Genomic DNA, 144,179 nt, shown 5'->3' with positions numbered 1-144,179 from the left:
AGTGCGCGCTCCCTGTCTTCGAGCGGTGCCGCGCTCCGGCCTCCAATGCTCCTCTTGTTCCCCAGGTTGCAGAGACCCTCAGGCCCTAGGCCTTCGGCTGATGCTATGCAACGCCAGGTCCATGGTAAATAAAGCCCCCCTTATTTGTGATCTTGTTCAGGAGGGGGAGCGGACCTGGCGGATATTACGGAGACCTGATTGGGCCAGGAGGGGGGGTCCCTCTCGTTGAAATGTGCCCACCTGGTTTTCGCGTATTTCATCAGCCAAGGTCACAGGGGAGGGGCGGGGGTGGTAGCAGTTGTTATTAAAGAAGGTCTTGGTCCAAGGGAGGCCACTGTTCCTCAGATGGCTGGATGTGTGTCCCTCCTTGTGAAGTGGGGTCATGGGGTGCAGATGGGCTTGCTGGTTACATATCTGGCTCCCTGCCACATGGCGGCGGCCCTGCCCGAGCTGCTCAACGTTATAGCCACAGTGGCGGCTTATGGTCATGGGGGATTTTAACCTGCCATCCGTTGGTGAGGCGTCTGAGGTGGCTTGGGAGTTCATGGCTTCCATGATGGCTATGGACCTGACCCAGTTAGTTCATGGCCCTACTCACACCGGGGGAAACACACTGGACTTGGTTTTTGTCTCTGGTCAGTGGTTGAGTGATCTTGAGATAGGGGATATAGCGATCGAGCCCTTGTCATGGTCGGATCACTCTCTCCTTCACTTTGACCTTCGAACCACCACACCCCACCGCAGGGAGGCGGAACCGGTGAGGTGGTTCCGCCTCAGGCACCTGATGGATCCGGATAGATTCCAGATGGAGCTTGGGCCATTTCCTGAGGCTCTGGCTCACAGCTCGACTGAAGACCTAGGGGCCGCCTGGGAGAGGGCGGTCGCTGGAGCTTTGGACTGGGTCGTGCCTTTGCGGCCTCTGACCCGGCACCAGTCTCACCTGGCTCCTTGGTTCACCGAGGAGCTGAGGGAGATGAAGCGCCGGAAAAGACGCCTGGAGAGCAGTTGGAGGGCCAGCCGTTCTGAATCCAACCAACACTGGTAAGATCTCATATTAAGACTTACCTGGTGGAGGACTTCCTGTTTGCTGCTGGCCGCCGCCAGACGTTCCTTTGGGATCGTCAGCTTCCACTGCCTGTCAGAGCCGCCTTCACAACGGAACGGCGGCTCGAAAAAACTCCGTTCCCATGAGGAAACGGAGATAGAGCCGGCAGGGGTGGGTAGAACTCTCTGCAGAGTCCCAAAAGTTTTTCTTTTACTTTTGGGATGGAGCGGATGAGATGCCCCATATCCCCAGCCGTTGCTCCGGGCTTTGGGAGACCTCTGCTAATGCAGAGCCAGGCGTCAAAAGCAAGCTTGCGAATTTGACAGATTACTCAAAGAAAATGTGAGCTGGACCTGTAATACTGAAGCGCAAGTATTTTACTTATCTTTTAAAAATTACTTAAGAGAATAGAGGAAGAGAAAGAGGAAAAAAGTTTCTTTTTAAAATGGCGTCTGCCGTGGCTGGAGAAGAGTTTGAGAGGGAAAGTTCTTCCGTTTTTTATTATTACAATGTAGCGGAATAAATACCACTGGCTACATTTGTAGACAAAACTCCGCTCCTGTTTTTGTTTTTCTCTTTTTTCCCTGGAGGCTTGAGTGTTGCTGGCTGGAAGTCTTTTGTCTTGTTTTTTTTTTTCTTCTTCTAACAAAGCCTGCTTAGGCGGAAACATGGCACTGAGGCTTGTGAAGTCAGACAAACAAATAGGTGGGGGGGATTCCCCCACTAAGAATTTAAAGCAACATGTTTTAACTCTTCAGTCCCAGAAACCTGATTTTAATATAATAGAATTTCTCTTAGAGGAGATTGAAAGAAGGGATGAGATTGTGAATCAGCAACTTGAAAAATTTAAGCAGGAAATTAAGGAATTGGTGAAATCCAAGTTTGACTTTTTGCAGCAAAAAATTTTAAAATTGCCAGAATTCATGATTCGGTTGGATACAAATACTAATTTACTAGAGTCAAAAATGGATGAAATTCAAGATAAATTGGACAATAGAATTCAAAAAATTGAAAATGATTTGTTAAATATTCAGGATTATAGTTCAGAAGAAAAATTTAAAATGGATGCTGACCAAAAGTCTGGTAATGTAGAATATCTGGAACAGAGGATTCAAAAAGAGGTTCTAAAGATACAATATAATTTCACAGAATATGCAATAAGACTTAGAGGTTTGCAGGAAAATAACAGAGATGACTTAAGGAAAATATCTTCTGAATTTCTAGCTGGGATTTTAAAGATTCAACCTGAGGAAGTGTTTTGTAGGATTGACAGAGCTTATCGAATAAACTCTTGGACTGCCAAGCAAAGGCAATTGCCTAGAGATGTGGTAATCTATTTTTCAGATAAAGAAATTAGGAATAAAATTGTGCAAAATTCCTTCAATTCTAATTTGCAATTGTATGGAAGAAAGATTTGGATTTACAAGGAACTCCCACCTAAGATACTAATGGAAAGGAAGAAATTTGGCTTTCTGGTGTCTGAGTTAAAAAGGAGAAATATTCAATTCCGGTGGGACGTCCCAGTTGGTATTATATTGAGATATCAAGGAGAAAGATACCAGTTAAATACTGTTGAAAGGGCGGAAGAATTTTATCAAAATAGGTTGAAAATGAATTTAACGTCTTCAGATATAATACAGGATAAGCAGAAGGAGCTGGAACTAAAGACAGAGACTGTACCAGATAAATTGCCTTTGGATTTATCGGATACCCCAGCTGGATTATCTACAAATTTGAGAGAAGTGCCATCTGATTTTAATGTGATGACTTATCAAGGCAAGGACAAGCATGGAAACCAATTAGAGGATATACAAGGGATAAAAAAGAAATGCGAGACACAAAAAATTAGGATGGAGGTCAAACCCACAAAAAGAAAACAAAAAAAGAAATAGGTTGTACAAAAATAGAAATTTCTAACCCAAGCAACAGTGAAGCCAGTGATTTTAAAATATGAATGATTATGTGAAAACATAGAGGAGGCGACATATTGGTCAATATCATCCTGAGGATAGTGGCAGATCTCTGCATTGCCGTAATTTTGGGACATGGAAAGAGCCTCAAATTGATGGTTTTGAATTATCTACTTTGAAACTTCTTTTTGTGTTGATAAATATATTATAATTATCTTGAATTATAAGGCAAGAGAATCACATTGGGACATGCAGAAGATCGGGTTGTTACCCAATACGATGATGGAAATTAATAATCCTGATGAAACCCACAATTATTATTATACGGAATACAATTATAATGTCACTCGGGTGGTTGTTTTTACTTTTATATATATAAGAAGATGTTTACTACTGATGGGGGCAGATATGATTGGAGATCTTGAATAAACTGTTGCATCCGCAAGCTATGTCACCCTATTATGGATGTTGGTTTTAACAATCCAGTGGAAAGACTTCAAGAAGATATTATATGGACTATAAATTTAAAGTTATTGTCTTTTCTTTTTTTATTTAGATATAATGGAATATATATATATATATATTTTTAAGTAGTGTGGGCAGTGAATTAAAGATATCAAGAATTGTTGTGTATGGTAAATTTGTAAGACAGTGGGTGAATAAGCTAGCTACAGACTGATTAGTTTAAGAAAAGGGATTTTTAAGTGATACATTTAGGGGAGTGGAGGAAATGGATAGAGTGGAATAAATGTTAAATTAGATTTTATGGGGAGCCCGCTTTGAAATGTTATTAAAGTAGGACTTATTGTATAGTTTTAAAGTGGAAGGTGGTTTTGAATTGTTGCAACAATGCATAGATATAAAACACTATTATGCTAAATTAGAGTTATTTTATAATAGTTATAGTATAATGTGTTTGTTTTTTTTTGTTTTTTTTTTTTTTTTTTCTCTTCTTCTTTTCTGAAATGTATGGATAAAGGGGGATTTATAATACTTTTAGTAAGTAAAGGTCAGTATTTTGAGGAGGGAGTAAGTAATCTGTTATGAATTAGGGTTTTTTTTTGTTACGAAGAAGTCACAGGGGGGGAAGGGTGGGGAGGGGGGGGAGGGGGGGGAAAAAGGGGGAAAAATTTGTATTTGAAAACCTTTTCAATAAAAAAAAAAAAAAAAAGACTTACCTGGTGGCGATAAAAGCGGCAAAATGTAATTATTTTTCCACTCTTATTGCATCATCAGATAATTGCCCAGCCGCCCTGTTTAGGGTGACCCGCTCCCTGCTCCACCAGGAAGCGCGGGAGGACTCCTTGGAGGGTAGAGCCGAGGACTTTGTACAGTATCTGTATGACAAAATCGCTCAGATTCGGGAACACTTGGACTCTGACTGGGTAAATTCAGGGGGGATGATGGAGGCAGGTCTTAAGAATATTATCTGGGAAGAGTTTGATTCTGTGACTCCCGAAGACGTGGACAGGATACTGGGCAGACTGAGCGCGGCCACATGTTTATTGGACCTGGGTCCCTCCTGGTTGGTGCTGGCCTCTCGGGAGGTTACACGAGGCTGGCTCCAGGAGATTATTAATGCTTCCTTGAGTGAGGATGTCTTCCCCGCTGCCTTGAAGGAGGCGGTGGTGAGGCCTCTCCTCAAGAAGCCTTCCCTGGACCCAGCAGTGTTGGCTAATTATCATCCAGTCTCCAACCTTCGCTTTGTTGCGAAGGTTGTTGAGAGTGTGGTAGCGCGACAACTTCCTCAGTACCTGGATGAATCGGCTTATCTAGATCCATTCCAGTTGGGCTTCAGGCCTGGGTACAGCACGGAAACGGCATTGGTCGCATTGGTTGATGATCTCTGGAGGATTCGGGACAGGGGTTGCTCCTCTGTCCTGGTCCTATTAGACCTCTCAACGGCTTTTGATACCATCGACCATGGTATCATGCTGCACCAGTTGAAAGAGTTAGGGGTGGGGGGCACCATTTTGCGGTGGTTCTCCTCCTTTCGCTCCGATTGGTCGCAGTCTATGTTGACAGGGGGGCAGAGGTTGACCCCGAGGCCCCTTGTATGTGGGGTGCCACAGGGATCGGTCCTCTTGCCCCTTCTGTTCAACATTTATGTGAAGCCGCTGGGTGAGATCATCCGTGGTTTCGGGGTGAAGTACCATCAGTACGCTGATGACACTCAGCTGTACAGCTTCACCCCGGATCACCCCAATGATACCCTTGAAGTGATGTCCCAGTGCCTGGAGGCCGTGTGGATCTGGATGGGGAGAAACAGACTCAGGCTCAACCCATTCAAGACCGAGTGGCTGTGGTTTCTGATATCCCGATATAGTCAGTTGGTGCCATCACTGACTATTGGGGGCGAGTCGTTGGCCCGCACGGAGGGGGCTCACAACTTGGGTGTCTTCTTAGATTCACGGCTGTCTTTAGAAGAGCATTTGATGGCTGTGGCCAGGAGGACTTTTTATCAGGTTCGTCTGATACGCCAGTTGCGTCCCTTTCTGGATCGGGACTCATTACGCATGGTCACTCATGCCCTCGTCACTTTCCACCTGGACTCTGTAATGCTCTCTACATAGGGCTCCCCTTGAGGAGCACCCGGAGGCTCCAGCTGGTCCAGAATGCGGCCACGCGTTACAGGAGTGACGTGGCGCTCCCATGTGACTCCCCTCCTGCATGAGCTGCACTGGCTCCCGGTGGTCTTCCGGATGCGCTTCAAGGCTCTGGTTACCACCTTTAGAGCGCTCCATGGCTTAGGACTGGGGTACCTACAAGACTGCCTTCTGCCACCAGTAGCCTCTCACCAACCAGTACGCTCCCATAAAGAGGCTCTCTTCAGAGTGCCTTCGGTCAAACAATGTTGACCGGCGGCCCCCAGGGGGAGAGCCTTCTCTGTGGGGGCACCTGCCATCTGGAACAAGCTCTCCCGGAGATATGGAGGATCCCGGATTTGCGCACTTTCCACCACGCCCTCAAAACATTGTTATTCCAGCAGGCTGGTCTGGCCTAACCTCCCTTTTAATTGCTTTTAAATTTGTTTTATAAATTGGGGTGTTTTAAATCGGGCCAAAGTATTTAATGTATTTTAAATAGTTTTTAACATTTATATTATGTGTATTTTACTTTTTTGGCTGTTCACCGCCCTGAGTCCTTCGGGAGTAGGGCAGTATATAAATTTAATAATAAATAAATAAATAAATAAATAAATAAATAAATAAATAAATAAATAAATAATCTGAGTTTTCCTCCATGTTCTTACATCAATCTGATGTTTGGGGCTTCAGAGAGAAACCACCAGCAGAACCAACCCAATCTCAGCCTCTAAGTAGTATCTTTGGGTGGGTAAAAGGACTCCAGCTACTGCCCTCAGAGCTGATTTGGGAATTTACACAATTTCTGCTTTGTCTAAATTCAGAAAATATGGGCATTGGCATAAAATTTAACATATGGAAACTGACAGACTCTGAAAATTGTGGCTGTTGGAACAGAGAAAACTTCAATTAAAGACCAAATTTGGATTATGCAACTGACAAATCTTATTAGGCTTTGAGTTCTGCCTGTTTCTTGTATAACTGGAGAAAAAAGTTAAAAAATTTCCTCCAGAAAGAATCTGGGATATAGAAGCAAAAAAAAAAAAAACAATCCTCAAAAATTATAATAGGTCTTTTATTGGAATAGAATACTCCAGTTGGCATTTGCACGTTAATCTAATTGTGATAAATTGTAGGGTGGGATAATGTAATATGATTTACATTTTTATTGTTTTTTAATTTGCTTATTATTTTCCATTATTATGATACAATCTTGCTAATATTCTGTCTTTAATATTTTAAACAATGTCTGATTAACAAACTATTCTAATACATTCAGGAGAACCAGGTTGGATTTATTAAAATCTAATATTTTGGACTTGATCTGATCCCAAATGTAACACAGCATTCTTCATTGCTTTTTCAGATCAGTCATGACATTGTTTCAGAGGCTCTGAGTGATAAAAGGAAATTCCCCTTTTTCCACCATATTCTCCCCAAAGAAGGATTCCAGTATTCAGCAATTGTCCACCTGCTCCTCCATTTCAGATGGACCCTGATTGGCCTCTTTGCTTCAGACACAGAAAATGGAGAAAATTTCATGAGGATTTTTCCTCCTATGCTTGTCAGGAATGGAATTTGTGTTGTTATATCACAACTGTTCTCAACAACTGGACACACAACAGCCCTCAGGGATTCCCTCTCTAAGTGGAGACAAGTCAACGTCTTTGTTCACTTCATAGAAAATGTTTCCATTTGGGAGAGAATTCTTCCTTTCCATTTAACATTTATGCGTCTCTCAGGACCCATTGAAGGGAAAGTCTGGATCCTCACAAGTTTTGTAGGGTATAAAATAAATAGGCGCAGACTTCTCAAATACATCCATAGTATTTTGAACTTTGGTTATCTGGGAAAAGAAAGGCCAATGGATGATGACTTTGAACCCCATTACTTTTTGGAAGGAAAGTTTCAAGATTCTTATTTCCGCTGCTTTCTTTCAAAGAACGTCTTTTCTGTCAAAGGCCGCAGAAGATCCACCCAGGAAGCCCCACTGAAGTCCCAGTGGAAATGGGACGGGATCCGGATCCCAAATGACTACCATGAGTACAGTATCATTCAGACTCTGGCCCAGGCCTTGAATGCCGCTTTTTCCTCCAGAATGAGGAGGGGAAGGAAGGAGGGAGAAAAGAGTTTGGGGTCTCCAAGGCTGCAGGCGTGGCAGGTATGGGGGTCCCCATATGGATCCATCTAATCTCTGAGCCTTTGGAGAAGGAATCCAGAGGAGAAGGAGGGGAACCATCTCAATAGATCTGGCCAATTCAATTACTCAGGGAATAATGGTTCCAAAGAGTAGATACCATGGCATTTTGATATTAAACTCTGCTCATTTGAAAATGCTGTATTCTTTCTTAAATAAATTCCTGTATTTGTGGGTTGGTGATTAGGATGGTGGAATTTCCCCTTTGTTCTGCCCCCACTGCAGGTGGGTCTGTGTGCAGCTCAACAGGCAGCTAAACCCCCCTCTTCTCCTCCAGTGAAAGGGAGCCTGGGGTGGATCTGGGTGTTTCATTGGGAGAAAAAGGCACGGAGAAACTGAGAAAATGCAAAAAGTGAGAATCAAATATAAATAGTAGAAAGGCAGCATTAACTAACAGCCAACAAAGAAGCAACTGGAACCTCTCCAGCGATGCTCCGTGTGAGGGACGGAGGCCTCCGGATGACCATGTGTCTCGGTCAAACCGGCTGCTTCCGTCTCCTCCAAAGGCTGAGAGAAAAGGGAGTCTGGCTTCAGACCATACAGTTAGGCTTATCTGCCCCCGGCCACTAGGTGGGGCTACAGCAACAACAGCACAATAGATACATGTTGTGGCATGACAACATTTATAAATTTGGAGGAGACCCTGAGACCATCTATCCCAACCCCTCCTCTCTGCAGGAATCCCAGTTAAAGCTTCTCTGACTGATGGCTGCTCCGTCTTTGCAATCAGATAATCCATGAAGAGGAGACTGAACTTCTCTGCTTTACTGGCTCAGCTCTAAAACAGCTCAAACTTTTATCATATTTTTTCCTTTCATTCAACTAAAATCTCCTCTCTTGTAACTGAAATCATTTTTCCATGTCTGACACTCTGGAATAATAGTGAGCGGATCTTACTCTCGTGTGTAACCTGTGTCAGTGATTGGAAGAGGGCTGCATCCTCCCTTCTCCAACCGAGAGATTGTGTCAGTTGGAAAAGGGGCTCCCAGACTCCTCCTGATCTTCAGCTCTTCTCCTTGTTCTCTTTCCTCAAAGCTAAGAGCAGCTCCTTTGATCTCTTCCTTGGCTTCATTGTCCTTCCCTGAAGTTCACATAAACTTTGTGCAAATTCTCCTCCAAGCGTGGTGTCTGCAAGGGGACCTGGTCCTTGAGTTGGGGTCTGTTGGGACAGATTCAGTCCGGATTCTTATAGCCTGTGTCAGCACAGGTGAACTGAGAACCCAGGGCGTGCAAACTAGCATGAGCAAACTGCAGCTGGCATAGCAAGCTAACAGGATGTAGCATGGGTAAGCTAGGCGAAGTATTCACATGTGGTCGCGTCTATAGAAATGTGTGGTTAGAGCTTAGCAGGAAATGTACTTTATGTTTCTATGCACATATGTAACCTACCTTCCGATATGTAACCCATCTTCTGCTTACGCAAACAAGTACAATAAAAGAGAACGCTAGGAGCAACTCCTGGCTGACTCGCCCCGAGAGCAATCTGGTGTCAGTCTCCTAATTACTCAAGATTTGGACTCCGTGAGTAGCCCACCAGTTTGGGGCGAAAAGCCACAACTGGTGACCCCGACGTGATTCGGTTCATTCAGGACACGTCGCCTGACGGCCTACTACTCACTCGTCTGGAATAGACCCCTCGTGCACAATTAGGTGAGTATGGGACAGAAATTATCTAAAACCCAGGCAGCGCATCTGGAAGAATTAGATATTTTAGTCAGGAAAGCAAATGTGATACAAAAGGCAAATGGAACTACTGCATATCCACTAAAGAAAAAGGATATCCGACTTTTTCTCCATTTCCTTGGTGAGAAATGCCCCGCGTATGCAGAGGAAGGACGATTAGAATTTAATACGTGGCGCCGAATGGGCAATTGGCTACATGAGTCCCCTAGAGCGCCCGCCCACATACTAGGAACCTGGAAAGCCCTTATGGCTATGGTCACCTTATTTTATGGCCCCAAAACAGCCCACATGATAGACCCTCCCGCATACGAAAAATGTATGAAAGAATCAGATGACCAACCTAGGGAAAAGGAGAATAATCCTCTACCCCCAGCGTTGGTCTCTCCCACTGCCTTGCCACACCAAACAGTGGCGGCAGTGGAGGTACCTGTTCAATCCGCCCTTTCAGCGGGTCTTCAACAAGCAAGACAGACAGGACAATTGGAAATAGAAGACCTTGAGGGCCTTTCTGGTCTTCAGGCATATCCTATTGTCATGATCGATGACCCGCAAAATGCAGGCCAAAAAATAAGAGGACATCAAATGATAGATTATAAAACTGTCAAAAATATGAAAGAGGCAATTACCCTGTACGGAATATCGAGTCATTACGTACAGGCACTCTTAAAATCATTTGCACAAAGTTTTCAAATTATCCCAGAAGATTGGAAAAATCTGGGTAACATGTTGTTAACAAATGCTCAGTATTTGGCATTTGAATCTCACTGGCGCAGAGGGGTGAGAGCTGCCGTGGCCAGGGGCCCCTTACCCGCCGGCGTCACCGCCGACCATCTTTTGGGAGAGGGACCAGTAGCGACGGTGGCTCTCCAAATTCCCTCCCCGGTCGCCATGTACCCGTTTTTAAATGACATTATTCTAACAGCATTCTCTAAACTAGAAGATACAAAAAATGTGATCAGCTCTTTTGCAAGTGTTAAACAAGGGCCTCAGGAGCCTTATTCAGATTTCATCAATAGACTTACTCAAGCTATTGTTAGACAAATAGATAATGAAGCAGCTAGAACAGAATTAACAAAGAAGTTGGCAGTAGAAAATGCCAACGCTGATTGCAGATCTATCCTGAAAAATGTTGTAATAAACCCTGAGGCAAATCTGCCAGAATTTTTAGAAGCCTGCAGAAAAGCAGGCACCACCACATATCAAATGGAGGCATTAGCAGCAGCCCTCCAACAACAAGGAACAAGACCCAAAACAGGAAGTTGTTTTAACTGTGGCAGACCTGGCCATTTCAAGGCAGAGTGCCGTGCCCCGGGGGGGGGAGGCCACCAAGCAAAGGGACAAACAAACCGACCAAAAACGGTTTGTCCAAAGTGCAAAAAGGGATTTCATTGGGCAAAAGATTGTCGCTCCTCCAAATCGGGAAACGAGTAGTGGGGCATTCAGCTAGCCCTGCAAAAAAGGCTGAAGTAATGGAGGACGAAAACACCAAAAAAATATATTCACATTCTTTCGAAATGGTGGCTTTAGAATCAACTACTTATGTTCTCCCCTCCCATGTATATATAATGCCCATAGGCCCGCGCCTCCAGCTGCACCTGCCTCCAAACCTTCCTGTCCTACTTTTCCCTAATGCAGACCTCGCAGAGCGAGGAATTATGGCTTCTCCTTTTCTTCGCTCCTCTGAAACTCTGCACGATCTCTCTTTAACTATCACTGTAAATAGTCCTACTTCCATTAAAGAGGGAGAGGTAGTTGCTACCTTGATCTTACTAACGGACGCCTTTCCGCAGGACATTTGTGCTTTGGATCTGCCTTTGGCTCGCGCTCGTCCTACTGCTTCATTTTTCCTTAATAACCGACAGTTTTCTGGCCTTTTAGACACAGGGGCTGATGTATCCGTTATAAAACAAGAGGAATGGCCAAAAGAGTGGCCTACTCAATCTGCCCCTTCTGTACGAGGAGTGGGAGGGGCGCAAGTCGCTAGAGCCAGCTCTGAATGGATTGAAATCACATCTCCTTCATCAACAATTATCGCTTATATAAAGCCAATTATATTACCTTTGCATATAAACCTGTGGGGAAGGGACCTTATGTCCCAGTTACAGGCTAAATTAATATTGGAATAAGCAAATGGCTAAGGAATTCATACTAAAACTGTCCCTGACCTCAAACACCCCCGTTTGGGTGGATCAGTGGCCTTTGACAAAAGAAAAACTAACTCTTTTAAAGTCTCTCATTGACGACCAATTAAAAGCTGGTCATATTGAGCCATCGACCAGCCCATATAACACCCCAGTCTTTATCATTAAAAAACGGAGCGGTAAGCCCCGCCTTCTTCATGACCTACGGGTCATCAACACTATTTTAAAACCTATGGGGGCACTACAATGTGGCACCCCAAACCCAAACTTGATCCCCTCTGATTTTGATCTGATGATCATTGATCTAAAAGACTGCTTCTTTTCTATACCCCTACATCCAGACGATAGGGAGCTTTTTGCCTTTACAGTACCTGAGCTTAATAACTCCCAACCCTCTTGTCGTTATCAATGGAAAGTGCTGCCCCAAGGTATGCTAAATAGCCCTACTATGTGTCAACACTATGTTTCACAGGTGTTGCTCCCCTACCGTAAAAAATATCCTACTTTCTTTATTTATCACTATATGGATGACATATTGGTGGCCGCCCCCGCCCCTAAAGGGACGGTATTGGCATCTCTCCCATGCCTTCAACGCATCCTGGCCACTGGAGGGTTGTATATAGCCCCAGAAAAGGTACAGAGCACCCCGCCATTCATGTACTTGGGACACAAGATGCTGGCTTCGCATGCTGCCCCTGCGTCGCCAAAGATCTTTCTCCCAAACCCCGTCACACTCATTCAGCTCCAGCAATATTTAGGGTCCATCAACTGGATTCGACCATACTCAGGATTAACAACCTCTCAATTAGGCCCTCTTTTTTCGGCTTTAACCCAAGGAAAGCACCCTTCGGATCCCATCTCTTTAACGCAATCTCAATTAGACACCCTTGATCTTATCAATGAAGCCCTAGGTCGACGATGGGTGGATCGAATTCAATCAAATTGTCCTTTTGTTTTAGTCATAATTAATACAGAAGGGTTGCCTACAGGACTCTTGGGGCAGGTGACAGACCCTTCATTGAAAATTGTAGAATGGCTTCACCTCCCCCATACGCCTAGAAATTCTATTACTCCCCGATTGACTTCCTATTCCCAGTTGATTGTTAAAGGACGCTCTCGAAGCAAGGCCTTAATAGGCCTCGACATTTCAAAAATTTTTCTTCCAATGCCTTTGACTACCTGGGAGGCTGCCTTTCAGACATCGGACCTGTTGCAGGCGGCCTTGGTGGAATGGCCAGGCACTCTTTCCTGCCACCCCCCCTCCGATCCCCGTATTCAGTTTCTGAAAACTATTCCTTTTAAATGGAACTCCCCCTGCCAACTCCTTCCCATTCCTCAGGCAATTACAGTCTTTGCCGATGGGAGCAGGACATATGGGGCCTGTGCTTGGCAGAAGGACGGCCAATGGAAAACTAAAATCACCCCCCCTCAAAAATCCGCCCAGCGTGCTGAGTTATACGCTACCCTCTTAGCTTTTGACCAATTCCCCACTGAGTCCTTCAATTTGATTGTCGACAGCCTCTATGTCTGCCAAATTGTGTCTCACATATTCGATGCATATTTATCCCCCTCAATTGAATCCTCTCTGCTGTCTCTGTTTTTGTCTTTACAAACCTTGATTATGGCTCGCCAGCACCCTTTTTACGTTTCCCACATCCGCAGTCACCAGCCGTTTCCTGGCTTCATACAGGAAGGTAACACTGTGGCTGATGAAGCTGCCGCCACAGCGAAAGCTGATGTATTTTCAGTCCTTGATAACAAACCGTCCCCTTGGGACAGCCACGCATATTTCCATCAAAATAAAAAAGCATTAATTAAGCAATTTGGAATCACGGCCGTGGAAGCAACTGCAATAATTAACCAGTGTCCTGCTTGTAGCAAACAAGCCAAGTCCATCCCTATGGGAGTAAATCCCCGTGGTCTAGAGGTTTGCCAAATTTGGCAAATGGATGTCACCCAGTACTCCCCTTTTTCACCCTGGAAATATTTGCATGTATCAGTGGACACATACTCAGGCTTCCTTATGGCCACTCCCCAGAGAGGGGAGACAACCAAACATGTCATCAATCATTGTATTCGGACTTTTGCATCGCTGGGACGCCCAAAAGAATTGAAAACTGACAATGGCCCTGCATACACCAGCTCTGCCTTTGCAGATTTTTGTACACGATGGGGAATTACTCACAAATTTGGAATTCCCTATAATAGTCAGGGCCAGGGGATAGTGGAAAGGGCTAATCAGACCTTGAAAAACGCCCTGGAACGATTTGACCTAGGGAAAGGACCCCCTAGCCTCCCAGCAGTGCAAGACAAGTTAAACTTGGCTTTGTATACCCTAAACTTTTTGAATGAGACGGGACAACCACCTACGACGGCAGCTCAACGTCATTTCTCTTCACCCCCCTCTCCTAAAGCTGCAAAACCACAAGTCTACTATCGATGCCTCCCAGAACCCGACTGGAAAGGACCGGCTGATTTAATAACCTGGGGTAGAGGATATGCTGCAGTCCAGTTGAAGGATAAAGTCCTGTGGGTCCCGGGAAGGTGTGTGCGACCATACCACACGACCTCCACGCCACCACCTTCATCCCCCACTTGAGACAACCGCCGTGTCAGATGTGCTGGTTTTGCCCTTGCCCTTGCGATTCCTGCTGCTGTTCCCATTGTATTGATTGTGTTCTGTGTATTGATTGTGACCTTATTTGTGACATAGTTGTTATTGAACAATTACTTGAGGAATACATCTATACCAATTCCTCTGGCCAACAGGTCACTACCCTAACGGCAACTCCTACTGTAATTACAGCCCTTAGTCAACCACCTCTTACGTATTCCTATCATTGGTCTTAACATGGCACCTGTTCCAGGGTTCGTTTTATCAGTCCTTTTGATTTATGCCCATGGTTTGTGGATGCATGCCCTCCCAAAACCAAACCCCTGTTCTTCCTGTATCTCCATTACCCGCACTGACGCTAGGGAGGGTCGTACCCTCCTTTATAAGAATAGATATCACTGCAAGGGCGAGGTTACAACAAATTGTCTATTTCAAAATATTACATACTCTGCTTGTACAGAAAATAGTAAGGTTACTTGTTATGACCCTCAACAGCCAGCGGTTTATCATCTATTGGAAGCACGAAAGGGCAATACGAATGGAGAATTTATTACAAACACTCGCTTGGTGTCTAAAAATTCCCCTGCCTCCCTCGTATTTGATGCATGCCGATTCGCTCAATGGCCTACACAGTGTGGGACCCTAAATTGGCAGAGATACTATATACACCAAGATAAATACATTTGTCCCCAAAAATGGCCTCGCCAATATAAGGGAAAGAACGAGTGCAACGCTCCGAATGAACGGTATTGCCCTTATTGGAGTTGTATTGCTTGGGCAACCTGGCAGACTGTCAGCAAACAATCATCAGCTGTTTTGAAAATCGTCCCGGTTAAATCTGACTGTTCAAAGGGGTCTTGTAATCTCCTCAATTTCACGATCTTCAATCCGGAACATTTCATCTCCCAATGGGGCCCGCAATTTGGTATTCGAATCTGCGGTTCTGGTAAGGACCCAGGAACTCTCATCTACCTTCGTCTACTCACCATGTCAGAAACTGGCCATGATCTTCAGCAGTACTTCTTCCGGGACTTCTGGGAAGAAACAAAAACCCCTGTGGACATCCCGCCTGTTGCTGTCAACACCTTTCAAACCCTCGTGGAAACTATAGCAGAGGTTTTAAATGTTACCAATTGTTACATATGTGGCGGCACCAATATGGGAGAACAATGGCCATGGTTGCCGTCTGAATGGAATATGTCTATCCCTTTTAATCTTACTGCCTTTAATGTTACTTCCCCTCTCAAACCCCCATACAGCAGATGGCCTTTGAAAAGTGCCCTAGTTGCTGAATGGTGTTTGCAAAGAGAAAATAATTCCTCTCCCTCCCTGGGCCACACGGTGTGTCAGTCGACTCTACGACTGAATGCCTCAGGCTCTCAGGTCTGGCCCGCTAACGCTATGCCTCCTAACGCCTCCCATTGGATTCCCCTGTGGAACCAATGGCTAAACTATGGTTTTCCAGATCCCCGAATAGCCCCTGCAGGCCTATACTGGATCTGTGGAAAAACAGCTTATTCCGTTCTGGACTCTTATTGGAGCGGGTCTTGTACATTGGGTACTATAAGACCCTCCTTCTTTATGCTCCCTCTTGATAGTGGCCAGTTCCTTGCCCATACCGTGTACAATAGAAAGAAACGATCCTTATACGAGATCGGGTATGATGTCTCACAAATCAAAATTGGAAACTGGAAAGATGATGAATGGCCCCCTGAGCGTATCATCCACTATTATGACCCCGCCTCATGGGCTGCGGATGGAACATATGGCTACCGTACCCCCATTTATATGCTAAATAGAATTATCAGGCTACAAGCGGTGTTAGAACTTATCACTAACGAAACTGCTAGGGCCTTCCGCCAGATTGGAAAAACACAAAGGCAACTAAGAAATGCCGTCTTCCAGAATCGTCTAGCATTAGACTATCTCCTTTTAGCTGAAGGAGGGGTGTGTGGGAAATTCAATCTCTCAAATTGTTGTCTAGAGATCGATGACAGTCACAAAGTGTTGACTGAGGTAGCAGACAAAATTACCAAATTAGCCCATGTCCCTGTTCAAACTTGGACTGGCATCCTGGATACTGGGGGGTTTCTGGGTGGCCTTTTTCGCAATTGGAAACAAGCCGCACTAATGCTAGGAGTCATCTTGCTGGGATTACTTATGCTACCCTGCCTAATACCCTTGCTCAGGTCCCTGATACAGAGTATAGTGGATAGCACTATCTCAAAAAACAATGCGTTGCTACTGGAACACAAGGAGCAAAGAACATCCCTACTGGGGTGTGACAGTGCCGAACCCCCGGACGAGGGCGACGCTGTCTCTCTTGCTGCCTCTGTAAGCACGGAAAAACATATCTGTATGGCCTTTCCTTCGGACGAAGAAGAGGAAGAGTCATCCGTGCCTTAAAAATAAAAACAGAGGAGATGTTGGGACAGATTCAGTCCGGATTCTTATAGCCTGTGTCAGCACAGGTGAACTGAGAACCCAGGGCGTGCAAACTAGCATGAGCAAACTGCAGCTGGCATAGCAAGCTAACAGGATGTAGCATGGGTAAGCTAGGCGAAGTATTCACATGTGGTCGCGTCTATAGAAATGTGTGGTTAGAGCTTAGCAGGAAATGTACTTTATGTTTCTATGCACATATGTAACCTACCTTCCGATATGTAACCCATCTTCTGCTTACGCAAACAAGTACAATAAAAGAGAACGCTAGGAGCAACTCCTGGCTGACTCGCCCCGAGAGCAATCTGGTGTCAGTCTCCTAATTACTCAAGATTTGGACTCCGTGAGTAGCCCACCAGTTTGGGGCGAAAAGCCACAGGGGTCTCCCCAAACCACAATGTTCACTTCCTGAGATTCTTATGGCTGCATTTGCCTTCTTTCCATGAACATCTCCCTGCTGACTCATAGTCTGTTTCCAATTAACTACGATTATGAGATCAATTTCACAAACATAAATATCAAGTTTGGTATCCCTCATCTTTCTTCCAGTCCACCATTCGTATTCTTTTATGAGACTCTATTTTTAGTCAAGTCCTCGTTGCTAAAACTCAGATTTTTTCTATTGCTTTTTACTCATGCACCCTTCTCTGTGTCCTAATCATAAATATTGTTTCTGGAAACTTGATATTATTTTATTCAAAAAGGTAAAATATAAGCTTAAAAAAATAAAACTATTACAAAAACAAAACAAAACTAAACAAAATATTTTTTTTAATTGTGCATTAAAAACAGACAAAAACATGCATATTGTCCCCCCAGTTGAATACAAAACAGCAATAATAGTTTCTCCCCCTTGCAAAATAGGCCCACAGTTATAAACTTCACATCTATTTGCAACTACTTGACTTGTCATCTATCTGCTGTATATAAAAAACGGAGTTAACAGGCAATCCAACAATAAAGTTAAATTTTAAAACTTCAAAATTGTCTGTTATCTGCTATTGTATTTAACTCACAGAAAACTTACAGGAGCTTCTTATCTATCACTACAATCATTATCTCTGATCCATCCAGAATCTGTCCAGGGTTAAACATCTTTCTTTGATTCTTAATAATAATTCATTTCCTTAAAATTGTAATTAGAATCTTTCCCAACAACTGCTTTCCATTCCCCAAAGTCACAGGACCTCCTGTAAATTGAAACACAAAGACTCTTAAGATTTGTTTTCCAGTTAAATATGGCAAGTCCATTCCCCAATCTCCCTCAATCTTCTTGAAAGAATCCATTTCTTCAGTCATCCATTCTGCCCACTTTGAGTCTTCAGGGTCCATGGCCTCTCCAGCCATCTCCAAGCAGCCTGCCTTCAAACCAGACTCTTCCTTCAGGGATGCCAGCAGCAAATTCACTTCCAGTCCGTCCATCCAATCCATCCAATTCAACAATGGTGGCTTGCTTCTGATTATCGCTTTTGAGTTGATTTAAAACCATTGTTATTTTATCAAACTTTTTAAATGAAGTTTCAAATAAGGTTTCTAAGTAGAAAAACCTTATATTCTTTAAATTAAATCACATCAAATTAGCTTACATTAAGATCTACATCCTAGATCAAATCTTGCGTGAAGGGGATTTATCAACTTGACCGTATTAATGATAACCTAGAAAAATTGATGTCCAATAGCAAAAAGTTATCCCTAACCTTCAGTCCCTGGCCCATTAATTAAAGTATATAAAGGTTACCCCATGCTCTTGTATGGAGCAGAAGTTTGGGATTTCTACTCAACCACAGTTCTAGAACAAACACAGTCCCAGCACCTGAGCTGTATTGTGGGTGTAGATCTAAGGACATCTGCTGCAGCAGTTAGAGCCGAATTGGGAATGTATACAATTCATCCACTATCCAAGATCAAAGCATTTAACCACTGGCACAAGGTCAATGAAATGGAGACTGATAGACTCCCCAAGTTATGCTTACTAGAGCAGATAAACTCACAATGACAAACCTCTTGGATCACTAAACTGATTAATTGTGGAAGTAGCTGTGGCCTTCCTGTCTCTTGCGTAACAGGAGAACAATTCAAAAAAACAGCTGCCCAAAGAATTAAGGATGTAGAAGCACAAAATGACATGGCTATTCTCAGTAAGGTGGGTAGGTTGAAATGGCCCACAAGTGCCCACATTATTTTCTATAAGTGTCACATAAAGTAGCTGGCAAATTCCTCCGAATAACTTTCAGAGTTCTCTTTAGCAAGATTTATTGAAAGGGGAGGGAACAACAAGAATTCCAGTCATTCAAAAATTTCCATTGTGGAACATATAGATATGATTTTCTATATAAGGACTTAATATCTCCTTTCAAATAAAATAAACCTTTAACAATTCTTCCAGTATCATAATGGTGTTATATCTCATGTTTTTACATTTGTTCTGCCTGTGAGCTGCTCCTTTGTGTTGAGGTCTGGCCTCAGAAGAATAATGTAGCACTTGGGGATGAAGATGCAGCCCAGCAGACCAGCACTGGAGGCCAGGATGGAGAAGACCTGCACAGCCACCATGGATTTCCCTTTGGTGCTCAGGTAGGTGGGCACAAAAGTCACCCAGACACTGCAGAAGACCAGCATGCTGAAGGTGATCAGCTTGGCTTCGTTGAAGGCCCCAGGCAGGTTCCTGGCCAGGAAAGCCACCGTGAAGCAGATGGCAGCCAGGAAGCCCATGTAGCTGAGGGTGACATAGAACATGACAACGGCCCCTTCGTTGCATTGCAGGATTATCTCTCCAGGCTGGGAGTGGAGGTCAGAGTCAGGAAAGGGGGCAGAAACTCCCAGCCAGGTGGAGCAGATGATAATTTGGACAGAAGAACAAGAAAAGATGATGGAGTTGGCCAAGCTCTTCCCCAACCATCTCTTCACTCGGTTTCCTGGTTTTGTGGCCAGGAAGGCCAGCACCACCGTGATGGTTTTGGCCAAGAGAGAAGAAACGGCAACTGAGAAGATGAGGCTGAAAACCGTTTGTCGGAGAAGGCAGGTGGCTTTTCTTGGTTGACCAATGAAGAGAGAAGGAGACAAGAAGCAAAGCAGGAGGGAGACCAGGAGGATGTAGGAGAGGTCCCGGTTGTTGGCTTTGACAAGAGGAGTTTCTCGGTATTTCATGAAGATGATTAAAACAAGGCCTGTGATTAGGAAGAAAAGTAGAGCAAAAGATGCCAGGATGATGCCCAGAAGTTCTTCATAAGACAGGAAGGTTATAACTTTGGGGATACATTGTACTCTGGCCTCATTTGGATATTTATCATCTGGACACTTGGTGCATTTTTCTATATCTGAGAAAGCAAAAAAAGCAAAATTTCTTTAATATTCTGTTTTTTTACATTTCAAAAAACACCTTTTTTGGACAAAGCCTGATTCCAGGAACATTTTCCAAGATATGTTGCGTAACCATTCCACAGGAAAAAAAATGATAATATAGTTTTCTAATACCTATATAGCTAAGGTATATGATTTTGAATAAACAAAAAAAGAGTTGAGCATCAATGCATGTTTTAATTTGCACTTTCATCAAAATGCTGCAGATAAATCCATTTCCACCAGACCTTCCTTTCCTCTGGTGTGACCCACCTTCCTGAGTGGAGAAGGTCCCCTCCGGACAAGGAATGCAGTCATAGCAGCAAACTGGCTCTCCTTCTCGAGCTCTCTTGACAAATCCAGGATGGCAACTTTCCACACATTTGGACTGAGGCAGGGACTGAGCAGAAGAAAAGGAATGCCAAAGAAAATATGTTAGGATCTCCATCCATGGAAAATGGGAGGAGAAATGGACATTAGATAAGTAGCCTCTATGCTTCACTGAGGTAACTGTGAAATCTCTGACTTCTTCCAGACAGGTTTAGGAGATATGACCCTGGCAGCTTCTTTCTTTAATTCCTCCCTTTTGCTTCTGGCATTTAACATTGCAATAAAGAATTGTTCTACTTAATAAAGTCTGGAGAGATGGAATTGAGAAAAGATTCAAGCATTAAGTGACAAACAATCAGTTCCTCCTCATGGCTGAATTAAAACGCTCTTCATCTATAATAATAACATCCTTTATGTCATTGTACATCATGTATACTATGAAATTGGTTTAGCCTCTATTGGTGCAATCCATAACAAAAATACAAGACAACATAAATAAATAAGGCGAAGAGCCAGCGCTGTCTGAAGACATCTCTTTGGTCATGTGGCTGGCATGACTTAATGTCAACATAGAACACTGTTCCCTTTCCACCAAAGGTGATCCCTATTTTTCTACTGGCACTTTTTACGTGCTTTCAAACTGCTAGGTTGGCAGAAGCTGAGACAATAACGGGAGCTCACTCCATTACGCGGCACTACGGATTCGAACCGCTGAACTGCCAACCTTCTGATCGACAAGCTCAGCATCTTAGCCACTGAGCTACCGCATCCCTATACAATATAAATAGTATAGAGAATAATCCTTATACAAGTGATTGGGAATAAACTAGTCATACGTTTCCATATATACGTGGAGAGATTGTGATTGTGTTTAGGAGTCTGACAGCCAAGGGGTAGAAGCTGTTTTTAAACCTGTTTGTCTGGCTGGCTCTGCTTCGGTGTCTTCTGCCCAATTGTAAAAATGAAAAGAGACCCTGGCCAGGGTGTAAGTATCTTCCTAAGTATCTATCCATGGTGATGATGATCATATTAAATTTTTGAATACAGTCATTCTCAAAGATTTATTAAATTATTTTATTTAATAAAGAGTTATTTAAGTAGAGTAAAATGTTATTAAAAAGGAGACTTCTGACCAGTAGGGTCTGGAAAGGTTTCTCCTGGACTACAGAAAGCCTTGCAAAGCTGCTCCCCTTTGACACTAGTTCAAAACAGTCTCCCCGTTAAGAGACAAAGCAAAAATTCCTCATAAATTATAGCTGATGATGTTACCTAGTTGGGTAATGAAACGCCTGGAAGAAAACAAGCAAGCTCAGAGAGCACCAAGGAGCCCTCATGTCAGTCCTGAGCTACCAATATTCTCCTTTCTTAAGACCAGTGGTGAAATCTAAAATTTGTTACTACTGGTTCTGTGGGCGTGGCTTGGTGGGGGGGGGTTAATGTGACTGGGTGGGCGTGGCCAATTTTTTTTTACTTTTAAAAACATTTTTTCTACATTTTTTCCTCTTTTCGGCAAAGAGGTTGTTAAAAAATGCTTTCAAAAGGCTCTGACGATCCAAACTGAGTTGCCTGATTGACAGAGGCTTTTTAAAAAGGGTTTTTTTTTCTTTTAAAAGCCTTTGACGATCCCAGCTGAGCTGCGTGATCATCAGAGGCTTTTTTTTTTTTTTTACTTTTAAAAGCATTTTTTGGCCAAAGAAGTTGTAGAAAAAATGCTTTTAAGAGTAAAAAAAAAGCCTCTGATGATTGTGGGGCTCAGCTGGGCATGGGGGGGGAGGCAGGGATTTTTGCTACCGGTTCTCCGAACCACAGCCTCCATCGCTACCGGATTGGGCAATCCGGTCCGAACCGGGAGCATTTCACCCCTGATTAAGACTAAAGGTTTCTGCATAGTTTCTAGAACTGTAGTGAGATTGAGGGGAGATCACAAAAAGGTGTTCCTGAAAAAGATTAAGTTGCAAATCTTTGGCTGCAACAGAGGGGACATGAGTGTGAGTCCTGGGTCAGAAGGAGATATTTCTGAGGCCCATCCAGTTATCCAAGAAAAAGTCCTTTGTGTTGAACTGCAATTAGGAGACTCCAACTGGCATGGAAAGACAGACCCGCATTTAATGTTATTTAAATTGGGAGACTCCTTTTGCCCAGAGGGACTGAAGGTAGCTAACACTCAAGATAAACAAGGCCATTCAAGGATTTTCATATGAAGAACCCTCTTAATGTCCAAAGGCCAAATTAAGTAACATTTACTGTCAAAATCCCTCTCATTACTTCTGATATCAGGGAGACCTTGGAGTCAAAGTTGTGTTTCAGGTTTCTGGGTCAAGGGATTAAATCACTGGTCACTCTCATTTTATGTGACCTGAAAGTCTTGGACCTCCTTCCTAGGGGCAGAAGGTCAATTGCTCCCCCCAGTTGGAAGAAAGACAGATATGGCTAACTTTGACCAGGTCTGGACTACTTAAACACATCACAGACCATGGAGCTGCCCTTTGAGGGAACCATTTCCCTAAGCAGGACACGAGGAAGCTTCTCTCCAATTCGATCCCCAGAAGCTCCATCCAGCCATGCTCCAATTTCATCTCATTCAGTCCAAACCTCAATTCAGGGTCTCTTCAACAGAATCCCTTTCAGCTTTCCTCTTTCAGGACAAGGAACAAGCAAACCTCAGGCTCTTAACAACACAACCTCCAGCACTTGAGGGTTTCTCATCCCAGGTTGGACATGGCTGAAAAGTCTTCAATATTACAGCAGCTGAAGAACAGCTTGGTCAATAGTACTGAACCCTCCTAAGGGGCCTATAGAAAGAAAACTATAAAGTTTCTACTCCCCATGTTCAGTTCCCAGTGAAGGTCATGGACCCTGGAAACTAGGCTTAGTCTGCATGAAATGGGTCATAAATCTTTGGAAAAAAGAGGAAAGACACCAAAATTTCTCCCACCTTGTTGAGCAACTTTAGCTGTGAAAGAGCACCTTGGTAGATAGTAAGTCTCTGTCTTTCCAAAGCCCCCATTGGCTGTTGAATGGGATCCTTCTTGGGGAGAATCAAGGAGCTCCCGATTCCCAGATCTGCTGCTAGATCTCCATTTTGATCCAAGTACAGTTTCTTATCAGAAATATTGCAATACCTTTCCTTCTTCTGCAGGAAAGGATGGAACTAGAAGGGGAACATCCAGGAAGTTTAAAATCTGAAATCTTCTTTTTATCATCCCATTTAGTTTTTATACATTTGATTTTTTCTTCTACAGTTGTCTGACATCACAATATGCTTATTTAGAAAAATAGATGTTACTGCTATCTTCATGAATAAAAATCAAAGACATTTCACCAAAATTTCTCCACCATATATTGGTAAAATATATATTAACAAAATATAATTGATGCAATTGGTAAGTTATAGGGGACATTCTAGAGCAGGTGACAAAGAAAATAAATCATAGGAAAAAAGAGATTATTCATAAATGCCTAGAAAACATCAGGATGATTATGAGAAACTGTTCATTTAGTGACCGTTCAGAGTTACAACGCACTGAAAAAAGTGACTTATGATAGTTTTTCCCACGATCATGGCAGCATCCCCAGGGTCTGCAGGTGATCAGAATCTGAATTCTTGGCATCCTCTTATGATGGTTGCAGAGTTTGAGGGTCACATGATCTCCTTTTAGAACTTTTTTTTTATTGAAAAAGTTTTTCAAATACAAATTTTTCCCCCTTCCCCCCTCCTCCCTAACCCCCCCTCCCCCTCCCCTCCCCCTGTGGCTTCTCCAAAATAAAACCCAAATTCATAACAGATTATATAGTACTTTACCATCCCTTTGCTCCACCCCCCATACGCTGACCCTTTCTTTCTAATAATATTGTTATATCCCCCTTATGCTATACAGTTCTAAAAGTTCCTTTTAGAACTTTTGACAAGCAAAATCAATAGGGAAGCCGGATTCACTTAACAACCTTGTTACTGACTTAAGAACGGCAGTGATTCACTTAACAAGAAAGGGCAAGAAAGGTCATAAAATAGGGCAAAACTCACTTAACAACCATCTTGCTTAGCAACAGAAATGTTGAGTTCAGTTGTGGTCGTAAATCCAATCCTGCCTCCTGCAGCCCTCCTCCAATAACTGGAAGAAGTTGCCCAGAAGCTCCAGATCTCCTCCATGTTGCTCCAGAGGGAGGAGGGGAAATGGGGCAATGAGCTCAGTCAGAAGGGAGGAGATTCTGGCTGAAGGAGAGGAAAAAGACCCTGAAAAGAGGAGCCATTTCAGAGCTGAGCCCTCAAAGCAGAGAAGTTCAGCCTCCCCTTCACTGAGGAGGCAAAGACTGAGCAGCCGTCAGTCAGAGAAGCTTTGACTGGGACTCCTGCAGAGAGGAGGGGTTGGGCTAGACGGTCTCAGGGTGTCCTTCAAAGTTATAAAGGTAAAATTCAACTATGCGAATCAGAAAACCATAAAACAATAATATATTTAAAAATGCATACATCCAGTGGTGGGATTCAGCCAGTTCGCACCAATTCGGGAGAACCGGTTGTTAACTTTCTGAGCAGTTTGGCAAACTGGCTGTTGGAAGAAATCATTAGGGCAGAGAACCAGTTGTTAAATTATCTGAATCCCACCACTGCATACATCCTTTTAAAATTAGCAGTGTTTAGAACCAAAATTTATCTCTCATGGTGTCTGGTGCTTAGAAAGTTATGTGTCAAGCAATTAGATTGGCCAAATGTGTTAACCTTCTGAAGAACAATGTGGTTGAGAAGGTTCCCCTCCTTCTCCTCTGGGTTCCTTCTCCAAAGGATCTAAGATTAATGGATCCATATAGGGATCCCATACCTTCCAGGGCTGCAGCCTTGGAGCCCCCAAACTCTCTTTGCCCTCCTTCCTTCCCCACCTCGATCTGGAGGAATAGGCAGCATTCAAGGCATGGATCAGAGTCTGAATGATACTGTACCAATGGGGGTAATTTGGGATCCAGATCATGTCCTTTTTCTCCTGGGTCTCCAGTGGGGCTTTCTGGGTGCATCTTCTGCGGCCTTTGACAGAAAAGACATTCTTTGAAAGAGAACAGCGGAAATAATGATCTTGAAACTTTCTTTCCACAAAGAAATGGGGTTCAAAAGAAGAATCTCTTGGCCTTTCATTTGGCAGAAAAACGAAGCTCCAAATACTATGGACATATTTGAAAAGTCTGTGCTTTCTCAATTCATATGCTCCCAAAGCTGTATTGATCCAGACTTTCCCTTCAATGGGTCCTGGCAAACGCATAAGTGTTAAATGGAAAGGAAGAATTCTGTCTGTAATGGGAACATGTTCTATGAAGTTAACAAAGACGTTGACTTGTCTCCACTGAGAGAGGGAATCCCTGAGGGAAGCTGTATATCCAGTTGTTGAGAACAGTTGCGATATAACCACACAAATTCCATTCCTGACAAGCACAGGAGTCAAAATCCTCATGAAATTCTCTCCATTTTCTGTGTCTGAAGCAAAGAGGCCAATCAGGGTCCATCTGAAGTAGAGGAGCAGTTGGACAACTGCTGGGTAGTGGAATCCATTTTTGGGGAACAGCTGCTGGAAAAAGGGGAACTGACTTTTATCACTCAGAGCCTCTGAAACAGTTCCAGGATTTACCTAAAAAAGCAATGAAGAATGTTGTGTTATATTGGGGGTCAGATAAAGTCCACAACTTTATTTTTTAATAAATTCAACTTGGTTTTGATGAACAAATTAAATAGATTGTTGTTGAGTAGCTGTTATGCCATGTCAAGAAACAGAATATTAAATACAAAGCATTAACAACACTGTACATGAAAATTGAATAAAAGAAACAAATAAAATAAACAAGAATAAGAATAAAAACATAAAACATATTTCTGTATCACCCCTACAATTTATTACAATCAGATCGACATATGCAAGATGTCAAATGAATGTTTCGTTCCAATAAAGGGCTGTAAATGTTTAATTCTGACTGCACAGAAAATGTGTTGCTTTAACACAAGTTTCCCAATAGGTTGTTTGTCTAATGTGCAGTCCAAGACTCTCATCTCTCTCTTTCTTATGCAGTTGTCATTCAATATTTCAGATTCTTGGTGAAGCAATCTTCTGATTTTTTAAAATTATTATTTTTATTTATTATTTATTTCTGTCTCATCTAGTTGTCCTCCTTTATTTTACAGAAAGAGAGCCGAAATGGAGGAGCCAGGTGTGAAAGGCTAAGGACACCCTGACTGCTTCCATAGGTGTGAAGAGGCTGAGAGGAAGCCTGGTGCTGCTGATCAAGGGACCTGGATTAATCGATCATCACAAGTGTGACGGCCTCTATAAAAGCCAAAGTTTCAGGAGTTTTCTGGTCTCCAGCATTGAGGTGTGTGTTAACACAATGCCAAAGGGCAAAGACTCCAGCAGTGATCTGAGAGGAGCCATTGTTGCTGCCTATCAATCTGGGAAGGGTTACAAGGCCATTTCCAAACAATTTAACGTCCATCTTTCTATAGCAAAGAAAATTATTCAGAAGGGGAAAACATTCGAGGCAGCTGCCAATCTTCCCAGGAGGGACCATCCCAGCAAATTCACCCAAGGTCAGACCGTACAATGCTCAGAGACATGGCAGAAAAAGACCAAGAGTTCCACCTGAGACTCTACAGGCCTCAGTGAGCCTGTTAAATGTTCCAGTTCCTGACAGCAGAATCAGAAAAAGACTGAAGAAGTTTGGTTTGTTTGGAAGGGTTGCCAGGAGGAAACTTCTCTCTAAAACAAACATGGCAGCATGGCTGAGGTCTCCCAAGTTGCACCTGAACAGACCACAAGACTTCTGGAACATTCTCCTTTGGACAGACGAGACCAGAGTGGAGAAGTTTGGCCATAATGCACAGAAAAAACCACAGGTGGGTGAAAACCACGCACAGCATATCAGCACCATAACACACCAACTGCCAAGCATGAGGGTGGAGGGGGTGAGGATTTGGGCTTCTTTTGCAGCCACGGGACCTGGGCACCCTGCGATCATTGAGTCAACCATAAACTCCTCTGTGTGCCAAAGTATTCCAGAGTCCAATGTGAGGCCACCTGATTGACAGCTGAAGCTTGGTGGACTTTGGGTCATGCAAGAGGATGATGACTCCAAGCACACCAGCAAATGGCTGAAAAAGGAAAGGATCCAGGCGTTGCAATGGCCCAGTCAATGCCAGACCCCAACCCAATTGAAATGAGGTGGTGGGACCTCAAATGTGGTGGTGGGACCTTGTTTGTGCAGAAACAAAGCCCCCCAAACCTCAATGAATTGAAGCCAAGTTGTAAAGAAGAGGGGGCCAAAATTTCTCTCACAACCATGTCAGAGGCTGATAAAGTCAAACAGAAAAGGATTACTTTGAGTTACTGCTACTAAAGGGGATTCTACGAGTTATTGTATCATAAGGTGTGTTTAGTTTTTGAAATGTGGCTTCTCCATTTTGGCTTTCTTTTTGTAAAATAAATGAGGAGATGGTATAATATGTCATGTACTGTTGTTCATCTGAGATTGTAGTTACTCCTTTTAAGAACTGCTAAAGAGTAGGTGGTTTTTATCAGCTGCCCTGATACATAAAATCATGGAACTCAAGGAGGGTGAACTTTCTTTTCCACGTGACTATATTTCCCCTGATTTTAGACAAAGCAGAAATTGTATAAATTCCCAATTCAGCTCTGAGTCAGCACCTGAAGTCCTTTTATCCACCCCCAAAATACTCCTCAGGTGCTGTGATTGGGTTTGTTCCAGTAGAGGTAGATATTAAGCCCCAAACTTCAGTTCGATTGAAGGCCCGGGGGGTAACTTTGGCATTATATAAATTAGGAAGAAAGCTGGATAGCTATGATTTTTTTTTAAGTTTAAGCAGTAAATTCAATCCTGCTGTTGCTCTAAGTGGGCTCCTTTGATGATGGCAGATCCAGGATTCAGTCTCAGAGAAAAGTAATTCTAGATAAGGTGTTGTTTACTATATTATATTATATTCGTGGCAATCGCGCGCGAAGCGCCTGCATGAAGAGAACCGGAGTAAAGCCGGTTAGAACCCACCACTGATTCTATTCCTCTCTGAAGAGGGTCTGGGAGGCTGCGGTTGCTGCTGCACAAAAAGTGGATCATCAACCGATGAAGAAACTGACAGACTCCATGAAGGGAAGGCTTACGACTGTTACTGAAAAGGTGGGTGGGTATATTGGTCACTTATTTTTTTGTGAACTTTCAGTTTATTTGTACATTTTGAGTTGTTTGTTTATTATTCTCATTTTAACAGATGCAAATAAACGGGTGAGATGGGCAAATTTTCATTTTTCATTTAGTTGCATAATAAGTCTGCACACTAACAGTATAATAGAATACATAGATATTCTCCTAAGAAAGCCAAAACCTCACTTTGACTTTCTTAAATGTTCAGGTTTGAGGTTTATTAACATTTTGGATTGACTGAGAGCACTGTAGTTGTTCAATAACAAAATTAATCCTCTAAAATACAACTTGCCTAATAATTGTGCACAGAGTATAGGTCCCACATTTGGTGGGAAATGTGCCGTGTTTCGTGCAGATGGCTGGGCCCCTGCCAGTGCTGGACTTGCTCGGATGTGACACCCAATGTCACATGAGGCACCATCGGTGGTGAGAGAAGGCCCAGATGATGCCACAGGACACCTCTCGGCTTTCTGGTGTGGAGCTGGTTCACCCCCTGTGGTGAACCCTAGAGAAGCTCATGGGCACAAACTGAATGGACTCGCACTCTTTGGCAGTGAAACGAATAAATGTACTAACATTGTAGACTCCGGAATAATTATACCTTTGCCATATGCTAAATAAATAAATAATTTAGCATTTTAGACATGTACATGAGAATCCTTCCTTAGTCCTGGTAAGTCATTAATATCCAGACTGAAGAACAAGGGTTCAAATATGCATCTTTCCCTTCCCCCTTGGTAAGCATAGATCCTTCTTCTCATGGCTCCATTTTCTCCATCATATTTCTCTGTTCTTTGGGTCAAATGTTGCACTAACATCTATAAAGTCGGGAAACTGTAGTTTACCCGACTGATATATTGTGTAATTCGACATTCTTAGATTAGAAAACAAATCTGTTGCCAATATTAGAGTATTAATTTATTGATTAATTATTATACAACTTGATGAAACTTTTTACTCTACTTAAAACCTTCTTGTTCTTCTGCAGGGACTGCACTAACACCCACCACTCACTTTACCAGAGGGAGAAAAACACACACAAACCTGTGGGACTTTGTAGATGTCTGCTAATGTTGATGCCTGGATGGAGATGCCCCTGTTAGCTGCATCAAGAAGAGCCAGGAGGTTCTCCTTCCTTCCACAGCCGTAGTTGGGGACATTGGCTTCTCCAGTGGAGAGCATGTCCAGCAAGGCATCTGAAGTGCGGAAAGTGTTCAAATAGTTGTCATGGAGGTTGTAGCCCAGTGTGAGGTTGTGCAGGAGCTGGGAGTTCTTGTTGACCAGTTGAATGGTGAAAATTAATCGTAGGGTTTTTGAAAAACCATAAAAAAACTTACTGTAAAAAATATGCATGTTATTATTAATAACAAGTAACTTTTTAAAAGAATTTATTCCTTTTTGCCTCCACAAGCCTACTGAGCCTTGAGTGGATATTGATCCAAAACCAATAATCAGTTGTAGAAATCTGGGAATGGGCTGGGCAGAGGCAACTACAACTGTTTCAATCCCTCCTTTAAACAAAATGAATTCAAGTGATGAACTCAGGAGTGAATGGGGAGAGGAAAATAATCTAGATTTCCTTCAGTTTTTTTCAACCCCATCTATGGATTTCAGTCTCTTCCACAAAATAAGACAAAAGAAGGAAGCCATGGAAATCAAAATCATTCAGGCAGGTCATGTGATATAAAAGTGAAATAAGAAGAAAAGAAGGAGAGCGTTAGAATTAGAAAAAGGAGGAAATGCAACTCCATCACCCTGAATGACTTACGAATGAGACTGAAGAGAAGGAGCCCTGTGGAAAGGCAACATTATATCTGGTACTACTTTTTCCGTTATGACTATACCAACGAGATGGTCTCCTGGCCTGTAATAGCTCCATGGTTGTTTTCCATCCTGGTGCTCCAAACTCAGCGGGCACTTCCTTCTAAGCTTCCCAGAGACTGGATGGGACACCAGCAGCATCAGGAGCAGAATCAGGAGGTCCATAATTCATGGAGCTTTATTAATCCTTTTCCTGTTTCTAACACCAACAGCAAGAACGGTTGGGAAGCTGCAAAGACTCTGAGAAGTGCCCGTAGCTTTCCTGACATAAACAGAGAACGACTCAGTTTCATCTGGACAGGAGAGAAAGGAACAACCAAGAGCAGAGCCTCTACCTGTCCCAAAATGTGTTCCCAGAGAAGTTGACCCAAGGAATTTATCCTTTTCTCATACAAGAGCCTTTGCTTGTGGCTTCAATCTGATGTTTACATCAAAGTCAAAAACAGGAGAAATAGCATCACAGGTCTCAAAGGCCCAGATGGTTATAATTACAGAGAGAAGCAACTTCTCCTCTTGGGATCCTAAACTTTTTAGGGCTCCATGTGCAGAGGAGAGGCTGGAGAAAAGCAGGTTAGTGAAAAATTACAGATACAGCCCTGGGGACCCTGTTCTGTTGGGGTCCAGAAAGTGATGCTGGGGAAGATAGTTCAATAGAGGAGACAATTGACTTCTGCTGTCCTTCAACGTGGCCTCTTGTCTCCAGAGATTGCTGGGAAGGTCACCCAGAGTTATGGAGTTTGGGGCCACTTGAAGTCAATGCCGTTGAACTCTCCTGTTGCCTGTCTTCTAATGCCAAGGAGGCCATCAGTGCCCTTCAACTCTGCCCAAGGTTAAGAGTGGGGCCTGTTCGGGATTCTGTTTTATATCAGAATCCCATATATTGATCCACATTGCAGCTGCCTTTAAAATTGCTCGTTTCCCATCTTTTTCTAGCAATATTAAATTTTGGATAACAGCTCATTAAGAAGCATTAAGAAGCATTAAGCTCATTAAGAATTTGTGGAGTATATTGTTGAATAAATAGGCAGAAAATTATAAAGTGAATGGAAGTTTTTATTTTTTTTCTTGTCATTTCCTAGGTTCATATAATGCACTAAGATTCTTTATATTTTGACCTTTCTTAGTTTATTAAATAAAGAATGGACTGTAAGGTCTGCAGCTGAGATCTATCACCTCTCTGTCTCTCTCTCTCTGTCTATCTATCTATCTATCTATCTATCTATCTATCTATCTATCTATCTATCTATCTATCTATCTAATTATTCAATTTATTGGCCACCCATCTTATCATCTACAAAGATGGTGGTGAGGCCCACAGTGTGGTGGTTGGTGCAACCTGATTTCCAGAGACATGATTGTTGGAGATCTGGTGGGGCTTCCTCTGTTGTGGGGATGTACTTGGGGGGGGGGGAGGGACCCCTTTGACCTTCCCATCTCTGAGGCTGAGACTTTCTATACCCAAAATCCTCCGAGGGGTTTGAAGGGGCTGTTGGAACTCCTTCCTTCCTGCTTTCTTTGGATCGATTGTTCAGGGATCGGGTGTCTTCACTGGGGGTGAGAGGACATTAATATGGACTTCCTGGCCTAGAAGGGGGAACTGGGGGGCTGAGTGAGAGGTGGGGACTGAAGGGGCAGGCAGGTCCATCCTGACAGGGAAGAACAGAGGAGGGTCCATATCCCACGTCCACCACTTGGAAGTTCTCCCACTCAAAGTCCCTCAGATTCCGCTCTCAGGGCCTGCAGGCCAGATCCTGGGTGGCTCCGGGTTCAAGCTGTGGTTTTTCAAAGCCACGTTGATGTGCCATTAGACTCTGTTCTCCTCCAGGATGTTCCCAGCCATGTCTTACCGAAGCCGGGTTCTGCCCAGAGGGGAGGAAGCCCCTTCTCGGTCAGGAATGAGCCCACCCCAATGCCTGACTTTGTCCCAGGGGAGGCCCCAGAGGAAGGGAGGGGGGGGCTGTTGTCATCCAGAGTTTCTTATGGGCTTTGAGGAGGCTCCACGTGGACCTCTGGTTTGTCTCAGGGGGGCTGCGAGGACCCCGGCCTGGTCAAGTATGTGGTGTGAATGTGGTCCTTGCGAGAAGAAAAGTGTTCCCGATACAGGTAGTCCTCTATTTACGACCACAATTGAGCCCAAAATTTCTACTGTTAAGTGAGACAATTGTGAGTTTTGCCCCATTTTATGACCTTTCTTGCCACAGTCGTTAAGTGAATCACTGCAGTTCTTAAATTAGTAGCCCGGTTGTTAAGCGAATCTGGTTTCCCCATTGACTTTGCTCGTGAGATGGTCGCAAAAGGGGATCACGTGACCCTGGGACACAGACATAACGGTCATAAACATGAATCAGTGGCCAAACATCTGGATTCTGATCACGTGACCCTGACGATGCTGCAAAGGTCGTAACTGTGGGAAACGGTCATAACTCACATTTTTCAGTGCTGTTGTAACTTTGGTCGCTAAATGAACTGTCATAAGTCGAGGACTCCCTGTGTATCCTCTTGTTCAGCTTCTCTCCAATGAATTAAGATCCTTCGGAGTTCCCATAATCCACCAACTCCTCGGCCAACAGGTTCAGCCTCAGGAAACAAACCATGGTTAAAAGTTGCAAATGTGAACGTGGCCATTGGGGAAGGGACCGGGTTAAGTGGGCTGCCTGGATCTCACCAGAGTCAGTTGGGTGTGGTGGTTGTTAAATCCCAGAGGACCCTGAGTTCTAGTCCTGCCTCAGGCACCGAGCCAGCTAGGAGACTCTGGGCCAGCCACTCTCTCAGAGCCCTGGGAAAGAGGCAATGGCAACCACTTCTGAGCAACCTTGCTGAGATCTGGGGGGCTCTCTGACCACCTCCACACCCGGCTGGCTGAGGCTGAGGGGCCTCCCTGCGCCCGGCTTCCTCCTTGCCAGTCGAGCGGCCTCCAACGGGGTGAATGTGGACAGAGTTTTGCAGGTGGCTGTGATGTGAGGAGGGGGCACACAGGGCCAAGGGGTCTTTAGGAGGTTCTCCCCCCTCCTTAGTGAGGGAGGGGTGCTGGGGGAGAGGGAGGCAGGGAGAGCCCCCCACCCCATCTGGTCTGGGCAGCTCAGGTGCTGTCAGAAAGCTCTCCTCTGAGGGAGGGGCCCTCCTTGGGATTGGCTGGGAGGGAGAGGGACTCTGACGTCACAGGTGAGGACAGGTGGCCCTCCCAGGTGAGCCCTGGGCACCTGCAGGCCAGGTGGGGCTGGTGGGGTCTAGTGGGGAAATGCAGTCAGCTGCCAATTTCCCCCTGGGGCAGCCAGGTGCTTCTTCCTCCTTATCTGGGAAGTGGGGCACCCCATGGAGAGGGGTCCCTCTGGCCTTGCAGGGAAGGGCTGAGGTGGGGGAAATGGGGTGGGGTGGGGGTCGAAGTCTGGTTTGCTAGCTTTGGATCTGGCAGGTGGGGGTTGTTCCCCCAGGGGCCAGAGGTTGTGTGAAGAGGAACCAGCTTGGTCCTGGCCAGAATAGCCGGCTGAGGCAGGAGCAGAGTTTCTTGGGAGATTAAACTGGGCTTTCGAGGCCTCTTGGGGGATCAGGATTGGATCTGGACTTCCTCAGCCAAGCCCAGCACTGCCCTGACCCCTTCCGTCCCCTTTGCAGGACCCCACAGCGGAGCCCTTTCAGGAGTGACCTCTGAATGTCTCACCAGGTGGTTGATTAACTGAGCTGAGTGACCAAAGGCCTTTAACCATCATGGGAGGGTGTGGCCTCCTTAACCTGGATTGGGAAGGAACCCTCTTTCCTGGGCTGACTTGAGTGGGCCACAGCTCATGTGAAGGGCATCCAGATGTTTCCAGGCCTTCCAGGACAGCTGGGTGCACCTGAGCTGGGCATTGCCCACAGTCAGTCCTGAATCTTGTCTGGGGGCGCAAAGGAGTTGGGTTCTAGAGGGAACCAATCTCAAAGCGGCCTCCTTCTCCCTTCCATCCCCAAAGGAGCCTCTGAGGACCAGGGGTCTCGTCCTTGGTCGCCCATGAAGCCCCTGAAAATATGGACTGAGATTTTGAAATAGGTTGACTCCGTTTCACACATTTGGGTGCCTGGGAACCTTCCCCCATCCTGTGTCCATGTGTGAAGCAGGTCATCACGCTAACCTGGCATCTGATTGATGCATTCTGCCATGGCCCATTATGCCAACGTAGCAGTTCTCCTTCATGAACCTGGATTAAGGGTGTTGTATGAACTCCCCTAGATTCACCCCCAACCAGCTATCGGATGATGGCCAACGCAGACAGGACAGACTGCAGACAGGATGGAAAACGTTTTATAAGTTCTGCTTTTGGCTTTGGGGTCTTCCGCAACCCACTGTAAAACATTGTTTAGCACATTGTGTGAACCAATTCCAGGTTTGGCATTCAGGCAATAGAGTTGGGCTAATGGGAGAGAGGCAAAAATTTATTTTATTTTATTTATTTATTTATTATATTTCTATACCGCCTTTCTCCCGTAGGACTCAAGGTGGTGTACAGTCAAGAAAAATATAGACACACAAACATCATAAAATTGCTAATTAAAATTATTACTTAGTTTGGTCAATTAAATAAAACCCAGAATTTTCATTTCCCTCCAGAGAATTTCCCAAGAATCTCTGACTGCAAGAACTAGTTGAATTATCCAGGGATCCCTCCTGAGAGGGAGAATTATGGTAAAGGTTTCAGCTCTGCTGTTTGGCCGAATCCTCCAGGGGAGACTTTGCGCAGAGAAATATGGAGTTTAGGGACAGGCAGAGTCTGTGCTCTTGAATGTACGTCTCTCTCCTTTCCAGGTGAAGCTGAGTGTTTCTCTGTGTTTGAAGAAGGAAAGCATCTGGATATTCCACCTTGTGAGAGTCCTTTAAATTCTTCTAATTCTTCTTTAGAAATAGGAAAGGGATTGATTGATTCACCCCATGAATTATGGACCTCCTGCTTCTGCTTCTGATGCTGCTTTTGTCCCATTCAGTCTCTGGGAAGCTGAGAATGAAATGCCCGCTGAGTTTGGAGCACCAGGATGGAAAACAACCACAGAGCTTTTACAGCCCAGGAGACCATCTCATTGGTATAGTCATTACTGGATATGAAATATTGCATACAAAGTTGCTTTTCAACGTGGCTCCTTCTCTTCAGTTTGATTTCCATGATCCGTAAGTCATTCAGGGTGATGGAGTTGCACTCCCTCCATTCTAACACTCTCCTTTTCTGTTTTTTATGTTTCATTTATTCCTATATTGGGGAATATGTCTAATTTCCTGAATGATTTTGATTTCCATGGCTTCTCTCTTTGGTCTGATTTTGTGAAAAAGACTCACATCTAAAAATGGGTCTTGTGCGGTTACAGATAGTGAGTTGTGGTGAGTTAGTTACCTTAAGGATTAAGAGCTGTCCCCTTAAGAGATTGCATTGGGGGGATGTAGTGAGAGATTGCATTATGGGAAATGTAGTCCAGGACAAGTGACCAAATCTGTGTGGCTGATTGGCCACTGAGGCTTTCTGCCTGGGTTTCAGAACAAAGACAAAGAAGAAAGACATTTGGAATTACCCCAGAAGAAAGAAAGATGCTTTCTGAATAGGGGGTCAGAACTACCATCCCTTTACACTAGGAAATGGGAGAGATTATGCAATAAGGATGCATCTCAACATGACTCACCATGATTCACCTTGATCCTAATAAACGATCTGTATGTAACCTGTTTGCTAGAGTTTATCTGCCTGTTCCCAGTGGAGCCAGATGCCTGGGGAACAGAAAAGGTCTGGAAAAAAGCTGAAAGGACTCCAGATTATTTTCCTCTCTCACTTCAATCCTTAATTTATCACTTAAATAATGAATTTAAAGTAGTGGTTGGAATCAGTTGTAGTTGCTGTACCTCAGCCCGTTTCCATATTTGTGTAATTGATCATTGCTTTTGGATCAATGTTGGCTTAAGGCTCAGTAAACTTCTGCAGGATTATATATTAATTTAATTTAATTTAATTTAATTTCCAATTTATATACCGCCCTTCTCCCTGAGGACTCAGGGCGGTGTACAGCCAAGATAAAAAACATAGAATACAAATATTAAAAGAAGTATTTGTTGTTGCTGTTGATTATAACAACATGTTTTAACAATAGGAAACTTTATGGTTTTTTATATGGCTTACAATTCATTTTCGCCATTCAAACGGTCAACAAGAATTCTCAGCTCCTTCACAATCTCACACTGGGCTACAACATCCATGATAACTATCTGAATACTTTACGCACTGCAGATGCCTTGCTGGACATGCTCTCCACTGGAGAAGCCAATGTCCCCAACTACGGCTGTGGAAGGAAGGAGAACCTCCTGGCTCTTCTTGATGGAGCTAGCAGAGAGATCTCCATCCAGGCGTCAACATTAGGAGGCACCTACAAAATCCCACAGGTTTGTGTGTGTTTTTCTCCATCTGGTAAAGTGAGCGGTGGGTGGTGGTGGGTGAGCAATAGATGCAATCATGTCTTCTCCATGAAATTCAAGAGCTGCTTTTCTCCATATTCTCCATATTTTACCCCATTATGTTCATGTTGAGATTAATCATAAAAGGCCTGAAATGCAAGCAATACATTCCCTGGAGAAGACATTCTACCAACTATTAAACGGATCAAAAAATATCCCTGGTTGTTGGGGCCTCTATTGGCATCTTCATTTTCACAGATAAATAATGCCTGCCCTATCCAGTCAGATTGAAGTTGGCAATAGTAGCATTTTATCCATCTAAAAAGTGGAATAAAAATTACTCTAGAAATTATAGACCAAATAGACTAGCAGAAATTGTGGCTAACATTTATGCCATGATCCTCTTAGTTAAACTTGAGAAAAATGCATTCTTTGCAGAAGAACCAGAAGGTTTTAGGTAGAGTGAAAAACTATATAGATTTTATAAGAAATAATTGATAAATTAATAATCTAATATTGGCAACAAATTTGTCTTCAAATATCTAATCTATATCAGTGAGGTAAAACAAGGTTTGCTGCTTTCTAGATGTTAATGCAGCATTTGACTCAATAAACAAAGAAGTATGATGGAGAAAATGGATGACCCTCAAAATGGAGCTCAGCCTGTTGGCCCTGATCCAAGCCCTTGTTTGAGAGGGAGGTTTGGGCTCAATGGAGCCATGAGAAGAAGGATCTATGCTTACCAAGCGGGAAGGGAAAGATGCATATTTGAACCCCTGTTCTTCAGTCTAGATATGAATGACTTACTAGGATTAATGCAGGATCAAAAAACAGATCATAAATAAATGTTATTTCATTCTTTCACAAAAATGACTAAATTAGTGGACCAATGAAATGCAGTGCATGTAGTATACAGTACTTGGATTTCAGAAAGGCTTTGACAAAGTAAACCACAACCTATTTGTCGGGAACCTGAAAATATGTGGGATAGACGGCATCACCCCCCAGATGGGCTCAGCCTGTGGTCCTCAATGGAACTACGTCTGCATGGAGGGAAACAAGCAGTGGGGGACCCCAAGGTTCCATTTTAGGCCCAGTTCTCTTCAACATCTTCATGAATGATTTGGATGAGGGGAGAAATGGGGAAATCAACAAATTTGCACATGACACTAAAGTGGCAGGAATAGCCAACATCAAAATAGGCTCAAGATCCAGATAGATCGAGATAGACTTGAATCCTGGGCTTATTTAACTAAATGAAATTCATTGTAGAGAAAAGTAATGTTTTACACTTAGGCTAGAAAAACCAAATGTACACTTACAGATGAGGTGAAACCTGGCTCCATAGCAGTAACTGTGAGAGGGATCTTGGAGTCCTAGTGGACAATCCCTTAAATATGAGCCAGCAATATGTGGCTGTAAAAAATGACCACCACATATGATAGTATGATCCCGGCAAATGCAAACATTTCCAACATTTGGCTGATTTATCCTTAAACATCTTTGCTAATCTTTCTGCTGGCATATGCCACCTATAAAACAGATTTTCTTTATATGTAATTGCCATTGTCAATTTATAATTCCTTTCCCATAGTTGTTGCCATTTCTCTAATTCTATTGCATATCCAAAATTTTTCGCCCATGTAATCATTGTCTCTTTTATCTCATCACCTTCCAATCTAATTTGCAACAAATAATTATACAGTCTTTTAATCGTTTTTCATCCTTTCCAACCATTATCTGATCCAACTCTGATTCCCCCAAATTAAAACCGTATTGTTTCAAGTCTTTATCATATCTTGATTGTATCTGCAGCCGTGTATACCAGTCAGTCTCAATCCCTTTTTTTCCTAAATCTTGTTTCTGTTTTAATTCTCCCTTCTCTGTTAAAATGTCTTTATATCTTACAATCTTGTCCATGTTAATCGTATTTGGATGTGTCAACATTTCTATTGTTGAAAGCCACATTGGTACTTCCATATAATGTTTTTCTTTCACTCTTTCCCAAACTACCACAAGCCATTCCTTACACAATGTCTCTGGAAATATCCATGAATCCATTTTTTTCCATACCATAAGAAAGCATGCCATCCTAGTTGTAGGTAGAGTCCTTCCAACGTCAATAGTTTTATATTTCTCAATAAGATCCATTCTTTAATCCATGTTAACATCGCCGCTTGATGATACAATTTCCAGTTTGGTAGTCCAAATCCTTCTGTAAACCTGGAGTCTTGAAGCAATTTAAGTTTAATTCTCGCTTTTTTCCCTTGCCATATGTATTTACATAATTTTATTCAAACTTTCAAAGTATTTTTTTCTCCAACTTTATCGGAATTGTTTGGAAAAGAAACAACAATCTTGGTAATACATTCATTTTGATTAATGCTTATTCTCCCCATTAAAGATAATTGTAAATTTTTTCATTTTTCCAAATCTGTTTCAATTTGATTTCTTAATTTATAATATAACCAATGTGAATTTCTAACCAAAAGTTGAGGGTCTGCCACAGAGAAGAGGAGGTCAACCAATTTTCCAAAGTACTAGAAGGCAAGACAAGAAACAATGGAGGGAAACTAATCAAGGAGAGAAACAACCTAGAACTAAGGAGAAATTTCCTAATGGTGAGGAATGGAACGTCTCCCCTTCAGAAATTGTGGGTGGTCCATCACTGGAGGCTTTTAAGAAGAGACTGGACAGCCACTTGTCTGGAATAGTATAGATAGATGCAGATTAACAGAGTTGGAAGGGACCTTGTAGGTCATCTAGTCCAAGCAGACCCTACACCATTTCTGACAGATGACGGTCGAGTCTCTTCTTGAAAGCTTCCAGTGATGAAGCTCCCACAACTTCTGAAGGCAACTTTATCTCTTTATTTCCAGGTTGAATCTCTCCTTGTTCAGTTTCCATCCATTATTCCTTGGAAACAGCTTGACCCCCTCCTCTCTGTGGCAGCCCCTCAAATATTGGAAGACTGCTATCATGTCTCCCCTGGTCCTTCTCTTCACTAGACCAGCCATGTCCAGTTCCTGCAATGGTTCATTGTGTGTTTTACCCTCCAGTCCCCTAATCCTCTTGGTTGCTCTTCTCTGCACTTTTTCTAGAGTCTCAACATCTTTTTTATAGTGTGGTGACCAAAACTGGATGCAGGATTCTAGGTGTGGGCTTACTAAGGCTTTATAGGGTGGTATTTGTACCTCTCTTGATCTTGATTGTATCCCTCTGTTAATGTGATTTAGGATTGCATTGGCTTTTTTGGTTGCCGCTGCACACTCTTCACTCATATTTAATTGGTTGTCCACTAAGACTCCAGGATCCCTCTCACAGTTATTGCTATTATGCCTGGTTTACTGCTTGAACAGGGGGTTGGACTAGAAGACCTCCAAGGTCTCTTCCAACCCTTTTATTTTGTTATAAGTTCTGTTATAGGTACACATGTTTAGCCTGCTAAATTCCTATTGGAATACACTGATTTATACAGATAATGTGATATTCTCATACTTACACATTGGATTGTATAGACTTGGATTGTTTTGTCTGAATAATTATCTGATAATTTATACAGCAAGTTCAAAAGTTATGGTCTTTGTGAAATGACATCATAGCCATAGATGGTCAGCCATTAGAGTAATGTGGGAAAGTAACAAATAAAGTAATAAATAAAGTAAAAGCAGGTCCAACTAGATGATCACTGAAGGGCCCTCTTTGTTCTTAATATTGTAAAAGAGAAAATGCTTTAATTGTATCCAGCACGTAGGCAGGCACATTCCTTCCAAGTCGGATTTCTACTTCAAGGCCTCTCAGTTGTCACAGATAAGGACAGTCTAGGTGATTTACATTTTAAGGTCGGAGAGAGGAGATGACCATATTATGCTTCAGTAACTTCTTAGAAAAATTATAACTGTTTTGCAAAGATAGTAACAAACTCAGTAATTAGGAAATGTCAATTAAAAATGACAAATGTATATGACCATATGAATTGCTGACTTCACAGAATCCTTTGTTTGAAACTGTATAAATGCTTTGAGCTGAAAATCATACTTCGTCAGACCTCCATTTTTATGGTAGCAATGCCAAGGTTTGATCCTTTATTGCAATAAATAAATAAACTGATTCTGTCTGCCCTGAAGGGATGGTTCTTTAATTCCCTATTTCCACAACAAGAGCAAGTAAAACCTTTCCTTACCTGGGGTTGTTTTCTCTGAGCCTGAATCTTGGCTCCCTCATCATCCAAGGAGCTCAGTTAGAGAAAGGGCAGGAGTGAAAGTGGTGCTTGAATGAAAACCTCATAGCTCTCCAGCTTCCTCAGCCCCAATGATTAAAGTATCTGAGGCCCAGTTTTCCCCCATGTTCTTACATCCATCTGATGTTTGGGGCTTCAGAGAGAAACCACCAGCAGAACCAACCCAATCTCAGCCTCTGAGGAGGATCTTGGGGTGGACAAAAGGACTCCAGCTGCTGCCCTCAGAGCTGATTTGGGAATTTCCACAATTTCTGCTTTGTCTAAATTCAGAAAATATGAGTATTATTGGCATAAAATTTTATCTATGGAAACTGACAAGACTCTGAAAATTGTGGCTATTGGAACAGACAAAACTTCAATTAAAGACCAAACTTGGATTATGCAACTGACAAATCTTATTAGGCTTTGAGGTTGGCCTGTTTCTTGTATAACTGGAGAAAGAAGTTAAAAAATTTCCTCCAGAAAGAATCTGGGATATAGAAACAGAAAAAGATGCAGCAATCCTCAAAAATTATAATAGGCCCTTTATTGGAATAGAATACTCCAGTTGGCATTTTCACGTGTTAATCTAATTGTGATCAATTATAGGGGTGGGTTACAGTAATATGATTTACATTTTTATTGTTTTTTAATTTGCTTATTATTTTCCATTATTATGATACAATCTTGCTAATATTCTGTCTTTCATATTTTAAACAATGTCTGATTAACAAACTATTCTAATACATTCATGAGAATCAGGTTGGATTTATTAAAATCTAATATTTTGGACTTGATCTGATCCCAAATGTAACACAGCATTCTTCATTGCTTTTTCAGATCAGCCGTACAATTGTTTCAGAAGCTCTGAGTGATAAAAGGAATTTCCCCTTTTTCCACCAGATGAATCACAAAGAAGGATTCCAGTACTCAGCAATTGTCCAGCTGCTCCTCCATTTCAGATGGACCCTGATTGGCCTCTTTGCTTCAGACACAGAAAATGGAGAGAATTTCATGAGGATTTTTCCTCCTGTGCTTGTCAGGAGTGGAATTTGTGTGGTTATATCACAACTGTTCTCAACAACTGGATACACAACAGCCCTCAGGGATTCCCTCTCTAAGTGGAGACAAGTCAACGTCTTTGTTCACTTCATAGAACTTGATTCCATTTGGGACAGAATTCTTCCTTTCCATTTAACATTTATGCGTCTGCCAGGACCCATTGAAGGGAAAGTCTGGATCTTCACAAATTTTGCAGCGTATCCAATGAACAAGCGCAGACTTCTAAAATACATCGACAGTATTTTGAACTTTGGTTATCTGCTAAAAAAAAGGCCAATGGATTCTGCCTATGAACCCAATTTCTTTGTGGAAGAAAAGTTTCAAGATCTTTATTTCCGCTGTTCTCTTTCAAAGAACGTCTTTTCTGTCAAAGGCCGCAGAAGATGCACCCAGAAAGCCCCAATGGAGACCCAATGGAAATGGAACAGAGGAAGGCTCCCAAATGACTATCAATATTACAGTTTCATTCAGACTCTGGCCCAGGCCTTGAATGCCGCTTATTCCTCCAGATCGAGGAGGAGAAAGAAGGAGGGAGAAAAAACTTTGGGGTCTCCAAGGCTGCAGCCGTGGCAGGTATGGGGGTCCCTATATGGATCCATTAATCTTAGATCCTTTGGAGGAGAAATCTAGAGGAGAAGGAGGGGAACCAACTCAACAGATCTGGCCAATTTAATTATTCAGGGAATAATGGTTCCAAAGAGTAGATACCATGGCATTTTAATATTAAACTCTGCTCATTTGAAAACGCTTTCTTAAATAAATTCCTGTATTTGTGGGTTTGTGATGAGCATGGTGGAATTTCCCCTTTGTTCTGCCCCCACTGCAGGTGGGTCTGTGTGCAGCTCAACAGGCAGCTCAACCCCCTCTTCTCCTCCAGTGAAAGGGAGCCTGGGGTGGATCTGGGTGTTTCATTGGGAGAAAAGGGCACGGAGAAACTGAGGAAATGCAAAGAATGAGAATCAAATATAAATAGGAGATAGGCAGCATTAACTAAGAGCCAACAAAGAAGCAGCTGGAACCTCTCCAGCGATGCTCCGTGTGACGGACGGAGGCCTCCAGATGACCATGTGTCTCGGTCAAACCGGCTGCTTCCGTCTCCTCCAAAGGCTGAGAGAAAAGGGAGTCTGGCTTCAGACCATACAGTGAGGCTTATCTGCCCCCGGCCACTAGGTGGGGCTAGAGCAACAACTGCACAATAGATACATGTTGTGGCATGACAAACTTCATAAATTTGGAGGAGACCCTGAGACCATCTAGCCCAACCCCTCCTCTCTGCAGGAATCCCAGTTAAAGCTTCTCTGACTGATGGCTGCTCAGTCTTTGCATTCAGACAATCCATGAAGAGGAGACTGAACTTCTCTGCTTCACTGGCTCAGCTCTAAAACAGCTCATCCTTTTATCATATTTTTTCTCTCCTTCAGCTAAATTCTCCTCTCTTGTAACTGAATTCGTTTTTTCATGTCTGACACTCTGGAATAATAGTGAGCGGATCTTACACTTGTGTGTAACCTGTGTCAGTGATTGGAAGAGGGCTGCATCCTCCCTTCTCCAACCGAGAGATTGTGTCAGTTGGAAAAAGGCAGTGGTGGGATTCAATTTTTTAAACAACCGGTTCTGTCGGCGTGGCTTATTTGGATGGGTGTGGCTTGGAGGTCATGTAACCGGGTGGGCGTGACTAGTTGATCATGTGACCGGGTGGCCATGGCTATGTGTATAGGGACTACTCAGAGGGCTGAAAAAAGTCATTTCTGACCGGCCCTCACACTTTTGACTGGTCCTCACACTTGCGACTATCCTCACATTTATGCCCATTTCAGCATTCTTAGCAACCATGTCACTCATTTCACAACTGCTTCTCTTCACCATGGTGACAAGATAGGGCAAAACACGTAAAATTTGAGGATAGTCATAAGTGCGAGGACTGGTCAAAAGTGCGAAAACCGGTCAAAAATAACTTTTTCAGCCCTCTGAGTAGTCCATATGCAGATAGGGACTACCCAGAGGGCTGAAAAAAGTGATTTCTGACAGTTCCTGGCACTTTTGACCGTTCCTCGCACTTATGACTGGTCATCATTTATGCCCATTGCAGCATTCTTAACAACCGTGTCACTCATTTCACAACTGTGGTGCTTCATGTGACCAGGTGGGTGTGGCCAAGTGGTCATGTGGCATCGCTTCTTTGCCCTAATGACAGTTTGCTGCAATGGTCGTAAGTGTGAAAAACGGCCATAAGTCACTTTTTCCAGTGCCATTGTAACTGTTGTAAGTCAAGGATTACCTGTACAAGAAGCTTCTTTGCTTGCAAAAAGCTGCCCTAAATACCAATCATTAGATTAGAAATACCTGCAAACTGGAGTTACAAATCAGGCAGGGTGCCAGAGCACCTTGAGGAATTAAAATAGTTAAAATGCAGTGATAACTATCAGCAGCCAACTCTTGCTCATAAAGTGAAACCCTTTAGCAGAGAGGTCATTTAAGCTCTCCGGAATGAAGCAAAGGAGCAAACAGACTATCTGTTGCTTGTTAAACCAATGACCAGAACAAATAGACACAGAACTAGTCAGATTTCCAAAGCTGCTTCTTTTCAGGAACAGAGATTAACATTTTTCCTTCCAAACAAAGCTGACTAGGGAAAATTATCTCATCACTAAACACAGAATTAAACTTCACCAAAACCAGTTTTAGACCAAAAGTCAGAAACTCACATTTGAATGTGAATCTTTCTAGCTAGCCAATAAGCCTTGCTGAATGTCACTCATCTTGGTTCCTTGTCATTAAAAGCTTCTGCTTCGTTATTCAATTATTTCTTTAAAGTGCTGATCATTGCACCCTGGCTGGAAGAACTCCAACAGGGGAGTATTTCCTCCCAACAGCCGTATAAAAAGCTTAAAACAACCCTTCCCCTTTAAGAAAGTAAAGCAAAAAAAAATCCTCCGAGAACCTCCGGAACCGGAAGCAACAGTAAGTCTAGGCATACTGCCGGAGAGGCAGTTTCTGTAAGCAGGGCAATAAACATTAGGCTAGGTGACAACAACGAATGTTGTAATTCTTTACAGGATTAACCCTGTAAAGTAGAAAAAAAACAAGGAGATTTCTTTTAACAACCAGTTCTCCAAACTGCTTAACTATTTAAAACTACTTAACTACTTAACAACCGATTCTACTGAACCGGTGCAAACCGGTAGAATCTCACCACTGGAAAAGGGGCTCCCAGACTCCTCCTGATCTTCAGCTCTTCTTCTTGTTCTCCAGTCCATTCCCCAATCTCCCTCAATCTTCTTAAAAAAATCCATTTCTTCAGTCATCCCTTCTGTCCACTTTGAGTCTTCAGGGTCCATGGCCTCTCCAGCCATCTCCAAGCAGCCTGACTTCAAACCAGACTCCTCCTTCAGGGATGCCAGCAGCAAATTCAGTTCGAGTCCATCCATCCAATTCATCCGATTCAACAATTGTTGCTTGCTTCTGATTATCATCTTTAAATTGATTTAAAAGCATTGTTATTTTATCAAACTTTGAAATAAGTTTGAAATAAGGTTTCCCAAGTTATGCTTACTAGAGCAGATAAACTCACAATCACAAACCTCTTGGATCACTAAACTGATTAATTGTGGAAGTAGCTGTGGCCTTCCTGTCTCTTGTGTAACAGGAGAACAATTTTAAAAAAAACAGCTGCCCAAAGAATTAAGGATGTAGAAGCACAAAATGACATGGCTATTCTTAGTAAGGTGGGTAAGTTGAAATGGCTGAGCAAATACAAACCTACTTTTCAACTAGACAACTATTGAAAGTTACAACTGCCAAAACATCTTAGGGAGAGATTTACGTGAGTGAGATTCAAACAGCTGGACACAATGGTCAGATATGGGAGATTCCACTCTAGACCTTATAATGGAGGTCTCTGCATTGGCAGAGTGGCAGAGGCAGAAGACCTGGCTCACATCCTGTTTGATTGCTGCCTGCATCAGAGGGTGAGAGGCAGGTACCTTGGTCCATAGACCAAAGGAAGGACCCACTGGGAATCCCATATCAAAACGACTCACCTTATCTGCAGCCAGAATTTGAAAACAACATTTAATGCAGCTCAGTACTTGAGCAAAATGGCTCGGTTGAGATCGGCATATGTGGGGCTGATTGGGGTAGACTGAAGGGGTGATATTGAAATATCATTTTATCATACTTTATTTATCCATATATTATTGTATTCTATTCCAATCTCATTTTAAATTGTTTTTATCAGATTTTAGTAATAATTTGTGTTTGGAACTCTGCACTTTGATTTGGCCCATGGACTAATCAATCAAGTAAACAAAGATAATCTTCCGGTGTCGTAGGAAAAATTTAAAAAGGTTAAAAATTATTTGAGTATCACTTTGAAGACAGTTTTTATCCACTTAGTTATCATACCAGCTGCATGTTTCTTGAACCCTTGGCCTGAATGGCCACCCCCAGGGATTTGAAGGGGCTTCCCTGCTCTATTTTGTGGCCATTTAGATACCATGAATCAAGTTTTGGCCTTTTTGATCTTTGTTTTCTCATCATTTATGCCCAGTTGATTGTAATTGCAGTGCTGGAGAAGGGCTCGCAAGGCTCTTTTAAGGCCTTCTGGTGTCCTGGAAAGGATCACAGGGGCATCTGCATAGAGCAGGAAGGCGATGCTTCGGTCACCTATTTTTTGGGGGGGGGGGTGATTTAGTTTGTTTAGCCATTTTACCATGCCGGTTATGTAAAAGTTGAAAAGCAGGGGGGGCAAAATGCCCCCGTTTAACCCCCTTTTGAGTTTTAACTGACTTCGAGAGGGACCCCTGCATATCACACCTCACTTTGAGGGATGTCTTAGTATGTGGGGCACGTAACAGATGAAGAAGCCTGTGGTCAATTGAGGCAGCTTCCAGCTTCTCCCATAGCTTAGTCCTGGGAACCGTATCAAAGGCTGCCTTGAGATCTATGAAGCAGGCGTAGAATGATGCAGGTCTATTTGATATGTATTTTTCCATCAGTTGATGAAGAACTAAGCACTGATCGGTAGTGCCTCTCCCCTCTCTAAGCCCGGCTCCCTCTTCAGCGATCAAATTCTCCAGAGCCAGCCACTCTCCATCTGGAGGTGTTTTCCATCAGGATGACCAGGGAGAAGATTAGCCTGACAACTTTCTTCTTGATCAACCCATGCTTTCTGGGAATCAACCTCCTGTTTTCAAAGAGTTTATGAATCATCTTTTTTCCCCTCTGTTCATTTTATCTGTCATCTGCTCTAGAATGTTCCCTATAATTGATCAATTGTGTCAATGATATTTTCTCTATGCTTTGTCAGTATATGAGGGACAAATTTTTCTCAAACTTTTTCATTCACTTATGAAGATAATGGCAGTATTTGTATCCTATTTAACCATATCTTGAGATTCGACAATTGTGGAAGAAAGATTCAACGTGGGATAAGAAACAAAGTTTTCTACTTTTCAAATTCCTGGATGTTCCCATTCTAGTTTCATCCCTTTCTGGAGAGGAATGAATTTTGGAATATTTCTAAGAGGAAATTGTACTTGGACCAAAATGGAGAGATAACAGCAGATCTGGGCATCAAAATCATCTTGATTCTCCCCAAGGAGGATGTCAGGAGAGAGATTCTGGCGTATTTTGAAAGACAGAGACTTACTATCAACCAAGATGCTCTTTCACGGCTAAAGTTGCTCAATAAGGTAGGAGAAATTTTGGTGTCTTTTCTCTGTTTTCCAAAGCCTGAGGTCCCATTTCAAGTGGGCAAAGCGTAGAGTCTCCAGGGTGGTTGGCCTCCCATGGCAGGTGGTGGAAGCTCTTCAAGAGACGGGACCTAAGTGGAGTGGCTTTGCCATGGTTTATGGAAACCTTTCAAGACGTTACTAGTCAGAGGTTTCTTTCTTCATCACAGTTTTTACTCTACATTAAAAAATCTAATGGAATAAAAGCTTCCTCAATCTTTTACAGTAAACTTTGTTCTCAGTTTTAATAAGAATATATCATCATACTTTAAAAAAATCAATTCTATTTCTCTAGACTTTATTGAATAGAAAAGTACTTTATTGTAATGTTAAATTCTAAAAGCAAAAGGGAGGAACTAAAGGAAGAATCTGCCAATTGTTTTACTTCCTGCATCTGTTTAGGAGTAGTCAGAGGTTTCATATTTACCCCAATGAAGACCAGAGGCTACTTGTCTCCATCCAATTCTCTCTCCATTTTCCATGGACAGAGAGTCCTAACGTATTTTCTTTGCCATTCCTTTTCTTCTGATCAGTCCCTGCCTCAGTCCAAATGTGTGGAAAGTTGTCATCCTGGATTTGTCAAGAGGGCTCGAGAAGGAGAGCCAGTTTGCTGCTATGACTGCGTTCCTTGTCCGGAGGGGACCTTCTCCACTCAGGAAGGTGGGTCACACTGGGGAAAATGGGAGGCTTTGTGGAACTGGATCCATCCAGAACCTTTTCATGAAAGTGCAAGTTAAAAGACAGATCGAAGCTCACCTGAGTTTTTATTTTTAACCTGCACAATTTCTCATCTAAACGGAAGTAAATCAAAAAGACTTGGAAGGAGGGGCTGGGAAGAGATGGGAGGAGGAGGAGGCAGACTGGGCAAGCTTTACTAACAGCAGAGGAAATATCTCTTCTGCTTTTTAGTTTGGATATGTGCTGCTAAATTTACCTTTCTAGGAACATTGGAGTCAGGGGTGAAATGCAAAATTTTTGCATACCGGTTCGGTGGGCATCGCTGGTGGGTGTGGCAGGGGAAGGATATTGAAAAATCTCCATTCCCAACCCACTCTGGGACCAGCCAAAGGTGGTATTTGCCGGTCCTTTGAACTAGAACCTGCTTGATTTCACACCAGATCTTAGTTCTTTGAAACTAGATGAGTTGTTTTAGGTCCACCTTCTGAAAGACCTTGCAATCCACTGTATATTGGATCCTCCCCTTGAGGATCACTGAGAAGGTGTCACTGGGCCATAATCTGGTGCTCTGGATAGTTATGGGGGAACACATTACACAAATATTTTGCAAGTCATGTAGATCAATCAATCAATCAGAATAGAATAGAGCTGGAAGGGACCTTGGAGGTCTTCTAGTCCTACCCCCGGTTCAAGCAGGAGAACCTATACCATTTAAGACAAGTGACTGTCCAGTCTCTTCTTAAAAACCTTCCACTGGTTAATTGCTTTCACTGTTAGGAAGTTTCTCCTTAATTCCAGGTTGCTTCTCGGTGTTACAAGATGCTGTAGGTATCCTCCAAGTCCAGGATATTAACTGTCAGGTGGACTCAGAATGTTTGCCTAAAATGATTATATGATTCATTATTAACCTCTAATAGTGTAGGTTCCTATGAAGATTCTACACATTACATTGGAAATAATTAACACCCTAAAATTTCGCTCAATTTAATATATCTGGCTACGTTTCTTAAACAAATCCTTCTTATACTCTTTTTAATGAAATCTTTAATAAATACTTCTTGGAAAATGCCGCTGGTATCGGCTGTTTTTTTTTTTTATTTGATTTATATGCCGCCCTTCTCCGAAGACTCAGGGCGGCTTACAATGTGCTCAGCAATAGCCTTCATCCTTTTGTATATTTATACAAAGTCAGCTTATTGCCCCCACAAACTGGGTCCTCATTTCACCTACCTTAGAAAGGATGGAAGGCTGAGTCAACCTTGAGCCTTGGCAAGATTCGAACCCTGCAGTAATTGCAGGCAGCTGGTCTTAATAACCAGCTTAATAACAGGGTAGCCTGTACTACCAAGGCTCTTTATCCAAAGAAGGCATTTCTTGTAAGATAAAAGGACAGAATATTAATGAAAGTTGCTTTTTTGTTTTCTCAGATACAAAAAAATGCACCAAGTGTCCAGATGATAAATATCCAAATGTGGACAGAATCCAATGTATCCCCAAAGTCATAACCTTCCTGTCTTATGAAGAACGTCTGGGCATCATCCTGGTCTCTTTTGCCCTCCTCTTCTTCCTAACCACAGGCCTTGTTTTAATCATCTTCATTAAATACCGAGAAACTCCCATTGTCAAAGCCAACAACCGGGACCTCTCCTACATCCTCCTGGTCTCCCTCCTGCTTTGCTTCTTGTCTCCTTCTCTCTTCATTGGTCAACCAAGGAAAGCCACCTGCCTTCTCCGACAAACGGTCTTCAGTATCATCTTCTCAGTTGCCGTTTCTTCTCTCTTGGCCAAAACCATCATGGTGGTGCTGGCCTTCCTGGCCACAAAACCAGGAAATCAAGTGAAGAGATGGTTGGGGAAGAGCTTGGCCAACTCCATCATCCTTTCTTCTTCTGCTGTCCAAATTATCATCTGCTCCACCTGGCTGGGAGTTTCTCCCCCCTTCCCTGACTCTGACCTCCACTCCCAGCCTGGAGAGATCATCCTGCAATGCAACGAAGGGGCCATTGTCATGTTCTACGTCACCCTCAGCTACCTGGGCTTCCTGGCTGCCATCTGCTTCACGGTGGCTTTCCTGGCCAGGAACCTGCCTGGGGCCTTCAACGAAGCCAAGCTGATCACCTTCAGCATGCTGGTCTTCTGCAGTGTCTGGGTGACTTTTGTGCCCACCTACCTGAGCACCAAAGGGAAATCCATGGTGGCTGTGCAGGTCTTCTCCATCCTGGCCTCCAGTGCTGGTCTGCTGGTCTGCATCTTCATCCCCAAGTGCTACGTTATCCTTCTGAGGCCAGACCTGAACACAAAGGAGCAGCTCACGGCCAGAACAAATGTAAAAACATGAGATATAACACCATTGTGATATTGGAAGAATTGTTAAAAGTTTCTTTTATTTGAAAGGAGATATTCTTTCCATTTAGATAGTATGCAGGAGTCAAAGAAAATAATTTCTATATGTTTCAAAATGGGAAATTCTTGGATGACTGTAATTCTTCTAGCTCTCTTCCCTTTCAGCTCAATAAAGAGAATTCTGTAAGAGTCATTCAGAGAAATTTGCTGTTCAGCAACAGTTTCTGAATGTGACATCTTATAAAAAATAATTTGGGCACTTGTTCCTACAGCTAAAAGTGTGTGAGAGAGTGAGCAGGAAGAGAGGCCAGGCGGAAGCTGTGGGAACCAAGCACCAGCCTAGTTGCCTGATCCTCTCTGTGAGAATGCCAGAATGATGTGAAATGCCATGTTTGACCGGCTCTCAGCTGGTGAGGGAAATCTTCATCCCTCTTCTATAATGCTTTGTTGATTTCCTGATAAAACCTCCTTTGCAGAAAGTGTTCAGCAGAAGAGCTGTCTGAGATTTCAGTTTGGGATTGGTTTGTTTGTTTGTTTGTTTTTGTATGTGCTTCACACCAAAATAATAAATAAATATTAAAGTGTATTAAGAAATTGCCACTGTATTTTTTTTTCATCAACTGTAGAATTAAAATTGTAGTTTTCAGGCCCTTTAATTTTTCACTCTACAATTACTACCTAAAGCATTTTCTCTGCTTGTCTTGTCTGTGAAGGGCTGGAGAAGATGTCCAGAGAAAGGGGACCTGGAGACTCTCCCCAGAAGGAGGTTGAGGGGATCCTGTCTAAAGGCAGCCGCATCCCTGACCAGATCAGAAACCTTCAATGCTGCATAATATTCATCCAGGTCCAAGAAGGGGGTGAATGGCGGGGGGGGGGGGACTTCCTGGTTTCTAGGGAGAGGCACCCATGGAAGCTGTTCTGCTCTCCAACCACACAGATTGCTGATCAATTGGGAATCAATGTTTAGGTCTCAGAATGGCTCCTAATTGCAAATAATTTGCAAATTCCATTTTAAGGAGATAAGAAAAGCTCTGATGGCTCAGACCAAGATCAGTGTAAGATTCACAGTGACCACACAGATCCCTCTGGTTCTCCCACAAGCAGAAGGCGGAGAGACTTATGGCTTTGCCCAACATGGAACTGGTCTTTTCCCACAATTTCACTTTCTTCCTCCAAACCACACAATATTGGACACTCGGCCATCTCACACTCTAGGAATCCCCAATCCTGGTATCCCAAATATATCTGAGAAAATATTTCCAACTTTCACACCCCCATTCAATAAGAACTAAGGCGGGACTGGATAGGTGCCTCTTCCCTCCCGGGCCACGTCGGGGCTCCGGCTCCAGAGGCTGCGGCGGCCCCACCGAGGAGAGCGGCCGGAGGACCCGGGGGAGGCGAGCGTGGCCCCAGGATCTGGGAGCGGGAGAAGCCGGGGGGGGAGGGCAGGCGGGCGGCCTGTGGGGCTCCGAGGGACCCCCGGGGGCTGCAGGGGGGCCTCTCTCCCTCTCCCCACAGACGCGGCGAGGTGGGCGGGCGAGGCGGGCGCTGCGGAGGGGGCGGCGGCGGGGAAGCCGCGCTTGGGGGGAGCGGATCGGCCCCCACGGGGCTCCCTGGAAGGTTTTGCCCCCTCCGAGGTGGCGGCCGTCGGGCGGGGAGGGGGGGAGGGGGGGCGGCCGGCTCCCCGCAGAGGCCGGAGGGGCGAAGTCGGAGGCTCCTGGAAGGAGGAATCGCCCCTTTGAACTGCACCCAGATAAGGGGCTCCCCTCGTCCCTCCCGCCCCCCCCCTCGGTCCCCTCTCCGCTCTTCCTCCGACCCGGCGCTCCTCCCGCCTGGCAGCTGCTGCCCAGAAGCCCCGGAGGGCCCTTCCCCCCCCCAGGACTGAGAAGCCCCTTCCTGCCTCCGCCAAGGGCTGCGCTGAGCCCCCCAGACCCCCCCAAGGCCCGCAGCCTCTGTGCTGGGGAAGCTCAGCCGTCTCCGCCCCCCAACCTCCAGGCGGCAACACCTGGGCCAGGCGAGGGGAGAGGAGAGGGGGGCCCTCCAGGTGCGGAACCTCCCCCGTTGCTCAGAGACGGAGGCGCTGAGCGGAGGAGGTGGGGGGGGGAGGAGGCCGTTCAAGGGAAGCCTGGGGGGGGAGAGAAAATTGGGGGGGGAGTCGGTTGATTGGCAGCTCAGCGTGATGCGTCCTCCGCGGGTGGGAGGCTGGAGGGGCGACCGCAGGCGAAGCTCCTCTCCAAAGAGCGGGGAGGGGGTCGGGGAGCGCGGCGCAAAGGCTTCGAAGGCAGCGGAGGGGCTGGGGGGCTGCTGGGCCTCAACCTACTCACCCTAGTAGACACACGGATGGACGGATGGATGGATGGATGGATGGACAGTAAAGCGCCTCCTCACCCCCCCTCTTGCCTTGCCCAAAGACAGAGCCGTGGCGGCCGCCCCTTGCGTGTCCCCCTCCCTTTGCACCCGGGGACAGTTGGGACAAGGACACCAGCCCCCCACACGAAAGTCCTCTCCTTGTAGGGTGTGTGTGGTTCCTTCTCTGCCAATGTCTTTAAACCTTTCTGCCCCAAGCAGGCTGGGCAGGTCCTTCTCCAGGATTGTTCGTGGCCCCTGAACGGCTTGAATTTCACAGGGGAAAATCCTCTTCCCAGGACTGGGATGCTCTTTCCTTGATCATGGGGCTGCCTTCTTTATAGCTGCCCTTTATAGTTGTCTTTATAGATCTAGGATCCACCATCTATCTCCACACTACACGGCTCTTCCCCAATCTGTACTGTGATGTGCATTTTCTTTCCTCTATGGGCATCAGACTGCCCTGTTATCCTGTGCTCAAAGGCTCTCTTCGGGAGGAAATTTGTACAGGCCATTGAAACTATCTATTCTAAACAAACGGCAAAAGTAATGATAAATGGAGGATTGACGGATGCGATTGAAATAGAAAAAGGCACGAGAGACAAGGATGTCCTTTATCCTCACTGTTGTTTATATTGACATTAGAAGCTTTAAATAGGCGTGTCAGAGGAGAAAAAGAGAGAAAGGGCATGAAGATTCGAAAGGAAGAAGACAAGCTTTTGCAGATGATTTGGTTTTTATTATTATTGAAGAACCATTAACGACAATAAGTAAATTAATAGAAATTATTGGAGAGTTTGGAAAAGTAGCTGGTTTGAAAATTAACAAGGATAAAACGAAAGTAATGACTAAAAATATGTTGAAAAAACAGAAAGAAGAGTTGATGGAGATTTCAAAAATGCAGATCACAAACAAAGTGAAATACTTGGGGATACATTTAACACCAAGATGTAGTGCTCTGAAAGAAAACAATTACAACAAGCTTAAACCACAGATAGGGCAAGATTTGTTGAAATGGGGCAACTTGCGATTGTCTTTGATTGGCAGGATTTCAACCATTAAGATGAATGTCTTGCCTAGAATCTTGTACAATTCCAATTAAGTTAGATAAAGAATTTTTTATAGACTTAGATAAAATGATAACGAGATATATATGGCAAAGGAAAAAGGTGAGACTAAAGTTAAAGCTGTTACAAGATGCTAAATCAAGGGGGGGCTTCGGTCTGCCCAATTTTGAATGGTACTATCAAGCTGCAAGTTTAACGTGGATAAAAGAATGGATAACTCTGAGGAATACTAGACTATTAAATTTGGAGGGACATGATTTGTTGATGGGTTGGCATGCTTTCTTATGGTATAAAGGAACAAAAATACAAGGGTGTTTTAGAAGATATCAAATACGTGAAGCTTTATGGTTGAATTGGGAGAAGGTTAAAAAACTTTATTATTTGAAAATACCTGTTTGGATATCCATAGCAGAGGCTTTTTCTTATCCCGTAATATTTACAAAGGAACAAACTATCAGGTATAGTGAACTATTGGATGAAAAGGGTGAACTCCAATTAAAACAGAAACTAAAGGAACAGGGATTTAAGATGGATTGGTTTTCATATATGCAAATATTTTCTAGGTATCGAGAAGATTGTAAACAAGAAGGGTTTTACAATGCTTTGACTAATTTAGATAAGATTTTAATGGGAGCTGATGATCATATTATTAAAAATTTGTATGGGTTTTTGCTAGAGTTAAAACTGGAAGAAGAACAAGTTAAAAGAATCGATGGTAGCATGGGGGAAAACATTTTGGTTATGGGATTGATTTAGAAAAATGACAAAAATTGTGGTCTCATAATTATAAAATGACAATGTCTACAGCATATAAGGAAAAATTGTATAAGATGTTTTACAGGTGGCACTTATCCCCATCGAGAATCGCCAGAATGTTCCAGAACAAATTGGAGAAGTGTTGGAAATGTCATCAGACCCCAGGGTCCTATTACCACATGTGGTGGACATGTCTAGAAGCAAGGAGATATTGGACTAAGATACACATGTGGTTGGAAAAAATGACCAAGAGACACATAGACTTTAAACCAGAGATATTTTTATTAGGGATTTTACCAGAAATATACAACAAAGAATTGCAGTATTTAATCGTGAATCTGTTAACAGCAGCTAGAATTATATTTGCAAAACATTGGAAAGAAGAAATGATACCTTCGGATGAAGAAATTATTAGGAAAATGTTGGACTATGCCGAAATGAGTAAACTAACATTTGAAATAAGAGAGCAGGAAGAAAAACAATATTATTTGATATGGGATTTATTTTACCACTGGGTAGATAACAAAAAATGGTGATATGTAAGCAAATGTCGAAATACTTAAATGATGATACAACTGATATATTTTATGTAAGATTAAATTTTGGATATGCAGCACTATTGTGAAGAGAGGAGAGGGCACTAGGGATGCAAACCAACCGATGTACTGTCTGTACTTGATTGAATGAACGATGTTTATATGTTTTCTTTTTCTTTTTTTGTTTTAAAGTAAAAAATGATTTGGAAAAAAAAAGAAGAAAGAATTATATAAGATTTCCCTCCCCAGCTGACAGCCAGTCAAACATGGCATTTCACATCATTCCGGCATTTTCACGGAGGGGATCAGGCAACCAGGCTGGTGCTTGGTTCCCACAGCTTCCTCCTGGGCTCTTCTCCTACTCATTCTCTCTCACAAACACACTTTTAGCTGCTGTCAGTAGGAACAAGTGCTCACATTATTTTCTATAAGTGTCCCATAAAGTAGCTGGCAAATTCCTCTGAATAACTTTCAGAGTTCTCTTTAGCAAGATTTATTGAAAGGGGAGGGAACAACAAGAATTCTAGTAATTTGACTTCCAGTTTGCTGTTTGTTGCTGCCAGACGTTCCTTTGGGATCGTCAGCTTCCACCGCCTTCACAACGGAATGGCGGCTCGAAAAAACTCCGTTTCCATGAGGAAACGGAGATAGAGCCGGCAGGGGTGGGTAGAACTCTCTGCGGAGTCCCAAAAGTTTTTCCTTTACTTTTGGGACGGAGCGGATGAGATGCCCCGTATCCCCAGCCGCTGCTCTGGGCTTTGGGAGACCTCTGCTGATGCAGAGCCAGGCGTCAAAAGTAAGCCTGCAAATTTAACAGATTACTCAAAGAAATGTGAGCTGGACCTGTAATACTGAACCGCAAGTATTTTACTGATTTTTTAAAAAAAATTACTTAAGAGAGAGGAGGAAAAGAAAGAGGAAAAAAAGCCTTTTAAAATGGCGTCGGCTGGAGGAGAGGCTGAAAGGGAAAGTCCTTCCGTTTTCTATTACTACAATGTAGCGGAATAAATACCACTGGCTACATTTGTAGACAAAACTTCGCTCCTGTGTCTTTTTCTCTTTTTTTTTCCCTTGGAGATCTGATATTGTTGTTGACTGGAAAGAAGTCTTTCTTGCTTTTTTTTAACAAAGCCTGCCTGGGCGGAAACATGGCACTGAGACTCATAAAGTCAGATAAACAAGAAGGGGGGGGGGATTCCCCCACCAATAATTTAAAGGAACAAGTCTTAACTCTTCAGTCTCAGAAACCTGATTTTAATATAACAGAATTTTTTATAGAGGAGATTGAAAGAAGGGAGGAGATTGTGAATCAGCAACTTGAAAAATTTAAGCAGGAAATTAAAGAAATTAAAGAATTGGTGAAATCTAAGTTTGATTCTTTGGACAAAAAATTCTCAAAAGTGGTTAATGGTTTTACAGAATTTATGATACAGTTGGACACAAATACTAATGTACTAGAGTCTAAAATGGAAGAAATTCAAGATAAATTGGACAATAGAATTCAAAAAATTGAAAATGATTTGATAAACACTCAGGATAATAGCTTAGAAGAAAAACCTAAAATGGATGCTGATCAAAAGTATGGTAATGCAGAAAATCTGCAACAGAAGATTGAAAAAGAGATTTTAATGGTACAATATAATTTCACAGAATATGCGATAAGATTAAGAGGTTTGCAGGAAAATAATAGAGATGATTTAAGGAAAATATCTTCTGAATTTCTAGCTGGGATTCTAAAGGTTCAACCTGACGAAGTGTTTTGTAGGATTGACAGAGTTTATCGAATCAACTCCTGGATTGCCAAGCAAAGGCAATTGCCTAGAGACGTGGTGATTTATTTTACAGATAAGGAAATTAGGAATAATATCGTGCAAAAATTCCTTCAATTCTAATTTGCAATTGTATGGAAGAAAGATTTGGATTTACAAGGAACTCCCACCTAAGATATTGATGGAAAGGAAGAAATTTGGTTTTCTGGTGAATGAGTTAAAAAAGAGAAATATTTCATTCAGGTGGGACGCCCCAGTTGGTATTATATTTAGATACCAAGGAGAAAGATATCAGCTGTTGAAAGAGCGGAAGAATTTTATCAAAATAGGTTGAAAATGAACTTAACATCTTCAGGTATAATACAGGATAAGCAGAAGGAGCCGGAAATAAAGGTAAAATATCGAATTATAGAGACTGTACCAGATGAATTGCCTTTGGATTTATTGGATACCCCAGCTGGACTATCTACAAATTTGAGAGAAGTGGCATCTAATTTTAATGTGATGACTTATCAAGGCAAGGATAAGCATGGAAACCTACTAGGGGATATACAAGGGATAAAAAAGAAACATGAGATACAAAAACAAAACCAACAAGACCAATCTACAAAGCAGAATAAAAACCGACCAGATGATACACAATTTGTAGAAAGGAAACCAGGATGGAAACCAAACCCACAAAAAGAAAAGAAAAAGAGAAATAGGTGGCATAAAAATAGAAATTTTTAAATTAGGCAACAGTGAAGCCAGTGACTTTAAAATATGAATGATTATGTGTAAACACAGAAGAGGCGACGTATTGGTTAATATCATCCTGAGGATTGTGGCAGATCTCTGCATGGCCGTAATTTGGGGACGTGAAATGAGCCTTAAACTGATGGATTTGAATTATCCATTTTGGAATTTCTTTTTGTGTTGATAAATATATTATATTATCTTGAATCACAAGGCAAGAGAATTATGCTGGGGCATGCAGAAGATCGGGTTGTTACCCACTACGATGATGGGAATTAATAATCCTGATGAAACCCACAATTATTACTATATGGAATATAATTATAATGTCACTCGGGTGGTTGTTGTTACTTTTATACATATAAGAAGATATTTACTACTGATGGGGGCAGATATGATTGAAGATCCTGAATAAACTGTTGCACCAGCAAGCTATGTTACCCGATTATGGATGTTGGTTCTACCAATCCAGTGGAAAGACCTCAAAGAAGATACTATATGGATTATAAATTTAAAGTCATTGTCTTTTCTTTTTTTTTATTTAGATATAATGGAAAATATAGACACATATTTTTAAGTAGTGTGGGCAGTGAATCAAAGATATTAAGAAATGTTGTGTATGGTAATTTTGTATGATAGTGGGTGAATAAGCTAGTTAGTAGATTGATTAGTCTAAGAAAAGGGATTTTTAAGTGATATATTTAGGGGAGTGGAGGAAATGGATAGAGTGGAATAAATGTTAAACTAGATTTTATGGGAAAGGCGGCTTTGAAATGTTATAGTAACATATATAGAAGATTAAATGTTAAAGTAGGACTTATCATATAGTTTTAAAGTGGAGAAGTTATTCTATAATGTTATAGTATAATGTCTTTTTTTTTCCTTTCTTTTCTCTTTTCTGAAATGTATGGATAAAGGGGGATGTTATAATATTAATAATATTTTTAGTAAGTAAAGGTCAATATCTAGGGGAGGGAGTAAGTAATCTGTTATGAATTAGGTTTTTTTTTTGTTATGAAGAAGTCACAGGGGGGATGGGTGGGGAGGGGGGGTTAGGGAGGGGGAGGGAGAGGGGGAAAAAGGGGGGGAAAATTTGTATTTGAAAACTTTTTCAATAAAAAAAAAGAATTCTAGTAATTCAAAAATTTCCATTGTGGAACATTTAGATATCATTTTCTTTGATTCCTGTATACTATCTAAATGGAAAGAATATCTCCTTTCAAAGAAAAGAAACTTTAACAATTCTCCAATATTGCAATGGTGTTCTAACTCATGTTTTTACATTTGTTCTGGCTGTGAGCTGCTCCTTTGTGTTGAGGTCTGGCCTCAGAAAGATAATGTAGCACTTGGGGATGAAGATGCAGCCCAGCAGACCAGCACTGGAGGCCAGGATGGAGAAGACCTGCACAGCCACCATGGATTTCCCTTTGGTGCTCAGGTAGGTGGGCACAAAAGTCACCCAGACACTGCAGAAGACCAGCATGCTGAAGGTGATCAGCTTGGCTTCGTTGAAGGCCCCAGGCAGATTCCTGGCCAGGAAAGCCACCGTGAAGCAGATGGCAGCCAGGAAGCCCATGTAGCTGAGGGTGACATAGAACATGACAACGGCCCCTTCGTTGCATTGCAGGATGATCTCTCCAGGCTGGGAGTGGAGGTCAGAGTCAGGGAAGGGGGGAGAAACTCCCAGCCAGGTGGAGCAGATGATAACTTGGACAGCAGAACAAGAAAGGATGATGGAGTTGGCCAAGCTCTTCCCCAACCATCTCTTCACTCGGTTTCCTGGTTTTGTGGCCAGGAAAACCAGCACCACCGTGATGGTTTTGGCCAAGAGAGAAGAAACTGCAATTGAGAAGATGAGGCTGAAAACCGTTTGTCGGAGAAGGCAGGTGGCTTTCCTTGGTTGACCAATGAAGAGAGAAGGAGACAAGAAGCAAAGCAGGAGGGAGACCAGGAGGATATAGGAGAGGTCCCGGTTGTTGGCTTTGAGAAGGGGAGTTTCTCGGTATTGAATGAAGAAGATCAAAACAAGGCCTGTTGTTAGGAACAAGAGGAGGGCAAAAGAGACCAGGATGATGCCCATATGTTCTTCATAAGACAGGAAGGTTATAACTTTGGGGATACATTGGACTCTGTCCACATTTGGATGTTTATCATCTGGACACTTGGTGCAAATTTGTGTATCTGAGAAAGCCAAAAAATAATATTTCTTTAATATTCTATCATTCTATCTTTCAACAAAGATCTTAAACTGATAGCAGAATCAATTTCCAAGATGTGTTCCTTAACAATCTCATCAAAAGGACTTCCGGTTTCCTTGTCTTCGGCGACGGCGGCGCTCTTTGAAGCTCCGCCAGCCCCGCCGCCTGTAGAGCCGCTTCGCGATCGAGAAGCGGCTCGAAAACTTCAAAATCCTGAGGATTGTTGGAGGAGAGATAGCAGGGCACAGGTCGAGCCCCTGTAACCCCCCAGGGAATTGTTTCTGGGGAGGAAACAGGCGTGGCTCCCTCCCAACCTGCTGAGACTCCGGGCGGCGTGGGACGATTCTGCTTCTGCAGAACAAGCCGGCTGCAGGAAACTTAAAGCGAAAGAACCAGCTTTAATAAACAGCGAAACTACCTGAATCCTGAAATTTGGAAACGCAAGTATTAGCACTTTGTTGACTTTTCAATCTGAGAAAATGCAAATGAGTGAAAGTGCTTTGAAAAAACATGGCGCCTAGCTTCAGAGTTAACGAGCCAGCGAGTGTGGATTGGTGAAGTTACTTTGTTTTGCTACAAAGTTTCCAAGTTGCTACTAAGCTGCCTTGCTTGTTATAAGAGAAATAACTCGGAAATTTTTTCCCTTTTCAATATTGGACTTTGCTTTATTTTAACCCTTGTTTGATCAAATCTGGGGGACTTTTTTAGAAGTCTTTGTGCAGGAGGGAAAGGAAAAGGAACCTCCCTCTTTAGAAAAACTAGATCACGAGCCAGGATGGCTTCAAAGAAGCAGGAAGGGAAGGCATTAGGGGGGGGATCCCCCACACACAAACAGCAAACGCAACTTCCCCCTGCTCAACAGTTACAAACTCAGAAAAAAGAATTTGATGTGGCAGATTTAAAAGAATTTATTTCTAAAACTTTGGATGATAAATTTCAAGAATCACAACAGGAACTTCAAAAATCACATCAGGAATTTTTGCAGGAAATTAATGAAATTAAAGACATGGTGAAACAGAATCAAATTATGGTGACCAAAAAAATATCAGAAGTGGCGTCTGGCCTGGCAGATTTTATTGGGAAAGTTGATTTTAAAGTTGAAGAATTTAAATCAGAAGTTAATGTTAGGATGAAAGACAATGATTATAAAATTGATGAAGTTGACAATAAAATGCAGAGAATTGAAGATGAGATTGTTATGATACAATTCCGGGCGATGGAATTTGCCATACGGCTTCGGGGAATTCGAGAGGAGGAAAGACAGGACTTGAGACAAGTTTGCTCTGAAGCCCTGGCTAAGATTCTACAAGTTAATCCTGATTTGGTATTTCATAAAATAGATAAAATTTACAGAGTGAACTCTTGGGTGGCCAGGCAAAGACAATTACCCAGAGATGTGGTCATATACTTTACTGAGAGAGAAATTAGAAATGATATCCTGCAAAAATCTTTCCACACCTCTATACAAGTGGGGGGCTCACGGCTTGTAATTTTTAAAGAGTTACCTCCTAAAATGCTGAAAGCTAGAAAAGAATTTGGTTTTCTTGTTAAGGAATTGAAAAATTTACAGATACCCTTCCGGTGGGATGCACCAGCTGGGGTAATTTTCAGATATAAGGGAGAAGGATATCGGTTGAATACCGTGGAGAAGGCGCAACACTTTTACAGTACTATTCTTATGGAAAGAACACCATCTCCACGTACATCTACAGTTCTGGAGATTAAGGAGAGTGAAGAGAGGCAATTGAAAGAACAGTCTAAGCAGGAATTAGAAAACGTGCAAGGTGCAGAAGGAGGTATTCTGAGTGAGCCATCGCTGGATTCTTCTCCAATTTTGGATTTGATTCAGTTGACTGAAGTTAAAGATCAACGTATAACTAGAGCTCAATCCAAGCTACTTAAACAGAAGCAACAACAACAACAGGAAAGACAAGACAAGAAGGCAGTTAAGAGCACTGCACAAGAGATTGGCGCTATGGGAGGAGCGAGATCGAAGCTTGTGGATGAACTTCAAGCATATTGCTCCGCGCTCCATGAAGAGGTTAATGACCTTTAAGTGTTTATCTTGGAATGTCAATGGGTTGAATTCAGCACAGAAAAGGAAAAAATTATTTACATATTTGAAACAATTTAATAATGATATAATATGTTTACAAGAAACGCACATTACAACTCAAGATCAAAAATATTTGATAAACTCAAAACTAGGAGCACATTATATATCCTCAACTTCGCAGAAAAAGAATGGTGTGGTTATTTATGTAAATAAAAAATTAGCAGCAAAAGTTATAGAAGTAGATCAAGATGGTAGATTTGTAGCAATTGAATTGTTTACAGCAAATGGACAAATTCTTTTGATTGGAATTTATGCTCCCAACCAACAACAGGATTATTTTTACAAGATGTTACATACTAAAATATTGCAATGGGACTACAGATCTATTTTAATTATGGGAGATTGGAATGGAGTAATTGATTCCAAATTAGATAAAAAGAGCTTGGCAAAGTCTAGAATTAGATTACCACAGACCTTTTTTGATATGAAAGAAGATATGGAACTAAAAGATGTTTGGAGAATACATAACCCAAATGAATTGGATTACACTTTTTTTTCTGATAGACATAGATCTTTTTCTAGGATTGATTTTATCTTGTTGTCAAATGATCTACTTGTTAAGACAAAAAGAACAAAGATTTTTCCAAGAATTTTGACTGATCATAGTCCTGTATGGATAGAAATCGAGATGGATAAGGTTGAGAGACGTTCTTGGAGATTAAATGAGAACCTGTTTAGATATGAAAAAAATATAATAGAACTTAAAAAGCATTTGAAAGAATTTTTTGAAATAAATTTGAATAAAGGTACCCCAGTTGAAATTGTTTGGGATGCAAGTAAAGCTTATATGAGAGGGGTACTTATCTACATGAATTCTAAACATAGACTGTTCCGACAAAAGAAAAGATCTGAGTTGGAAATGGAAATAAAGAATAAAGAACAGTTACTTATTAAAAACCCAACAGATGAAAGAATACGAAGTGCTATAAAACTTTTGAAAGACCAATTCCAAATGCTTATGGCGGAACAAGTTGCAACAAGTTTACAATACGCGAAGCATAATACATTTTGCAATGCTAATAAACCGGGCAGATGGTTGGCTTACACATTGAGGAAAAAACAAAGTATACGGACTATTGATAGTATTGATATTGGAGGGAAAGAAATCTTTCAACAAAAACTAATTAAAGAAGTTTTTGTGGATTATTACACTAAACTATATGCCAAAGATGAGGTGCAGAATGGACTTATAGAAAAATATTTAAAGGATAAGAGAGTTACAAAAATTACTGATCAACAAAAGGAAAGAATGAATTATCCTATAACAGAGGAGGAGATAACAGCAGCAATTAAACAGCTAAAAACAGCCAAAGCTCCTGGCACGGATGGTTTGACTGCAGTGTATTATAAAACTTTACAAGCTGAAATGGTGGGACAACTTAGAGATTTATTTTGCAATATTCAACAAGGGGGTAAAATAAACAACTGAAAGTTTGGCAAACTGGACTTAATAAGTTTGTCTGGAACGAGAAAAAGCCGAGAGTGAAATTGAAAATTATGCAAGATGTTCCAGAAAGAGGAGGCCTTAAACTTCCAAACCTACAGTTATATTATGATGCAGCAGCTTTAACTTTAACAAGTGATTGGTTTGGAAGTAAAAAGGCTGGAATATTGAATGCAGAAAGTTTCGATCTTGAATTTGGATGGCATGCTTACCTATTTTATGATGACAAAGTTGATAAAGTATTTAAAAGTCATATACTTAGAGACTCTTTGATGAGAGTTTGGAAGAAGCACCGACTCAAATGGGATTATAAAATACCGCTATGGCTGGATCTTGGTCATACTTTGTGGAATACAAATATAATGTCATTCGGGGGGTTTTTATACAAAGAGGTTCTTTTTACAGATGCGGGCAGATGGCAGTTGAAGACATTGCAGACACTGTTGGACGAAGGGATTAATTTAACCTGGTTACAATATAATCAATTACAATTGAGATGGAAAGAGGACCAAAAAACTGGTATTATGTTGCATGAGGAAGAATTGGTTAGACATATAAGAGAGAAAGGTCCAATGCATATTAAAAGGCTTTACAATGTTTTGCTAGAAAGGGATTCAGAAACGGAATTAGTTAAAGATTGTATGATTAAGTGGGCACAAAATTTTGAAGAACCAGTGATGTTGGAAACATGGGAAAAAATTTGGGTTCAGAATGTTAAATTTACACAGTCGCAGAATTTGAGGGAAAATTTCTATAAAATGTTTTATAGATGGCATCTAGATCCTAAAAAGTTGTCATGTATGTACCCTAATGTTCAGCCAAAATGTTGGAGATGTGAATGTTTGGATGCTACGTATTATCATGTTTGGTGGACCTGTAGGAAAGTTAAGGCTTTTTGGATAAAAATATGGTGGGTCATGCAGAATGTTTTGAAGAAAAAAATTCAATTTTCTCCACAATTGTTTTTATTGGGCATAGTTAAGGGTTTTACACGGGATGAAACAAAATTAATATTGTATATGATAACAGCAGCAAGATTGTTGATAGGTAAATATTGGAAGAATGAAGCTTTGCCTACTATCGAGGAATGGACTTCGAAGATGGCCAGTTTTGCAGAGATGGCGAAGATTTCAGCATATTTAAAAGATTGTTCACAAGAGACTTATGAATGGGAATGGAAAAGGTGGATAGAATATGTTCAGAACAAATACCAAATTAGAAAGTATCAAATAGCTTTTATTTGAAAACAATGTATTAGAAATATTTTAATATAAAGAGACAAAGAGGGAAAATTATGTAGGGGGAGGGATGGGTTCAGGTATATATATCAGTGTTATTAGTTATGAGTACATAATAGGGAAGTCTGGGGGGGGAGGGTTAGGGAGGGTTAGGGAGGACGGGAAGTTTGGGGAGGGAGGTGGGGGGGTGAAAAAAAGGGGTGAAAATGTAATTGTAAAACTTTTGCAATAAAAAAAAAAAAAACAATCTCATCAAAAGAATAGGTATTTTCAAACAAATGTAGAGCAAAGTCTATGAAACTGGAGGAAGTCCTAGGATGTTAATAATTTCCTGGTTAATGTGCAGAATCTTCATAGGAACCTACATTATTAGAGGTTAATAATGAATCAGCTAATCTTTCTAAGCAAACATCCTGAGACCTGACCCATGGCACTTCTTAATATCAGAGGGTTCCTATCCTGGGATATCTAATTGGCTGTCAGAATATCTGTGTAATGAGGTTCCCCCATAACTGCCCACACTACCTCCCTGTGGACCAGCAACTCGGAGATCCTCAAGGCAAGGCCCATGTAGAAGGTATCATAGTAATCCTTCCAGGTGATGGACCTAAGAGAGTTCTTCAAGTTTCAAAGAACTCGGATGGTCCCAGAGAGTTAAATGTGGTAGGAAACATCCACACTAAAGAGAAATTTTCACTTGAAATCGGAATAGATAGGTTTGAGCCAGCCACTATCTCTCAGCTCCCATCTCTTCCCAACCCCTCCTTCAAAGTCTTTTTGATTTACTTCCTTTTAGGTAAGAAATTATGAAGGTTAAAAATAAAAAATGAGGTGAGCTTCAATCTGTCTTTTAACTTCCACTTTCATGAAAATGTTCTGGAGGGATCTAGTTCCACAAACCTCCCATTTTCCTCAGTGTGACCCACCTTCCTGAGTGGAGAAAGTCCCCTCCGGACAAGGAACGCAGTCATAGCAGCAAACTGGCTCTCCTTCTCGAGCCCTCTTGACAAATCCAGGACGACAACTTTCCACACATTTGGACTGAGGCAGAGACTAAGGAGAAAAACAAAGAATGCCAAAGAAAAGGTGTTAGGACTCTCCGTCCATGGAAAATGGAGGTAGAAATGGATGGAGACAAGTAGCGTCTGATCGTCATTGGGGTAAATATGAAATCGCTGACTCCTTCCAAACAAATGCAGGAGGTAAAACAACTGGCAGATTCTTCATTTAGTTCAATGGAATTGAAAAAAGTTTACTGTAAAATATTTAGGAAACTTTTATTCTGTTAGATTTTTTAATATGAAGTTAAATTGTGATGAAGAAAGAATCCTCTGACCAGTAAGATCTTGAACGGTTTCCATAAAACATGGCCAAGCCACTCCACTTAGGTCCCATCTGTTGAAGAGCTCCATGAGATGACACCACCTGGCATGGGAGGCCAACCACCCTGGAGACTCTAGGCTTTGCCCACTTGAAATGGGACCTCTGGCTTTGGAAAAGAGAGAAAAGACAGCAAAATTTCTCCCACCTTATTGAGCAACTTTAGCTGTGAAAGAGCATCTTGGTCGATAGTAAGTCTCTGCCTTTCAAAATATGCCAGAGTCACTTTCCTGACATCCTCCTTGGGGAGAACCAAGAAGATTTTGATGAAAAGATCTGCTGTTATCTCTCCATTTTGGTCCAAGTACAGTTTTCTTCGAGAAATATTCCAACATTCATTCTTCTCCAGAAAGGGATGAAACTAGAATGGGAACATCCAGGAATTTGAACAACAGAAAACTTTGTTTCTTATCCGACATTGAATCTTTCTTCCACAATTGTCTAATCTCCAAATATGGTTAAATATGGTTAAATTGCCCAAGAAATTTTAGAGGAAGACCAATTAATGAATATGCCCGAACATACAATGTCAATTTTAACAGAAAGAGATGTAATTCCAGGCAGAGATATTATGATAGGATCCCTAGTAATCAAAGATTAAGTATTAACTCAAGACGCAAGAAATCACCTAGTCCAAGAAGGGGTAGAGTATCCGAAAGAGAAAATGATAGGAATAATAGTGAATCTGTAAAAGGATTCAGGGATATTGATCCCATCTTTAACATGAGTAAGAAAGGAAATTACTGGTTATTAGACTCTGGAGCTACGTCACATAGTTCATGTGTAAAAGAATTTTTTTTTTTAATTTGATTTATATGCCGCCCTTCTCCGAAGACTCAGGGCGGCTTACAATGTGCTCAGCAATAGCCTTCATCCTTTTGTATATTTATACAAAGTCAGCTTATTGCCCCCACAACTGGGTCCTCATTTCATCTACCTTAGAAAGGATGGAAGGCTGAGTCAACCTTGAGCCTTGGCGAGATTTGAACCCTGCAGTAATTGCAGGCAACTGGTCTTAATAACCAGCTTAATAACAGGGTGCCTTAAACCCCTGTACTACCAAGGCTCTTTTACTTCCTTCAACAAAATGTCATTCAACATAAAAGTAGCCAATCAAAAACTCCTAAAAGTTGATGGGAAAAGAAATGTTCATATTCCAGGTATTGGTAATGTAAGCGAAGTTCTTTTCATACCAGAAATACCTTACAATGTTCTTGCTATTGTAAAATTAAGTAAAGAAACAAAACTAGAAGTATTATTCAGAGATGGTAATGTATTGTTAACTAACAATGGAAAAGAAGTTGGAAACATAGTCATATCAGGAAGACTACCTTACTATATACCATCTCACGAGTCTTTTGAACAGATAAATGCTAACTTTAGTAACGAAGATTAAAATAGTGATGGTGTAGAGGAAAAAGAAGGGGAAGAGAACATAGATGACAATTGTAATACTGATGACTATGGAAAAGAAGGGGAAGAGAAATTAGATGATGGTTGTAATACTAATGATTGTAACACAGAAGGGGAAAATAGTAACAATGTTGATAACATTGATGTTGAACATGTTGTAACTGAACCAATCAATAACAAATGTATTTTTATCGGTAAACCTATACATGATAATTGCGCCCACCTATTACACCGAAGATTGGGACACATTGGTTTCCCGATTATAAGAAAGATGTTAAACTGTTCAAAGGGTCTTAAAGTAAACAACTGTGATAATTATTTAGAGTGTTCTATTTGTAAAAGCTCAAAATTAAAAAAACAGACCCCGACCAAAGAAATCTATAAGGAGCACCACACACATTTTTCAGCTGGTGCACATGGATATAGTAGGCCCATTGAAGCCTTCAATTGGCAACAAACGTTTCTTCCTTTCGATTGTCGACGATCATAGTAGGTACGGTTTTGTGTACACCCTCAAACACAAAAGCGAAACATTTGAAAAATTCAAAGAATTTTATAAGAGAGTCAAAACTCAACATAATATCAAAGTCAAACAGATAATGACAGACAGAGGTTCTGAATTCATGTGCAAAGAATTTGTTAATTGGATTAACAAAAATGGTTTGATACATTACAAAACTTCACCGTTTTTGGCATATCAAAATGGAGTAGTTGAACGCAGAAATGATGTTTTACAGAGTATGGTTAGGTGTGTGTTGGAAGTCACAGGATTAAGTTTTTCATATTGGGGAGAGGCCATTCTATATTTAAATTATATGTTGAATAGGTTATGGTCTAGAGTAATTCAAAAAACCCCATATGAAATCATGCAAACCGAAATTATCTCACTTTCACGTTTTTGGGGTAATGGCCAACATACATATTCCCAAACAACTTAGAAAAATGGGGACAAAATCTCAAAAAGACTGAGATTCGTAGATTATGAGTCCAAAACCAAAGCATATAGATTTATGGACAACAATCATAAAATAATAATTTCAGGATTGGCGAATTTTGATGAAAATGCAAATTGGAGCAAAATACATTCAAACAAAATCATAATAGACAAAAACACACATATAAAGGTAATCAAACACAATCAAAATCTCACATACACATCAACAAATCAATCAAACGTAAAATAGCAACTAAGGATTGGAAAGAAGGCCATCACATTTATTTATTTATTTATTTATTTTTCAAATTTATATGCCGCCCTTCTCCCGTAGGACTCAGGGCGGCTCACAAAATAAAAACAACACAACAGTCCAAATACTAAGATTAGTCAATTTAAAATCCCCAGACAATTAAAAAACCTCATGGCAAATCAGGGAATTTGCTGAAAAAGCCATGTCTTCAGCTCGGCGTGGAAAGTGCATGGAAACATCATTAATACATGAGACATTGATAAAGAGGACACCAACAAATCATCTGAAAATACTAATAATGCAGACAAAAACATCAGAAGATCACCTAGATCAAACACACTTAAAATCTTAAAGGACTATGTGATGTCCATTAATTGTGATGTCACTATGCCCAAAAACTATGAGGACATTTTGACTCTTCCCGAGGAGGAACAAATAACGTGGAAAAACGCCATGCAAAAAGAGATGGATAGTATAAGGGCACTAAAAGTATATACACCAGCTACAGTTCCAAAACACACAAAAAAAATTGGAACACGATGGGTATTCAAAATAAAACATTTAGAAGATAACAAAAATTTATATAAGGCAAGACTTGTAGCACAAGGGTTTTCTCAAAGATTTCCAGATGATTACACAGATACCTATTCTCCTACAGTCAGGTCAGAAAGTGTAAAAACCGCACTAATCATTGCATCAATTCTAAATGAACATGTGTTTCAATTTGATGTACAGACAGCGTACTTACATGCACAACTAGATAAAAAAAATTATGTCAGAGCACCACCAGGAATTGACCAAGATGAGGGCAAAACATGATTATTAAAGAAAAGGCTCTATGGTCTGCAACAATTGGGTAAGCGTTGGTATGATTGTCTTTCTAAAACACTTAGGTTGTTAGGTTTCACCGCAACATCAGCTGACAAATGTGTGTTTGTCAAGAGAGATCAAGATTCCTATGAAAAAGTATTGGTATATGTTGACGATATTTTGGATATTGGTAAAAGTAAATCCAAGCGTGATCAATTTGCTCAAAAGCTCAATGAACATTTTTCACTAAAATCATTAGGAAAGATTGATAAATACCTGGGAGTTCAAATTACCAAAACTGAGAATGGTTTCATACTATCCCAAAAAGAAATTTTTTTAGAATTGTTATTGAAATGCAACATGACCAATGCTAAACCATCTGATACGCCTATGCAGGCTGATTTTATAAGAAATATGTATAATGATGATGAAATTTTTAATGAAAATACACTATATCAATCAACAATCGGTTCATTGCTCTATATAGCTAATTGGACCATACCCGATATATCTCTCCCTGTCAATTTACTATCTAGACATGTAAATAACCCGAAGATATGTCACTGGAAAGCTGTTAAAAGACTGCTAAAGTATCTAAAACATACAATGAATGCCACATTAACACTCACCCCAAACATATCCAAGTCACCAATACTCTCATGTTATGCAGATGCAGATTGGGCTAGTGACATTAAAATGAGAAAAAGCACCTCAGGTTATGTCATATATTTAAATGAAAGCCCAATACATTGGTACATGGGAAAACAAAAGCTTGTATCAACCTCAACTACAGAAGCAGAGTTCATATGTTTGTCGAAAGTGGCAAACAATTTAATATGGTTCGATGATTTAATGATAGACATTTGGAAAGAGCCTGCATATCCAATAATCATATGGGAAGACAACAAAGCCGCCATTGACATATCTAAAGCTGACGCAATTGGTCAAAGATCCAGACATATAGACATTAAATATAAACGTGAGACAGTTATCAGAAATGGGATTTATAAAGGTGGTACATTGTAAAACGAAAGAACAAACCGCAGATATATTAACTAAACCACTACCATCAAATCAGCATATGTATTTAACAAAGAGACTATGTGTAAATATATAAATAGTGTATTATAGTTACAGTACTTGTAATTATTTCGATTAAACCAATCTGGTATTAGAAGGGGTATTGTTGAGATGAGTGTTTTAATCTGGAATAAACATTACCAATATAACATGTTCTATTTAAACTACATGTCCCATAATGCAATGTTCCACTTTCCCCTCCCACCTGATATAAAAGGTAATCACCTTCTCTTTGTGCTTCACTCTCGTTTGTGTACCAGTGATACATTGTACCTAGAAAGAATGTCAATGGATAGACTTAATAGTTTAGAAACAAAATAAAACATATATTTTGATTCTATTTATATTGAGTTGTTTGGCTTGATCCTTTTTAACAAAACAGGGGTAACCTTTATATACTTTAATTAATGGGCCAGGGATTGAAGGTTAGGGATAACTTTTTGCTATTGGATATCAATTTTTCTAGGTTATCATTAATACAGTCAAGTTGATAAATCCCCTTCACACAAGATTTGATCTAAGATGTAGATCCTAGAGCAGTGATGGCTAACCTTTTTGCCATCACGTGCCAAAAGCGGAGGGAGCGCGGGGAGGTTGCCCATGTGCGTGCCCACACCCATAATTCAATGCGCCCTGCGCATGTGTGCACACCTCCCCCCCGCTTTTAACACGCAATGGCATGGTGGGCCCGGTACGCCCGTTTTTCACCCTCCCCGGGCTCCAGAGGATTTCTAGGAGCCTGGGGAGGGCGAAAACGGCCTTCCCCACACATCCTGGAGGCCCTCCGGAGGCGGGAAACAGCCCATTTCCCAACTTCCGGTGGGACCGGAAGGCCCAAAAATCAGCTGGCCAGCGCACGCATACACGCTGGAGCTGAGCTATGGCAATGCTCACGTGCCCACTGATATGTGTCCGTGTGCCACCTGTGGCACCCGTGCCATAGGTTCGCCATCATGGTCCTAGAGTAAGCTAATTTGATGTGATTTAATTTAAAGAATATAAAGTCTTTCAACTTACAAGCCTTATTTTAAACTTCATTTAAAAAGTTTGATAAAATAAGAATGGTTTTAAATCAACTTAAAGATGATAATCAGAAGCAAGCAACAATGGTTGAATCAGATGGATTGGATGGATGGACTGGGACTGAATCTGCTGCTGGGATCCCTGAAGGAGGAGTCTGGTTTGAAGGCAGGATGCTTGGAGATGGCTGGAGAGCCATGGACCCTGAAGACTCAAAGTGGACAGAACGGATGACTAATAAAATGGATTATTTCAAGGAGATTGAGGGAGATTGGGGAATGGACTTGTCATATTTAACTGGAAAACAAATCTTAAGAGTCATCGTGTTTCAATTTACAGGAGGTGCTGTGACTTTGGGGAATGGAAAGCAGTTGCTGGGAAAGATCCTAATTAAAGTTTTAAGGAAATGAATTATTATTAAGAATCAAACAAAGATATTGAATCATGAACATATTCATGATGGATCAGAGATAATGATTGTGATGGTCTGTGGTAGATAAGAAGCCCCTGCAAATTGTCTGAGAGTTAAATATAATAGCAGATAACAGACAGTTTAAGTTTTGAAATTTAATTTTTTTTTTAATTTTATTTATTTATTTATTTTTGGATTGCCTGTTAACCAAGGGTGAAATCCAGCAGGTTCTGACAGATTCTGGAGAATCGGTAGTGGAAATTTTGAGTAGTTTGGGGAACCGGCAAATACCACCTCTGGCTGGCCCCAGAGTGGGGAGGGAATGGGGATTTTGCAGTATCCTTTCCCTGCCATGCCCACGAAGCACACCACACCAGAACCGGTAGTAAAAAATTTTAGATTTCACCACTGCTGTTAACTATATATATATATATATATATTTTAAATACTTTATTGAATTTTCCAATTTTTTAAAAAGACAATGTACAATCACAATCTTGATCCGAGGTGCAATGTTTACACATTTCATAGATCAAACATTAAGTGAATTTCATCCATAGCTATACAATATACAGTTCTATACAATTCTCTACATTTCTATACAATTAAGTCCATTTCGGGTGTCTAACAAATCGTAGCCTATTATCATATTTTTATCCTATTCTTTAACCAGTTATACCAAATTCCCCATATTTCATAGTACTTGAAGTTCTCTTCATTTTTTAGCTCGCTCGTCAATTTAGCCATCTCTGCGCACTCTAGAATTTTATTTATTAATGCTTCTTCAGAGGGGGTAGAGTTGGATTTCCAGAGTTTCGCAAAGGCTAATCTAGCCGCAGTAATAATTTGAATTGCCAATTGGGTTTTATTGTTGTCGAGACCATCTTCAATCATACCTAGGAGGAAGGATTCCGGGGCCAGGGCTATCTCTTGTCCCATTATTTCCGAGAGCCAGAGTCGGATCTTTAACCAAAACTTTTTGGTCTCAGGGCAAGTCCACCACAGATGGTAAAAGGTGCCGACCGTCTTTCCACATTTCCAACATAAAGCAGAAGAATTTGGAAATATTTTGGCCAGCCTGTCCGGGGCTAGGTACCACCTATGCAGCATTTTGTAGTGATTTTCCCTGAATGTTACCGATTTCGTTATTTTGAGATTTTTGTTCCAAGCTATCTCCCAGTCATTGAAATTAAGGCCATATCCTAAATTTTTCTCCCAAATGCTTAGCTGATTTTTAGCTATCTTCTCAGCTCTATCCTCATCTAATATAAAGTTATAGATTTTCGATAGCATTTTCTTATCTGGTCCCCAAATAATTTTGTCAAAATATCCATATTTCATTTCAATACCACGTTTATCTCTATCTTCTTGAAATCTAGACTTAATCTGAAGATATTTCCACCAATCCAGAATAAACCCCTGGTCCCTCAGCACTTCCAAGGGCTTGAGCTTCCCTTCTTCATCCAAGATATCCTTATATGTGCCCATTTTATAGTTCTCTCTTCTATTTGGGGCCACTAGAGCAAGTAGGAGAAATGTACATCTGTCAGTATTCAACTGGGGAACAATATATGCGTATGTGGTTTTATCTGTTTTTAATGCACAATTTTTTTAAAAAAAACATTTCATCTAATTTTTGTCTTTGTAATAGTTTTATTTTTTAAAGTTTATATTTTACCTTTTTGAATAAAATAAAATTTAATGAGAGGCATATCAAGTTTCCAGAAAAATATTTTTCATCAGCACACACAGAAGGGTGTATATGTAAAAAGCAGTAGAAAAATATCTGATTTTTAGCAACTAGGACTTGACTAACAATAGAGTCTCCTATAAGAACATTAATGGTGGACTGGAAGAAAGATGAGGGACACCAAACTTCATATGTATGTTTGTGAAAATGATCTCAAAATCGTAGTTACTGTATTTTTCGGAATACAAGACCCTTTTACCTACCTTTTTTGGTGAGGAAAAGAAGAAAAAGAAATCTCCCTCTGCCTCTGAGAAATTTTACCTCGTTGTAACAAACAGCAAACAGCCTGCTTTACTTTCATTTTCGTTTTCAGCATAGCTTGATTAGCACAAGGGAAAAAAAATCTGCTCCAGCAATTTACCTCTTTGCAGTAACCCAGCAGAGCCCTGCAGAAAACAGCTGAGAGCAAATCAGCGGAGAGTCGGGAGGCTGATCCAATCAACTTGAGCTAATCAGTCTGTGCTGAAGCTGAAAAGAGCTGTTTTTTCTTGCTGTTTGCTTGCAAGGAGGCAGAGGGCAAAGGGTGGGGGCCAGTGGGTGGGCAGGGCTATATTTGGTGTATAAGACCCATCTAAATTTTCACCCCCTTTTAGTGGGGAAAAGGTGCATTTTATACTCTGAAAAATACGGTAACTGGAAACAGAATCTGAGTCAGCAGGAAGATGTTCATGGAAAGAAGGCAAATGCAGCCATAAGAATCTCAGGAAGTGACCATTCTGGTTTGGGGAGACCCCAACTCAAGGACCAGGTCCCCTCGCAGGCACCACACTTGGAGGAGAATTTGCTGTTTTAGAGCTGAGCCAGTGAAGCAGAGAAGTTCAGTCTCCTCTTCATGGATTATATGCAGAGACTGAGCAGCCATCAGTCAGAGAAGATTTAACTGGGATTCCTGCAGAGAGGAGGGGTTGGGCTAGATGGTCTCAGGGTCTCCTCCAAATTGATAAAGGTTGTCATGCCACAACATGTATCTATTGTGCAGTTGTTGCTCTAGCCCCACCTAGTGGCCGGGGGCAGATAAGCCTCACTGTATGGTCTGAAGCCAGACTCCCTTTTCTCTCAGCCTTTGGAGGAGACGGAAGCAGCCGGTTTGACCGAGACACATGGTCATCCGGAGGCCTCCGTCCCTCACACGGAGCATCCCTGGAGAGGTTCCAGCTGTTTCTTTGTTGGCTGTTAGTTAATGCTGCCTATCTCCTATTTATATTTGATTCTCACTCTTTGCATCTCCTCAGTTTCTCCCTGCCCTTTTCTCCCAATGAAACACCCAGATCCACCCCAGGCTCCCTTTCACTGGAGGAGAATAGGGGGGTTTAGCTGCCTGTTGAGCTGCACACAGACCCACCTGCAGTGGGGACGGAACAAAGGGAAAATTCCACCATGCTCATCACAAACCCACAAATACGGGAATATATTTAAGAAAGAATACAGCATTTTCAAATGAGCAGAGTTTAATATCAAAATGTCATGGTATCTACTCTTTGGAACCATTAATCCCTGAGTAATTGAATTGGACAGATCTGTTCAGTTGGTTCCCCTCCTTCTCCTCTGGATTCCTCCTCCAAAGGATCTAAGATTAATGGATCCATATCGGGACCACCATACCTGCCATGGCTGCAGCCTTGGAGACCCCAAAGTCTTTTCTCCCTCCTTCTTTCTCCTCCTCGATCTGGAGGAATAAGCGGCATTCAAGGCCTGGGCCAGGGTCTTCATCATACTGTAACAGTGATGGTCATTTGGGATCCGGATCCTGTCCCTTTTCCCCAGTGGGGCTTTCTGGGTGCATCTTCTGCGGCCTTTGACGGAAAAGACGTTATTTGAAAGAGAACAGAGAAAATAATGATCTTGAAACTTTCCTTTCACAAAGAAATGGGGTTCAAAGGCAGAATCCTTTGACCTTTCTTTTGGCAAATAACCAAAGTTCCAAATACTATGGATGTATTTGAGAAGTCTACGCCTGATCATTGCATACCCCAAAAAATTTGTGAGGATCCAGACTTTCCCTTCAATGGGTCCTGGCAGACGCATAAATGTTAAATGGAAAGGAAGAATTCTTTTCCAAATGGAATCAAGTTCCATGAAATGAACAAAGACGTTGACATGTCTCCACTTAGAGAGGGAATCCCTGAGGGCTGTTGTGTATCCAGTTGTTGAGAACAGTTGTGATATAACAACACAAATTCCATTCCTGACAAGCACAGGAGGAAAAATCCTCATGAAATTCTCTCCATTTTCTGTGTCTGAAGCAAAAAGGCCAATCAGGGTCCATCTGAAATGGAGGAGCAGGTGGACAATTGCTGGGTACTGGATCCCTTCTTTGGGGAACATTTTGTGGAAAAAGGGGAATTTCCTTTTATCACTCAGAGCCTCTGAAGCAATGTCATGACTGATCTGAAAAAGCAATGAAGAATGCTGTGTTACATTTGGGGTCAGATCAAGTCCAAAATATTAGATTTTAATAAATCCAACCTAGTTCTCATGAATGTATTAGAATAGTTTGTTAATCAGACATTGTTTAAAATATTAAAGACAGAATATTAGCAAGACTGTATCATAATAATGGAAAATAATAAGCAAATTAAAAAACAATAAAAATGTAAATCCTATTACTGTATCACCCCTACAATTGATCACAATTAAATTAACGCGTGCAAATGCCAACTGGAGTATTCTATTCCAATAAAGGGCCTATTATAATTTTTGAGGATTGCTGCATCTTTTTTTGCTTCTATATCCCAGATTTTTTCTGGAGGAAATTTTTAAACTTCTTTCTTCAATTATACAAGAAACAGGCAGACCTCAAAGCCTAATAAGATTTGTCAGTTGCATAATCCAAGTTTGGTCTTTCATTGAAGTTTTGTCTCTTCCAACAGCCACAATTTTTAGAATCTGTCAGTTTCCATAGATTAAATTTTATGCCAATAATACCCATATTTTCTGAATTTAGAGAAAGCAGAAATTGTGTAAATTCCCAAATCAGCTCTGAGGGCAGCAGCTGGAGTCCTTTTACCCACCCCAAGATCCTCCTCAGAGGCTGAGATTGGGTTGGTTCTGCTGGTGGTTTCTCTCTGGAGCCCCAAACATCAGATTGATGGAAGAACATGGGGGGAAACTGGGCCTCAGATACTTTAATCATTGGGGCTGAGGAAGCTGGAGAGCTATGAGGTTTTCCTTTAAGCACCACTTTCACTCCTGCCCTTTCTCTAACTGAGCTCCTTGGATGATGAGGGAGCCAAGATTCAGGCTCAGAGAAAACAACCCCAGGTAAGGAAAGGTGTTACTTGCTCTAATGGCTGACCGTCTATGGCTAGGATGTCATTTCACAAAGACCATAACTTTTGAACTTGCTTTATAAATTGTCAGATAATTATTATGACAAAACAATCCAAGTCTATACAATCCAATGTGTAAGTATGATAATATCACATTATCTATGTAAATCAGTGTATTCCAATACGAATTTAGCAGGCTAAACATGTGCACCTATAACGGAACTTATAACAAAATAAAAGGGTTGGAAGGGACCTTGGAGGTCTTCTAGTCCAACCCCCTGTTCAAGCAGTAAACCAGGCATAATAGCAGTAACTGTGAGAGGATCCTGGAGTCTTAGTGGACAACCAATTAAATATGAGTGAAGAGTGTGCAGCGGCAGCCAAAAAAGACAATGCAATCCTAAATTGCATTAACAGAGGGAGACAATCAAGATCAAAAGAAGTACTGGACTGGAAGCTGACATTGCGGTGAGACGGACAGGAATTGCTGGGGCGCCAGAATTCCTGCTAAAAACTATGCTTCTGGATGGTCCATTTCGGACCCCACAGTTTAGTTTTGACTGTGCTAGTGGAGAGCACATCCTGTGGATCCCAAGGACACTGCAAAGTCCCTGGTTGACCCAGGAAAGCTCTTTTTCTAGCGGCGGAGCAGCAGTCATTGTGGCTGCCGAGGCTGAGGCAGTTTCAGGAAGAGGGAAAGGAATGACAGCGAATCGGACCGATGAGAGAGTTTTACTTTTTTAAATGATACAAAGAACACCCTAAAGGAAAAAAGATTTGGAAATTGGAGACTGGGAGTAAGAGAGGAGAAGCAACAAACTGAATTGGAAATAATCTTTTCTTTTTAACACCCAATTATTCAATTTGAAAGACTTAAGTGTTTTACTTTCACTATTGACCATGACTAGATTGAAAGTGAGAAGATTAGCAATGTTATTTTTTTTTTAATTTTGCCTTTTTAAAAGAAAATAATTGAAGAAACTGGTTTGATTACTTAGATGGAAGCTTTATTCTTTTTTTTTCTCCTTCTTTTTGTATCTTTTTATTAATTTCAAAGGGAAAAGGTTTGGACTTTAAAACAGGAAAGATGGGAGAGTGTTTAATACTGCCACCTACTGGTAATAAAGATATTTTATTTCTATTTTTCTTTAAGTAACAGTCTAGAGATTCATTGTAGCCATAATTAAGTGGCTCTGTACTAGCTGAGACCTTCTGAGCATGCGTGAAGATGGCGGCTCGTAGGTGAAGCTCCAATGCCTCAGGGGAGAAGTAGGGCCTGTTGAGGACTCTCGGGGGCCCGAATATCAGCTGTTAGCCCCGGCCCAGCAAGAGGAATGTGTGGGCGGCCTGTTGTGAGCTTTTGAGCTCCCCTGGACAATCGGCGTGGGCGGCTGGAGCCGAAAAACGCCGCGAGGCTATGGCGGCGGCGAACGGGAGGCTGGAGCAAGGTTGGGGCGGCGCCGGTTTGCCTTGGTGCCCCTCCCAGCAGCGGCCGGAGCAGGGAGGGGTGTGGGGAGACAGCAGCTCGTTGGAGCGTCGCTGGACACCCCCCCCGGAAAAGCACCCCGACATGGTTCCCGGCTGTCAGCAGCGGCTGCGACAGTTGGAGTGGCGGCTGCGGTGGCTGGGGATGAAACAACGGCCGCTGGGGCGGTGCTGGGTGGAACGGCGCTACCCTGGCTGTTTTCAGACCGACTTTAGCCCTTTCTACCAGGGTCGGTTATTTACTGCGGAGGGGAGGAAGGGAAGAACGCAGTCTGACCGGTTGCTGACTCCTGAAGACCCCTGAAGACCGAGGACTTAAAGGGGATTAGAAGACCCTATGGAAACTGGGGGTTTGGCAAAGTTGGGTGACTGGCCTGCCTCCCCCTGGCCTGTATCCATTTTCCCCTCCCCAGCCCCAATCCCCGCCGCGGCCTGATTATGGACGTGGTTGGGGCTGTGGCCGTTTGATCTGGACCTTATCTGCACCGGCACTGGACTGCATTGGACTTATTGGACCACTGACCTGACCTGACTATAATTGACCCCCGGTTTCCGGCTATATCATCAGTCCCAGTCACATTCATAATGCCTTGCTGTGAGGAGAGGCTTAAGCCTGGGTGTGGTCACCGAGGGAGTCACCTTGCTGTTATTGCCACTGAATTAGACCTGTCGATACCAGCCGCCGTGAGAGGATGGCTTGGTCATTGCTTTTTGGGGAATCGGCTTGAGACTCCTCTCCACTGCTGTGAGAGGACAGTGGAGTCCCGGTTTTGATATGCGCCAAAATGGTGAACTGTCTCTCCTGGACCTTTAAATGTACCATCATTGAATCCTTAGCCTTATTCCATTTCCCCAGGCGGACTTGCAGGAATGTATTCACCGGCTGAGCTCTTTGCCTTGCGAGACTCCCCCCTCTCGCAAGCCTGGCCTTTCACGTTATCGAAGGCCTACCTTGATGAAGGGCTTTGGAACCCAGAGAGGTGGCATGTTGCGAAGAGGGGGTTGAGGGGTTTTTTATATAAAGTTTTAACAAATGTCTTAAGGGGTTCCGGGGGGGGAGGGTTGGATCAGAAGTAAGGCCATGGGTATGGGAGATAACCCACTAAGGGGAGGGCCAGGTATGGCTGTGGAGCACGGTGCGGGGGGTGGGGGGCTGGGGTCGAGGGGGGGGCTAAAGTTCATCCAGATAAAGTTTTTACCATCAGTACTGTGGGTGGGAGGGGTAGATATGGTGGGAGCAGGGGGCCATATCGTGTTAGGGGAGCGCGCGCCCGCTGTCTTCGAGTGGTGGCGTGCTCCGGCCCCCAAAGCTCCACTCGTTCTCCAGGTGGCGCAGATCCTCAGGGCCCTGGCCTCTGTGTGATGTTATGCAATGCCAGGTCTGTAGTAAATAAAGCCCCCCTCATTTGTGATCTTGTTCAGGAGGGGGGAGTGGACCTGGCAGGTATTACGGAAACCTGGTTGGGCCAAGAGGGGGCGGTCCCTCTCGTTGAAATGTGCCCACCAGGTTTCCGTGCATTCCATCAGCTGAGGTTGCAGGGTATGGGCGGGGGGGTAGCGGTTATTATTAACGAAGGTCTGAGACCGAGGGAGGCCACTGTTCCTCAGACAGCCGGCTGTGAATCCCTCCTTGTGAAATGGGGTCACGGGGTTCAGATGGGTTTGTTGATCATGTACCTGGCTCCCTGCCATGTGGCAGCAGCCCTGCCCGAGCTACTCAGCGTCATCGCCGCGGTGGCGGTTGAGACCCCTAGGCTTATGGTCATGGGGGATTTCAACTTGCCGTCCATCGGTGAGGCATCTGAGGTGGCTCGGGAGTTCATGGCTTCCATGACAGCCATGGACCTGACCCAGTTAATTCATGGCCCTACCCACACGGGGGGAAACATGCTGGATCTGGTTTTTGTCTCTGGACAGTGGTTGAGTGATCTTGAGATAGGGGATATAGTTACCGAGCCCTTGTCATGGTCAGATCACTCTCTCCTTCGTCTTGACCTCCGAACCGCTGCACCCCGCCACAGGGAGGCGGAGCTGGTAAGATGGTTCCGCCCCAGGTGCCTGATGGAACCTGATAGGTTCCAGATGGAGCTTGGGCCATTTCCTGAAGCTCTGGCACACGCCTTGGCTGGAGACCTAGTGGCTGCCTGGGATAGGGCGGCCGCTGGAGCTCTGGACCAGGTCGTGCCATGGCGGCCTCTAACCCGGCGCCGATCTCATTTGGCTCCTTGGTTTACCGAGGAGCTAAGTGAGTTGAAGCGCCGGAAAAGATGCCTAGAGAGTATTAGAGGGCCAGTCTTTCAGAATCGGACCGGACACTGGTAAGATCTCATATTAGGAATTACCTAGTGGCGATAAAAGCAGCGAAATGTAGTTATTTTGCTGTTCTTATTGCATCATCAGATAACCGCCCGGCCGCCCTGTTTAGGGTGACCCGCTCCCTGCTCCACCAGGAAGCACGGGAGGACCCCTTGGAGGGTAGAGCCGAGGATTTTGTTCAGTATCTGCATGACAAAATCACTCAGATCTGGGAAGATTTGGACTCCGACTGGGTAGTCTCAGGGGGAGGGACTGGGGCAGGTCTTGAGAATGTTATCTGGGATGAGTTTGATCCTGTGACCCCTGAGGACATGGACAGGATTCTGGGTAGACTGAACACAACCACTTGTTTGACCCATGCCCCTCCTGGTTAGTGCTGGCTTCCCGGGCGGTGACACGAGGCTGGTTCCAGGGGATTATAAATGCTTCGCTGGGTGAGGGTGTCTTTCCTGCCGCCTTGAAAGAGGCGGTGGTGAGGCCTCTCCTCAAGAAGCCTTCCCTGGACCCAGCAGTGTTGGCTACTTATCGTCCAGTCTCCAACCTTCGTTTTGTGGCAAAGGTTGTTGAGAGTGTGGTTGCGCAACAGCTCCCCCAGTACCTGGATGAAACGACGTATCTGGATCCGTTCCAGTCGGGCTTCAGGCCTGGGTACAGCATGGAAACGGCATTGGTCGCGTTGGTTGATCATCTCTGGAGGGCTTGGGACAGGGGCTGCTCCTCTGTCCTGGTCCTATTAGATCTCTCAGCGGCTTTTGATACCATCGACCATGGTATCACGCTGCACCAGCTGGAAGAGTTAGGGGTGGGGGGCACTGTTCTACGGTGGTTCTCCTCCTTTCTCTCTGACCGGTTGCAGTCTGTGTTGGCAGGGGGGTAGAGGTCATCCCCGAGGCCCCTCATATGTGGGGTGCCACAAGGGTCGGTCCTCTCGCCCCTTCTGTTCAACATTTATGTAAAGCCGCTGGGCGAGATCATCCGTGGTTTCGGGGTGAAGTTCCATCAGTATGCTGATGATACTCAGTTGTACATCTCCACCCCAGACCACCCCAACGATGCCCTTGAAGTGATGTCCCGGTGTCTGGAGGCTGTGCGGATCTGGATGGGGAGGAACAGGCTCAGGCTCAACCCATCCAAGACCGAGTGGCTGTGGTTTCCGATGTCCTGATATAGTCAGTTGACGCCATCGCTGACTATTGGGGGCGAATCGCTGACCCCCACGGAGAGGGCTCGCAACTTGGGTGTCCTCCTGGATTCACGGCTGTCTTTAGAAGAGCACTTGATGGCCGTGACTGGGAGGATTTTTCATCAGGTTCGCCTGATCCGCAAGTTGCGTCCCTTTCTGGATTGGGACTCCCTACACACAGTCACTCATGCCCTTGTCACCTCCCGCCTTGACTATTGTAACACTCTCTACATGGGGCTCCCCTTGAGGAGCACGCGGAGGCTCCAACTGGCGCAGAGTGCGGCCGCGTGGGTTGTTATGGGAGCAACATGGCACTCCCGTGTAACACCACTCCTGCGTGAGCTGCACTGGCTCCCGGTGGTCTTCCGTGTGCACTTCAAGGTTTTGGTTACCACCTTTAAAGCGCTCCATGGCTTAGGACCTGGTTATTTATGGGACCGCCTACTACCACAAATAGCCTCCCACCGGCCGGTACGCTCTCATAGAGAGGGTCTCCTCCGGGTGCCGTCAGCCAAGCAGTGTCAACTGGCGGCCCCCAGGGGGAGAGCCTTCTCTATGGGGGCACCCACTATCTGGAACGAGCTCCCCCCGGAGATACGGAGATCCCGGATCTGCGCACCTTCCGCCGTGCTCTTAAGACCCTCTTATTCCAGCAAGCCAGTCTGGCCTAATTTTTCTCCCCTTTCTTTTAAATTTTAAATTTTAAATTGAAATTTTAATTTGTTTTAAATTTATTGGGATTTTAATTGTCGTGGGCCAATATTATTTAATTTGGTTTTAAATTGTTTTTAACTTTTGTATTTCTGTATTTTATCCTGTGCCTGTTCACCGCCCTGAGTCCTTCGGGAGTAGGGCGGTATACAAATTTAATAAAACTCAAAACTTTCACTATTGACCGGGACTGGATTGAAAGTGAGAAGATTAGCAATGTTATTTTTTTTTTTTAATTTTGCCTTTTTAAAAGAAAATAATTGAAGAAACTGGTTTGATTACTTAGATGGAAGCTTTATTCTTTTTTTTTCTCCTTCTTTTTGTATCTTTTTATTAATTTCAAAGGGAAAAGGTTTGGACTTTAAAATAGGAAAGATAGGAGAGTGTTTAATACTGCCACCTACTGGTAATAAAGATATTTTATTTCTATTTTTCTTTAAGTAACAGTCTAGAGATTCATTGTAGCCATAATTAAGTGGCTCTGTACTAGCATCCTGATAAGAGTGGAGAACATCTGAGAAAGTGAATCTGTATTGTTTATACAGGTGTCTCTCTTGTATTTGCGTGGAGTAGGAGCCTAGAAATATTGTTGATGGCTTTTGTTCTCTTTTGAGCTGCTACTTGCTTTTCTCTTATTTTTTTTAAACTTGTGGCTTCTAAGAAATCACTCTCTGAATGCTTTCCAGATATAAATGTGCCTGAAGGACTTTCTTTTTTTAATTTTTCTTTTCTTTTTTGTTGTTTCTATTTTCTTTTTATATCTCTCATTTTCATTGTTTTTGGGATTTTTTATAACGGTATTGGATTAAGGTATTCAAGAGCCTGAAGATTTCAGCTTTTTGTTATATTTTTTTCATACTTTTTTGTTTTTTCCTTTTGTTTGTTTGTTTGTTTGTTTTATTAGATTTATATACTGCCCTACTCCTGAAGGACTCAGGGCGCTGAACAGCCATAAAGTAAAACACATAAATACAAAATTTAAAAGCAGAATAAAACAGAATTAAACAATTTGGCCCAAGACAAATTTAAAACACCCCAATAATTAATATTAATAATATTAAGCAATAACAATATTTGCTTAATTGGAGACTTCAATGGAGTGGTAGACCCAAATAAAGACTATAAAAGACCTAAAGGCCAAAAGAAAAGGAGGAAAACCTACCAAAATCCTTCTTTGAGATGGTGGACGAACTGAACTTGGTAGACATCTGGCGAACCTTACACCCATACAAAAGACAGTATACTTTCTACTCAAACCCCCAAAAATCCTGGTCCAGAATCGATATGATGTGGGCAAGTAGAAATGTAGGAATGGATATCATGTCAGCCGAGATTCCACCCAATATCTGGGCGGACCACAATCCATTGGAGATTAAATGGAGGAGCGAATATAAAAAGGGTAATAGCCGATGGAGATTAAATATGCAATTCTTCCAGGATAAACAAAATATTGAGAGAATTAAGGGAGAATTAAAGACCTTCTTTGAAGAAAACGAAAAGGAACCAACCGATCGAGGAATAATTTGGGATACAATGAAGGCGTTCCTAAGAGGATTGGCAATAGCCTATGGTGCACACAAAAATAAAGAAAAAAGGGAGACCCAGAAGAGACTGTCGGAAGAATTGCAGAAAGCAGAGAAGGAAGTACAACAGAACCCGGACAACGAAACGGCAAAAGAAAATTGGATGTCATATGGCACAGAATAAATATAATTGACGAGGAAAAATTGGCATATGAAATTAAACGATCTAAACAATACCACTTTGAAAATGCCAATAAGTCGGGCAGATGGTTGTCCTATAGAATTAAAAAAGAAAAAGAGAAAGGGATTATTTACCAATTAGAAGACCAAGAGGGCCATATCATTAATACGGAAGAAGACAAATTAGAGATCATTCGTGAGTATTATTCTACCCTGTATAAGGAAGAAGACATCTCCAAAGAAAAAGTAGAGCAATATTTATTGGAAAAAGACCTTCCAGTGATTGGAGAGGAAGAAAGAGAGATGTTAAACAAAGAAATCACAAGGACAGAGTTGAAGACCGCGATAGCTAAATTGAAAAAGAACAAATCACCGGGACCGGACGGACTCCCAGCGGAACTATACCAAAATTTAGACTTAGAGGATATCCTCCTACCGAAATTATTAGATATTTTCAATGAGGCTTTGATAAAATCTAAAATCCCAGAATCATGGAGGGAGGCGTATGTCACACTTCTGCAAAAAGAAGGAACAGATTCTTCCCTCGTTAAATTGATAAAAAACTATAGACCGATTTCCCTCCTTAACACTGACTATAAAATCTACATCAGTATTATGGCGGAAAGGTTAAAGGTAATTTTAAATAAGATAATACATAGCGACCAAAATGGATTCCTGCCAGGGAGGCAAATAAGAAACAATATAAGAACAGTTCTAGATGTGCTAGAGTACTAGGAGGAACACCCTGATAAAGAACTGGCGCTGGTCTTTTTAGACGCCCAAAAGGCCTTTGATAATTTGAACTGGGAATTTATGAAGCAACAAATTAACAAAATGGGATTCGGATACAATTTTATGAATACAATAAATGTGATCTATGAGAAACAAAGGGCCAACATATTAGTGAACGGAAAACTAACAAAAACCTTCCAAATCAGAAAAGGGGTGAGACAGGGATGCCCCTTATCACCGCTTTTATTTATCTTGGCATTAGAAGTGTTACTAAAAAGGATCAGAGAAAATAAGCAAATTAAGGGACTTGAAATTAGAAAGGAAACATATAAAACCCAAGCCTTTGCGGATGATATGGCATTAATTATGGAGGAACCATTAGAAACAGGCATTCAAATTTTGGAAGAAATTGGTAAGTATGGAAAGGTGGCAGGGTTCAAGTTAAATAAATCGAAAACTAAAATGTTAACGAAAAATATGACTGAAGATCAAAAGAAATTGTTGGAGGAGTCAATGGGGATACAAATTGTAAAGAAAATAAAATATCTGGGAGTATGGATCTCAATAAAATGTTCGGCCATCAAAGAGGACAATTACATACCTCTAGTTAAGAATATCAAACAAGACCTAGAAAAATAGGCAAAGCTCCAGATATCCTTCCGAGGGAGGATCGCTGCAATCAAAATTAGCGTCTTACCAAAGATGCTATATTTATTCCAAACTGCCCCAGTTAAATTAGACAGGAAATTTTTTGGGGAACTAAATTCTATTATTAGGAAATTTATTTGGGGAGGGAAGAAACCTAGAATTGCAATTAGAAATTTACAAGATAAAAAAGACAAAGGGGGGCCTTGGATTACCAATCTGGGAAATATATCAAAAAGCAGCAAATTTAGTATGGCTAAAAGAATGGGCAACGTTGAGAAATAAAAGAATCTTGACACTGGAGGGGCATGATCTCCAGAAGGGATGGCATGCCCACTTATGGGACACAGAGAAAAGAAAAGGAGCATACTTCTACAAATATAAAATTAGAGATACTCTAATGTCAACATGGGCAGAAATAAGGCGAAAACAGTATACTCAAGTTCCCAGATGGTTATCAACGATGGAGGCAATTATCTATCCAAATGTATTGGAATTGGGCAAAACAGCGAATTATAAAGAAATATTAGATGGGACAGGAAATCTTAAGATGATGGAAGAATTAAAAGAACTGGGCACACATATAGATTGGTGGACATACACACAAATCAAATCAGGACACAAAAAAGATAAAGAAGAGTATGGCATAGAAATAGGTACCAATGGCTTTGATAAAATATGGATGGGCACGGACAATAAAATTTTGGCTAAACTTTACAACTATCTGGTAGATTATGATCTGATGGAGGAAGTAGTTAAGGATCCTATGATAGCCTGGGCTAAAAATTTCAGACAAACAATAAATTTGAACGAGTGAGACCAAATCTGGAATAATAATTTAGAAATGACTAGGGCAACAACTTATAGGGAAAATCAATACAAGATGATATACAGATGGCACCTAGCACCGGCCAGGATTGCTAAAATTTATCCAAATATGGCCCCAAATTGTTGGAAGTGCGACTATCAGCAAGGTACTTATTATCATTGCTGGTGGACATGCCCACAAGCTAAAAATTTTTGGAGGAGGATACATAAATGGGTGTCAGAAATAATAGGAGAAAAAAATCGAATTAGAACCAAAAATATTTCTCCTGGGAATCTTAAAGAAAGAAATCACAAGAAAAAAGAAATACCTCATTACACATATAATAACAGCAGCGAGAATCTCTTTTGCTCAACACTGGAAGGAGAAAAAGTTGCCATCTGAAGAGCACGTAATCAGAAAAATACTAGATTGTGCCGAAATGAATAAACTGACACTAGAAATCAATGACAGAGAAGAAACTGACTATTACAGTGTTGGGACATGTGGTACGAGTGGCTGAAGAAAAGAAAAGTGAAGTGAATTTGAGAGAGATAAAGGAGTCTGGAAGGGTGATTAGCTAGATGGGTATATGGATAGGAGGTATACTACCGTAGGAGGATATAAAAGGGAGTAAGGATGCAATTTTATGAAAAAGAGAGGTAATTCTAGGTATCAAATTATAACAGTAAGAAATCCTACAGATAATACTCTTGAATTGAGACAATGAATTAATACCATGTAAATGACAATGTAATTAATGCAAAGCTATTACTGTATGTATATATATATATATATATATATATATATATATATATATATATATATATATATATATATATATATATATATATATATATATATATATATATATATATATATATATATATATATATATATATTAACACCATGTAACCGGAAATAGTGAAATTGTACCGTAATTCTTTAATAATAAAAATTAAAAAAAAAATTGAAAAAAGAAAGAGAATCAAGAAAAATAATTCAACTAGTTGATAATCAAGGACAAAGTAAATTTGGAAATAAAGAGATGGGGAAAATAATACAAGAATATTATAGTCAACTCTATAAAAGAGAGATAATAGAAGAGGGGAAAGTGGCAAAGTACTTACAAGAAGCAAAATTACCTCAGATTCCCACAGATACTGAGGAAATATTGGAAGGAAACATAACAATGATAGAGTTAACAGAAGCAATTAAGAAGCAAAAGAATGGGAAGGCACCAGGACCAGATGGCTTACTGGCTGAATACTATAGGGCATTACAAGAACCTTTGGCTCTCCCATTATTAGAGGTTATGAATGAAGTGATGACAAAGAAGGAAATACCCAATTCATGGACTGAGGCATATATTACGCTGATACATAAAGAAGACACAGATCCGCAACAAATCAAAAATTACAGAGCTACATCTTTGTTAAACTCGGATTATAAAATTTTTGCTTCAATATTGGCAGACAGTTTAAAGAGCTACTTGAACAATTTTATACATATAGACCAGAATGGATTCCTCCCAAAAAGACAAATTTAAGAGACAATATAAGAGTAATTTTAGATACACTAGAATACTATGAAGCTCACCCCGAAAAACAGATGGCTTTGAAATTTTTAGACGCTCAAAAGCTTTTGATAATGTTAATTGGCGATTTATGACACTTCAAATGGGAGAGATGGGTTTTGGTAGGAAATTTATCCAGGCAATTGAAGCTATATACAATAAGCAGACTGCAAAAGTAATAATTAATGGAGAAATGACTGAAGCTATTGAGATAGAAAAAGGTACAAGACAGGGATGCCCGTTATCACCATTTTTGTTTATATTGACGTTGGAAGTTTTAAATAGAAACATCAGAGAAGAAAAAGAAATAAAAGGCATGGAAATCCAAAAAGAGGAATACAAACTGCAAACTTTTGCTGATGACCTGGTCTTTATAATAGAAGAACCATTAAAAACAATAAATAAACTGAAAGAAACTATAGGTGAATTTGGGAAAGTAGCAGGCCTGAAAATTAATAATTATAAAATGAAGATAATGACTAAAAATATGTTGAAAAAACAAAAAGAAGAACTGATTGAGATATCAAAGATGCAAGGTAAAATATTTGGGGATACATTTGACAGCAAGATGTGGTGCACTTAAAGAAAATAATTATAACAAGCTTAAACAACAGATAGGGCAAGATTTGGTGAAATGGGGAAACTTGCAATTATTATTGATTAGTAGGATTTCAACTATTAAGATGAATATTTTACCTAGAATTCTGTACTTATTTCAGACAATTCCAATTAAGTTGGGGAAGGAATTTTTTGAGGATTTCAATAAAATGATATTGAAATATATTTGGCAGGGGGAAAAGGCGAGGATAACGTTAAAGTTGTTACAAGATGCTAAAATGAGAGGTGGCTTTGGTTTACCTAACTTTGAACTTTATTATCAAGCAGCATGTTTAATGTGGATTAAAGAATGGATAACTTTGAGAAATACAAGATTATTGAACTTGGAGGGTCATGATTTATTGATGGGTTGGCATGCTTTCTTATGGTATAAGGGTGCAAAAATACAGGGGTATTTTAGAAAACATCAGATACAGGAAGCTTTATTGTTGAATTGGGAGAAGGTCAAAAAGCAATATTATTTGAAAATTCCAGCTTTTACATATTTGATAGTATTTAAAAAGGAACAAATTGTTAGGTATAGTGAACTATTGAATGAAAAGGATGAACTTAAACTGAAGCAAGAACTAGACGATTTGGGATATAAGATGGACTGGTTTTCATATATGCAAATACGCTCTAGATATGAAGAAGATCTTAAACAAGAAAGTTTTTATAATGGTTTAACTAATTTAGATAAGATTTTAATGGGCTCTGACGACCATGTAATTAAAAAAATTATATGGTTATTTGTTCGAAATGAAATTGGAAGAAGAACAAGTTAAAGAATCAATGATAGCTTGGGGGAAAAATTTTGGTCGTGGTATCGATTTAGAGAATTGGCAAAAACTGTGGTTGCATAATTATAAGATGACAATGTCTGCAGCATATAAGGAGAATTTGTATAAGATGTTTTACAGGTGACATCTACTCCCAGCAAGGATAGCCAGAATGTTCAAGAACAAATCGGAGAAATGTTGGAAGTGTCACCAGACGCCAGGAACATACTACCATATGTGGTGGACATGTGGAAAAGCAAAGAGATATTGGACTAAGATTCATACGTGGTTGGAAAAAATGACAGAGACATATTGATTTTAAACGAGAGATATTATTATAAGGGATCTTACCAGAGACATTTAATAGAGAACTGCAATATTTAATTGTGAATGTCTTAACAGCGGATAGAATTGTATCTGCAAAAAACTGGAAAGGAGAGAAAATACCTACTGATGAAGAAATTATTAAGAAAATGATGGAGTGTGCCGAAATGAGTAAACTGACATTTGAAATTAGAGAACAGGAAGATAATCAATATTATTTGATATAGGGCTTGTTTCATTGTTGGATAGATAATAAAATATGGAGATTAAATATGATATATGAAGTGAAATTAAGATAAAATGTGTAAAAATTTGTGTTTTTTTAGGAGAAAAGAAGTATGTGTCATATATTGATATTTTGAAGATTTTGTGAGCACGAAAGGATTTTAACTGACCGAAACGCTGTCTGTAATTGTTTGAAAGGATGATGCTTTTATGTTGGTTTTATTTGAAAATTAAAAAAAAAAATACAAAAAAAAAAGGTACTAATACCACCCTATAAAGCCCTAGTAAGACCACACCTAGAATCCTGCATCCAGTTTTGGTCACCACACTATAAAAAAGATGTTGAGAGTCTAGAAAAAGTGCAGAGAAGAGCAACCAAGAGGATTAAGAGACTGGAGGCTAAAACATACAATGAACGGTTGCAGGAACTGGGCATGGCTGGTCTAGTGGAGAGAAGGACCAGGGGAGACATGATAGCAGTCTTCCAATATTTGAGGGGCTGCCACAGAGAGGAGGGGGTCAAGCTATTTTCCAAAGCACCCAAAGGCTGGACAAGGAATAATGGATGGAAACTGAACAAGGAGATGTTCAACCTGGAAATAAAGAGATAAAGTTGCCTTCAGAAGTTGTGGGAGCTTCATCACTGGAAGCTTTCAAGAAGAGACTGGACCGTCACCTGCCAGAAATGGTGTAGGGTCTGCTTGGACTAGATGACCTACAAGGTCCCTTCCAACTCTGTTAATCTGTATCTATCTGTACTATTCCAGACAAGTGGCTGTCCAGTCTCTTCTTAAAAGCCTCCAGTGATGGACCACCCACCATTTCTGAAGGGTAGACGTTCCATTCCTCACCGTTAGGAAATTTCTCCTTAGTTCTAGGTTGTTTCTCTCCTTGATTAGTTTCCATCCATTGTTTCTTGTCTTGCCTTCTAGTACTTTGGAAAATAGGTGGACCTCCTCTTCTCTGTGGCAGCCCCCCAAATATTGGTACATTGCTATGATATCATCCCTCGTCCTTTTCACTAGACTAGACATACTGAATTCCGGCAACTGTTCCTCATATGTTTTAGTCTCCAGACCCTTAATCATCTTTTCTGCACTCTTTCCAGAGTCTCTACATCATTTTATAATATGGAGACTAAAACTGGATGCACAATTCCAAGTGTGGTCTTGCCAAGGCATTATAAAGCAGTACCAATATTTCATGTAATCTTGATTTTATCCCTCTGTTAATGCAACCTAGGATTGAATTAGCTTTTTTAGCTGCGGCTGGCTCATATTTAAGTGATTGTCCACTAGGACTCCAAGATCCTTTTCACAGTTACACTTATTGAGCCAGGTTTCACCTCATCTGTATGTGTACATTTGGTTTTTCTAGCCTAAGTATAAAACTTTACCTTTCTCTACATTAAATTTCATTTTATTAGATAGGCCCAGGATTCAAGTCTCCCTAGATCGATCTGGATGTTCAGCCTATCTTCTGGGGTGTTGGCTATTCCTGCCACTTTAGTGTTGTCTTCAAATTTGATGATTTCCCCATTTCTCCCCTCATCCAAATCATTCATGAAGATGTTGAAGAGAACTGGGCCTAAAATGGAACCTTGGGGTCCCCCACTGCTTGTTTCCCTCCATGCAGACATAGTTCCATTGAGGACCACAGGCTGAGCCCATCTGGGGGTGATGCCGTCTATCCCACATATTTTCAGCTTCCTGAGAAATAGGTTGTGGTTTCTTTGTCAAAGCCTTTCTGAAATCCAAGTACTGTATACTACATGCACTGCATTTCACTGGTCCACTAATTTAGTCATTTTTGTCAAAGAATGAAATAACATTTATTAATTATCTGTTTTTTGACCCTGCATTAGTCGTAGTAAGTCATTCATATCTAGACTGAATAATAAAGGTTCAAATACAAACCTTTCCCTTCCTCCTTGATAAGCATAGATCCTTTTTCTCATGGCTCCATTGAGCCCAACCCCCCCCCCTCAAACAAGGGCTTGGATCAGGGCCAACAGGCTGAGCTCCATTTTGAGGGCAATCAATTTTCTCCATCATATTTCTCTGTTTATTGAGTCAAATGCTGCACTAACATCTAGAAAGCAGCAAACCTTGTTTTACCTCACTGATATAGATTAGATATTTCAAGACAAACTTGTTGCCAATGTTAGATTATTAATTTATGCATTATTTCATACAAAATCAATATAGCATTTAACTCTACCTAAAACATTCTGGTTCTTCTGCAAGGAATGAATTTTTCTCAAGTTTAACTAAGAGGATCATGGCATAAATTTTAGCCACAATATCTGCTAGTCTATTTGGTCTATAATTGCTAGAGTCCTTTTTATTCCACATTTTAGATAGATAAAATGCTACTATTGCCAATTTTAATCCGACTGGATAGGGCAGGCATCGTTTATCTGTGAAAATGAAGATGCCAATAGAGGCCCCAACAACCAGGGATATTTTTTGATCAGTTAAATAGTTGGTAGAAAGTCTTCTCCAGGGAATGTATTGCTTGAATTTCAGGCCTTTTCTGATTAATCTCAACATGAACATAATGGGGTAAAATATTGATGTTTTTGTTAATATGGAGCTCTTTGATTCCATGGAGAAGACATGATTGCATCTATTGCTCACCCACCACCACCCACCCCTCACTTTACCAGAAGGAGAAACACACACACAAACCTGTGGGACTTTGTAGGTGCCTCCTAATGTTGACATCTGGATGGAGATCTCCCTCTTGGCTCCATCAAGAAGAGCCAGAAGGTTCTCCTTCCTTCCACAGCTGTAGTTGGGGACATTGGCTTCTCCAGTGGAGAGAATGTCCAGCAAGGCATCTGAAGTGCGTAAAGTGCTCCAATAGTTGTCATGGATGTTGTAGCCCAGTGTGAGATTGTGCAGGAGATGGGAATTCTTGTTGGCCAGTTGAATGTTGAAAATTAATAGTAAGCAATAATAAAATTTGTGAGAAGACCTATTAAAAAAAAGTTGTTATAATCAACAGCCACAACAAATACTTTTGTTACATATAATATATATAATCCTCCACAAGCCTACTGAGCCTTAAACCAACATTGATCCAAAAGCAAAGATCAGTTACACAAATATGGGAATGGGTTGAGGTAAAGCAAGTACAACTGATTCCACCACTACTTTAAATAAAACTCATTATCCAAGTGATAAATTGAGGATTGAACTGAGGGAGGAAAATAATCTGCAGCCCTTTCAGCTTTTTTTCAGACCCCCTTTTGAGTCTCTTTCACAAAATCAGACCAAAGAGAGAATCCATGGAAATCAAAATCATTCAGAAAATTAGACATATTCCCCAATATAGGAAGAAATGAAAGATTAAAAACAGAAAAGGAGAGTGCTAGAATGGAGGGAGTGCAACTCCATCACCCTGAATGACTTACTGATCACGGAAAACAAACTGAAGAGAAGGAGCGACGTTGAAAGGCAACTTTGTACGCAATCTTTCCGTTCCAGTGGTGACTATACTGATTAGATGGTCTCCTGGGCTGTAGTAGCTCTGTGGTTGTTTTCCATCCTGGTTCTCCAAACTCAACGGGCATTTCATTCTCAGCTTCCCAGAGACTGGATGGGACAAAAGCAGCATCAGAAGCAGAAGCAGGAGGTCCATAATTCATGGGGTAAATCGATGAATCCCTTTCCTGTTTCTAAAGAAGAATTAGAAGAATCAAAGGACTCTCACAAGATGGAATATGATCCAGATGCTTTACTGATTCAAACACAGAGAAACACTCAGCTTCATCTGAAAAGGAAAGAGACATACATTCAAGAGCACAGACTCTGCCTGTCCCAAAACTCCATATTTCTCTGTCCAAACTCTCCCCTGGAGGATTCAGCCCAACAGCAGAGCTGAAACTTTTATCACAGTTCTCCCTCTCAGGAGGGATCCCTGGATAATTCAACTAGTTCTTGGACTTGGAGATTGTTGGGAAATTCTCTGGAGGGAAATGAAAGGGAAATAATCCCCATGTGATTCAAAATAACAGAAGCAGAGATGGAATTAAATCCATCATCTAGAATTGAGAGTTTTGGGAGCTCCATGCAGGGAATACATGGCATCTGTGGCTGAAATAACAAATAAATCTGATATTTGTTTGCCTAGTGGTGAAAGACAAAACTCCAGGGGCCAGTTAATGCCAGAGCCTGCCACAGATCTGAAATAGCTGCCAGCTGAGTTGGAACCAAAATTTACTTTATTTTGAAAGCTAATGCTCAAGGGCATCGCAGAAAAGGGCTGATGCAATAGTGCAGCCAGTCTCTAAGAACAAAATCAACTTTAGTGAAAAACTAGTTTTTAGAACTTTGCAGAGTTAAAAAAAATCACAGGGAGAGGGAGAGGGAAAGGGGTGGGGAGAGAGGGAGAGAAGTTAGAGAAAGTCAAGTGAAAAGAGATGGAGAAATTAAGGCTGCCTCTGTCTCCATGTGGGGAGGGGAGGAAGGGAGGGAGGGAAGAAAGGAGGGAAGGGGAGCTCAGGACCCTCGTGTTGCAGATGGAAAGCTGATCTGCAAAATCCAACTTCTATCTTCTGAGACCTGGGAAGGGGGGAGACCATATCCCATGTTGCTCAGCCACCTCTTTCCACGCATGGGGCACTCAGGGGGGAAAGCAAAGCCCAGACCCACGGAGAAAGCCCAGGATGGCCAGGAAGGAGGAGGGGATCTGGGACCTTCCTGGGAAGAGACTAACCTGGTTTATGGATCCCAGGGTTGAATGTTGGGGGGACGCAGCCCCCGGGGTTTCTCCAGCCTGGCTTGGGCTCCGTGTCTTTCCAGGAGAGGCTCCTGTGCGGGAGAAGCCATGCAGGTGTCAGACATGCCCCAACTCCATTTTCATAGAGAAAGGTACTTTTACTGAGTATGAACTGAATGCAGCCAAAGGAAAGCAAGGTCTGAAGCAAAAGGCACAAAAATTACATATAGAAAGCACCCCCAAAGCCTTCCCCCCACTGTCCAGCATAAATCATCCAATCCACAATTCCCCAGGGGTCAAGTGGGTGCAATGTCTGGTGGTGCCATCCTTCTGCTATGCCACGGCAGTTGACTTTGAGTTGTTATCAGCTTCAAAGAAATGCTAAAGCAAAGTTTCTCTCTTCTTCTTCACCAGCCCCCTCCCCAAGAATTCCAATAGCTGCCCCCTCCCCCCGTTTCATGGCAGCCGAGCAAGCAATGAAAAAGCGGAGGCTGACATTCGGCCCTCCTGCAGAAGAGATATTATTCCTATAAGAAAACCAAAATGACAGAAAACAGATAATTACAGAATTAAAAGCATGACAATAAGAAATAGATTAAGGTTTATCAGGATATTTGGGGGGCCGGAAGCTGATGCCGCTGCGAGATGGACGGGAATTTCTGGGGCTCCAGAATTCCTGCCGATGACTCCACTGGCTGGACGGTCCATCTCGGACCCCACAGTCTAGTTTTGACTGTAGTAGTGGAGAGCACATCCTGTGGATCCCAGGGGACATCGCAAAGTCCCTGGTTCTTTTTCTGGCATCGGAGCAGCAGTCCCTGAGGCTGCCAAGGCTGGGGCAGTTTCAGGAAGAGAGAAAGGAATGACAGCGAATCAGCTCGGTGAGAGAATCTTTACTTCTTCAAATGATACAAAGAACACCCTAAAGGAAAAAGATTTTTGAAGCTGGAGATAGAGAGTAAGAGAGGAGAAGCGGAATGATCTGGGAAAAGTTTTTCTTTTAACACCCAATTATCTAATTTGAAAGACTTAATTGTTTCACTTTCACTATAGCCCGGGACTGGACTGAGAAGTGAGAAGATTAGCATTGCTAATTTTTTAAACTCTGCCTTTTTAAAAGAAAACAATTGAAGAGATTGGTTTGACTGCTTAGACGGACACTTTTTTCTTTTTTTTCTTTTTCTTTCCTTTTCCTTTTTCTCCCTTTGTAATTCTGTATTAATTTTAAACAGAAAAGACCTAGACTTTAAAATAATAAAATATTTAAAATAGGGAAGTTAGGAGAGTGTTTAATACTGCCACCTACTGGAAAAGATATTTGGTTTCCATGTTTTTTTAAGTTACAGCTCAGAGATACACTGTAGCCATAATATAAGGGACTCTGTACGATCATTCTTTTTCCTACAGACTTTGATCTTTTTTAAAATCTGTTTTTAGTTTCTGTTTTCTATTCTTGTTCTCTCAAAGTTTTAATTTTTCTTTCGTTTTTAAATATATCTTTTAAACGTTGCTTTATTTTCTCCATCTTGTCTCTCCTTCTGATTCTGGGCTTCATCTGAGCAGGATTTCCTAAAAGAAAGCAGATTTCGCATTCAAACCCTCCAGTTCTCAGGGAAGACAAAAATCCCGCCTCTTTAGTGGCTGCTTCTATTCCCAACCCCTTCATCATGACTATGGTGACCAGACATCCCGCTTTTGGCAGGACAGTCCCGATTTTTAGCAATTTGTCCCGCGTCCCGCAGCGTTTTAAAAAAGTCCCAATTTTTGGAAAGAATGCAGGACAAGCTAGGGAATGGTGGGAGAACGGGACGGGAATATACAGTTTTCACTTACCCTCACCCTCTGCCTCTGTTGGATCGCTGGTCCCCGTTCGCTTACCGCGCCCACCCCCAATCTATTGCTGAGTCCTAGCTGATGGCTAGAGGGAAAAAAACTGTTTAAATTCTTGCCGCAGGGCTTAAAAAGGGCCGCCCTACAGCTGATCAGTATTAAAAGAAAACAAATGAGTAGACTGGTGCCTGCAAAAATAGAAAAAACAGCCCCTTTCAGCTTCAGCATAGGTTAATTACCATAAATTGATTTGATCAGCCTCCCGACTCTCAGCTGATTTGATCTCAGCTGTTTTGCAGAGGGCTCTGTTGCTAGCTAGCTGCAAAGAGGTAAATTGCTGGAGCAGATTTTTTTTCCCCTAGCTATGCTGAAAAAGTGAAACTGAAAGTAAAGAGGGTCTTTGCTGCAACATGACAAAATGAGGCAGAGAGAGATTTCTTTTTCTTTTTCTTTTTCCTGACCAAAAAAGGTAGGTGCAAAACTGCAAACAATGGGAAATTTAGGGCAAAAGAGGAGGTTCAAGATTTTAAAACACAAAAGAAAAAACGCTCTATTTAACTAGGGAATTGTAATAATTGAGATACTATTAATTGTATATTGTGTTGAAAGCAGAAATGGTTAAGTTGTGGTTTGAAGGAATATATGGGGGAAATTATTTGGTTTATTATTATTGGTAAATATAATTAATTTGTAAGAAATTGGATTGCATGGAAATAATTGGAATATTCATGTTCATATTGATTAATATACAAAAAAGATAGTTATATAACTAATTGATTTATATTAAAATGTTGAATTTGTATTAAACAACTGTATTACATAATTACATAATTAACCAATGTGAGGATGGATATAAAAATAGATGACAATGGGAAGGGGTATAATATAGAATAGAAGAGAAAAATTGAATTTGATTAAGATTAGAGATGAGGATGAAGGGTAATATTGTTTTTTTAAAAAATAGATGAGGAATAAATATGGCAAAAAGGAAATATAGAAATTGTAAATTTAATTGAAATGACTAAACACTGTTTAAATTTGTGAACCGGCCAAATACTCTGTTCAAAGAAAATACATTGTATGTATGTGTGTTTCTAATTATTGCTATTTATTCATATTTGTTCTCTTTTATTCTTTAAAGTTTAACAATTCATTCCTTATCTTAATATCTTTCTATTTGTTTGGGGTTGCCTTTCTTCCATTTTTTTTTTTTTTATTGTATAGCAATCTTTCTCCTCAAACCTACCACCTCTCTCTTTTCTTTCCTTCTTACTTTCTCTTCCTCCCCCTCTTCTTCTCCTCCCTACTTCCTCTTCCTTTCTCCTTCTCCTCCTCTCTTCCTCCCTCTCTTACCCTCACTCCTACTCTAATTTCCCTTCCCTTCCTTCATCCCTCTCTATTTCTGTATCCTTTTATGCATATGGACTACTCAGAGGGCTGAAAAAATTATTTCTGACTGGTCCTCGCACTTTTGACCAGTCCTCGAACTTACGACTGTCCTCACATTTTACATTTTTGCCCTATCTTGTCACTATGGTGAAGAGAAGCAGTTGTGAAATGAGTGACACGGTTGTTAAGAATGCTACAATGGGCATAAATGATGACCAGTCATAAGTGCGAAGACCGGTCAAAAGTGCGAGGACCTGTCAGAAATCACTTTTTTCAGCCCTCTGGGTAGTCCTTTTGTGCATATGGACTACTCAGAGGGCTGAAAAAGTTATTTTTGACTGGTCCTCACACTTTTGACCAGTCCTCGAACTTACGACTGTCCTCACATTTTACATTTTTGCCCTATCTTGTCACCATGGTGAAGAGAAGCAGTTGTGAAATGAGTGACACGGTTGTTAAGAATGCTACAATGGGCATAAATGTGAGGATGGTTATAAGTGTGAGGACCAGTCAAAAGTGCGAGGACCTGTCAGAAATGCCTTTTTTCAGCCCTCTGAGTAGTCCCTATAGTATACACATAGCCATGGCCACCCAGTCACATGACCTCCAAGCCACACCCATAAAATAAGCCACGCCCACAGAACTGGTAGTAAAAAAAATTTAACCCCCCCCCTCCCGGTCAATGGTGTCCCTCTTTACCAATGTTAAAATCTGATCACCTTAGTCATGACAACCCTGTAGCCAATCAAATGGGGGGAAGAGACGGTTGCCTGGGAGCTTCCCTGCCCTCAGCCTGATGGAGAAGAGGCTGAAGAAGCCAAGCCAAGTGGGGGGGACGGTCAAATAAAGAGCAAAATTCAGAGCTTTGGGAGGGATGAGAAAGAGGCAAAACCTCCCAGAATTGCAGAGGGAGGGGGGCTTAAGCCCCTTCCCCAGAAAAGGCTGCAATGAAGAGGCTCTCCTCAGCTGGGGGCTCTGGAGGGGCCACAGAGGACCCCCATCTTCCTCAGAGTCACAGAGGGTCCCCTCCAGGGTGAGGTTGGCTGCCTTTTCCTCCTGGGCAACCCCGGATCCCCCTTGGAAGACCCAGCCCTGCATGGCTTCTCCCCCACAAGAGCCTCTCCTGGAAAGTCACGGAACCCAAGCGAGGCTGGAGAAACCCCGGGGGCTGCGTCTCCCCCCCAACATTCAACCCTGGGACCCATAAACCATATTAGTCTCTTCCCAGGAATGCCCCAGATCCCCTCCTCCTCTATGGCCAGCCTGGGCTTTCTCCATGGGTCTGGGCTTTGCTTTGCCCTGGGTGCCCCATGCATGGAAAGAGGTGGCTGAGCAACATGGGATATGGTCTCCCCCCTTCCCAGGACTCAGAACATGGAACCTGGAGATCTGCTTCCCTTCCCCAACATGAGGCTCCCCAGCTTCCTTCTCCCTAGAGGGGCTCTCCACTCAGCCGGATAGAGTCCTGTCTGGGATTCCTGCAAGAGTCCCCTTGTCTGGCCTCTGCATGGAAAAGGCTGGCAGGGGAACATGGGACATGGGCTTCTGCATTCCCAGGTCTCTGAAGATGGAAGTTGGATTTTGAAGATCAGCTTTCCATCTGCAACACGAGGGTCCTGAGCTCCCCTTCCCTCCCTCCCTCCCCTCCCCACATGAGGTGAGAGGCAGCCTTGATTTCTCCATCTCTTTTCACTATTTTTTCTAACTTCTCTCTCTCTCCCTTCCTCCCTCCCTCCCACCCTCTCTCTCTCTCTGATTTTTTAAACTGCAAAGTTCGAAAAACTAGTTTTTCATTAAAGTTGATTTTGTTCTTGGAGTCTGGCCACACTATTGCATCAGCCCTTTTGTGCGATGCCCTTGAGCATTAGCTTTCAAAATAAAGTAAATTTTGGTTCCAACTCAGCTGGCAGCTATTTCAGATCTATGGCAGGCTCCGGAATTAACTGGCCCCTGGAGTTTTCTCTTTCATCACTAGGCAAACAAATATCAGATTTATTTGTTATTTCAGCCACAGATGCCATATATCCGTGCATGGAGCTCCCAAAACTCTCAATTCTAGATGACTGATTTAATTCCATCTCTGCCCCTGTTATTATGAATCACATGGGGATTATTTCCCTTTCATTTCCCTCCAGAGAATTTCCCAACAATCTCCAAGTCCAAGAACTACTTGAATTATCCAGGGATCCCTACTGAGAGGGAGAATTATGGTAAAAGTTTCAGCTCTGCTCTTTGGCCGAATCCTCCAGGGGAGACTTTGGGCAGAGAAATATGGAGGTTTGGGACAGGCAGAGTCTGTGCTCTTGAATCTACGTCTCTCTCCTTTTCAGGTGAAGCTGAGTGTTTCTCTGTGTTTGAATCAGGAAAGCAACTAGATCATATTCCATCTTGTGAGACTCCTTTGAATTCTTCCAATTCTTCTTTAGAAACAAGAAAGGGATTCACAGATTCACGCCATGAATTATGGACCTCCTGCTTCTGCCTCTGATGCTGCTTTTGTCCCATCCAGTCTCTGGGAAGCTGGGAATGAAATGCCCGCTGAGTTTGGAGAACCAGGATGGAAAACCACGGAGCTTTTACAGACCAGGAGACCATCTGATCAGTATAGTCACCAGTGGAAATAAAATATTGCGTACAAAGTTGCTTTTCAACGTGGCTCCTTCTCTTCAGTTTGTTTTCCATGATCCGTAAGTCATTCAGGATGATGGAGTTGCTGTCCCTCCATTCTAACACCCTCCTTCTTTTCTGTTTTTTATTTTTCATTTCTTCCTATATTGGGGAATATGTCTAATTTCCTGAATAATTTTGATTTCCATGGCTTCTCTCTTTGGTCTGATTTTGTGAAAGAGACTCAAAAAGGGGTCTGAAAAAAAGGTGAAAGGCCTGCAGATTACTTTCATCTCTCTGTTCAATCCTTAATTTGTCACTTGAATAATGAATTTTATTTAAATTAGTGGTGGAATCAGTTGTAGTTGCCGTACCTCAGCCCATTCCCATATTTGTGTAACTGATCTTTGCTTTTGGATCAATGTTGGTTTAAGGCTCAGTAGACTTGTGGAGGATTATATATATTACATATAACAAAAGTATTTGTTGTGGCTGTTGATTATAATAACTTTTTTTTCAATAGGACTTTTAATGAATTTTCTTATTGCTTAATATTAATTTTCAACATTCAACTGGTCAACAAGAATTCCCATCTCTTGCACAATCTCACACTTGGCTACAACATCCATAACAATTATTTGAGCACTTTCCACACTTCAGATGCCTTGATGGACATGCTCTCCACTGGAGAAGCCAATGTCCCCAACTACAGCTGTGGAAGGAAGGAGAACCTCCTAGCTCTTCTTGATGGAGCCAGGAGGGAGATCTCCATCCAGATGTCAACATTAGGAGGCACCTACAAAGTCTCACAGGTTTGTGTGTGTGTTTCTCCTTCTGGTAAAGTGAGGGGTGGGTGGTGGTGGGTGAGCAATAGATGCAATCATGTCTTCTCCATGAAATTCAAGAGCTGCTTTTCTCCAAGTTAGCAAAAATGTCAATATTTTACCCCATTATCTTCATGTTGAGATTAATCATAAAAGGCCTGAAATGCAAGCAATACATTCCCTGGAGAAGACTTTCTACCAACTATTTAACTGATCAAAAAATATCCCTGGTTCTTGGGGCCTCTATTGGCATCTTCATTTTCACACATAAATAATGCCTGCCATATGCACTCAGATTGAAGTTGGCAATAGTAGCATTTTATTCATCTGAAAAGTGGAATAAAAATTACTCTAGCAATTATAGGCCAAATAGACTAGCAGATACTGTGGCTAAAATTTATGTCATGATCCTCTTAGGTAAGCTTGAGAAAAATTCATTCCTTGCAGAAGGTTTTAGGTAGAGTCCTAGTGGACAATCGCTTAAATATGAGCCAGCAGCAGCTAAAAAATCTAATTCAGTCCTAGGTTGCATTAACAGAGGGATAAAATCAACATCACATGAAGTATTGGTACCATATTATAATGCCTTGGCAAGACCACACTTGGAATAGTGCATCCAGTATTAGTCTCCATATTACAAAAAAGATGTAGAGACTCTGGAAAGAATGCAGAAAAGATGATTCAGGGACTGGAGACTAAAACATATGAGGAACAGTTGCAGGAATTCAGTATGTCTAGTCTAGTGAAAAGGACTAAGGGTGACATCATAGCAATGTACCAATATTTGGGGGGCTGCCACAGAGAAGAGGAGGTCCACCTATTTTCCAAAGTACTAGAAGGCAAGACAAGAAACAATGGAGGGAAACTAATCAAGGAGAGAAACAATCTAGAACTAAGGAGAAATTTCCTAATGGTGAGGAATGGAACGTCTCCCCTTCAGAAATTGTGGGTGGTCCATCACTGGAGGCTTTTAAGAAGAGACTGGACAGCCACTTGTCTGGAACAGTATAGATAGATACAGATTAAGAGAGTTGGAAGGGACCTTGTAGGTCATCTAGTCCAAGCAGACCCTACACCATTTCTGACAGATGACGGTCCAGCCTCTTCTTGAAAGCTTCCAGTGATGAAGCTCCCACAACTTCTGAAGGCAACTTTATCTCTTTATTTCCAGGTTGAATCTCTCCTTGTTCAGTTTCCATCCATTATTCCTTGTCTGGCCTTTGTCTGGCCTTTGGGTGCTTTGGAAAATAGCTTGACCACCTCCTCTCCATGGCAGCCCCTCAAATATTGGAAGACTGCTATCATGTCTCTCCTGGTCCTTCTCTTCACTAGACCAGCCATGCCCAGTTCCTGCAACCGTTCATTGTATGTTTTAGCCTCCAGTCCCATAATCCTCTTGGTTGCTCTTCTCTGCACTTTTTCTAGAGTCTCAACGTCTTTTTTATAGTGTGGTGACCAAAACTGGATGCAGTATTCTAGGTGTGGTCTTACTAGGGCTTTATAGGGTGGTATTAGTTCCTCTCTTGATCTTGATTGTATCCCTCTGTTAATGCAATTTAGGATTGCATTGGCTTTTTTGGCTGCCGCTGCACACTCTTCACTCATATTTAAGTGGTTGTCCACGAAGACTCCAGGATCCCTCTCACAGTTACTGCTATTATGCCTGGTTTACTGCTTGAACGGGGTTGGACTAGAAGACCTCCAAGGTCCCTTCCAACCCTTTTATTTTGTTATAAGTTCTGTTATAGGTACACATGTTTAGCCTGCTAAATTCCTATTGGAATACACTGATTTACACAGATAATGTGATATTCTCATACTTACACATTGTATTGTATAGACTTGGATTGTTTTGTCTTAATAATTATCTGATAATTTATAAAGCAAGTTCAAAAGTTATGGTCTTTGTGAAATGACATCCTAGCCATAGACGGTCAGCCATTAGAGCAAGTAACACCTTTCCTTACCTGGGGTTGTTTTCTCTGAGCCTGAATCTTGGCTCCCTCATCATCCAAGGAGCTCAGTTAGAGAAAGGGCAGGAGTGAAAGTGGTGCTTAAATGAAAACCTCACAGCTCTCCAGCTTCCTCAGCCCCAATGATTAAAGTATAGGAGGCCCAGTTTCCCCCCATGTTCTTCCATCAATCTGATGTTTGGGGCTCCAGAGAGAAACCACCAGCAGAACCAACCCAATCTCAGCCTCTGAGGAGGATCTTGGGGTGGGTAAAAGGACTCCAGCTGCTGCCCTCAGAGCTGATTTGGGAATTTCCACAATTTCTGCTTTGTCTAAATTCAGAAAATATGGGCAGTGGCATAAAATTCAATCTATGGAAACTGACAGAGTCTGAAAATTGTGGCTGTTGGAACAGACAAAACTTCAATTAAAGACCAAACTTGGATTGTGCAACTGACAAATCTTATTAGGCTTTGAGGTCTGCCTGTTTCTTGTAGAAAACTGGAGAAAGAAGTTAAAAAATTTCCTCCAGAAAGAATCTGGGATATAGAAGCAAAAAAAGATGCAGCAATTCTCAAAAATTATAATAGGCCCTTTATTGGAATAGAATACTCCAGTTGGCATTTTCACGTGTTAATCTAATTGTGATCAATTGTAGGGGTGATACAGTAATATGATTGACATTTTTATTGTTTTTTAATTTGCTTATTATTTTCCATTATTATGATACAATCTTGCTAATATTCTGTCTTTAATATTTTAAATAATTTCTGATTAACAAACTATTCTAATACATTCAGGGGAATCAGGTTGCATTTATTAAAATCTAATATTTTGGACTTGATCTGATTTCAAATGTAACACAGCATTCCTCATTGCTTTTTCAGATCAGTCTTAAATCTGCTTCAGAGGCTCTGAGTGATAAAAGTCAATTTCCCTTTTTCCACCGGATGAATCCCAAAGAAGGGATCCAGTACCCAGCAATTGTCCACCTGCTCCTCCATTTCAGATGGACCCTGATTGGCCTCTTTGCTTCAGACACAGAAAATGGAGAGAATTTCATGAGGACTTTCCCTCCTGTGCTTGTCAGGAATGGAATTTGTGTTGTTATATCACAACTGTTCTCAACAACTGGATACACAAGAGCATCCCTCAGGGATTCCCTCTCTAAGTGGAGACAAGTCAACGTCTTTGTTCACTTCATAGAAAATGTTTCCATTTTGGAGAGAATTCTTCCTTTCCATGAAACATTTGTGCGTCTGCCAGGACCCACTGAAGGGAACATCTGGATCCTCACAAATTTTTTTGGATATACAATGAACAAACATAGACTTCTCAAATACATCCATAGTATTTGGAACTTTGGTTATCTGCCAAAAAAAAGGCCAAAGGATTCTGCCTTTGAACCCAATTTCTTTGTGGAAAAAGAGTTTCAAGATTATTATTTCCACTGTTCTCTTTCAAAGAACGTCTTTTCTGTCAAAGGCCGCAGAAGATGCATCCAGAAAGCCCCACTGGAGACCCAGGAGAAAAGGAACAGAAGACGGATCCCAAATCACTACCATGATTACAGTTTCATGAAGACTCTGGCCCAGGCCTTGAATGTCGCTTATTCCTCCAGATCGAGGAGGAGAAGGAAGGAGGGAGAAAAGAGTTTGGGGTCTCCAAGGCTGCAGCCGTGGCAGGTATGGGGGTCCTGATCTGGATCCATTAATCTTAGATCCTTTGGAGGAGGAATCCAGAGGAGAAGGAGGGGAACCACCTGAACAGATCTGTCCAATTCAATTACTCAGGAAATAATGGTTCCAAAGAGTAGACACCATGGCATTTTAATATTACACACTGCTAATTTGAAAATGCTTTATTCTTTTTAAAATGAATTCCTGTATTTGTGGGTTTGTGATAAGCATGGTGGAATTTCCCCTTTGTTCCGTCCCCACTGCAGGTGGGTCTGTGTGCAGCTCAACAGGCAGCTAAACCCCTCTATTCTCCTCCAGTGAAAGGGAGCCTGGGGTGGATCTGGGTGTTTCATTGGGAGAAAAGGGCATGGAGAAACTGAGGAAATGCAAAGAGTGAAAATATAAATATAAATAGGCGATAGGCAGCATTAACTAACAGCCAACAAAGAAGCAGCTGGAAACTCTCCAGCGATGATCCGTGTGAGGGAAGGAGGCCGTCTCTGGATGACCATGTGTCTCGGTCAAACCGGCTGCTTCCGTCTCTTCCAAAGGCTGACAGAAAAGGGAGTCTGGCTTCAGACCATACAGTTAGGCTTATCTGCCCCTGGCCACTAGGTGGGGCTAGAGCAACAACTGCACAATAGAGGAGACCCTGAGGCCATCTAGCCCAACCCCTCCTCTCTGCAGTAATCCCAGTTAAAGCTTCTCTGACTGATGGCTGCTCAGTCTTTGCACTCAGACGATCCATGAAGATGAGACTGAACTTCTCTGCTTCACTGGCTCTGCTCTGAAACAAGTCATCCTTTTATCATATTTTTTTCTCTCATTCAGCTAAAATCTCTCTTGTAACTGAATTCATTTTTCTGTGTTTGACCCTCTGGAATAATAGTGAGCAGATCTTACATTCATGTTTAACGTGTGTCAGTGATTGGAAGAGGGCTGCATCCTCCCTTCTCCAACCGAGAGATTGTGTCAGTTGGAAAAGGGGCTCCCAGACTCCTCCTGATCTTCAGCTCTTCTTGTTGTTCTCTTTCCTCAAGGCTAAGAGCAGCTCCTTTGATCTCTTCCTTGGCTTATTTCTCTTTCCCTGAAGTTCACACGTAGATTTTCTCCTCCAAGAGTGGTGCCTGCAAGGGGACCTGGTCCTTGAGTTGGGGTCTCCCCAAACCACAACGTTCACTTCCTGAGATTCTTATGGCTGCATTTGCCTTCTTTCCATGAACATCTCCTTTTTGACTCAGATTCTGTTTCCAGTTACCATATTTTTCGGAGTATAAGTCATACCTTTTTCCCCCCTAGGTGGGAGACCTAAATAGATTCTACTGAGCTGGAGCTACAAAAAACTTTGGTTACGTAGGGAAAACCTTGCTAGGAGAAAAACACACATAAACCCTACGAAGAAGTAAGAAAATTGGTATTGTACCTTTACAGGGAGGATACATAAGATATGGGTGTGGCCTACTGATGAAAGCAAACAAGCTAGAAATGGATCTATTTAGGTCTCCCACCTAGCAGTAAGAGCTTGCTAGCTGTTAGAAAAGAAAAAAAGCCCAGAATCGAGTGGATGTGATTCTACTGAGCTGGAGCTACAAAAAACCTTGGTTATGTAGGGAAAACCTGGCTAGAAGAAAAACACACATAAACCCTACGAAGAAGTAAGAAAATTTATATATATAAATTTATATATATATGTAGGGGTTAATCCTTGACATATCAATTGTCCCTCCCACTGACTCCTCCTTACCTTTGACTCCTCCTTCTGTGTATATATACTGATGTTCTGGACTGCGAGCTTAGCTTGCCTGATGTTCTCCTGTGATAGAAACCAAGAAATAAATACTGTTTAAACTCTCATGACTTGCATCCTGATTATTGAGCCTATATAAAAGAAATAATAGCAACAGATTGGTAGCAGAGGATGGTTTGAAGGCCCAACCAATCCAAAGATGCAAGAAACTCCAAAGCTGGATGAAGGTAAAAGAAGACCTATCACCAGATCACTCAAAAAAAGAATAGCAGCTCAACTAACTCCTACAGAAACCACATTGAAAGAAAAGGCGGAGAAAGACGAGAGATTTTCCAATACTGAGATACTGCCAGACATCATGGAACAACAAACCAAAAATGAAGATACTCCCTCAATCATCAAAAAAGAGGATGACATGAAAAAGAAAATAATTAAACTGATAGAAGAAATCCCGAATGATCCAAATCTGTTAGCAAAACTCCACAATCTCATAGAAAATCACGGAGCAGCGACAGATGAGGAGGAAGATGAATCCAGCCGAGATGAAGAAAGCGAGGTAGGAAAACCAAATACTAACTGTATAACTGACGATGAAGCCGGCGACAATTTCGCGCCTTTTTCATGGAGGCCATCTTGCATGACAAACTCATTAAAGATGGCCGACCAGCAGCCAATGGGATTTCAAAATTAGAATCCCAAGGTGGGAAGCGGGGCCTATGAAAAAAACACCTACCAAACAACAGAAACAAACGATAAACTATTAAAGGATGATTCATCTAGCCCGCCTTTCACGCTAGAAATAAATAATGCCATGCGAGTATTAACCGCGGCATTTGGAAAAAAACTAAAATTACCAGACCCACAGCCAGATGATCAGAGAAAACCCACTAAACCTACCTATGACAAACAACAAACTGAATTAAACTACATAAAAGAAGAAGCTGCCACACGCAAAAAGACTTAAAAGCCGCCACCCACCGAAACCAGCTGCCAGGCGCACTCGTGAACCGCTCAAGAACCCAGAAATAAAAGATCATGCTCACCGATCAGAAGACATCACGCTGAGCAGTCAATGTATCCCGATGTTGATGATCCAGACCAGGCCCAGTTCTGCAGCCGCGCAGAGGAACAGAGCCGCCGGACCCTCTGCGATGACTTCGCTGACCAGCAGAGCAGCAGGAATGCCCCGGCGACTCGAATGACCTCCCAGGCGACCATCGACTACCTGAGGCCTCCCAGAGTCGAGGCAGAAGAACATCCTGATGAATGGGGCCTTCTCCCGAGAGCCGCGAGCACAGGATCCTTCCTCGGTGACTGCTGGAGAAAAATGAGCTCCGAGAATGCGCAGAACATCTCTACAAGAAAAAAATGAAGAAAGCATAGACACAAGTCGGTACAGATATACCTCTAGCATTCCAACACCATATTGTGAGTTCGCTAAAGACCTAAACCATAGACAGCGACAGACTGTAAGTAATTCTTCACACAACCCAGGGGCTTTACCAGCAGACTTTATAAAATTAAAACTAGATGGATCAAACTTATTGGAATGGAGTCAACAGCTCCAAGTCATATATTTAAGAGAAAACATGTTATTTTTTATTAATGATCCTCCCAGCAAACCCTGGACTTTTGAACTGGACTGTTTACATCATAAGGCTTATTATATTCTCATTGCCACTATATCACCTAGCATTTACCCTAGCATTGAACACAACTTAACTGTTTCTGAAATATTTCAAAAATTGTTTAACTTGTTTCACAGTAAGAGTGTTGCCACAACAACCAGGATTTCTAGGGAGTTTCACTCTGCCAGGCTAAAAAGTGGAACACCCATGAGTGAACATATTTTAAATTTAATTGCCACAAGAGCTGAGCTTAGTCAAAGAGGGGAAAATATTTCAGAGGGGAGCTTAAAGAGTATAATAATCAACTCATTAGATTCTACTTGGGATAACTACATAACCCTGTTAGACAGTCTCAGTTTGGAGAACCTATCATTGGAAACACTTACAAACAAACTCATCTCAGAGGATAATCTGAGAAGGGAACGTTCCATGAACCACAGGGAAAGTAGGACTACAAAGAAGGTAGAGTTCCAAAGCAGAGGTAGATATGCACTTGAGTGTCAGATATTGCGGTTCAAAGAACCATTATATGAGAGACTGTCCAAAACATACAAGAAATAGGGACCAATCATATCGCAGGGAGAGGTCAGATAGAAGAGTTAACTTCTCAGACAGACATTCACCAGATTACAGATATAAATGTAGAGACTCACCCATCACAAAAGATAGAAAACGTTACAGAGACAATTATAAGGAGGATAGACATGGATCATTATATGGACTAGGGGATAACAAACCCACACAAACAGAATCAAGTAACACATGGCTCATTGACTCTGGAGCCACTAACCATACCACCAATAATAAGGAACTTCTCAATGATTTCATGGAAAAGAATTACCATGTTAAGGTGGCTAATCAAGACAAAGTCTTAGTGAAAGGGATAGGCAACACACACATCAAAGGCATAGGGAAAATAGAGGGGGTATTGTTTATTCCTGAAATCCCACATAACATATTAGCTACCCTTAAATTAAGTGAAGAAAAAGAGATAGAAATTACATTCAAGAATGGAAAAGTGTATATGACTAAAAACAAAAGGAATATAGGAAATATTGTTACCAAAGAGGGATTGACATACTTTCACCCAAAAGATGACGAAGCAGCACACACAAACATACTGTTAGGAAACAAAAAATATAAGACAAGTATTCATGAAGGTACTGAGTATGACATGAAAAATGACCACACTGATGATAATGTTTCTATTGAGAAAATATCCAATGGTAAGCCAATGCATGATGAATGCGCACATTTATTCCATAGGAAGCTGGGACATGCCAGTTTCCCTGTTATTCAAAAAATGTTAGAATGTTCTGATGATATGAAAGTAAAAAATTGTAAAAATTATTTAGAATGTTCTGTGTGCAAATCTTCAAAACTCAAAAACAAACCTAGGCCAAGAAAGGCCACACGGATCACACATTCAATCTTCCAACTGGTACATATGGACTTAGTTGGTCCCATGAAGCCATCAATTAAGTATAGAAAGAGATATTTCCTGACCATAGTAGATGACTTCAGCAGATATGGCTTCGTATACACACTCAATCAGAAAAACGAAGTGTTTAAAAAAATTAAAGAATTCCACAAAAGAGTAGAGACCCAACATAATATAAAAATCAAGCAAATAATGACAGATAGGGGATCAGAATTTTTGTCAAAAGAATTTTCCAATTGGCTAAGAATGCAGGGAATACTCCATTTCAAATCTTCACCTTTTTCCGCATTCCAGAATGGAGTCGCGAAATGCAAAAATGGTTTATTACAAATCATGGTTAGATGTGTGTTAGATGATGCAGGACTAGAAAAAAATTTTTGGGCCGAAGCACTTACATATTCAAATTACATCATAAATAGATTATAGTCTAGCATAATTGGCAAAACACCTTACGAAATCATGTATGGCAGGAAACCTAAAATTGGTCATCTACATATATTCGGTGTCACTGCTGATGTCTATGTTCCAAAACAATTAAGACGCAAAGGAGAAAAAGTGTCAAAAAGATTAAAATTCATGGGATATGAATCAGGGACCAAAGGGTACCGATTTATAGACAAAAATAATAAATTCATAATATCTGGAATGGCTGTATTCCACGACCATGCATATTGGTCCAAAATACATCTAAATGAATTATGCTCTGAAGTTGAAAACACAATAGACACACATAAAAAACACATACCATATGTGACTGAATTCAAAACACAAAAAATTAACAAACCCAGACACCAAGAGATAACAACTAGAGAATGGAAAAGGAATCACCCCATCATACAAGTAGATACACTAACTAAGAAAGAAGCAAGATATATGCATGATACTGAGGCACCTCCCAATAGACCCATCAGATCCAACAGAAACACAGTACCAAAAAGATTAGAAGACTACATACTATCTATCAATGCATACAATAAACACCCAGTACATATGAGGAAATACTAAAATTACCACAAGAGGAGAAGATCAAGTGGGAACAAGCAATGAAAAGGGAGATGGATAGCTTAAAGGAATTAAATGTATATACATACGCAAAACCACCTGCAGGTAAGACTCCCATTGGAACTAAATGGATATTCAGAATTAAGGAACTAGAAAATAATGAATTTTTATACAAAGCTAGACTAGTGGCTCAAGGGTTCGCGCAACGGTTCCCAGATGATTATGTAGATACGTACTCTCCCACAGTGAGGTCAGAGAGTGTCAAAAGCGCACTAACAATAGCATCCATTCTGAATTTAGAAGTTTACCAGTTTGATGTACAAACTGCTTATTTACATGCTGACCTTGACAAAGAAATATATGTGAGAGCACCCCCCGGAAATAATATACAGAAAGGAGAAATTTGATTATTAAATAAGAGTTTATACGGATTAAAACAATCCGGAAAAAGATGGTATGAGTGTTTGGCAAAGATACTTAGAGAAATGGGTTTTTCAGCCACGTCCGCAGATTTATGCTTCTTTATCAAAAAAGGGGAAAATTCAACAGAATATGTACTCATCTATGTTGATGACATTTTATATTTTGGGCAACACAAACATGGATGTGATGAATTCGCTGAAAAATTGGGGAAACATTTTACGTTGAAAACCTTGGGGAAAGTAAATAAATATCTGGGCATTCAAATTGATAAGACCAAAGGAGGATTCAAATTATCTCAAAAAGAAAAAATATTAGAACTTTTACAAAAATGCAACATGATTGATTCAATAAGAAACAACGTTCTCTGTTTTACAAATTCCTGGATGTTCCCATTCTAGTTTCATCCCTTTCTGGAGAAGAATGAATTTTGGAATATTTCTGACAGAAAACTGTACTTGGACCAAAATGGAGAGATAACAGCAGATCTGGGCATTAAAATCTTCTTGGTTCTCCCCAAGGAGGATGTCAGGAAAGAGACTCTGGCGTATTTTGAGAGACAGAGACTTACTATCAACCAAGATGCTCTTTCACGGCTAAAGTTGCTCAATAAGGTGGGATAAATTTTGCTGTCTTTTCTCTGTTTTCCAAAGCCTGAGGTCCCATTTCAAGTGGGCAAAGCTTGGAGTCTCCAGGGTGGTTGGCCTCCCATGTCAGTTGGTGTCATCTAATGGAAGTTCTTCAAGAGACGGGACCTAAGTGGAGTGGCTTTGCCATGTTTTATGGAAACCTTTCAAGATCTTACTGGTCAGAGGTTTCTTTCTTCATCACAGTTTAATTTCATATTAAAAAATCTAATAGAATAAAAGTTTCTTCAATCTTTTACAATAAACTTTGTTCTCAGTTTTAAGATGAATATATCACCATACTTAAATCTTTTTCCAATTCCATCCCTCAAGACTTTATTAAATGGAAAAGTCCTTTATTGTAATATTAAATTCTGAAAGCAAAAGGGAGGAACTAAAGGAAGAATCTGCCAGTTGTTTTACCTCCTGCATCTGTTTAGAAATAGTCAGAGATTTCATACTTACCTCAGGTTACTGAGGCTACTTATCTCCATCCATTTCTACCTCCATTTTCCATGGACAGAGAGTCCTAACACCTTTCCTTTGCCATTCCTTTTCTTCTGCTCAGTCTCTGTCTCAGTCCAAATGTGTGGAAAGTTGTCGTCCTGGATTTGTCAAGAGGGCTCGAGAAGGAGAGCCAGTTTGCTGCTATGACTGCATTCCTTGTCCGGAGGGGACCTTCTCCACTCAGGAAGGTGGGTCACACAGAGGAAAATGGGAGGCTTTGTGGAACTGGATCCATCCAGAACATTTTCATGAAAGTTAAAAGACAGATTGAAGTTCACCTGGGTTTTTTATTTTTAACCTACACAATTTCTTATCTAAATGGAAGTAAATCAAAAAGACTTGGAAGGAGGGGCTGGGAAGAGATGGGAGGAGGGGGTGGCAGACTGGGCAAGCTTTACTAACAGCAGAGGAAATATCTCTTCTGCTTTTTAATTTGGATATGTGCTGCTAAGTTTACCTTTCTAGGAACATCTGAGATCTTTGAAACTAGATGAATTGGTCAGGTCCACCTTCTGAAAGACCTTGCAATGCATTTTTTATCGGCCTCCCTTGAGGATCACTGAGAAGGTGTCACTGGTCCATAATATGTTGCTGTGGATAGTTATGGGGGAAACTCATTACACAAATAGTCTGCCATACAGATCGATCAATCAATCAACCAAAATAGAGTAGAAGGAACTTTGGAGGTCTTCTAGTCCAGGCCCCTGCTCAAACAGGAGACCCTAAACCATTTCAGACAAGTGACTGTCCAGTCTCTTCTTAAAAACCTCCAATGTTGAAGCACCCACAACTTCTGGAGGCCAGCTGTTCCACTGGCTAATTGCTCTCACTGATAGGAAGTTTCTCCTTAATTCCAGGTTACTTCCAGATGTTACAAAATACTGTAGGTATCCTCCAAGTCCAGGATATTAACTTCCATGTGGCAGGTCTCAGGATGTTTGCCTAAAAAGATTATATGATTCATTATTAACCCCTAATAATGTAGGTTCCTATGAAGATTCTACACATTACACAGGAAATAATTAACATCCTAGAACCTCCCTCAACTTCATATACCTAGCTACATTTTTTAAGAAAAAAAATATCCTTCTTATGTTCTTTTTAGTGAAATAGTAAAGAAATTCTTCTTGGAAAACATCTGTGGTATCAGCTGTTATCCAAAGATGATTTTTCTTGCAAGAGAAAAGGAAAGAATATTAAAGAATTATTGCTTTTTTGTTTTCTCAGATATGGAAAAATGCACCAAGTGTCCAGATGATAAATACCCAAATGAAGCCAGAGTCCAATGTATCCCCAAAATTATAACCTTCTTGTCTTATGAGGAACAACTGGGCATTATCCTGGTCTCTTTTGCCCTACTCTTCTTCCTAAACTCAGGCCTTGTTTTAATAGTATTCATTAAATACCGAGAAACTCCCCTTGTCAAAGCCAACAACCGGGACCTCTCCTACATCCTCCTGGTCTCCCTCCTGCTTTGCTTCTTGTCTCCTTCTCTCTTCATTGGTCAACCAAGGAAAGCTGCCTGTCTTCTCCGACAAACGGTTTTTAGCATCACCTTCTCAGTTGCCGTTTCTTCTCTCTTGGCCAAAACCATCATGGTGGTGCTGGCCTTCCTGGCCACAAAACCAGGAAACCGAGTGAAGAGATGGTTAGGGAAGAGCTTGGCCAACTCTGTAATCCTCTCTTGTTCTGCTGTCCAACTTGTCATCTGCTCCATCTGGCTGGGAGTTTCTGCCCCCTTCCCTGACTCTGACCTCCACTCCCAGCCTGGAGAGATCATCCTGCAATGCAACGAAGGGGCCGTTGTCATGTTCTACGTGACCCTCAGCTACATGGGCTTCCTGGCTGCCATCTGCTTCACGGTGGCTTTCCTGGCCAGGAACCTGCCTGGGGCCTTCAACGAAGCCAAGCTGATCACCTTCAGCATGCTGGTCTTCTGCAGTGTCTGGGTGACTTTTGTGCCCACTTACCTGAGCACCAAAGGGAAATACATGGTGGCTGTGCAGATCTTCTCCATCCTGGCCTCCAGTGCTGGTCTGCTGGGCTGCATCTTCATCCCCAAGTGCTACGTTATCCTTCTGAGGCCAGACCTCAACACAAAGGAGCAGCTCACAGGCAGAACAAATGTAAAAACATGAGATATAACACAAATGTGATATTGAAAGAATTGTTAAAAGTTTCTTTTATTTGAAAAGAGATATTCTTTCCATTTAGATAGTAGGCATGAATCAAAGAAAATCATATGTATATGTTTCAAATTTGGAAATGATTGAATCCTTCACAAAGGAGCAGCTTACAGCCAGAAGAAATGTGTAAATGTGAGACTGAGGAGTTTCAACTTTTAACATTTTCCACAGTCCAAACATAGAAAATGGTCCAAGCTGCTCTGCATGTATGAGTGAGCCAACTATTTTTCGTGAAATAAATAAAGGGTGTGTGGAAGATTATGAGGAGACAAATTTCTTGGAGAAAGGAGAGCATGTTAGCAAGACAGAAATAGAGAAGGAATGTATAGAGCAACGTTGATGCCCTCATTTCTCAGTACATTTCACCCAAACTGCTGTGGCAACGTAACTGAGATATTTCTTTTTGTTTACACAATAATTCTTTCTTGAGGGTAGCAACAATACAAGGCTGGGGTGGTAACTTGAGTCTTGCTAATTCTGAATATTCATGCTTACATCATCTATTAAATGAAATATGAATATGTATGATTGTCATTTTCTCCTCCTTTCCTGGACTGTATAAATATGAGTGCATCCTTCTTTCTGTAAGGTTTCCTCTCACTATTTTCTGGAGGAAAATTTCTCCAATGGACACTGAATAAATAACAACTGCAGTGAGCCTGGATTATTGGGTTTTTTAGGTCCTGTGTTGATTCCGGAGAAACTGGTGTCAGGAGTGGGAGTCACAATCTTCCATCTGCCACCAGGGACAACAGATGGGGCAGCCCTATAGGGAGAGTGTTGTGAGATTGATCCCATAACCCTTCCCACTGCCACATAAAGGCACCGTTTAGGAGTGTGTGTGAGACCACAGTCTGTGTCCAAGTGTCTCTTGCGGCTGTAAAAGTTTGTGGGGTTTTTGTGGTCCCTTCCGTCCCAATTTCTCAGCCTCCCTGGCCCTGCTGTGAGCTCAGCTGAGCGATTGCTGGAGGAGTCCAGGAAGCCAGGGAGAATTTGGCTTTGCAGAGTGAGTGGGACCCTCTGTGTGGAACAATGGAGGATGACCCGGAGGCTTGGTTCAAATACCCATTTTCCTGTTGTCTGAACGGAGGAATTCAGCTGATCCTAGGCAGGGAGGGAAGTGGATGATGGGGCTCAGGCGGACTCTGATTGGGGAAGGAATCTTTCCCAAAGAAACAGGGAAACCCGCTGTGTCCCAGGGCTGGGAGGAGGTCCAGGGCCCTCAATTGTGTTTCCATAGGCCTCAAAAAAAAGGGAGGCTCTGAAATTGGAAGGGATCATACAAAACAACTTTTCCTCCCAGGTGGGAAGAGAAACAGCCCCAGATGTGAATCCAAGGACCCCAATAATCAGCGCAGGGAAGGAAAAGGGGAGGTTGGACAGGAACACTCTCCAATTCCAGACACGGACTGAGTTCAGACAGATCATGATCTGAAGGGGAAACGTCAGAATCTCTGGGAGAAAAGCAAGTGGGAGATTTCTCCACTCTGGGGGTCTCTCAGTGGGATCCACAGGGGCTCCTGATGGTTTTGGGAACACCGGTGGGGAACTCCGTGTCTGGCTGAATGTCTGAAGCAGTGGACAGAATCAGACTCAGCAGTCATCCTGTGCCCAGGGAAATGCTCAAAAACAGTGGGTGGAGGGGGGGTCTCGGGGGGGGGGCTTCTTTTGGCTTGAGATTGGTGGGGTCAGTCTGGGTGCAAATGGAGATGTTAAAAATCCCCTCTGCCCTCCAATCCTCCCCTTGATCTGCTGGCCAGTCCGACTTCCGGAGAGATGGGGGTGGCCAGTCTTTGGGCCTCCTGGAGGAATCCAGAGGAGAGTGGGGGGGGGGGCAGTGAGAGGCCTTCTGGCCGTAAAAGGAGGACGGGCGAAGACCCCTTTGGAGAAGGAGCCGCATTCGGCTGTGGAGGAGCAGATGAGGGGTTCCAGAGGGAGTGGAGGAGCATGGGGGGGGAGGGGATTTTTTCTATTTTTCACATTTCTTAAGAGCCCACGTCCCTCCCTGCTCTGTGAGAAAATCAGCTCGAGTGCAGACAACAAAATCACAAACACACACACACACACACACACACACACACACAAACATTGGGAGAGATTTTTGAATAATTATGAAAAATTAGCCATGTTTTCCACCCACCGAGGACTGAAATGGCTCCTCCTCTTGGCTGTTTGGCTGCTTCTCCTCAGGCCTTTGAGGCCCCAATGGAGCTGGATACGACTCTCCTTCCAGGTCACGTCCAGTTCCTTGCAAGGACATCAGATTTGGCCCCGAATAATTCTCATCAACTCCCTGATAAAAATAAAGAAAATCCCATTAAAATACAAGAATGAGAGATCCGTCTATGTCAATTGTGTATTCGTGGCATTGGGTTCCTGCACGGGGGAGAAGGTTGGACTATATGATCATGAAGGTCTCCTCTCACAGCTTCCATTCTGGGATTCTCTGAATGTCTGCAATACTTATGACCATTCATTTAGCAATGGTTGAAAGTGACGACAAAGCTGAGAATCACAACTTAGAAGCAGATTGTTACAGTGTCCCTGCAGTCACGTGATCGCAATCCAGGCGTTCGGCAACTGGCTCACATTGACGATAGTTGCAGGGTCCCAGGGTTACGTGGTGGCCATTTGCCATCTTCTCATGGCTTCCAACAGGCAAAGTCAACGGGGAAGCCAATGGGGAAGGTTGCAAGCCACGGTCAGGGGAAGTCTCACTTTATGACGAGTTTCTCTGTCCCAACTGTGGTTGAAAGTCAAGGACTTCCTGTACTATGTCTTTCTAAAAGGAGAAATCAGGTTGTGGGACTCCCCAGAATATCATTAATTCTTTGAGAGGCAGTGAGGCCCCCAGGTTGAATCCCCCCCTCAAACCTGCCCCCCTGGGAATGGCTGCCTGGTTCCCCAGAGAAGCCGGAGGGAGATTTTGGTCCAGGTGAAGCAGGAGGAAGTTTCTTTCTTTCTTTTTTTTTTCAATTTTAAAAACAAACTTTATTCAATATAAAAAGATAAAAGATTGTACAAAACGTTCTTAACTCTAAAAAAGAAAGTACAATTCTAAATTACATATATACTAAAACTAACAAACAGGATTATCTATCTATATTTGAACATGTAAATATATATATACATTAACCTTGATTTCTTAATGACGATTTGTTACCCTTGATTTCTTACTGTGTTTGACTTTAGTTTTTTTTCCATCGATTGATCCATTCATACCATCTGTCCCATATTTTGTAATACTGTGAGTCTTCCTTGTTGTTTAATTTTAAAGTTAATATATCCATTTCTGCACATATAAATATTTTTTGGATTATTTGTTGTTCTGTTGGCAACTGTTCTAATTTCCAAGTTTGGGCTAGGGTTAATCTAGCCGCTGTAATTATATGTAATGTGATGTATTTTATTTCTTTTCTACTATTTTTTTTAAGTATGCCTAATAAAAAAAATTCAGGTTTTAGGTCAATCTCTTCTTCTGTTATTTCTGTTATCCATATTCTAATTTTCATCCAAATTTTTTTAATTTTTGGGCAAAGCCACCAAAGATGATAAAAGGTTCCCGGTGACTGTCTGCATTTCCAACGCATCGGATTACAATTTGGGTACATTTTTGCCAATCTAGCAGGGGCTAACTACCACCTATACCACATCTTGTAGTGGTTCTCTTTGTACGTTGTTGCCTTTGTTATTCTACAATTATTTTCCCATATCATTTCCCACTCTTCTAATTGTATATTTCTTCCAATGTTCCTAGCCCAAGCTATCATTTGGCCTTTGACTATGTTTTCTGCCAGGTCGAACTCTAGTAGGTATTTATAGATCTTTGAAATTAATTTTCCCTCTTTAGTTTCTAATAATTTATCTAATTGGTTAGATTTTATTTCAACTCCTCCTTCTTCACTGTCTTTTTTATATCTAGTTTGTATTAGTAAATACGGCCACCAGTCTATTTCTACGCCCTGGTCCCTGAGCTCTTGGCGAGATTTGAGTCTCCCATTAATATCCAGAATTTCTTTGTATCTTATTATTTTTTGAGTAGCTGGTGCGTTGAGGTGTATTGTATTGGGGTGCATTGTTGCCTCTAATGTAGATATCCAGCCTGGGACTTACGTCATATAGTGCTTACGTTTAATTTCCAGCCGTGTCAATTAGTGAATTTCTTATTATATGGTTTTTAAAATGTTTGTAAGTTTTGTTTGTAAGGATTCCCTGTTCCAGCCTGAACCGGATCTGAATAAGCGCATGATTTGCATAACGACCTCCATGAAAACGGTAATAAATTGGCTCTGCTTCGACTCCATGACTGCCACGACTGAGGGCAGAAATTCCAGTGGTCGTAAGTCAAGGACTGCCTGTGAATAGAATTGGGGGAGGAGGGAGGATTGGCCTGAATTTTGAAGCAGGCAATAAGGGGGCCAGGAGCTTTGGGGCCCTTCGGTTGCCCAGTGCAGGTCATCTGGGGAAGGTCTTCTCCCTCTGGGCCTCCAGGGCAGGGCTGCTGGGCTGCACCTTCCTCCCCAAATGTTGCAGGGTTTTACTAAGACTGGACCTGAGCACAATGGGAAACCTCAGAGTAAAAGTGGAATAGAAAACCTGAAGTCTCTGGATTTTTTCCCCCAGGAATGTAATTCCATCTAATCCATTTAATGGGTTTCAAGAAATCTAAAATGTCCTTGATATTCCATAGTTTGGGGTGAGATATTCAAAGCTCTCTGCAGAGGGAAGGTTTTATGAGTCTATTTTGAATCAGAATAGAGCTGGAAGGGACCTTGGAGGTCTTCTAGTCAACCCCTTGCTGCGTTGGCTGTGATGGGGGCTTGGAGTTATTATGAATCACATCAGGATTATTTCCCTTTCATTTCCCTCCAGAGAATTTCCCAACAATCTCCAAGTCCAACAACTAGTTGAATTATCCAGGGATCCCTCCTGGGAGGGAGAATTATGATAAAAGTTTCAGCTCTGCTCTTTGGCTGAATCCTCCAGGGGAGACTTTGGGCAGAGAAATATGGAGGTTTGGGACAGGCAGAGTCTGTGCTCTTGAATGTAGGTCTCTCTCCTTTCCAGATGAAGCTGAGTGTTTCTCTGTGTTTGAAGAAGGAAAACAACTGGTTCATATTCCACCTTATGAGAGTCCTTTGATTCTTCTAATTCTTCTTTAGAAACAGGAAAGGGATTCATTGATTCACCCCATGAATTATGGACCTCCTGATTCTGCCTCTGATGCTGCTTTTGTTCCATTCAGACTCTGGGAAGCTGAGAATGAAATGCCCGCTGAGTTCAGAGAACCAGGATGGAAAACCATGGAGCTACTACAGACCAGGAGACCATCTAATCAGTATAGTCACCAGTGGAATGAAACCATTGCATATAAAGTTGCTTTTCAACGTGGCTCCTTCTCTTCAGTTTGTTTTCCATGATATGTAAGTCATTCAGGGTGATGGAGTTGCACTCCCTCCATTCAAACACTCTCCTTCTTTTCTCTTTTTATTTTTCATTTATTCCTATATTGGGGAATATGTCTAATTTCCTGAATGATTTTTATTTCCATGGCTTCTCTCTTTGGTCTGATTTTGTCACAAGGGGTCTGAAAAAAAACTGAAAGGGTTGCAGATTATCCCTGTTTGATCCTTAATTTATCACTTGGATAATGAATTTTATTTAAAGAAATCATTGAAACAGTTGTAGTTGCCGTATCTCAGCCCATTTCCATATTTGTGTAACTGATCATTGGTTTTGAATCAATGTTGACTTAAGGTCAGTAGGCTTGTGAAGGACTATATTTATTATATATAACAAAAGTATTTGTTGTTGCTATTGATTATAATAACAATTTTTTACCATGGGAATTCTTATAGTGTTTTATATGGCTCACAGTACATTTTTGCCATTCAAATGGTCAACAAGAATTCCCAACTCCTTCACAATCTCACACTGGGCTACAACATCCATAGCAACTATCTGAGCACTTTACGCACTTCAGATGCCTTGCTGGACATGCTCTCCACTGGAGAAGCCAATGTCCCCAACTACAGCTGTGGAAGGAAGGAGAATCTTCTGGCTCTGATTGATGCAACTAAAAGGGAGAACTCCATCCAGATGTCAACATTAGGAGGCACCTACAAAATCCCACAGGTTTGTGTGTGTTTTTCTGTATCTGGTAAAGTGAGGGGTGGGTGGTGGTGGGTGAGCAATAGATTCAATCATGTCTTCTCCGTGGAATCAAAGAGCTGCTTTTCTCCACATTAGCAAATATGTCAATATTTTACCCCATTATCTGAGATTAATCAGAAAAGGCCTGAAATGCAAGCAATACATTCCCTGGAGAAGACATTCTACCAACTATTTAACTGATCAAAAAATATCCCTGGTTGTTGGGGCCTCTATTGACATCTTCATTGTCACAGATAAATAATGCCTGCCCTATCCAGTTGGATTGAAGTTGGCAATAGTAGCATTTTATCCATCTAAAATGTGGAATAAAAAGGACTATAGACCAAATAGACTAGCAGATATTGTGGCTAAAATTTATTCCATGATCCTCTTAGTTAAATTTGAGAAAAATGCATTCCTTGCAGAAGAAGCAGAATGTTTTAGGTAGAATGAAATGCTATATAGATATTATAAGAAATAATGCATAAATTAATAATCTAATATTGGCAACCAATTTGTCTTGAAATATCTCATCTATATCAGTGAGGTAAAACAAGGTTTGCTGCTTTCTAGATGTTAGTGCAGCATTTGACTCAATAAACAGAAAATTATGATGGAGAAAATGTTTTGCCCTCAAAATGGAGCTCAGCCTGTTGGCCCTGATCCAAGCCCTTGTTTGAGAGGGAGTTGTGAGCTCAATGGAGCCATGAGAAGAAGGATCTATGCTTACCAAGGGGGAAGGGAAAGATGCATATTTGAACCCTTGTTCTTCAGTATAGATTTGAATGACTTACTAGGACTAATGCAGGGTCAAAAAAGAGATCATAAATAAAAGTTATTTCATTCTTTGACAAAAATGACTAAATCAGTGGACCAGTGAAATGCAGTGCACGTAGTATACAGTACTTGGATTTTAGAAAGGCTTTGACAAAGTAAACTACAGACTATTTCTAGGGAAGCTGAAAATATGTGGGAGAGACAGCATCACCTCCAGATGGAGTCAGCCTGTGGTCCTCAATGGAACTACGTCTGCATGGAGGGAAAAAAGCAGTGGGGGACCCCAAGGTTCCATTTTAGGCCCAGTTCTCTTCAATGTCTTCATGAATGATTTGGATGAGGGGAGAAATGGGGAAATCATCAAATTTGAAGACAACACTAAAGTGGCAGGAATAGCCAACACCCCAGAAGATAGGCTGAAGATCCAGATGGATCTAGGTAGACTTGAATCCTGGGCCTATCTAACAAATTGTAATTCATTGTAGAGAAAAGTAAGGTTTTATACTTAGGCTAGAAAAACCAAATGTCCACGTACAGATGATGTGAAACCTGGCTCAATAAGTATAACGTGCGAGGGATCTTGTAGTCCTAGTGGACAATCACTTAAATATGAGCAAGCAGCAGCTAAAAAAGCTAATTCAGTCCTAGGTTGCATTAACAGAGGGATAAAATCAAGATCACATGAATTATTGGTACTGCCTTATAATGCCTTGTCAAGACCACATCCAGTTTTAGTCTCCATATTATAAACAAGATGTAGAGACTCTGGAAAGAGTGCAGAAAAGATGATTAAGGGCCTGGAGACTAAAATATATGAGGAACAGTTGCAGGAATTCAGTATGTCTAGTCTAGTGAAAAGGACGAGGGGTGAAATCATAGTAATGTACCAATATTGGGGGGGCTGCCACAAAGAAGAGACGGTCCTCCTATTTTCCAAAATACTAAAGGTAAGACAGGAAACAATGGATGGAAACTAATCAAGGAGAGAAACAACCTAGAACTAAGGAGAAATTTCCTAATGGTGAGGAATGCAATGTCTACCCTTCAGAAATTGTGGCTGGTCCATCACTGGAGGCTTCTAAGAAGAGACTGGACAGCCACTTGTCTGGAATAGTATAGATAGATACAGATTAACAGAGTTGGAAGGGATCTTGTAGGTCATCTAGTCCAAGCAGACCCTACACCATTTCTGGCAGATGACGGTCCAATCTCTTCTTGAAAGCTTCCAGTTATGAAGCTCCCACAACTTCTGAAGGCAACTTTATCTCTTTATTTCCAGGTTGAAGCTCTCCTTATTCAGTTTCCATCCATTATTCCTTGTCTGCCCTTTGGGTGCTTTGGAAAACAGCTTGACCCCCTCCTCTCTGTGGCAGCCCCTCAAATATTGGAAGACTGCTATCATGTCTCCCCTGGTCCTTCTCTTCACTAGACCAGCCATGCCCAGTTCCTGCAACCGTTCATTGTATGTTTTAGCCTCCAGTCCCCTAATCCTCTTGGTTGCTCTTCTCTGCACTTTTTCTAGAGTCCCAACATCTTTTTTTATAGTGTGGTGACCAAAACTGGATGCAGGATTCTAGGTGTGGTCTTTCTAGGGCTTTATAGGGTGGTATTAGTCCCTCTCTTGATCTTGATTGTATCCCTCTGTTAATGTAATCTATGATTTACATTGTTTTTTAATTTGCTTATTATTTTCCATTATTATGATACAATCTTGCTAATGTTCTGTCTTAGTATTTTAAACAATGTCTGATTAACAAACTATTCTAATACATTCATAAGAATCAGGTTGGATTTATTAAAATCTAATATTTTGGACGTGATCTGATCCCAAGTATAACACAGCATTCTTCTTTGCTTTTTCAGATCAGTCATGACATTGTTTCAGAGGCTCTGAGTGATAAATGGAAATTCCCCTTTTTCCACCAGATTCTCCCCAAAGAAGGATTCCAGTACCCAGCAATTGTCCACCTGCTCCTCCATTTCAGATGGACCTTGATTGGCCTCTTTGCTTCAGACACAGAGGAGGGAGAGAATTTCATGAGGATTTTTCCTCCTGTGCTTGTCAGGAGTAGAATTTATGTTGTTATATCACAACTATTCTCAACAACTGGATATACAGCATCCCTGAGGGAGTCCCTCTCTAAGTGGAGACAAGTCAACGTCTTTGTTCACTTCATGGAATATGATTCAATTTGGGATAGAATTCTTCCTTTCCATGAAACATTTATGCATCTGCTAGGACCCATTGAAGGGAAAGTCTGGTTCCTCACAATTTTTGCAGGATATGAAATGAAGAATCGTAGACTTCTCAAATACATCCATAGTATTTGGAACTTTGGTTATCTGTTTAAAAAAAGGCCAATTGATTCTGCCTTTGAACCCCATTTCTTTGTGGAATATCAGTTTCAAGATTATTATTTCCGCTGTTCTCTTTCAAAGAACGTCTTTTCTGTCAAAGGCCGCAGAAGATGCACCCAGAAAGCCCCACTGGACACCCAGAAGAAAAGGAACAGAGGAAGGATCCGAAATGACTATCAATGTCACAGTCTGATGAAGACTCTGGCCCAGGCTTTGAATGCCGCTTATTCCTCCATGTTGCAATATTTTTAGGATCAGACTCAATAATAATAATGAGAGTTAGAGGTTTAAATATATTTCTCTTTAATTATAGTAGGCATTCTATATTCACTGAATATTCACAGATAGAAGCGAGGAAAATGGTGAAGGTGGCTCCTTATATATACAAAGGGTGGAGCCAAGAGTGGGAGTGGTGAATTATGAATACATTAAGAAACAAAGAATAAGTTAACCCCTGATATCCCATATATACATTATTTACACATTAGGGAACAAGGCATTTACATCCGACAAATCCCCCTCTAAATGCCGGTTCGCTATACGACACCAATTACATTCAGATTCAGGACAATATAATACATACAATTTGGAAGTTAAGTATTTGTGCTGTTTAGAAGGTAAAGGCTTCGTCAATATGTCAGCTAATTGTTCAGAGGTATCACAATGCACTGCTTTGATAAATCCATCTTGAGACAATTGTCTCACATGCTTAAATTTTATATCTATATGCCTGGATCTTTGTCCAATGGCATCGGATCTAGATATTTCAATGGCCGCTTTATTGTCTTCATGCATAACAAAAGGCAAAGCAGGTTTTTTCCAAACATCTGAAATTAAATCATTAAACCATACAAGGTTATTTGCAGCTTTGGATAAACAAACATATTCCGCTTCTGTGGTTGAAGTGGCTACCAGTTCTTGTTTACCAGTGTACCAGTAAACTGGACAGTCATTTAACAGAAAAATATAACCAGAAGTACTTTTTCTGCATGATATATCTCCAGCCCAATCCGCATCTGCGTAACATGTAAGTCTTGGTTCTTTATTATCACTAGGTTCTAATACTAGACAAAAGTCTAATGTACTTTTCAGATATCTTAAAATTCTTTTGACAGCTTCCCAGTGATACATTGTTGGTTTACTAACGTGCCTTGATAATAAATTGAGTGGTAATGCAATATCTGGCCTGGTCCAATTAGATATATAAAGAAGTGAACCTATGACTGATCTATAAAATGTATTATCCCTGAATTCAGGGGAAGATTCATCAGTATTTCTAAGGAAATCAGTTTGCATAGGAGTGTCACAGGGTTTGGCATTGTTTAAATTGCATTTGTTTAGAAGTTCAATAATCTTATCTTTCTGAGTAAGTTTGAATCCCCTTCTAGTTTTGTTAATTTGTACACCAAGGTATTTGTTTACTTTACCTAGAGATTTCAACGAGAAATGTTCATTTAACTTGTTTACAAAGATTTCTCTTCTCTCTTTGTGTTTTCCTATATATAAAATATCATCTACATAAATCAATACAAATTCAATGTGATCATCACTCTTTTTGACAAAGAAACAGTTATCAGCAGTGGTAGCGTTGAAATCCATGGTCTTAAGTACTTTTACCAAGCAATCGTACCATCTTTTGCCAGATTGCTTTAATCCGTATAAACTCTTGTTCAATAGCCAAATTTCATTTTTATTAGTGTATTGACTGTGAGGTGCTCTTACATATATTTCCTTATCTAGTTTTGCGTGTAGGTACGCAGTCTGTATGTCATATTGAAATACATCAAGATTGAGTGCGGATGCTACTACTAGAGCTGTTTTAACACTCTCTGTTCTTACTGTGGGGGAGTATGTGTCAGTATAGTCCTCCGGATATTTTTGTGCATAACCTTGTGCAACCAATCTAGCTTTGTATAAGGTATTGCCTCCTTCTAGGTTCTTAATTTTATAAATCCACCTGGTACCAATAATTGTTTTATCTTTGGGTGCAATCGCAGGTGTGAATACATTTAATCCTTGCAAACTTTCCATCTCTTTTTTCATAGCTAGTTCCCATTTTTCCTTTTCTTCACGAGGTAGTTTTAATACTTCCTCATATGTATTAGGTGTTATTTGTTCACCATCCATATGCATTATGTAATCTCTGTATTTATTTGGTATTTGATTTCTGTTGTTCCTAATAGCTCTTTCTGGTTTGCTATGGTAGTCATGCAAATATCTTGCTTCCTTTTTTGTTAATGTGTCTGTCTTTATTTTGTGTTGACTATTTGTCCATGTTTTGGTTTTGTTTTTATTTTTGTTAACATTTTGATTTTCTATCGTCCCTTCCTCACGAGATTTGGTATCTTTGCATTTATTCGGAAATATTTCATTAAGATGTAATTTAGACCAGTTGGCCTGTTCATGGAACACAGCTGTTCTGGAAACTATAAATTTATTATTATTATCAATGAATCTGTACCCTTTGGTGCCAGTTTCATATCCCATAAATCTTAGTCTTCTGGATACATTTTCTCCCTTTCTTCTCAACTGTTTGGGTATGTGTACGTCTGCAGTGACCCCAAATATGTGCATGTGTGCTAATCTTGGTTTCCTATTATACATCACCTCATATGGTGTCTTATTCACAATACTGGACCAGGTTCTATTTTGAGTGTAATTTGAATAATGTAGGGCTTCTGACCAAAATTGTTTGCCTAAACCAGCATCCTCTAATGTGCATCTAATCATGGTTTGTAATGTGGAATTCTTTCTCTCTGCAATCCCGTTCTGGAACGCAGAAAATGGACTAGACGTGTAATGTAGCATTCCTCTATCCTTTAACCATTGGGAGAATTCTTTAGACATGAATTCACATCCCCTATCTGTCATAATTTGTTTTATTCTGATATTATGTTGTGTTTCTATGCGTTTGTAAAATTCCTTAAATTTTTGAAAGGTTTCATCCTTGTGTTTTAATGTGTAAACAAAACCATAGCGACTGTAATCGTCTACTATTGTTAGGAAGTAACGTTTTCTATAAGTGATTGATGGAGTTAATGGACCAACTAAGTCCATGTGTACTAAGTCAAAAATTTTGTTAGTTGATCTGGTGGATTTTTTTGGCCTGGGACTAGTTTTTAATTTAGTAGATTTACATACTGAGCATTCCAAATAATTTTCACAATTTTTTATTTTGACACCTTCTGCGTGTTCAGTCATTTTTTGTACTACAGGAAAACTTGCATGTCCTAACTTCCTATGTAAGATATGAGCACACTCGTCATGAATTGGTTTACCTATTTTTGGTTTCTTCTCATTGTGTGTATCTGTGTGATCATGAGATATTTTACATTCATCATTGTCACTGTTACTAATATTTTCATCATCTGCCTCAATACAATCTTCCATATTTGAATCAATGTTATGTAACCATCTTTCTTTTGTTATCAGATAGGGTAGGCCTCCTTTAATCATCACAGTGCCTACATTTGTTTTATTCTTCTCTAAAGTTGCTTTTCCCTTTGAGAAAACTATATTGATGTCAGAATCTCTGCTTAGTTTTATGGCACTTAGTATGTTATGAGGTATTTCTGGTATTAACAATACCCCCTCTATTTTTCCTAGACCAGGCAAGGTCACATTCCCTCTGCCTAATACTTGAACTTTTTCTTGATTAGCTACCTTTATTACAAACTTATCTTCTGTAAATGAAGACAATATATTTTTGTTATTAGTGGTGTGATTAGTTGCTCCAGAATCAATAAGCCAATTATTGTTCTCATTTGGTTGCGTTTTAGTGCTGTCTTGTTTATTTAGTCCATTCAGTGAACCAGATTTTCTCTCTTTTGAATTTTCTCTGCCCCCTCTACTTTCTTTGTAATTTGGTGGGCTTCTATATTTATGTCTATCTGTGGAAGACTGTCTATAATTGTATTTATTCCTATATTCTGACCTATGTCTTTCCTTTGAAATTTTGGGACAATCTCTTCTATTGTGTTCTCTGGACCCACAATTGTGGCATTTAAAAGTTTCATTATATTTTTCTTGGAAAGCTACCTTCCTAAAAGATTTGTGTTCTGTGTGATTGCTATAACGATTTTTTCTTGAATTGTCTTCTGCTATCAATTTGTTAGACAGACTTTCTATCGACAAATATCCTAGATTGATGGTGTCTAAGTGTGACATAAAACTATCCCATGATGAATCAAGTGAGTTGATAATAACACTTTTCATTGTTTGATCTGAAATCACTTCCCCCCTCAAATGCAGCTCAGCTCTTATTTTGTTTAAAGATATTAAATGCTCACTTATGGAAACCCCTGGTTTTACTCTGGAAGAAAAGAAGTCCTTAGACATTCTTGTGGTGGTAGCTACACTATCGCTGTGAAACAAATTAAACATGCATTGAATTATTTCTGAAACAGTTAGATTTGGTTTGATGCTATGATACATTGCAGGAGACACGCTAGATATTATTAAGAAAAATGCCTTATGGTGTAAACAATCTATTTTTCAAGTCCAAGGTCTTCTTGGGGGACTATTGATAAAAAATAGTAAATTTTCTTTCATAAAGACAACCTGGAGCTGTTGATACCATTCTTGTAAATTAATGCCATCAACCCTAAGTTTTGGGAAGTCACTGGGTAAGTTACCCACATTATTTTGTCCATTACTTACAACCTGAGGTAGTCCGTGGTCTCGCAAGTGTAGGAAATTGCAAAACGGCATGGGAATGCTCGCAACGAGTCTGCGCGGTTCTCTGGCCAGTTCAAGTCTTTCCGGACCGTCTACGTAGTTTCGCACATGCGCGTTGTTCATTTCTTCTTTGACGTCGTCGTGGAAGGTTCTCTCCATTGTAGCTCGCTCGCTCCGCTCCTCTTCAGACGAGTCGGTCTCTGGCTCGGTCTTAGGAGTTCTGATGGCGGCGACTGTTCTTCTCTTTCTTTTGGGTGCGTTGGCACTTGCTTCGGTCTGCGGTGTAGGGCGGAATCGATATGGCTCTCTGGGCTCGGGCGTCGTCGTTCTCGAAGTCAGGATGGGAGCGTGCAGGTCTTGAAGTATCGGCTTGTTCGCTTGCTTCTTCGTTGGCGCTTTGGAAATTTTTAATTTTGGCCCAAATGCAGCAAAAAGCGTCTTCATTGCTGACTTTACTTGGGATTTCGTTAAGTCGTCTTCATTTTCTGATTCTGGCTCTTCCGAAGAGTTTGAATCCTCCTTTTCACTTTCGTTGTCTGATAACGTTTTTCGCGCCAGAAATTTTGAACTGAGCATTTTGATTGGCTCTGCTTCGCTCACTTTGGAGGCTTGTTGAAACCAAGATGGCTGCCATTCAAAATTTCGTGCGGGATCACATCTTTTCTTTTTCATAACGACTTTCTCTGTAGTCATATCACTCACAGTTTTTTGGTCTTTGGGTTTCTCTTTAGCGATGTTTTTCTCTCTCGCTGCTCCGCTGTTCTTCAGCATTTCTTGGAGGTTCGCGATGAGGCTTTCATCATTCTTCTGGCTTTTTAATAGCTTCAGTATCTCTGACCTGAGTTCGTTATTTTCTATTTCGATTTCCTCCTGGCCATCATTTTCATTTATTAATTCTTCTTCTTCAGTGGTGTATTCTTCGGATTCTCTCGAAATCGCGTTTGTGGATTCGTTGATTATTTCTTGTTCAGTTTCTATTTCTTTGCTGTAGGCCCTGGTGTTGGGCCTATCTTTCTTAGACATTTTTAGGTATTTATTGAGTCAATTAACCATCCTCTGCTACCAGTTTGTTGCAATATTTTTAGGATCAGACTCAATAATAATAATGAGAGTTAGAGGTTTAAATATATTTCTCTTTAATTATAGTAGGCATTCTATATTCACTGAATATTCACAGATAGAAGCGAGGAAAATGGTGAAGGTGGCTCCTTATATATACAAAGGGTGGAGCCAAGAGTGGGAGTGGTGAATTATGAATACATTAAGAAACAAAGAATAAGTTAACCCCTGATATCCCATATATACATTATTTACACATTAGGGAACAAGGCATTTACATCCGACACTCCAGATCGAGGAGGAGAAGGAAGGAGGGAGAAAAGATTTTGGGGTCTCCAAGGCTGCAGCCGTGGCAGGTATGGGGGTCCCGATATGGATCCATTAATCTGAGATCCTTTGGAGGAGGAATCCAGAGGAGAAGGAGGGGAACTACCTCAACAGATCTGGCCAATTCAATTACTCAGGGAATAATGGCTCCAAAGAGTAGATACCATGGCATTTTGTTTTTGTTTGTTTTTTGTTTTGTTTTTTTAAATTAATTTTTTATTCAACATTTATATCTTTAACATCCTTGTTACATTTTTACAGCTTTCCGATACCGACATCTGTAATAATATCTATAGATATTCTTGGTAATTATCTTTGTTTTGTTTTTATTTATTTTCAGGCCTGCTACTATTCCAAATTTCTCTATTTCTAGTAGGAGTTTTTCTCCTGTTTCCAAAGGGTCCTCTAATATAAATGCCATGTTGTTATTGTTGTCTGAAATTTTTTATATACTTCCGCCGGAATTCCATCTGTCCCTGGTGTTTTGTTATTTTTCTGTTTTTTAATTGCTTCTCTTAACTCTGTTAATGTAATTTCCCCATTCAACATTTCCCTATCTTCATCTGTTATACTTGGCAAGTTCCTCTCCTGTAGGTAATTTATAATATTTTCTTCTTTAATGTTTTCTTGACTATACAGTATTTGAAAATAATTTTGAATAATATTTTCCCCCCCTCAATTCTATGGAGCAAATTTCCTTGCTCGTCTCGTAAATATTGTACCAACTTTTTAGCTTTTTCTTTTTTCAATTTGTGGGCGAGCCATCTTCCTGGTTTATTTGCCGATTCAAAATAGTTTTGTTTTGCCAATTTTCTATTCCTTATCATTTCTTCCTGTTCTAGTATATTAATTTTATGTTTCATTAACTCCATTTCCTTTCTGACTTTCCTGTTTTGGGGATCTTTCTGAAGTGATAATTCTAATTTTTTCAGCTTCTCCAATGTTGATATTCGTTGTTCCTTCTTCTCTTTGTTTCTCCTCACCATATATGCAACAGTTATCCCCCTTATTCATCACCTTCAAGTTTCATAGGAAAAATTAAAAAGGGTTAAAAACTATTTCAATATCATTTTGAAGACAGTTTTTATCCACTTATTATCCAAGCCTCAGGTTTCTAATCACATCACACAATTGTTTGCGAGTCCTTTGCTAAAATCCAGTGATATCACCAGAGTTCCCATAATCTATTTAGGAAGTGTAATGATGTGTGAGAATGACTTTTGGGATGAGGGGAAGAGAGGCTGCCTAGGGAAGGATCAGAGAAGAGGGGAGAATCCTGCAGCTGCATAATGGGAGAGAAAGAAACTCAGAAAGGATCCTGGCTAACTTTTCAGGCCAAAGCGCTCGCTGCCCCGGCCGACCTAAGAACGATGATTTGGCCGACTCTACAAGACATCCTAAAGGCACACTACGCACCTCAAGCGTCCTCTCTGGTAAGAAGGAATGAATTTTATCAGAGGGACCAGAAAGAAGGGGAGACGATTAGTGAGTTTGTAGCAACCTTATGGGAAATATCCGCCGCATGCGACTTCATGAGTCCGGAAGAGACCATGAGGGACCATCTGGTATTGGGACTGAGAGACCTAACACTATAGAGCAGGCTGCTGGCCAGACCACAAATCACATTCAAGGAGGCTTTGGAAGAAGCATCAGCAACCGAAGCTTCCCAGAAATCCGCGGCAGCTATGAAAAAAATGAAAAACGGGCCACCAGTAAAGGATGAAGCCTCCGTGCATTATGAGGAAGCAGAGACAGAATCGGGGGAAGAAGAAGAGGAGGACGAGGTCCACTACCTACAATCCGGACGAAGGGAAAAGCCACAAGCAAAAGGAAGGAAAGAAATCTGGTGCTCGGGATGCGAAGGAAATCATCCACAATTTGAATGCACATTCTGCAATGTTATATGCCAGCGATGTGAGTGGAAAGGGCACATAGCAAGAGCCTGCAGGGCATCACAGCCAGCGTCCAAAAGAAACCGGCCGCCCCGTTCACCACCCAGTAACAAGAGATTCCCATCCGGAGGAAAAAAGCAGCCTTTTGGATGAGGGCAGAGGAGCGAGAACCACAGAGTAGACCGGGGAGAGACCCACCATACCATCGTGGTGGGCCATGCCAGCGCGGGAAAAGCAAACAAGATGGCGTTGATCGTCCTCATAGAAGGGAGGCCCTGTAAGATGGAGGTCAACTCAGGGTCCAGCCTATCAATGGTATCATGGACAACGATAAAGAAGCTAATTCCGCACATCACCAGCCGTGATCTAAAACGACAACAGCTAACACTCATCGACTACCAGGGCCTCAAATTCCTGTAGTGGGCACCGGCACGTTCAACATCGCATACAAGAACTTCAAAGCCAAATTGCCTCTCACCATAGTGGACAGAGACAGGCCCAGCCTATTGGGTATGGAGTGGTTCGAACCGCTTGGACTTGCAATTACCGGCATCCACCATATCTGAGATGACGGCTGGAAGAAAGTCCTAATGAAGGAGTTTGCAGAAGTTTTTAACGGCGAGCTTGGCAAGTATAAGGGGTCCCCAATTACCTTTAGCCTAGATCCACAGGTAGCCCCTGTCCGGATAAAGCGCCGAAGGGTCCCATTTGCTCTAAGGCCTAAGATAGATGAGCAACTAGACAAGCTGGTTGCTCAGGGAGTCTTAGAACCTACAGATCACGCAAAGTGGGAAACCCCTATAGTGACACCCATCAAGCCAGATGGGTCAGTACATTTGTGCGGGGACTACAAAAGTACCATTAACAAGGCACTTCAGCAAAACGCATACCCCATGCCTGTAGTGCAGCACCTATTGCATTCGCTGGGCTGGGGAAAGATCTTTGCGAAGCTAGATTTGGCGCAAGCATACCAACAGCTCCCAGTAGACAAGGCCACCGCTGAAGCCCAAATGATCGTCACTCACAGGGGGGCATTTAAATGCAAAAGACTACAATTTGGGGTGAGCGTAGCGCCCAGGTATTCCAGAGCCTGATGGAGCGGCTTCTGCAAGGAATCGACAGAGTTGTCCCTTACTTCGACGATGTCCTCATATCAGCAAAAGACCTAACCCAACTGAAGCCAAGATTGCAGGAGGTACTGGCAAGATTTCAAAAAGTAGGGCTTAAGGTGAAGAGAGACTGCTAGGTGAAGTGCCACCTAGCAGAAAAACAGGTTGAATTCTTGGGGTATCTAATCAACGGGTCGGGAATCAGGCCCACACCTGGAAAGCTGAGAGCCATCAAAGAGGCCCCTACACCCAAGAATAAGATGGAGCTGCAGGCATTTCTGGGGTTGCTTAATTTTTATAATATATTCTTGCCACAGAAAGCGACTACTGCTGAACTGCTCCACTGGCTACTGGACAGAATGGTAGAATGGAGATGGGGGGCTACCGAAAAGAAGGCATTTGAAGACATAAAAAAAAATATTGACGTTGGACAGAGTACTTGTGCAATACAGTGGGACATTGCCAATAAGACTAACGTTTGATGCGTCCCCCTTCGGCATTGGAGCGGTATTGAGCCACACCTTGCCAAATGGAAAAGAAGCCCCCACTGCATTTTTCTCTCGGACTCTGTCAAAACCAGAAAGAAACTACAGCCAACTGGACAAAGAAGCATTGGTTGCAGTAGCCGGAATAAAACGGTTTCACGAATACCTCTGCGGTCGGAAATTTGAACTCATAACCCGCCACAAACCGCTACTTGGTATCATAGCGGGGGAAAGACCCACACCCCCCATCCTGTCACCCCGAATGCTGAGGTGGATAGAATTCTTGGCTGCCTACAACTATACACTCCAACACAAACCAGGAAAAACGATAGACCATGTGGATGCCCTAAGCAGATGCCCACTTCCAGAAACGGGAGAAGATCCTGCCCCAACAACAACTACATTCCTCATCGAAACCTTGGAGGAAAACCGGATATTGGCAGCAGACATCGCGAGAGCCACCATCAGAGACAGGACATTGGCGCGAGTTTTAAATTAGATCTGGAAAGGGTGGCCAGAAGAAGGCGTGGACTCAGAATTCCTGCCATTCAAAAGGAGAGAAAACGAACTCTCGGGGCTGAGGGGTTGTGTACTATGGGGAGACAGGGTCGTCATTCCAAACACACTAAGACAAGGAATACTGAAGCTGCTACATTAAGGACACCCAGGTATCGTGACGATGAAGGCTCTACCTAGGAGCTACGTATGGTGGCCCGGGATGAACAAAGAAATTGAAGCATGGGTGTCAACCTGCGAGCCTTGCCAAGAATTCCAAGCAGCCTCGAAATCAGCGCCCACCCACGATTTGGAGAACCCGGGAACACCATGGTCTAGACTGCATATCGACTTCGCCGGGCCATGCAAAGGAAACACATTCCTAATTATTGTAGACGCATTCTTGAAATGGTTGGAGGTGGCTCTTATGAAATCAACGACATCAGAAGCCATTATACTAGTGCTAAGAAGGCTATTCGCCACTCTCAACCTACCCGACCTCATAGTCTCCGAGTCTCATATAGTCTCATATAACGGCCCCCAGTTCACAGCGAACTCTTTTGAGATGTTCTTAGCAGAACAAGGGATACGACACGCATTGTCAGCATTGGGAAAACCTTCGACGAACGGATTGGCTGAACGAATGGTCAGATCCACAAAAGAAACGTTAACAAGGTTGGGACCAGGGGACATACAAGCAAATATCGACAAACTACTAGCAATACAAGACATCACACCAAGCGCCACAACCCACTGGAGCCCGGCAAAACTACTGATGGGAAGGAAATTGAGATCCCCACTAGATAGACTACACCCCCAGTACAGCTCAGAAAAAACAACCGATTCTACGAGCTGAGTCCGGGAGTTCCAGGAAGGAGAGAAAGTCTACGCCAAGAATCTGAACGGAAGCCCCCTCTGGGTACCGGCAGAGATAACACACAAGTAACGGGCCCACTATCATACAGAGTCCAGACGGAAGATGGACAGCACTGGAAGAGGCATATAGACCAACTCAGAGGACGAGTCACGAGAAATGAGAGCGAGCCGGAAAAGAACTGCCAAAAGATTTGGAAAGAAAAAAATACAACGGCAGAAGCGGCGCTACCACAACGGCAAAGAGAAAACTCAAACCCAGATCGAAACACGGGAGACTTAACTGAAGGCCGAGAGGAAGAGCAGGATCCTGGAGAAGAACGCCAAAGACAGCCGAGGGGAGCAGGAAAAGAAATTGAACAGAATAGATCCAACCCAGCCCCAGAGTTCGAGAGAGTTCCAGAGACAGCACCAGGAGAGCAGCAGAACTCGACCTCTCACTCCGAGGACACACAACCGACTGATCTGCGCAGATCCAGTCGAGCCCCACGGTGACCCGCCTACTTGCGGGACTATGTTGCATAGCGGACACCGGATTGGCGGACACTGAGTTAAGTATCGAGTGACAATTCAAATAGTCCTATCAGGAATCAATCCTGAGAGCGGGAACTTTAAAGAAGCGTCAGTGGCTGAAGCCGGGGACAGCTCCCGTATAAAAGGAGCTGCTGCGGCTGCTAGCGCCATTGCAACTACGGAGTTAAATAAATGTGTAAGCTATACAACGAGTCCTCTCCTTCTTTGCACCCACGATCTAACAAATTGTATCAATTATATACTTTTTAAATATTTTGTCAGTATATCAATTGACAAATTTTTCTCAAACTTTCTTGTTCACGTATGAAGACGATGGCAGTATTTGTATCCTAATTAAGCATATTTGGAGATTAGACAATTGTAGAAGAAAGATACAATGTGGGATAAAAACAAAGTTCTCTGTTTTTCAAATTCCTGGACGTTCCCATTCTAGTTTCATCCCTTTATGGAGAAGAATGATTTTTGGAATATTTCTCGAAGAAAACTGTACTTGGACCAAAATGGAGAGATAAAAGCAGATCTGAGAATTGACAGCTTGTTGGTTCTCCCCAAGGGGGGTATCAGGGAAGAGATTCTGGCATATTTTGAAAGACAGAGACTTTCTATCAACCAAGATGCTTTTTCACAGCTAAAGTTGCTCAATAAGGTGAGAGAAATTTTGGTGTCTTTTTTCTGTTTTCCAAAGCCTGAGGTCCCATTTCAAGTGGGCAAAGCCCAGAGTCTCCAGGGTGGTTGGCCTCCCATGCCAGGTGGTGTCATCTCATGGAAGCTCTTCAAGAGACAGGACCTAAGTGGAGTAGCTTTGCCATGTTCTATGGAAACCTTTCAAGATCTTCCTGGTCAGAGGTTTCTTTCTTCATCACAGTTTAATTTCATATTAAAAAACCTAATAGAATAAAATTTCCTAAATCTTTTACTGTAAATTTTATTATCAGTTTTAATAAGAATATATCATCATATTTAAATCTTTTTTCAATTCCATCCCTCTAGACTACATTAAATAGAAAAGTCCTATATTGCGGTGTTAAATGCCAGAAGCAAAAGGGAGGAACTAACGAAAGAACCTGCCAGAGTCTCATCTCCAAAACCTGTTTGGAAGGAGTCAAAGATTTCATATTTACCTTCATGAAGCCCAGAATCTACTTGTCTAATGTTTATTTCTCCCCCATTTTCCATAGACGGAGAGTCCTAACACATTTTCTTTGGGATTCTTTGTTTTTCTGCTCAGTCCCTGCCTCAGTCCAAATGTGTGGAAAGTTGTCATCCTGGATTTGTCAAGAGGGCTCGAGAAGGAGAGCCAGTTTGCTGCTATGACTGCGTTCCTTGTCCGGAGGGGACCTTCTCCACTCAGGAAGGTGGGTGACACCAGAGGAAAATGGGAGGCTTTGTGGAACTGGATCCATCCAGAACATTTTCATGAAAGTGCAAGTTAAAGGATAGATCGCAGCTCACATGGGTTTTTTATTTTTAACCTGCACAATTTCTTATCTAAACGGAAGTAAATCAAAAAGACTTGGAGAGAGATGGGAGGAGGGGGTGGCAGACTGGGCAAGCTTTACTAACAGCGGAGGAAATATCTCTTCTGCTTTTTAATTTGGATATGTGCTGCTAAGTTCACCTTTCTAGGAACATCTGAGATCTTTGAAACTAGATGAATTGTTTCAGGTCCACCTTCTGAAAGACCTTGCAATTCATTGTTTATTGGCCTCCCTTGAGGATCACTGAGAAGGTGTCACTGGTCCATAATTTGTTGCTGTGGATAGTTATGGGGGGAACTCATTATACAAATAGTCTGCCAGTCATGTAGATCGATCAATCAATCAATCAATCAATCAATCAATCAGAATAGAGTAGAAGGAACTTTGGAGGTCTTCTAGTCCAGCCCCCTGCTCAAGGAGGAGACCCTAGACCATTCCAGACAAGTGACTGTCCAGTCTCTTCTTAAAAACATCCAATGTTGAAGCACCCACAACTTCTGGAGGCCAGCTGTTCCACTGGCTAATTCCTCTCACTGATAGGAAGTTTCTCCTTAATTCCAGGTTGCTTCCAGATGTTACAGGATACTGTAGGAATCCTCCAACTCCAGGATATTAACTGCCATGTGGCAGGACTCAGGATGTTTGCCTAAAAAGATTATATGATTCATTATTAACCTCTAATAATGTAGGTTCCTATGAAGATTCTACGCATTACACTGGAAATAATTAACATCCTAGGACTTCCCTCAACTTCATATACCTAGCTATATTTTTTAAGAAAAAAAATATCCTTCTTATGCTCTTTTTAATGTAAAGAAATTCTTCTTGGAAAATGTCTGTGGTATCAGCTGTTTTCCAAAGAAGGTTTCTATTGGAAGAGAAAAAAACAGAATATTAAAGAAATGTTGCTTTTTGTCTTTCTCAGATACACAAAAATGCACCAAGTGCCCGGATGATAAATATCCAAATGAGGCCAGAGTCCAATGTATCCCCAAAGTCATAAACTTCCTGTCTTATGAAGAACATCTGGGCATCATCCTGGTCTCTTTTGCCCTACCCTTCTTCCTAACCACAGGCCTTGTTTTAATCATCTTCATTAAATACCGAGAAACTCCCCTTGTCAAAGCCAACAACCGGGACCTCTCCTACATCCTCCTGGTCTCCCTCCTGCTTTGCTTCTTGTCTCCTTCTCTCTTCATTGGTCAACCAAGGAAAGCCACCTGCCTTCTCCGACAAACAGTCTTCAGCATCATCTTCTCAGTGGCCGTTTCTTCTCTTTTGGCCAAAACCATCACGGTGGTGCTGGCTTTCCTGGCCACAAAACCAGGAAACCGAGTGAAGAGATGGTTGGGGAAGAGCTTGGCCAACTCCATCATCCTCTCTTCTTCTGCTGTCCAAATTATCATCTGCTCCATCTGGCTGGGAGTTTCTCCCCCCTTCCCTGACTCTGACCTCCACTCCCAGCCTGGAGAGATCATCCTGCAATGCAACGAAGGGGCCGTTGTCATGTTCTACGTCACCCTCAGCTACATGGGCTTCCTGGCTGCCATCTGCTTCACGGTGGCTTTCCTGGCCAGGAACCTGCCTGGGGCCTTCAACGAAGCCAAGCTGATCACCTTCAGCATGCTGGTCTTCTGCAGCGTCTGGGTGACTTTTGTGCCCACCTACCTGAGCACCAAAGGGAAATCCATGGTGGCTGTGCAGGTCTTCTCCATCCTGGCCTCCAGTGCTGGTCTGCTGGGCTGCATCTTCATCCCCAAGTGCTACATTATCCTTCTGAGGCCAGACCTCAACACAAAGGAGCAGCTCACAGGCAGAACAAATGTGAAAACCTGAGTTACAGTATAACACAAATGTGATATTGAAGAATTGTTAAAAGTTTCTTTTATTTGAAAAGAGATATTCTTTCCATTTAGATAATATGCAGGAGTCAAAGAAAATCATACATATATGCAATGGTGGGATTCTAGGCGGTTTGGCCAAACCGTTTGTTAAATTGCTGGCTCGTCCCGCCTCTTGCCAATAAATAGTGGGGGCAGAGCGAGGGGCGGGTGAGCCAGTAATTTCATTTCATTTTATTAGATTTAACAAATGGTTCGTGGTTTTTTTGTAATTTATTGGCCTTGCAGTAGTGGTGGGTTGCTACTGGTTCTCCCTGGTTCACAAGGACTGGTAGCAGTAATTTGGGCTGGTTCGGAGAACCGTTAGTAATTGCTGGCTGGCCATGCCCCCAAACCGGTATGCTCGCTCGCCCCGCCCCCCTCCACCCAGTCACTCCTCACTTATACTGTGTGAGTCCTTGCTGAAATACTGAAGTACTGTGCCTGCCAGGTAAGCCTGCGAGTCGTGGCCTACCTAGCTGCCCCTGCCACCCCCCGCCCCCACCACCCCAGCCTGCCTCCCCTACTCCCTTCCCCGCAGCCCGTAACCCTGCCATGCTTCCCTGCCTTCCACGCGGCCTTCCTAGCATCCCCAAGACCAGCTTGCGAAGGCAGGCAAGCAGACCTGGCCACGGGGACTGCCGGGAAGGCAGGCAAGCGTGGCACGGCCACCCGGCTGTGGGGAAGAGAGCTAGCAGCTTCCTTCCTTCCCCGAAGTCCTGCCATGCTTGCCTGCCTTCCACGCTGCCTTCCTGGGGTCCCCATGGCCACCTTGCCACCCACCCCACCCCGCTTCCGTTTTACCTTTCTTTAACGCGCCCCGCTTCTCTCCCAAACCTTGGGAGACGGCGTCCTCCATGCAGCAAGGCCCTCAAGGGGGAAAAGAAAAAAACAAACCTTGGCCTCTTGAAGGCTTCGAACCTGTGTGTGTGTTTGGCAGTACTGAAGGAAGCCACGTGAAGGGAGCCCGCTGGATAACCACGCCGGCTGCGATCGGCCCCTTGCCTTCCGCTGCCGCCTCCACCTCTGCCTCTTCCTTCTCTCTGCTAACAGAAGTCAGAGAGGAAAAGGCAGTTGCTTCGCCAAGCGTTTCTCTGCATTTCATCCCAAGTCAGCCGCCCTCACTGGAAACGCGGAGAAACACTCAGCAAAGCAACTGCCTTTCCCCCTCCGACTTCTGTTGGCAGAGAGAAGGAAGAGGCAGAGAGAAGGAAGAGGCAGCGGAAGGCAAGGGGCCGATTGCGTGGCTCACTTCAGCGCCACCAAACACACACACCCCTTCAAAGCCTTCAAGAGGCTTCAGAGGCCAAGGCTTTTCTTTTCTTTTCCCCCTCCTGCAGCCACCTCAAGGGGTTTGTGGCGCGGAGGACGCCGTCTCCCAAGGTTTGGGGCGGGAAGCAGGACACGTTAAAGAAAGGTAAAAGGGAAGCGGGGTGGGGTGGGATCCTCTTCCAAGCGCAGATGGTTCCTCCTTTAATACCTGGTCCTGCACTTGACCTGGCCGGACAGCCCCCCCTCCCCCCAGCGCCCTCCTGCCTGTCCTTCCTTCTCCTGACAGGCTGAGGAGACCAAAGGTCCGGCGGGGGGCGGGGGGGGGCTTTGTTGCTCAGGCCGAGAAGCAACATGAGAGAGAGGGAGCCAGATTTGCTGGCTGAGGAACTCTGGGAGTTGAAGTCCAAAGACTAAATGTTGCCAAGGTTGGAGACCCCTGCCCTAGACCTAAGGTGACCAGATTTTAACATTGGTAAAGAGGGACATTGTGGGCGTGGCTTATTTTGTGGGCGTGGCTAGCTGGTCATGTGACTGGGTGGGCGTGGCTAGCTGGTCATGTGACCGGGTGGCCATGGCTATGTGTATAGGGTAAGGTGAACAGATTTTAACATTGGTAAGAGGGACACCATTGTGGGCGTGGCTTATTGTGTGGGCGTGGCTTGGAGGCCATGTGACTGGGTGGGCGTGGCTAGCTGGTCATGTGACCGGGTGGCCATGGCTATGTGTATAGGGACTACTCAGAGGGCTGGAAAGTCATTTCTGACAGGTCCTCACACTTTTGACTGGTCCTCACACTTATGACCATCCTCACATTTATGCCCGTGCAGCATTCTTAACAACCATGTCACTCATTTCACAATGCTTCTCTTCACCATGGTGACAAGATAGGGCAAAAACGTAAAATGTGAGGACAGTCGTAAGTTCTAGGACTGGTCAAAAGTGTGAGGACCAGTCAAAAATAACTTTTTCAGCCCTCTGAGTAGTCCATATGCACAAAAGGACTAACCAGAGGGCTGAAAAAAGTCATTTCTGACAGGTCCTTGCACTTTTGACTGGTCCTCACACTTATGACCATCCTCACATTTATGCCCGTGCAGCATTCTTTACAACCATGTCACTCATTTCACAACTGCTTCTCTTCACCATGATGACAAGATAGGGCAAAAACGTAAAATGTGAGGACAGTCGTAAGTTCTAGGACTGGTCAAAAGTGTGAGGACCAGTCAAAAATAACTTTTTCAGCCCTCTGAGTAGTCCATATGCACAAAAGGACTAACCAGAGGGCTGAAAAAAGTCATTTCTGACAGGTCCTTGCACTTTTGACTGGTCCTCACACTTATGACCATCCTCACATTTATGCCCGTGCAGCATTCTTTACAACCATGTCACTCATTTCACAACTGCTTCTCTTCACCATGATGACAAGATAGGGCAAAAACGTAAAATGTGAGGACAGTCGTAAGTTCGAGGACTGGTCAAAAGTGCGAGGACCAGTCAAAAATAACTTTTTCAGCCCTCTGAGTAGTCCATATGCATAAAAGGATACAGCAATAGAGAGGGATGAAGGAAGGGAAGGGAAATTAGAGTAGGAGTGAGGGTAAGAGAGGGAGGAAGAGAGGAGGAGAAGGAGAAAGGAAGAGGAAGTAGGGAGGAGAAGAAGAGGGTGGGGGGAAGAGAAAGTAAGAAGGAAAGAAAAGAGAGGTGGTAGGTTTGAGGAGAAAGATTGCTGTACAATAAAAAAGATGAAAGGGAAGAAAGCCAACCCCAAACAAATATAAAGATATTAAGATAAAGAATGAATTGTTAAACTTTAAAGAATAAAAGAGAACAAATATGAATAAATAGCAATAATTAGAAACACACATACATACAATGTATTTTCTTTGAACAGAATATTTGGCTGGTTCACAAATTTAAACAGTGTTTAGTCATTTTAATTAAATTTACAATTTTTATATTTCCTTTTTGCCATATTTATTCCTCATCTATTTTTTAAAAAAACAATATTACCCTTCATCCTCATCTCTAATCTTAATCTAATTCAATTTTTCCCTTCTATTCTATTTTATACCCCTTCCCATTGTCATCTATTTTTATATCCATCCTCACATTGTTTAATTATGTAATTATGTAATACAGTTGTTTAATACAAATTCAACATTTTAATATAAATCAGTTATATAACTATCTTTTTTGTATATTAATCAATATGAACATGAATATTCCAATTATTTCCATGCAATCCAATTTCTTACAAATCAATTAATTATACTTACCAATAATAATAAACCAAATAATTTCCCCCATATATTCCTCCAAACCACAACTTAACCATTTCTGCTTTCAACACAGTATACAATTAATAGTATCTCAATTATTACAATTCCCTAGTTAAAAAGAGCTTTTTTTTCTTTTGTGTTTTAAAATCTTGAACTCTCCTCTTTTGCCCTAAATAATTTCCCATTGTTTACACCTACCTTTTTTGGTGAGGAAAAGGAAAATAAATCTGCTGCCTAATTTTCCAACGTTGCAAGCAAACAGCAAAGCCAACAGCCAGTTTCACTTTCGTTTTGAGCTTGGTTTGCACAAAGAGGAAAAAAAAACTGCTGGAGCAATTTAGGAAGAGCAGAGCCCTGTGCAAATCAGCTGAGAGGGGGAAGCCGAGCTAATCAACCTAGGGCGGCCCTTTGAAGCCCCGCGGCAAGAGTTTAAAGAGTTTTTTTTCCCTCTAGCCAGCAGCGGGGACTCAGGAGGCAGAATGAAAAATCGGGACTTTTTTAAAACGCCGCGGGACGCGGGATAAATTGCTCAAAAGCGGGACTGTCCCGCCAAAAGCGGGACGTTTGGTCACCTTACCTAGACCACTTTAGGAGCAAAGTGGTGGGTTTTGCTGGCATTTCAGGAGGAAAGGGAGGGAGGGAGGGAGAGAAATAGAAAAAGAGACAAAGGAAGAGACAAAGAAAGAAAGAGAAAGAAGGAAAGAGGGAGAGAGAAAGAAAAGAAAGAGACAAAGAGAGAGAAAGAGAAACAGAAGGAAAGAAAGAAAGAAAAGAAAGAAAAAAGAAAGAAAGGGAGAGAGAGAGAGAGAAAAGAGAGATTAAGAAAAAAAGACAAAGAAAGAGGAAGGGTGAGAGAGAAAGAGAAAAAGAAAGAAGAGAAAGAAAGAGGAAGGAAGGGGGAAGAGGGAGAGAAAGAGAGAGAAAAGGAAGGAAGGACCACAAACCCTGGCACTAGATGTGGCTTCAGAAGATACGTTGAAACAGGATAGCAATCTAGGGCTGGAAGGGACCTTAGAGGCCATCTAGTCCAGCCCCCTGCTCCAGCAGGAAACCTTCCTGGATTATTTTGGTGCCTCTAACAGAGAGGAAAATTGTCAGAAAGGAGAAGGAGTTTACTAGGACAAGGCTGCCACACAAAGTTATTTTTGACTGGTCCTTGCACTTTTGACCAGTCCTTGAACTTACGACTGTCCTCACATTTTACATTTTGCACCCTATCTTGTCACCGTGGTGAAGAGAAGTAGTGGTGAAATGACTGACACGGTTGTTAAGAATGCCTCAACGGGCATAAATGTGAGGATGGTCATAAGTGCGAGAACCGGTCAAAAGTGTGAGGACCGGTCAGAAATGACTTTTTTCAGCCCTCTGAGTAGTCCCTATGCACATAGCCACGCCCACCCAGTCACATGTCCAGCTAGCCACACCCACCCAGTCACATGACCAGCTAGCCACATCCACCCAGTCACATGACCACCAAGCCACAGCCCCAACTAAGCCACGCCCACAGATCCGGTTGTTAAAAAAATTGAATCCCACCACTGTGTATATGTTTCAAATTTGGGAATTTTTGAATTCTTCACAAAGGAGCAACTTTCAGCCAGAAGAAATGTGGAAATGTGAGACTGAGGAATTT

General features: G+C 41.9%; 2 protein-coding genes and 2 long non-coding RNA genes across 4 annotated transcripts; 3 read left to right on the top strand and 1 right to left on the bottom strand.

Annotated features, from left to right (window-relative positions):
- Positions 1-15,162: 15,162 nt before the first annotated feature.
- On the top strand, positions 15,163-16,581 carry LOC148111962 (endogenous retrovirus group 3 member 1 Env polyprotein-like). The gene has a single exon (XM_087879413.1). The coding sequence runs from the start codon at positions 15,163-15,165 to the stop codon at positions 16,579-16,581; it is 1,419 nt and encodes a 472-aa protein (XP_087735539.1).
- A 31,669-nt stretch (positions 16,582-48,250) lies between these two features.
- Positions 48,251-114,927, top strand: LOC148111960 (vomeronasal type-2 receptor 26-like). The gene is made up of 2 exons (XM_087879183.1): positions 48,251-48,367; positions 113,940-114,927. Exon 2 carries the CDS (start codon positions 113,942-113,944, stop codon positions 114,848-114,850), a length of 909 nt encoding a protein of 302 aa, XP_087735309.1. The 5' UTR covers positions 48,251-48,367; positions 113,940-113,941; the 3' UTR covers positions 114,851-114,927.
- Positions 95,058-108,586, bottom strand: LOC148111961 (uncharacterized). The gene is made up of 3 exons (XR_015729992.1): positions 108,132-108,586; positions 107,086-107,154; positions 95,058-95,152 (listed from the first exon to the last, which is right to left on the bottom strand). It is a non-coding gene; the product is annotated as an uncharacterized LOC148111961 (long non-coding RNA).
- A 5,326-nt stretch (positions 114,928-120,253) lies between the features above and the next one.
- On the top strand, positions 120,254-123,774 carry LOC148111959 (uncharacterized). The gene is made up of 3 exons (XR_015730093.1): positions 120,254-120,321; positions 120,776-121,033; positions 123,692-123,774. It is a non-coding gene; the product is annotated as an uncharacterized LOC148111959 (long non-coding RNA).
- The last annotated feature ends 20,405 nt before the right edge of the window (positions 123,775-144,179 follow it).

The sequence above is a fragment of the Pantherophis guttatus genome, chromosome 15 (assembly GCF_059756535.1).
Source record: "Pantherophis guttatus breed Tessera chromosome 15, ASM5975653v1, whole genome shotgun sequence".
Lineage (NCBI taxonomy): Eukaryota > Metazoa > Chordata > Lepidosauria > Squamata > Colubridae > Pantherophis > Pantherophis guttatus.
Note: the sequence above shows the minus strand (reverse complement) of the source record. Positions and strands in the feature narration are given on the sequence as shown.

What these genes read in the sequence shown, in the direction of transcription:
- LOC148111962 (XM_087879413.1), top strand. Translation starts at nt 15,163, where the DNA reads ATGTCAGAAACTGGCCATGATCTTCAGCAGTACTTCTTCCGGGACTTC.
- LOC148111960 (XM_087879183.1), top strand. Translation starts at nt 113,942, where the DNA reads ATGGAAAAATGCACCAAGTGTCCAGATGATAAATACCCAAATGAAGCC.